We start from the raw sequence: 121,896 nt of genomic DNA on the forward strand, positions 1-121,896 counted from the left end.
ACACATACACTATCCATGTCTCAATTGTCTTAAGGCTTAAAAATCCTTCTTTAACCTATCTCCTCCCCTTCATCTACACTGATTGAGGTGGATTTAACAAGTGACATCAATAAGGGATCATAGCTTTCACCTGGATTCACCTGGTCAGTCTCATGGAAAGTGTTCCTAGTGTTTTGTACACTCAGTGTATATCCTCTATGGGCTAGGTGGGACGCCTACGTAACAGCCACTTGCAGCCTGTGGCGCGATTTTCAAAACCTTAAAAATCCTATTACTTCAATTTCTCAAACATATGACTATTTTACAGCCATTTAAAGATAAGACTCTCGTTAATCTAACCACACTGTCCGATTTCAAAAAGGCTTTACAACGAAAGCAAAACATTAGATTATGTCAGCAGAGTACCAAGCCAGAAATAATCAGACACCCATTTTTCAAGCCAGCATATAATGTCACCAAAACCCAGAAGACAGCTAAATGCAGCACTCACCTTTGATGATCTTCATCAGATGACAACCCTAGGACATTATGTTATACAATACATGCATGTTTTGTTCAATCAAGTTCATATTTATATCAAAAACCAGCTTTTTACATTAGCATGTGACGTTCAGAACTAGCATACCCCCGCAAACTTCCGGGGAATTCGCTAACATTTTACTAAATTACTCACGATAAACGTTCACAAAAAGCATAACAATTATTTTAAGAATTATAGATACAGACCTCCTCTATGCACTCGATATGTCCGATTTTAAAATAGCTTTTTGGTGAAAGCACATTTTGCAATATTCTAAGTACATAGCCCAGGCATCACGGGCTCGCTATTTAGACACCCGGCAAGTTTAGCACTCACCATAATCATATTTACTATTATAAAAGTTTGATTACCTTTTGTTGTCTTCGTCAGAATGCACTCCCAGGTCTGCTACTTCAATAACAAATGTTGGTTTGGTCCAAAATAATCCATCGTTATATCCGAATAGCGGCGTTTTGTTCGTGCGTTCCAGACACTATCCGAAATGGTAAAGAAGTGTCGCGCGCATGGCGCAATTCGTGACAATAAAATTCTAAATATTCCATTACCGTACTTCGAAGCATGTCAACCGCTGTTTAAAATCAATTTTTATGCCATTTTTCTCGTAGAAAAGCGATAATATTCCGACAGGGAATCTCCTTTTCGGCAAACAGAGGAAAAAAAACACAAAGGCGGGGGCGGTCGGTTAACGCGCATAAGCCCAGAGTCCCTTGATCGGCCACTTGAGAAAGGCGATAATGTGTTTCAGCCTGGGGCTGGAATGACGACATTCTGTTTTTTCCCGGGCTCTGAGCGCCTATGGAAGACGTGGGAAGTGTCACGTTAGAGCAGAGATCCTTAGTAAAAGATAGAGATGGAAAAGAAGTTCAAGAAATGTTCAGACAGGCCACTTCCAGTAATGGAATCTCTCAGGTTTTGACCTGCCATTTGAGTTCTGTTATACTCACAGACACCATTCAAACAGTTTTAGAAACTTTAGGGTGTTTTCTATCCATATGTAATAAGTATATGCATATTCTAGTTACTGGGTAGGAGTGGTAACCAGATTAAATCGGGTATGTTTTTTATCCAGCCGTGTCAATACTGCCCCCTAGCCCTAACAGGATATCCTGTTGCCTAATCACTTTACCCCTACCTATATGTATACTACCTCAATTACATCTTACCCCTGGTACTCCCTGTTATTTTTTACTCGTTATTGTTATTCGTTATTCACTGTCTATTTATTCCTCGTGTCACTATTTTATTTTAATATTTTATCTTTAACTCTGCATTGTTGGAAAAGGATTTCACTGCTAGTCTACACCTGTTGTTTACAAAGCATGTGGCAAATAAAATTTGATTTTAAATACCATTGTAAACTGTTAAAAAATTATAGTTTTACTAATAACAAAAGGTTGTGTTTTTTTTTACTCTATATCCCCCCAAAAATGTTTGAAGCTAAAGTGCTTCTAATGGTAAAATGTATTACAGTAACTTCATTGTTTTCTCTTAAATATCCCAGATGATACTAATAGTTGCAGAATGTTTAAACCATGGTTCTAGTCACTAGTGGCAGATAGAAGGGCTCCATGTACCATAGCACATATTGTATAAGACCACCATCCCCAGCACCCCTCACACTCATTAAGACAGGAAACATAACAAACAGGCTATTGATGATAAATGTCTACAGTGCTTCACCCTGTCCCAGTTCACCCACTATCTTTTCAAGATGCACAGATTTCATTCAGCTGTCTCTTTCAGGCTAATACACAGGTGTGACTGTGCCCTGTGGAGTCAAGGGGATTTATGGATGGAGAGACTGTAGCTGTCATGTCCCTGCAGCAGGCACATCACTGTTCTGCCTTTCTACCAAGGCGCAGTTTGTTTTCCAAGGGCTGCTCTTGCATCACAATGAACTTCATGCAGGAAATGGATAATGTTACAATCTCACCCCCAGGTAGTTTGGGACATGGGCTCCATCAACTGAACATAATCACTGTGGATGTGGATTCATGGAACCCATGAATTTGCACACTGCACTGTAAATCAAGAATTACAAAGAAAGCCATTAAGATAAGATCTATATGGTTGTATCTTTAACATATATTTAACACATCCATTTTTTTATGCTGTACTTCTGGGTCTCTTGCTTCTTTAACTGTGGCATTGGATGTGATTTCCAGAGCCGGAAATAAAAATGTGCTCAGCCAGAAAATGCCCCATCAATCTGAGCTCGCTACATTGATTTACATTTCCCTGACAGAGGGCAATTTATGACTTGCGGAAATCCAGGATTTTTTCCCTTCTTTTTTTGTGGCTCAGAATCCATCATGGGTGATCTAATCAGAGTCACAATAGAGGGAAACCACTAGAAGGATCTCCATCGATCATATTTTGCCAGCTCGCAGACATACTGTTAATCTTAATTATAGAATGGAATAGATTGCAAATGTTGGTCACAGATTATAGGCTACAACCCCTCTTCTCCTCTCTGCTAAGAGCATTGTGCAAAAGATGATATGATTAATGCCCCACTGCATGCCCACCAGGACATCTACAGCACCCGGTGTCACAGGAAGGCCAAGAAGATCATCAAGGACGTCAGCCACCCGAGCCACGGACTGTTTACCCTTTTAGAAGGCGGAGACAGTAGTACACGTGCATCAAAGCTGGGACCGAGAGACTGAAAAACAGCTATCTCCAGGCCATCAGACTGTTAAATAGTCACCACCAGCCGGCCTCCGCCCAGTACCCTGTTCTGAACTTAGTCACTGCTACTAGCCAGCTACCACCTGGTACTCTATCCTGCACCTTAGAGACTGCTACCCTGTGTGCATAGTCATCAAACACTGGTCACTTTGATAATCTTTACATACTGTTTTACCCACTTTATACTGTATGTATATACTGTGTTCTACTCAAGGATCATCCTATATATATATATATATATACACTGCTGTAAATCAATCAAATGTATTTATAAAGCCCTTTTTACATCAGCAGATGTCACAAAGCGCTAAACAGAAACCCATCTTAAAACCCTAAACAGCAAGCAATACAGATGTAGAAGCACGGTGGCTAGGAAAAACTCCCTAGAGAGGAACGAGGCTCTGAGGGGTGGCTGTGCTGGATGGAGATTATAAGAGTACATGGCCATTAAGGCCAGATTGTTCTTCAAGATGTTCAAACATTCATAGATGACCAGCAAGGTCAAATAATAATCACAGTGGTTGTTCAGGGTGCAGCTGGTCAGCACCTCAGGAGTAAATGTCAGTTTTCAGAGCTGAGCATTCAGAGGTCTAGACAGCAGGTGCGGTAGAGAGAGTCAAAAACAGCAGGTCCAGGACAATGTAGCACGTCCGGTGAACAGGTCTGAGTTCCGTACCCGTAGGCAGAACAGTTGAAACTGGAGCAGCAGCACAACCAGGTGGACTGGGGACAGCCAGGAGTCAACAGGCCAGGTAGTCCTGAGGCATGGTCCTAGTGCTCAGGTCCCCCGGGAGGGGAGGGAGAGAGAGAATTAGAGGGAGCATATTTAAATTCACACAGGACACAGATATAACAGACTGACCCTATTCCAGATACTGGAGTATTAGACAGGGGGATTAGACTGTGGGATTAGACTGTGGACCCGTCCGACGATATCCCTGGACAGGGCCAACAAGGCAGGATATAACCCCACCCACTTTGCCACTGCACAGCCTCCACATCACTAGAGGGATATCAACAGACCACCAACTTACTATCCTGAGACAAGGCTGATGTCGTGTCTTTGCTATGCCGGATTAAGTGATATGACATGCTATTCTATAAAATAATTTCTCTGTAATTAATATTACCTGATTGAACTAATCATGTAAATGTAATTCACTAGAATGTCGGGGCACCACGATAGAATGTTTATAGAGCTGTTATCTTCCGAATAAACTCTTAAAGACCTGGTCATCTTTTACATCAATAGCGGTCAATTCTTAATCGTCACCTTATTCAGTCTCATCTGAAGTCGTAGAATTATTGGTTATCTTCACGAACCCTGGCTAACAAGTTGAATCAGCAATACAAAATTTGGTTGAATTATTTATTTACTAAATACCTAAACAATCACACAGAATTACACATACAAAAGATGGGTCATACATTGATTACTCACTATGTCATAAAATAAAACTTCCCTAGCGGACGGAACAGATATGACGGCTGGTTACACAAAGAAAGGGGTTTGGGTTTTGAATGAAAGCGTGGGAAGACTGAGGAACAAAGGAATTTGGTCTCTGATCAGACCTTGTAAAGCTATGCTATCATAAATACAGAATCTTATGAATTCTAAATAACCGCCCATTTGGAAAAGGAAAATGCAAGAAATATTTACTCTGAGCTGTGCTTCAATAGGTTGGTCGTAGATGGAAGGCCGTTTTGCCCAACAGAGATCTTCCTGTCCTCTGAAGAATGTCTGGTAGAACGAATGCGTTGTAGTAGCATCGTGTGTTTGGTAGAAGAGATACTTTGTCCGTCCTTTCCTAGCCCACGTTTACAGCTGCTGTTGCTCACTCACCGGCTAGGAGGTATCCCTTCTTTAGTGAATAAGAGTTCAAAGTTCATACCAAGTTGCCATACTTTAAGCTCACGCTGAAGTTGGCTTAGTCCTGTAGTTTGATATTAGCCCTTTTAACATATGGACAGTCGTCCTCACGTCCTTGGGAACACCAATGTTAATTTCGTTAACAGGGGCTTATGTAGTGGGTAGAGATGGGCGTGTTTCATAGTTTACAACCAATGTCTGTTCACTTGGGCGGGGCCACGGAGTGACCAGAATTTACCTTATGGAAACAATTCTCTCATTTAGAAGCTAAAATTACATTTAATCTTTTCACAAATAGTTTCATATTTAAACATTTAAAATGCACAACAATTCCATGTGAATCTGATAACTAGAATGTGTAGACTTTCCAAGATACTGTTTATGTCATCCTATCATCAGTAATAATGTCTCAGATGACAACTGATCTGACATCATATTCGAAATATGGTTCTGTTCACCACCCTTTTGATGTTAACAGACTCTCTCTATGTTAACAAAGGGCTTTCCAAGAGTCACATCTGTAGAGTAGAGAGAGGAAAGGGGGAAAGGTATTTATGGGGGTCATAAATCTCACCAACAGGGCAAAGTCATGACACTGAGTATAGCCCACGAAGATCTCCTCCACTGCACAAGCCCGAGAGACCGCAAAACCAGACAGGAAGTTAATGTCAGTGACTCAACCCACTCAAGTGATGCACCCCTGGAGGAGTACTAGGACAGCATGGAAGAGCACAGGCAGAGACAGCAATGGCGGTTTGTCTCTCCAGTGACTTGCCGTTCACCTTCGCATCCCTGGGCGAAGGTGAAGATCAATCATAGGACCTACTGAATTAGATGAGTTCAGTAAAGACTTAAAGGTCGAGACAGAGTCTGCGCCTCTCACATGGATAGGCAGACCATTCCATAAAAATTGAGCTCTACAGGAGAAAGCGCTGCCTCCAGCTGTTTGCTTAGAAATTCAAACGACAATAAGGAGACCTGAGTCTTGTGACCGTAGTGTACGTGTAGGTATGTACAGGAGGACCAAATCGGAGAGATAGGTAGGTGCAAGCCCATGTAATGCTTTGTAGATCAGCAGTAAAACCTTGAAATCAGCCCTAGCCTTAACAGGAAGCCAGTGTAGAGAGGCTAGCACTGGAGTAATATGATCACATTTTGGGGTTCTAGTCAAGATTCTAAGATTATTTAGTGCTTTAACCGGATAGCAGAGCATTGCAGTAGTCTAATCTAGAAGGGACAAAAGCATGGATTTTCTTTTCTGCATCATTTTTGGACAAACAGTTTATGGTTTTTGCAATGTTACGAAGATGGAAAAAAAGCTTTCCTTGAAATATAGCTGTCCTTGAAATATAATGTTAGTCAAAGAGAGATCATGGTTCCAGAGTAACACAGACGTCCTTCACAGTTTTATTTGAGACGACTGTACTGTACAACCATCAAGATTAATTGTCAGATCCAAAAGCAGAGCTCTTTGTTTCTTGGGACCTAAAACTAGCATCTCTGTTTTATCTGAGTTCTACTTCCTTATGTCTGAAACACAGGCTACCAAGGTAGGCAATTTTGGGGCTTCACCATGTTTAATCTTACAGCTGTGTGTAATCTGCATAGCAGTGAAAGTTGACATTGTGTTTCCGAATGACATCACCAAGAAGTAGAATATATAGTGAAAACAACAGTGGTAAAATGGAACCATCAGGAACAGGGAAATATATGTAATATTTTAGATTCTTCAAAGTAGCCACCCTTTGCCTTGATGACAGCGTTGCACACTATTGGCATTCTCTCAACCAGCTTCACCTGGAATGCTTTTCAAACAGTCTCAATAGAGTTCCCACATATGCTGAGCACTTGTTAGTTGCTTTTCCTTCACTCTGCTGTCTAAATCATCCCAAACCATCTCAACTGGGTTGAGGTTGGGTAATTGTGGAAGCCAGATCATCTGATGCAGCACGCCATCACTCTCCTTCTTGGTCAAATAGCCCTTACACAGCCTGGAGGTGTGTTGGGTTATTGTCCTGTTGAAATACAAATGATAGTCACACTAAGAGCAAAACAGACAGGATGGCGTATCGCTGCAGAATACTGTGGTAGCCATGCTGGTTAAGTGTGCCTTGAATTCTAAATAAATCACAGACATTGTCACCAGCAAAGCACCCCCACACCCACACCTCCTCCTCCATGCTTCACGGTGGGAAGCGCACCTTCGGAGATCATTAATTCACCTACTCTGCGTCTCATAAAGACACGGCAGTTGGAACAAAAAATCTAATATTTGAACTCATCAGACCAAAGGACAGATTTCCACCGGTCTAATGTCAATTACTTGTGTTTCTTGGCCCAAAAAAGTCTCTTATTATTATTGGTATCCTTTAGTAGTGGTTTCTTTGCTGCAATTCTACCACGACGGCCTGATTCACGCAGTCTCCTCTGAACTGTTGATATTGAGATGTGTCTGTTACTTGAACCTTGTGAAGCATTTATTTGGGCTGCAATTTCTGATGCTGGTAACTCTAATGAACTCCTCTTCATCAGAGGTAACTGGGTCTTCCTTTCCTGTGGCGGTACTCATGAGAGCCAGTTTCATCATAGCGCTTGATGGTTTTGGAGACGACACTTGAAGAAACTTTAAAAGTTCTTGACATTTTCCACATTAACGGACCTTCACGTCTTAAAGTAATGATGGATTGTTGTTTCACTTTGCTTATTTGAGCTGTTCTTGCCATGATATGGCCTTGGTCTTTTACCAAATAGGACTCTGTATCCCACCCCTACCTTGTCACAACACAACTGATTGGCTCAAACGCATTAAGAAGGAAATACATTCCACAAATGAACTTTTGACAAGGCACACCTGTTAATTGAAATGCATTCCAGGTGACTACCTCATGAAGCTGGTTGAGAGAATGCCAAAGCGTGCAAAGCTGTCATCAAGGCAAAGGGTGGCTACTTTGAAGAATCTCATAAAATATATAAACTCAGCAAAAAAATTTACGTCCTCTCACTGTCAACTGCGTATATTTTCAGCAAACCTAACATGTGTAAATATGTGAATGAACATAACAAGATTCAACAACTAAGACAAACTGAACAAGTTCCACAGACATGTGACTAACAGAAATGGAATAATGTGTCCCTGAACAAAGGGGGGTCAAAATCAAAATTAAAAGTCAGTATCTGGTGTGGCAGCCAGCTGCATTAAGTACTGCAGTGCATCTCCTCCTCATGGACTGCAGCAGATTTGCCAGTTCTTGCTTTGAGATGTTACCCCACTCTTCCACCAAGGCACCTGCAAGTTCCCGGACATTTCTGGGGGAAATGGCCCTAGCCCTCACCCTCCGATCCAACAGGTCCCAGACGTGCTCAATGGGATTGAGATCCAGGCTCTTTGCTGGCCATGGCAGAACACTGACATTCCTGTCTTGCAGGAAATCACGCACAAATAGAGCAGTATGGCTGGTGGCATTGTCATGCTGGAGGGTCATGTCAGGATGAGCCTGCAGGAAGGCTACCACATGAGGGAGGAGGATGTCTTCCCTGTAACGCACAGCGTTGAGATTGCCTGCAATGACAACAAGCTCAGTCTGTTGATGCTGTGACACACCACCCCAGACCATGACGGACCCTCCACCTCCAAATCGATCCCACTCCAGAGTACAGGCCTCGGTGTAACGCTCATTCCTTCGACGATAAACGCGAATCTGACCATCACCCCTGGTGAGACAAAACCGCGACTCGTCAGTGCACTTTTTGCCAGTCCTGTCTGGTCCAGCGACGGTGGGGTTGTGCCCATAGGCGACGTTGTTGCCGGTTATGTCTGGTGAGGACCTACCTTTCAATAGGCCTACAAGCCCTCAGTCCAGCCTCTCTCAGCCTATTGCAGACAGTCTGAGCACTGATGGAGGGATTGTGCATTCCTGGTGAAACTCAGGCAGTTGTTGTTGCCATCCTGTACCTGTCCCGCAGGTGTGATGTTCGGATGTACCGATCCTGTGCAGGTGTTGTTACACGTGGTCTGCCACTGCGAGGATGATCAGCTGTCCGTCCTGTCTCCCTGTAGCGCTGTCTTAGGCGTCTCACAGTACGGACATTGGAATTTATTGCCCTGGCCACATCTGCAGTCCTCATGCCTCCTTGCAGCATGCCTAAGGCACGTTCACGCAGATGAGCAGGGACCCTGAGCATCTTTCTTTTGGTGTTTTTCAGAGTCAGTAGAAAGGCCTCTTTAGTGTCCTAAGTTTTCATAACTGTGACCTTAATTGCCAACCGTCTGTAAGCTTTTAGTGTCTTAACGACCGTTCCACGGGTGCATGTTCATTTATAGTTTATGGTTCATTGAACAAGTATGGGAAACAGTATTAAAACCCTTTACAATGAAGATCTGTGAAGTTATTTGGATTTTTACGAATTATCTTTGAAAAACAGGGTCCTGAAAAAGGGACGTTTCTTTTTTTGCTGAGTTTATTTCAGGGTTGCAGAAACTACTGACAAAGGGCTGACCTTTTAACAGTAGTCCTAAAATGAGTTCCTTGCAAAATAAGTATTTTTCATTGGTGGTTATTGACCTGACTTTGTTTGCTTGTCCTTGTGTTGGTTGTGGTGAACTGTGGTAGTTGATATGGCAAATATAATTAATGTTGGTGGAAAGCCTTCCACTTTTCAGCTATGGCATGCTGATATTAGACACTATTTATTGTATCTCTTGCCTCCATACAGAGGCTTTCAGAATGTGTCTAGCAAGAGGAGGATTTCTTTATTTTCTGTCTGTACAGGTCCTAGCCTGGTTGTCAGCTCTTGAGAGCACTCTGACAATCTAGATGTCTGTCAGCTCAGAGTAATAACTTGCTGGCTGAGGGTCTCTGTGGGCACCCCTACATCCCACACACACACACAAACAATCACCTCCACTGCCACCCAGGCCCACCCCACTTGCACATCCATCACAATTATGCCCTACAAGACTTTGAATAGCTCTGCGTATTTAAGAGCCAGAGAACATCTTCCCAGTTACAGTTGCTTTTTTCACATTTTATTGTGTTACAGCCTGATTTTGACCTACATACAATACCCCACAATGTCAAAGTGGAACAATGTTTTAGTCATTTTTACAAATTAATAAAAAATGAAAAGCTGAAATGTCTAGAGTCAATAAGTATTCAATCCCTTTGTCATGGCAAGCCTAAATAAATTCACAAGTATTTGCAAAACAAGTCACATAATAAGTTGCATGGACTCTTTGTGCAATAACAGTGGTTATTATGATTTTTGAATGACTACCCCAGCTCTGTACCCCACACAAACAATATTCTGTAAGGACCCTCAGTCGAGCAGCGAATTTCCAGCATAGATTCAACCAGAGACCAGGGAGGTTTTCCAATGCTTTGTAAAGAACTGCACCTATGGGTGGATGGGTAAAAAAAGCAGACATTGAATATCCCTTTGAGCATGGTGAAGTTATTAATTTCATTGTGGATGTGATCTGTTGGTGGTGAGGGAGCTGTGCTTTGGCAAAGTGGGTGGGGTTATATCCTGCCTGATTGGCCCTGTCCGGGGGTATCGTCGGACGGGGCCCTCCCTGTCTCAGTCTCCAGTATCTATGCTGCAATAATAGTCTATGCGCCAGGGAACCAGGGTCAGTCTGTCCTATCTGGTGTAAATATCCTGTCTTATCTGGTGTCCTGTGTGATGTTAAGTATGCTCCCTCTAATTCTCCCATATCTCTTGCTCTCTCTTTCCCCTCCCGGAGGACCTGAGCCCTAGGACCATGCCTCAGGACTGCCTGGCCTGACGACTCTTGGCTGTCCTCGTCCCCAGTCCACCTGATAGTGCTGCTGATCCAGTTTCTGCTGTTCTGCCTGCGGCTATGTAACCCTGAGCTGTTCACCTACTGTTTCTCTCTCTATATCTCTCTCTCTCTCTCTCTACTGAACCTGCTGTCTCGACCTCTGAATGCTCTGCTATGAAAAACCAACTGACATTTACTCCTGAGGTGCTGACCTGTTGCACCCTCTCTACAACCACTGTGATTATTAAATAGACCCTGATGGTCATCTATGAATGATTGAACATCTTGAAGAATGATCTTGCCTTAATGGCCATGTACTCTCCACCGAGGACAGCCAGAAGAGGACTGGCCACCCCTCAGAGCTTGGTTCCTCTCTAGGTTTCTTCCTAGGTTCTTGCCTTTCTAGGGAGTTTTTCCTAGCCACCATGCTTCTACATCTGCATTGCATGCTCTTTGGGATATTAGGCTGGGGTCTGTATAAGCACTTTGTGACATCTGTTGATGTAAAAAGGGCTTTACAAATAAATGTGACTTATTAATATGAATAGACCTAGTCACTACAAAGATACAGGCCTCTTTCCGAACTGAGTTTCCGGAGAGGAAGCAAACCACTCAGGCATTTCACCATGAGGCCAATGGTGATTTTAAAAAAGTTAGAGTTTAATGGCTGTGATAGGAGAAAACTGAGGATGGATCAATATCATTGTAGTTAATCCACAATACTAAATGACAGAGGCAGTCTGTACAGAATAAATCTATTCCAAACCATAGGAGCAGAGAAGTGAGGGAGAGAAAGACGGAGTGAGGTAGGATCAGCATTCTAGTGCAAGACAGGCTGCTGTGTGACTGAAACCAAGCCTTGTTTTACTTGTTCCATTAATTCATTTTTTCTCTATGGCTTTCTTAGCTTAATTTACATAATTGCAGACCTACTACATTCAGCCAAAAAGGAATAAATATTATATGGAATGGATCAGAAGCGGTGCGTGAGTAAAATCTATGGGAAACCAAGCCAGGAAAAAAGCCATTTTACAACCTGTGTTGGGATAATTCTAATCAAATCAAATTTCATTGGTCTTATGTGCCGAATACAACAGGTATAGACTTTACAGTGAAATATTTACTTACGAGCCCTTTCCCAACTATGCAGAGTTAAAAGTAAGACAAATATTTGGAAATAGCAACACAATAAAAACAATAACGAGGCTATATATTAAGGAGTGCCAGTACCGAGTCAATGTGCAGGGGAATGAGGTAGTTGAGGTAAAACAGTATGTACATGTAGGTAGGGGTAAAAGTGACTAGGTAATCAGGATATATTGTAAACAGCAGCAGCATCTGAAGAGTGTGAAAATGTGTGAATGTGTGTGTGGTGTCAATATGCATGCGTGTGTGTGTGTGTGTTTTGTGTGTGTGAGCTAGTGTAGTATGTGTGGGTAGAGTCAAGTGAGTGCATAGAGCAATTGCAAGAGAGTCAGTGAAAAAAAAATAGGATAATGAAATAAAAAATAAAGGGGGTCAATGTAAATAGTCCAGGCAGCCATTTGATTAACAGTTCAGCAGCCTTATGGCTTGGGGGTAGAAGCTGTTCAGGAGCCTTCTGGTCTGAGACTTGGCACTCCATTACCACTTGCAGTGCGGTAGCAGAGAGAACAGTCCATGACATCCGTGGCTGGAGACTGACAATTCTTTGGGCCTTCCTCTGACGCCGACTGGTATAGAGGTCCTGGATGGCAGGGTGTTCGGCCCCAGTGATCTACTGGGCTGTACGCACTACCCTATGTAGTGCCTTGTGGTCGGATGCAGAGCAGTTGCCATACCAAGCGGTGATGCAGCCAGTCAAGATGCTCTGAATGGTGCAGCTGTAGAACGTTTTGAGGATCTGAGGGCCCATGCCAAATGTTTTCAGCCTCCAGAAGGGGAAGAGGCATTGTCGTGCCCTTGTCACAATTGTGTTTGTTGATAGTTTGTTGATAGGTCCTTAGTGATGTGGGCACTGAGGAACTTGAAGATCACGACCCACTCAATTACAGCCCTGTCGGTGTTAATGGGAGCTTGTTTGGCCCTCTGTTCCCTGTAGTTCACGATAAGCTCCTATTGTCTTGCCCATGTTGAGGGAGAGGTTGTTGTCCTGGCACCACCCTACCAAGTCTCTGACCTCCTCCCTATAGGCTGTCTCATTGTTGTTGTTTATCAGGCCTACCACCACCGTGTCGTCTGTAAACTTAATGATGGTGTTGGAGTCGTGCGCGGCCACGCAATCTTGGTTGAACAGGGTGTACAGGAGGGGACTGAGCCTGCACTCCTGAGGGATCCCCGTGTTGAGGGTCAGCGTGGCGGATATATTGTTGCCTATCCACACCACCTGGGGGATGTTCAGTCCCAGGTTTCTTAGCTTGGTGGTGCACTTGAAGGGTTCTATGGTGGTGAATGCTGAGCTGTAGTCAATGAACAGCATTCTCATATTGGTGTTTCTTGTGTCCAGGTGGGATATGGCAGTGTGGAGTGCAATAGAGATTGCGTCATCTGTAGATCTGTTGGGATGGGATGCAAATTGTAGTGGGTCCAGGGTTTCTGGGTTAATGGTAATGATGTGAGCCATGAAAGCATTTCATGAGTACAGATGTGAGTGCTACGTGGCGGTAGTCATTAAGACAGGTTACCTTGGCATTCTTGGGCACAGGGACTATTGTGGTCTGCTTGAAACGTAGGTATTGCAGACTGGGTCGGTTAGAGCTTGAAAATGCCAGGGAAGACAATTACTACCTGGTCAGCACAATCTGAGTACGCGTCCTAGTAATCCATCTGACCATGCGGCCTTGTGAATGTTAACCTGTTTTAAGGGTCTTACATCAGTTACGCAGAGCGTAATCATACAGTCGCCCGGAACAGCTGGTGCTCTCATGCATGGTTCAGTGTTCCTTGCCTCGAGGCAAGCATAGAGGACATTTAGCTTGTCTGGGCAGGTTTCCCTTTGTAATCTGTGAGAGTTTGCAAGCCCTGACACATCTGATGAGCATCAGAGCCAGTGTAGTAGAATTCGATTTTAGTCCTGTATTGACACTTTGATTGTTTGATGGTTCGTCGGAAGGCGAAGCAGGATTTCTTATACATTTCCAGATTTGTGTCCCGCGCCTTGAAAGCGGCAGCTCTAGCCTTTAGCTCAGTGTGGATGTTGCCTGTAATCTATGGCTTCTGGTTGGGAGATGCACGTACAATCACTGTGGGGATGACATCGTCGATGCACTTATTAATGAAGCCTGTGACTGATGTGGTACTCCTCAATGCCATCGGATTAACCTCTTACATCTAGATGTGCCGCTAGCGGAACGCCTCGCCAACATCCAATGATAGAGCGTGGCGCGAATTACAAACACCTCAGAAATCCAAAAACTTCAATTTTTCAAACATATGACTATTTTACACCATTTTAAAGACAAGACTCTCCTTTATCTAACCACATTGTCCGATTTCAAAAAGGCTTTACAACGAAAGCAAAACATTAGATTATGTCAGGAGAGTACCCAGCCAGAAATAATCACACACCCATTTTTCAAGCTAGCATATAATGTCACAAAAACCACAACCACAGCTAAATGCAGCACTAACCTTTGATGATCTTCATCAGATGACACTCCTAGGACATTATGTTATACAATACATGCATGTTTTGTTCAATCAAGTTCATATTTATATCAAAAGCTTTTTACATTAGCATGTGACGTTCAGAACTAGCATACCCACCGAAAACTTCCGGTGAATTTACTAAATTACTCATGATAAACATTCACAAAAAACATAATTATTTTAAGAATTATAGATACAGAACTCCTTTATACAATCGCGGTGTCTGATTTTAAAATAGCTTTTTGGTGAAAGCACATTTTGCAATATTCTGAGTAGATAGCCCAGCCATCATGGCTAGCTATTTTGACACCCACCAAGTTTGGCACTCACCAAACTCAGAATTACTATAAGAAAAATTGGATTACCTTTGCTGTTCTTCGTCAGAATGCACTCCCAGGACTTCTACTTCAACACCCAATGTTGTTTTTGTTCCAAATAATCCATAGTTATATCCAAATAGCTGCGTTCTGTTCTTGCGTTCAAGACACTATCCGAAGGGTGACGCGCCGGCGCGTATCGTGACAAAAAAATTCAAAATATTCCATTACCGTACTTCGAAGCATGTCAAACGCAATATTCCGACCGGGAGACCTTGTTTTCGTTCAAACACTGAAAATAGAAAATGGAGTCTTCACATGCACGCGCGCACCCGTGTCATTGAGGAATACCTGGGATAGGATAAAGTAATCCTTCTAACCCCCCCGTAAAAGATTTAGATGCACTATTGTAAAGTGGTTGTTCCACTGGATATTATAAGGTGAATGCACCAATTTGTAAGTCGCTCTGGATAAGAGCGTCTGCTAAATGACTTAAATGTAAATGTAAATGTTCTCAGAACGACCACTTTCCAAAACCCCTACTGTTTTTCGCCCAGGGACTGCAGAGTCATCATTCCCCGTTCTGGCGCCTTCTGAGAGCCTATGGGAGCCTTAGAAAATGTCACGTTACAGCAGAGATCCTCTATTTTTGATAAAGAGGCTATAGAAGGACAAGAAATGGTCAGACAGGGCACTTCCTGTATGGAATCTTCTCAGGTTTTGGTCTGCCATATGAGTTCTGTTATACTCAGACACCATTCAAACAGTTTTATAAACTTTAGGGTGTTTTCTATCCAAATCAAATAATTATATGCATATTCTAGTTTCTGGGCAGGAGTAATAACCAGATTAAATCGGTTACGTTTTTTATCTGGCCGTGAAAATACTGCCCCCTATCCTAAACAGGTTAAGTTCTGGATAGAGTTATGGTCAGATTTGCCAAATGGAGGGTAAGGGAGAACGTTTGTATGGGTCTCTCATGTGGAGTAAAGGTGATCTAGAGTTTTTTCCCCCTCTAGTTGCTCAGGTGACATGCTGGTAGAAATTAGGTAAAATAAATTTCAGTTTTCCTGCATTAAAATCACTGGCCTCCAAGACCGCCACCTCTTGGATGAGCATTTTCTTGTTTGCGTATGGAACTATACAGCTCGTTGAGTGCTGTCTTAGTGCCAGCATCTTTTTTAAATAGACAGTTACGAAAAATACAAATGAAAACTCTTGGTAAATACTATGGTCTACAGCTTATCATGAGGTATTCTAACTCAGGCGAGCAGAACCCTGAGACTTTCTTAATATTAGAGATTGTGCACCAGCTGTTGGTACAAAAGAGAGACACACCCCTCCCACTGATCTCTGTTCTGTCCTGCCGATGAATAGCCGATGAATAGAAGAACCAGATAGTTGTATATTATCCATGTCCTTGTTCAGCCATGACTCAAAGTAGAAAAAACATGTTGACTCACCCTACTTACAGAGAAATGCCAATACCATCCTCCTCTCTTTCATGTTGCCAAAACGGTCTATGACTCTATGTCATACAGTAGCCTACAAGCTTTGTGTTTTTGTTATTGTAGACTTTCATGGGCAACTTTGAGCCAGCTAGCTAGTTAGTTATTGTTATTTTACTACATCTAGCTACATATTGAACCTCCATACTCTCAGGCCAGGGGCACAATGCATGAATTTATGGTTGGATCAAAATCGTTGTTATAATCATTGGCCGGTACACCAAGTCCAGAGGAGCAGGTTGAGAGCTTCGTTCCTTGGTGTCCACATCAACAACAAACTAACATGGTCCAAGACAGTTGTGAAGTGGGCATGACAAAACCTATTCCCCCTCAGGAGACTGAAAAGATTTGGCATGGGTCCTCAGATCCTCAAAAGGTTCTACAGCTGCACCATTGAGAGCATCCTGACTGGTTGCATCACTGCCTGGTATGGCAAATGCTTGGCCTACGACAGCAAGGAACTACAGAGGGTAGTGCGAACGGCCCAGTACATCACTGGGGCCAAGCTTCCTGCCATCCAGGACCTCTAGAGGAAGGCCCTAAAAATGGTCAAAGACTACAGCCACCCTAGTCATAGATTGTTCTCTCTGCTACCGCACGGCAAGTGGTACCGGAGTGCCAAGTCTAGGTCCAAGAGGCTTCTAAACAGCTTCTACCCCCAAGCCATAAGACTCCTGAACATCTAGTCAAATAGCTACCTTGACTATTTGCAGTGCCCCCCCCCATCCCCTCTTTACACCACTGCTACTCTCTGTTGTCATCTATGCATGGTCACTTTAATAACTCTACCTACATGTACATACTACCTCAACTAACCGGTGCCCCCGCACATTGACTCTGAATCGGTACCCCCCTGTATATAGTCTCGCTATTGTTATTTTACTGCTGCTCTTTAATTACTTGTTACTTTTATCTCTTATTCTTATCCATATTTTTTTTAAACTTCATTGTTGGTTAGGGGCTCGTAAGTATGCATTTCACTGTTCACTATTGTATTCGGCGCATGTGACTAATACCATTTGATTTGCCATCCTTATTTTATTCTGTTTGGCAAGTTACAATAAGCCATAAAAGTAGTCAATTCAAGTCTACAGTGCTCAGAAAAAGTTTGTGGGTATGACTCAGCTCTTTAAAATATATATTTTCCCGGTGAACCAGCCAAGTGACAAGAGGAGGATATCTGGCATGACAAGACAGAGGCCCACTCTTGACTAAAACAATTATTTTCAATAGTCATCCTCTCAAATAAGATTCTTTGAAATGCATGAGCTGAGATTGACATTGCACAATACCTATAAGGAAAACTGGTTGTATTCATTCTGACAGTTTTTATTTCAGTAATAGTACAAGTATCCTGCTGCAAAATGAAATACAGTGAGGGAAAAAAAGTATTTGATCCCCTGCTGATTTTGTACGTTTGCCCACTGACAAAGAAATGATCAGTCTATAATTGTAATGGTAGGTTTATTTGAACATTGAGAGACAAAATAACAACAAAACAAATCCAGAAAAACGCATGTAAAAAAATGTTATAAAATGATTTGCATTTTAATGAGGGAAATAAGTATTTGACCCCTCTGCAAAACATGACTTAGTACTTGGTGGCAAAACCCTTGTTGGCAATCACAGAGGTCAGACGTTTCTTGTAGTTGGCCACCAGGTTCGCACACATCTCAAGAGGGATTTTGTCCCACTCCTCTTTGCAGATCTTCTCCAAGTCATTAAGGTTTCGAGGCTGACGTTTGGCAACTCAAACCTTCAGCTCCCTCCACAGATTTTCTATGGGATTAAGGTCTGAAGACTGGCTAGGCCACTCCAGGACCTTAATGTGCTTCTTCTTGAGCCACTCCTTTGTTGTCTTGGCCGTGTGTTTTGGGTCATTGTCATGCTGGAATACCCATCCACGACCCATTTTCAATGCCCTGGCTGAGGGAAGGAGGTTCTCACCCAAGATTTGACGGTACATGGCCCCAGCCATCGTCCCTTTGATGCGGTGAAGTTGTCCTGTCCCCTTAGCAGAAAAACACCCCCAAAGCATAATGTTTCCACCTCCATGTTTGACGGCGGGGATGGTGTTCTTGGGGTCATAGGCAGCATTCCTCCTCCTCCAAACACGGCGAGTTGAGTTGATGCCAAAGAGCTCCATTTTGGTCTCATCTGACCACAACACTTTCACCAGTTGTCCTCAGTTGTCCTCTGAGTCATTCAGATGTTCATTGGCAAACTTCAGACGGGCATGAATATGTGCTTTCTTGAGCAGGGGGACCCTGCGGGCGCTGCAGGATTTCAGTCCTTCACGGCGTAGTGTGTTACCAATTGTTTTCTTGGTGACTATGGTCCCAGCTGCCTTGAGATCATTGACAAGATCCTCCCGTGTAGTTCTGGGCTGATTCCTCACCGTTCTCATGATCATTGCAACTCCACGAGGTGAGATCTTGCATGAAGCCCCAGGCCGAGGGAGATTGACAGTTCTTTTGTGTTTCTTCCATTTGTGAATAATCGCACCAACTGTTGTCACCTTCTCACCAAGCTGCTTGGCGATGGTCTTGTAGCCCATTCCAGTCTTGTGTAGGTCTACAATCTTGTTCCTGACATCCTTGGAGAGCTCTTTGGTCTTGGCCATGGTGGAGGATTTGGAATCTGATTGATTGATTGCTTCTGTGGACTGGTGTCTTTTATACAGGTAACAAACTGAGATTAGGAGCACTCCCTTTAAGAGTGTGCTCCTAATCTCAGTTTGTTACCTGTACAAAAGACACCTGGGAGCCAGAAATCTTTCTGATTGAGAGGGGGGTCAAATACTTATTTCCCTCATTAAAATGCAAATCAATTTATAACATTTTTGACATGCGTTTTTCTTGTTGTTATTCTGTCTCTCACTGTTCAAATAAATGTACCATTAAAATTATAGACTGATAATTTCCTTGTCAGTGGGCAAACGTACAAAATCAGCAGGGGATCAAATACTTTTTTCCCTCACTGTATGTTGTGAAATATACTGCAATGAATTGACTTGTAGGTGGCAGCTATCCCTCACACTGCTTTTATGTGCTGCAGAGGCTGCATTAATGAAGGATAGATAGGTCACTTCGTGTCACTTTAGTGAAGGAAGAAGGGGAGATAAGTATCATAAATGTGAATCACAAATGACGAAGTTTTAACTCCTGGAAAGTGGAAGGTTGGCTGAAACTCGGGGGAGATTAAGGGAGATTAAAAATGCTTAATACCTGGCAGCTCTTCATTGGGCATCTTTCCATGGAGCAGTGACATGAAAGGTGACTTTCAGGCAAAGACTAGAGCTGTATAACAGACTAACTGTCATGTTGGACCAGTTTCCTCAACAAGAGCATCAACAGTATCCGTGGTCAGTTCAGGAAGCATTTTATTAATCATGCATATTGGGATTAAATGTTTTGTTTTGAAGTGTCTGTCCTATATAGTTAACATTTATTAGTTAACATGTATTTAACAATCCCTTGAAAATTATTTTAGCTGAGCTGGTGTCTCCTTGCCCCCCAGAAGGCAAATAGACCTTATTGTGACATTTTATTGATAATGACCTATAATGCAAAACACAACATCAGGATGATGTGGCAAGTGACAATTAGATTTTTTAAATACTATAACTTGACTAATGAAACAAATACCAAAGATAATTTTGGAGTGGCATATAGCCTAGCGGTTAGAGCATTGGGCCAGTAACCAAAAGGTTGCTAGTTAAAATCGCAGAGCCGACAAGTTGAAAAATCTTTCGATGTGCCCTTGAGCAAAGCACTTAACCTTAATTGGTGGCATAGCAGTTGGACGTGTGTTTTGTCTTGTCCCGTCCTGTCCCGTGTATATATTGTTTTTTTCCCTCGTTTTTTCTCGGATATATATATTTTAATCTCACTTGCCATCTACGGACTGAATATACTCTCCTGCAACCCCCCTCATCCAATGTGGTACGGATCTGCTATTTTTTATACTTTAGAACCCGCATCAGAAGCTACCCAGCTAACTAGCTACTAGCTAGTGGTCAGTTAGCCAGTGCTAGCGGTCTTCACTGTTAACTCGGATACTAGTCAGCCTCAGCTCGGTCAATACCTGCCAGTCTGCAGAGCGCGATATCAACCCAGAGCATATCGGACTGCTTTTTCTCTAACACATCTCCGGATTCCTACCGCAAGCTCTGAACCTTTACACCAGATCATTGCAGCTTGCTAGCTGCAATCTGAGTGTCTACTCCTGGATAACGTCTCTGTCCCGAAGTAAGCACCAGATAGCCTTGAGCTAGCTCGAGCGAGCTCGAGCTAGGCCCATCTCCCGGCTAGCCAAAGAGGTCCACCAGCCAATTCCTGGGCTACAATACCACTTTTGCCAATTGGCCTGGACCCTTTACTGCCGACATGGAGCCCTGCCGATCCATCACGACTGGTCTGCCGACCTAATCGTCCGAGGTGGTTTCAACAGGCTCTTCTGTTGCGACGTCGCCGGAGGCCCATCTGCTAGCCCCGGCCCGCTAACTGTCTGAATCGTCGTGCCTCCAGCTCGCCTAGCGTAGTAGCGACAACTGAATCGGCTCCCTGACTCATCTATTGCTACTCTTTGGACCCTTGATCACTCGGCTACACATGCCTCTCCCTAATGTCAATATGCCTTGTCTATTGCTGTTTTGGTCAGTGATTGTCTTATTTCACTGTAGAGCCCCCAGCCCTGCCCAATATGCCTTAGATAGCCCTTTTGTTCCACCCCCCACACATGCGGTGACCTCACCTGGCTTAACTGGTGCCTCTAGAGATAAAACCTGTCTCATCACTCAATGCCTAGGTTTACTGCCACTGTACTCACATCCTACCATACCCTTGTCTTTACATTATGCCTTGAACCTATTCTTCCACACCCAGAAATCTGCTCCTATTACTCTCTGTTCCGAACGCAATAGACGACCAGTTCTTATAGCCTTTAGCCGTTCCCTTATCCTACTCCTCCTCTGTTCCTCTGGGGATGTGGAGGTTAACCCTGCAGCCCCCAGTACCACTCCTATTCCCCAAGCGCTCTCATTTGTTGACTTCTGTAACCATAAAAGCCTAGGTTTCATGCATGTTAACATTAGAAGCCTCCTCCCTAAGTTTGTTTCATTCACTGCTTTAGCATACTCCACCAACCTTGATGTCCTAGCCGTGTCTGAATCCTGGCTTAGGAAGGCAACCAAAAATTCTGAAATTTCCATTCCCAACTACAACATTTTCCGACAAGATAAAACTGCCAAAGGGGGCGGAGTTGCAATCTACTGCAGAGATAGCCTGCGGAGTTCTGTCATACTATCCAGGTCTGTGCCCAAACAATTCGAGCTTCTACTTTTAAAAATCCACCTTTCCAGAAACAAGTCTCTCACCATTGCCACTTGTTATAGACCCCCCCTCAGCCCCCAGCTGTGCCCTTGTAATGGAAATGATATGATTAAAGGTTTGACTAAATGATTTCACTCAGAAACCATATAACCTGTTGAAATGAATTCAAAATTATAAGGCTATAATAATGGGTTAAAAACTATATTCCAATACTGTGTGTGAGTAAGACACTGTTACTATTTCAAAATGAACAGGGCATAGTTGATAAGACGACCTTGTGAGAGGAACAGGAACAGGGCCTCCCTAAGTTAGGGAGGGGAACAACTGCCCGAAAACGGCTAGGCTGGCAAAAGATAAGGAGACAGGTAGTCTGAGTACTGTGGAAAAATACAGCCACCTAAAGCGGGGTGGAGTTCTCTACTGATGTAAGTTTATTTGTGTGTGTGTGTGTGTGGTAATATAAAAGGCTGTGTGCATTGTATGAATTTGGGAGCTCTCATAAATAAACGTTTTGACCATTGTAGGCTGGTTCTCCATCTGCTTCATTCAACCAGAATCTTACACACTCTGGGGGGACAGACTGAGTAGTTTAATTGAAGTTCGGTTTAAGAACATTGATAACTTAATTCACGTAACAGCCCTTGACACCAAAAGTGAATTGATTGCCCCCCCCATCTGTCTTCAGAGGTCGTACTGTTAGGTGACCTAAACTGGGATATGCTTAACACCCCAGCCGTCCTACAATCTAAGCTTGATGCCCTCAATCTCACACAAATGATCAAGGAAACTACCAGGTACAACCCTAAATCCATAACCATGGGCACCCTCTTAGATATCATCCTGACCAACTTGCCCTCTAAATACACCTCTGCTGTCTTCCACCAGGATCTCAGCGATCATTGACTCATTGCCTGCATCCGTAATTGGTCCGCGGTCAAACGACCACCCCTCATCACTGTCAAACGCTCCCTAAAACACTTCAGCGAGCAGGCCTTTCTAATCGACCTGGCCCGGGTATCCTGTAAGGATATTGACCTCATCCAATCAGTTGAGGATGCCTGGTTGCTCTTTAAAAGTGCATTCCTCACCATCTTAAATAAGCATGCCTGATTCAAAAAGTGTATAACTAAGAACAGATATAGCCCTTGATTCACCCCAGAATTGACTGCCCTTGACCAACACAAAAACATCCTGTGTCATTCTGCATTAGCATCGAATAGCCCCCACGATATGCAACTTTCAGGGAAGTCAGGAACCAATATATACAGTCAGTTAGGAAAGCTAAGCCTAGCTTTTTCAAACAGAAATGTACATCCTGTAATACTAATTCCAAAAAGTTTTGGGACACTAAAGTCCATGGAGAATAAGAGCACGTCCTCCCAGCTGCCCACTGCACTGAGGCTAGGAAACACTGTCACCACCGATAAATATACGATAATCGATCATTTCTATAAGCATTTTTCTACGGCTGGCCATGCTTTCCACCTGGCTACCCCTACCCCGGCCAACAGCTCAGCACCCTCTGCAGCAACTTGCCCAAGCCCCCCTCGCTTCTCCTTCACCCAAATCCAGAAAGATGATGTTCTGAAAGAGCTGCAAAATCTGGATCCCTACAAATCAGCTGGGCTAGAAAATCTGGACTCTCTTTCTAAAATTATCCGCCGAAATTGTTGCAACCCCTATTACTAGCTTGTTCAACCTCTCTTTTGTATCCCCATAGGTCCCCAAAGATTGGAAAGCTGCCGCGGTCATCCCCCTCTTCAAAGAGGGAGACACTCTAGAGCCAAACTGTTATAGACCTATATCCATCTTCGAAAGCCAAGTAAAATCTTCAAAAGCCAAGTTAACAAACAGATCACTGACCATCTCGAATCCCACCATACCTTCTCCACTTTGAAATCTGGTTTCTGAGCTGGTCATGGGTGCGCCTCAGCTTCGCTCAAGGTCCTAAATGATATCATAACCACTATCGATAAAAGACAGTACTGTGCAGCCATCTTCATCTACTTGGCCAAGGCTTTTGACTCTGTCAATCACAGCATTCTTATCGGCAGACTCAACAGCCTTGGTTTCTCAAATGACTGCTTCGCCTGGTTCACCAACTACTTCTCAGACAGAGTTCAATGTGTCAAATCGGAGAGCCTGTTGTCCGGACCTCTGGCAGTCTCTATGGGGTACCACAGGGTTCAATTCTCGGGCCGACTCTTCTCTGTATATATCAGTGATGTCGCTCTTGCTGCTGGTGATTCTCTGATCCACCTCTACGCAGATGACACCATTATGTATACATCTGGCCCTTCTTTGTGTTAACAAACCTCCAAATGAGCTTCAATGTCATACAACACTCCTTCCGTGGCCTCCAACTGCTTTTAAATGCTAGTAAAACTAAATGCATGCTCTTCAACCAATTGCTGCCCTCACCCGCCTGCCAGACTAGCATCACTACTCTGGACGGTTCTGACGTAGAATATGTGGACAATTCCAAATACCTAGGTGTCTGGTAAGACTGTAAACGATCCTTCCAGACTCACATTAAGCGTCTCCAATCCAAAATTAAATCTAGAATCGGGTTCCTACTTCACAACAAAGCATCCTTCACTCATGCTACCAAACATACCCTCGTAAAACTGACTATCCTACCGATCCTTGACTTTGGCGATGTCATTTACAAAATAGCCTCCAACACTCTACCCAGCAAACTGGATGCAGTCTATTACAGTGCCATCCGTTTTGTCACCAAAGCCCCATATACTACCCACCACTGCGACCTGTATGCTCTCGTTTGCTGGCCCTCGCTACACATTAGTCGCCAAACCCACTGGCTCCAGGTAATCTCTGCTAGGTAAAGCCCTGTCTTATCTCAGCTCACTGATCACCATAGCAACACCCACCGGTAGCACACGCTCCAGCAGGTATATTTCACTGGTCATCCCCAAAGCCAACACTTCCGTTGGCCGCCTTTCCTTCCAGTTCTCTGCCGCCAATGACTGGAACGAATTGCTAAAAATCACTGAAGCTGGAGACTTATATCTCCCCCTCTAACTTTAGGCATCAGCTGTCAGAGCAGCTTACCGATCACTGTACCTGTACACAGCCAATCTGTAAATAGCACACCCAACTACCTCATCCCCATATTGTTATTTATCTTCTTACTCTTTTGCACCCCAGTATCTCTACTTGCACATCATCATCTGCACATCTATCACTCCAGTGTTAATGCTAAATTGTAATTATTTCGCCTCCCTGGCCTATTTATTGCCTTACCTCTCTACTCTTCACATTTGCACACCCTGTACATAGATTTTTCTATTGTGTTATTGACTGTACGTTTGTTTATGTGTAACTCTATGTTGTTGTTTTTGTCGCACTGCTTTTCTTTATCTTGGCCAGGTCACAGTTATAAATGAGAACTTGTTCTCAACTAGCCTACCTGGTTAAATAAAGGTAAAATAAATAAAAAGAAAAAAAGGAAAAAAAAATGCTCCAGGATCGCTGTTGACAATGGCAGACCCTGGCCATGACCCTACTCTTTAATGGTGTCTTGGAGAGTTGGGGTATGCAACATTCACACGATTTCAATTCACACGTGTATGAATACAAAGGTACATGTGTGAAATAGGACAAATATAAGCACCCACCTAATTATTTATTATTATAACTGGTCTGCAAACAAGTGTCTATGGCTCACAGTACACTTCCTGGAACCATACAGCATATTACAAAACACAGCTACAATACAAATGGTTGGTAATAGGAATGGTTATTAAGGTTAATATTGTAGAAAATAATTTTTTTGCTTTGATAACACCAGCTATCATGTAACCATCGACTTATGTGTCTCTCTGCATGATTCATTAAAGGTAGACTCAGCGAACTGACGTTGCCACGAGCGGAGATGAGTGAGATGCAAGACTTGGCTCTCACAGAGTCACACACAGTATATGCACATATGCACAGGTTCGCCTCAAACTGTTTCAGCTTGGTAACGTCCTTATTTGTTGGGAAAATTGATCTACTATGCTGTTTACTTTCAGCATCTACGTCATATCGCTTAGTCTACCTTTAAATAGCTATCAATCAAATGTTCATCTTCTCACTAAACTCACTAAAGCTTGCACTACGCTCTTAGAAAAAAGGGTTCCAAAAGGGTTCTTCGGCTCTCCCCATAGGAGAACCCTTTTTGGTTCCAGGTAGAACCATTCTGGGTTCCGTGTAGAACCTTCTGTGGAAAGGGTTCTACATGAAACCCAAAACGTTTCTACTCTGAACCAAAATGGTTCTACCTGGAACTAACAAGGGCTCTTCAAAGGGTTCTCCTTCCGTGACAGCCAAAGAACCCCTTTTAGGTTCTAAGATTGTACACCTTAACTCTTGAACTCTATCCAAACTTTCATAGGATAGGATAAGGTGCGATCATCTTAAGTAAAATCGTTTCTGTAATGTTCCCTTGAAGTAAATGGGTTTGTGCACTGGAGAATACAGCAAACCATTCCAGATAAATTAAATCATTTTTGTACACTAACAGCAAAGCATGTATCCACTTCTAAGTGATTTCTGAGGGGAAATCAATAGGTTTCTGGGCATGTTTTTGACAACTTCATGGAAGTAGCTGAAGAACAGGTACGCAGATAGCGCAAGTTTGAAATCAAACAAATCCAAACCACTTCATCTAAGGTGTTGGAAAAGTAGAGCACAAACTGAGCAGGAAAGTTGATCTTTAGACCTGCAGGTCTACAGTAGGTTAGAAAAATAAGTATTGTCCACATTGTTTTGTGTGGAGGAGTAAACTAAAGCTTGTAGGGTAGTAGGATTTTTGTGGGGCTTGCACAGCAAAAGCCACAGCTTCAATCTTGAACATACTGTACTTTTTCTTATTATTATTCTTTAGCACGCTACTCCTCCTACACAGTTTAAGCTGTTCAAACTTTAAAATATGCAGAATGGTTTCACTCGAGTAGCTTATAATGCACATTTTTTATATCTTTTATACTTTTTACGTTATTCATTCTTTTGTCCATCTTCATTCACTTTCATGGCATTTTCTCAACATTCTAAAGCTCCCCACTGTGACATCAAAAATACTACTTTTTACACAAACCATCTACTTTGACCACAACTTAGACAAAAGGTTAGAGGGTATGACATCTTGTTCTACTTCTCTGCTATTCAAATCTGAAATAATAACACAAATATCTGGTACGGCTCTAACAAAATAGCTGTTTTAGTTACTGCATCAACAACATTTTCTGTAGCTATTTTGCAATCAACTACCGTTTTGATCACTACCCCAACAAGTTATATAAAAAGTTAGAGGATATTAAATATTCCTCTACTTCTCTGCTATTCATATCTGTTTGCAGAACAAGCATATTCACTACAGATCTTACGGTACAGCTATTTTAGTAACGGCATTACTATATTTCCCCCAAACTTTTTCCAAACAACTGCCGTTTTGACACTAACCCAACAAGTCAGACAAAAACATAGAGTGTATGAAATCTTCCCCTACTTCTCTGTTTGTCAATTCAGAAAACGGATTAAGAATATCGTCTACAAACCTGTAGATAGAGCTCTTTTAGTAACCCATCAACTGTTCTTTTTCTAGCTGCAGTAAATCATGTCATAAACTAGCAGATTAATTATTGTCCAACAACAGCTGCAAATTCCAATAAAACTACATTACTTTCCTTGCTTTGTCTAAGAACACTATTATGAGTCTAGCAAAGTATGTTTTGTGGGTCAGAATGCAGTATTTAGTTATTGTTAAAGCACAAACTTACTGTATGTTAGTATGTTTCTCACACTTGCTTTAGCCAAAAGGGGGCAGCGTTGCCAAGGCTACTGTTGCCTAGTAACACTTGACTAACGGGAATGAATGTCTTCATAGCTTTTCAAATTCCCATGATTTGTCAATCTGTTTCTGACCGAACAGCTAGCACTAAGATTAAGAATACTTTCCCGGTCTGGACGACCTGAAAAGATTTCTAATGTTTACTAGTTTCATCCTACTTTTCCAGGTTCATGCTCCGTGCTCTAAATAACTTAACTGTCTAGTTTGCCTGTCTCTAAAGAGAAGGTTGGGCTGTACCCTTCTGATTGGATAGAACGATTAAGAATAGATTCTACCAATAAAAGTTACAGCTGCTTGTCGGGGGTTTAGAGTGACAAAAAGTGGCTAGCCAGTCTACTAACAGCTCTCTGTCATCACTGAGCAGCCCAAACGGATCCGTTGCTATGGATACTCAGACACAGAGGGCAAAAATTATGATGAGGGTGAAGAGTGACCACAATTGTGACTTGTTTCAGTAAACTAGGCGTATGTCGCAAGTCACGACTTCACAAGAGAGGCATTTCAACGTTTATTTAAATTGATCAAAATGCGTTTTTTTTGGCAGATATGCCTTCTGGAACATTTTAACTTTCATGTGCCTTAATAACAAACTTGTATGCCATCTGTAAATACGAACTAAATTGTTAAATTACGAGCCTAATTGGTTTAGCCACAGAAAAAGACAGGAACCATCCCGCTAGCCATGATTGGCTGAGATAATGGATGCGCTGGACATGGAGTTTGGTCTGCCGTGTAGCATCTTCTGTCTATAAAATTTCTACTGCAGTTTTTTCTAAAGATATAACGTTAGCCATGGAGAAGTGCAAATGTGTTGCTACTGTTCTCAATAACATTGCTGCCCTTTTCAGGCGTTATTGACAAAGGTCAGTGGGAAAAAGTTGCGATGGAGGAAATCCCTGATTTAGGTAAAAACATTTTAATTGAAGAAGGCATTGTAGAGTCTTCTGATGACAGTGATGGGGAAGAAATGGCAAACAAAAGTATTGTTGTCACGGAAGAAGTTGGTGGAGTTTTGAAATCAGTGGAATGTTTGGTGGAAGCAGAGGATGATAAGGAGATGAATACAATTCTGGCGGTTGATCGCAAATGCAGAGGGAGTCGAAAAGAGAACACAGAAGGCTGTTGTATAAAACACCTGTCTCCGTATTACATCTTCAAACTAAGGACAACCATGGCATCCGTGACAAAGAGGGAGAAAGATCTGATGATTCTTATGGCATTGCACATGGTCAGTGTGAACCAGAGTGACTTGACACAATGGGCCAAGCAAGCTGTATAAACAAAACGGAAACGACACAGGACGTCTTATTTAATGAAAGGGGTTGCAGTCTGCCGTGAAGCATTCATCCATGTATACAGGTAAGAGTCTAGCTACAGTTTCAGAAATTATACATTTCTAATTTTGTCAGAAAGTTGTTTTCATTGCAGGTTAAAGCTTAATGTTAGCTAGCTAGTGTCAGGTGGCTGGCTTGCTAGCTAACATTAAATGTACGATCTGTGAAATAATATTATCTCAGAAAGCCATTTGATTTTGCTAGTTATAGTCTAATATTAGCTAGCTAACTAGCTAACATTGAACCTATTTGGTTAACTTCAACTAGCTTTGACAATCTGTTTGTATTGCTAGTATTCTATGGATTGGGATTATGGTTCATTGTTTAGCTAGCTAGCTACATATCTAAACAAAAGTCACCAAGTTAAAGCATAATGTTAGCTAATGTTAGATGGCTGGCTCGCTAACATTATGTGTATGATCTGTGTAGTAATATTATCTCAGCAAGTGTAACCGATGTGAAATGGCTAGCTAGTTAGCGGTGGTGCGCGCTAATAGCATTTCAATCAATGATGTCACTCGCTCTGAGACCTTGCAGTAGTTGTTCCCCTTGCTCTAGCAAGCCCCACAACTGTACTTGTAAAGTTAACATCTAGTTTATATTACTACCTTGTATTTTTTTGTTGTATAGTCATTTAGCAGATGCTCTTATCCAGAGCAATTTACAGGGAGAATTAAAGTGCCTTGCTCAAGGGCACATTATCTGAACTTTCACCTAATCATCTCAGGGATTTGAACCTGCGACCTTTTGGTTACTGACCAAATGCTTTTAACCACTAGGCTACCTTGCCTGCACAACATGAATTGATAGCAATGACTACAATACTTATTTAACATGTTTATATCACATGATTTCACATCTTTATACTATCTCACGTGTCCAAGCAGTTGAATAAACAAGGGCTTGGTGGTATGAACTTGACCCTTGTTGTAACCCAACAGTTAACTTTAATGTGTAGTAGTTCACGTCTGTGTCAGGGCCACTACCACCTCCCAGGTAGTCTGTGTCGGGTTACACAGATTAAGCCGACGTGTACAAGATAAGTATGAATGGCTGTTTTTGTGAGTAGGCATACTTGCATGAAAACGAGCCATTACCTGTCTGTCCCAGGTGACATTATTAACCCAATGGTGTTGAACTAATGAGAAGAAGACTGAGTAAAAGCTGCTGCTGCCGCCAAACACAATCTTAATTGCACCAAATCTATAGCACTTGAGGTAGAGGCTCTTACATTTATCAAAGTCTGTTTCACACTAGAATAATATCCAATACAGTGTCTCAAATGGACTAATCAACAAAAAAACATAGAATGGGCAAACCATGCCTTTGCAATGTGTGCTGACAGAGCTGAAGATGATCTGGTCACTTACCATGCCGATGGAGTGAAAAGTGCAGCCTTTGTGTCTGGGAAGACTTTAATAGCACCCACATCTGCTCACCACAATAAGTGCTAACCATAATCTCACACCTGCTGTTGGCTTTTCATCAAGTGGCTACAACAGGTAGATAAATCAGCAGGCCTGCCACACACACCCACCAGGTGCTGGAGCACACTTTTACTACTTCCAGCCACCTGGAGCTAATGCTCATGGGAGGAGAGTCTTTCTTCTTTATTATTTGTCTTCTCAAAACCACTCTGTTTAAAGTGGGGGGACATTAGAGAGGATAAAGTGGAATTTAGATGTAGGCTTCTTCACCCTGTGGCGGCGGTACTTGAAGTACAGTATGTCGCCGTCCCATTTTTTTTTAAGCCTAAAATTAATATAATGTTCCCCGGGCAATCCTCTTCCTAATCCGGCTCAGAGCGGTAGACTTGTATATTGGTCTCGGAGTCAGAGGCAGGACGGGATTACAGACTCATGGGAATTAATACTGCAACTATGACTTGGACACACTGCTCTACCAATAACTCTAGCCTACTCCAAGAACACTATAGAGTTTGGACATGCATGCATACAGCACACACACTCACACTCACATATCAAACTGCTCAGCAAAACCTCAAAAATATCAAGCAAGAACATTTTGCTTCATGTAAAATGTACATGTTTAAAATAAATTCCTAGAGAAGGGTATGAGGTCAATCACATAATCTTAGGTTATACACAATTACATTTTCAATCACTTTTAATTAACTGAAGAAACATTGTGCAGGCAGAGTAAGAGCAAGAGAGTAAGTCAATATAGTATAAGCATGCAAATCCAGTCTTGGGGCCTGTAGTCTTACATGGCTGCTAGAGTCTGTTCCCCTTTATTGCTTACCAGTACTGTATATTCACATGTGTTCCTCTTGTCTTGTCTGCATACATATTGGAACATTTTTGTGTTCTGGCTGCTGATCCAGTCTTCATCTGTTCTGCTTTGTTGGCAGTTCCTTATTTTATATTCCTTGGAGGCAGCAGTATCTATTCCAGACAATCCATCTTAGTGCCCATGGTTTATGTTGAAAACAACTGGAAAAGGTAAGCATTCACATGACAAATGGAAAGAGGAGGAAGACAATGATCCTGCTTACATTGCTGCTTATTGCAACTATGACAGGTTACAGCAGACCAATGCATCAGGGAAAAATAATATGTTTAACCTTCATGCACTTTCTCTGCGTTCATCAGAGAGTGGAAACCATTCAAACTAATTGAGCATATTTGGCATTTGGGCTGTATTAATTGAAAAGCTATCACTTGCAGTCATGCACTAAATGACCACATTATCTGAGTCTGTCAGCATTATGTTTGACATCGTACTACATTCAGCCATGCTTGGGGAGTTGTGCGTGGACTCTTAGCAGCACTAGAACAGAGCTAAGAGTCACAATGTGCCAGTGTGAGGTGGTCAGGCATTAAGCGATAGAACAAGCTGTCCATCTCATTAAAGCCCCCCATTTGATACTTCAGAGATAGATTTTGTAATTTTAATATAGGGAAGAATCCATCTGCCTACAGTCAAATGACAAACTTGCACTAATGATCCACACTGTAAAAGGTGAGATAACGCTGTTGTTAATTTGAAGAGATTTGACTGATTGGAATGATGCTTTGGTTCGTTCAACCTATTCAGTTATCTGAAATCAAGTAACAAAGTCAACAGATCAGTGTTTTTTAAATGTAATTTGAATCAATGTTTTGTTATTGAATGAAAGCTTATAAATTGCTTTCAACACCTCATGCACATGGAATAGCAGTGGGGGCAATGTAGCGACAGCAGTTTATCAGAAGAGTTGGAGCGGTGGCTTATTGGGGCGTGGCTTTAAGTTTGTTATTTTTGCCCACCTGTGACAGTGAATGTCATTCAAGTGAATGTGGTCTATTGTAGTTGTTATTCAAACTTAAACTTGTACACTGACAGCATCTGTAATGATACTTGCATAAATGCATGTGATACTAAATAGCCTGATAAGGTTTCTATGTTTCTATGTTAAGGTAGCCAATGTTTGGTTATTATATTGTGGCTACTAAATGTGAAAGTCTTGTGTAAAGATTATGTTTGGGAGAACATTATTTGAAGTTATTTAACTAACTAAATGTTTTAATTCATAGGGAATTTATTGAATCGCATTTAACCCAGTTGAAGACATTTGGAAAGGTAATTCCAAATTAAAAAGTGAACTTGGAACAAGATTCTTAAACGGATTTACATTAAATATTTGTTTGTATTTATGTCACGCCCTGATCTGTTTCACCTGTCCTTGTGCTTGTCTCCACCCCCTCCAGGTATCGCCCATCTTCTCCACTTATCCTCTGGGTATTTACACCTGTGTTTTCTGTCTCTGTTGCCAGTTCGTCTTGTTTGTTCAAGCCTACCAGAGTTTTGTGTCTCAGCTGCTTTTTCCAGTTTCTCTTTTCTTGTTCTCCTGGTTTTTGACCCTTGCCTGTCCTGACCCTGTACTCACCCACCTGACCACTCTGCCTGTCCCTGAGCCTGCCTGCCGTCCTGTACCTTTGCTCCACCTCTGGATTGCCGACTTCTGCCTGACCCTGAACCTGCCTGCCGTCCTGTACCTTGGCCTCTCCTCTGGATTATCAACCCCTGCCTGCCTTGACCTGTCGTTTTCCTGCCCCTGTTGTTACAATAAACATTGTTACTTCACACAGCCTGCATTTGGGTCTTACTTTGATTCCTGATAATTTATTATTTATTAGGTTTAACAAACGGGGAAAAGTAAGTTCAGTGTTAAAATAAATAGGTTGCAACTTTAAATATAGGTTTGGTAATAATCAAATAAAACAGTAGGCACTGAGTCATATATTTGGTTTCAATAAATGTGGTATTTTTCACATTTACTTGTTATTTTTTTGGCTTCATCCAAATAGTTTCTTTTAATACAGCGAATGTAATACAGCGAATGTGGTAAGCGTAAATATGTAGGAATAATTGAGTGGTGACAGGAAAGTAAATCTGATTATATCTGTGAGTCTATTTGCTCCTAATTTCTGTTCTTGGGCTCTCTCTATCATATCACCCTGTTTGATAATTTCACCCTCTTTGCTTCTTCAGTCTCGCCATGCTCCAGTCTCACATTTTGTGCTTTTCAACTGAGGTAATTTAGGAAATAAAATGCAGATTACTGTCTCCTTCGGTCTGTCCTACACTCCCTCATGTCCTGGTCTGTGCAGTGTGGTGCTTGTAAGATGACAGCAGTGCTTATTTCTAACATAAAGGTATTTGCTAGATCCTTCTTGATACACTTAAGTCATATATTTGTTCAGGCATGAAGTAGAAATGTGCTTATGAGGCTATACTGGTCTCATAGTTTACTAAAGGGGATTGCTAAACGTCTGGACTGAAGCATGAGAGCCATTTCCTCTTACTGGTGTTTAGTTTTGGACAAAATACCTGGCTGTTTAAGTCCAGTCTAAACCAGCAAATGTCACATAATTAAGATGGATTTACCTGACGTATTCAGGCTGAGTTCTGATTTGTTATATCCATAGCTGTAATTTTGCATACTTCCACTGAAGTCAAAAGTGATGGAAAAAATTGAAAACAGAGAAAAGAATATTGCAAGGAAAAGGTGGTGTTCACAAACCAAACATTTCAACCAATTTCACTAGCTTGGTGTGTTGGAAGTCAATTTATTTCCACCTTGACATTAGCATATGGATGTGTGTCAAATGTAATTAATTACATCGGTAATGGTACTTGTTTGACTGGATAATAGGACTTCTTTTCAAATAGAGTTTGAGTGTGTGGAGTGCATCCCAGTGCACTATCTGTCTCAGCATGTGAACATTCCTGAAGCTGCCTTCCTCCCAGGTGATCTACTGCAGTATACCTCAGGGAACCGGGGAGCGAGTCTGAAAGCAGATTCCTTGCAGAGACTCTTTCAGTGTGGCTTTGTTGCTAAGAACGGCTATACAGCACAACATGCTGCATATCTTCCTTGCCTGCTCGAGCTATGGTTACTCTCATGCCTTTTGATTATCATATGAGATCTGGTTCAGAGGATTAAACTACGTTTTCAGTTTCGATTTTATGCTATACTCTTCAGGTTATATCAGGTTATGGTCTACATAGGTCAGTTACTCATTTTAACTGGTGCCTATCCCCAGCTTCTTTTCCCAGGGAACATTAAAACATCATATGGTTTTGTTTTTCTAACTGATGATGATGAAAATCCTCTAGCTTTTTTCAACCTGATAGAAAAGGAACATGAACATGCTTTCATGGGTTAACAAATGTGCTAAAACATTCAGAGGCAGATACACAGACAATGCTTATTTCCCAGCCAGGTTGTAATCCTATTAAATCAGCCACTCTGCTCAGACAAATGAAATCATCTGCTCCAACTGGAGGAAGGCCAAGTTTACATAAATAAATTAAGAAACAGATTCACTTCCAACCCCGCTGTGATTGTGACTGGATTCAAACAAACAGGAAAATAACATAAACACAATAACTGACTCATAGATTCCTCTCATGTGGAGTTAGTTCCCGCTGGGTCTTTAAGTTTTAAGTTTTGACCTTTTGTAACGTCACCTTTTTCAGTGATTTGTTTATAAGAAAATTGATCTTTGAGGCAAACAAGTAATTTGTGGTTTATATCAGATAACATGGCCAGAAGCTTATTTGCCATCTCATGTCAAACATAATCTTACATTTAATGTCAATCCTCTCCCTTAGTCTCTCATTGAGACTTTATTAGTAACAGTTTGCCTTTCCAAATGTTTACCACTCTCACTACAGTTTTATTTGAACACACTCAAAAGGATTAAGTAGGTATTGGATATGGAGTTAATGTCCTTCAATGTGCATTGCATAGAGGCATCTATTTTTAGGTCCAGTACTTATGCATGTTTGTATTATGCACACAAGATACATTGAGGGACTCCACATATATGTCTCAAAGTGCTATTAAGCCTCTATTACCTTCAATGGATTTGAATCAGGCACTTTGATCCTGTGTTAGTCAGATGTGCTATTTGAAGAAGTGTGGTCCAAGGACATGGCTCCGGTCATGCCTCTTACTGCTTGCCTAATTGTGAACAGTCACAAACATAGCCACTATCAAAGGCTTGGCAAGGATTGTACCTCCCATCTGCCAACTAACCCTTCATCTTGAAAATACTTGGATCTTCTCACTCTCTGTGCTCTGGCAAAGTTCCGCTTCAAAAGACTCAGAAGTCAATGTCTCGCCAAGTAGAGATCTTGCCTGAGAAGAGAACCGCCTGTTGACTGGAGAAGCTGTTGAGTTTTGGGACCCAATATTAATGCTTTCTTCTGAAATATTATTACCTGATGAAGACTGATGAGCGTGATCAATACCCACTAGCTTGGAAATATTGAATCACTTAGAAATGATTTAATCAAATTCAAAATCCCCTTCTTGAACATTCTTCCAGTGAGCTAGGAGGGCATATAAACTGTCAATAAAGAGTATGGAGATTGCTACAGAGATTTCCTCTGACATACAGTATAACACTTGCAGAGCAAAGTGGTCATTCACAATGGTAATTCCATCATAGAGATATGTAGATAACTATTGTGGTTCATTCCCTGTATTGTGTAGATACATCTGCCTTTTACACCCTACTTTTGCTCTATGAATAAACATCAGCATGTGCATAAAATACATAATTTGCATCTGTGTTTAAAGGAATTGTAGTTATATATTTTTCAAAGGGCTTGGTATTGTGCCTGTGAAATTGCACCTATCCTCTTGAAGTTAGTCTACAGTGCATTCAGAAAGTATTCAGACCCCTTGACTTTTTCCACATTTTGTTACGTTACAACCTTATTCTAAAATGTATTAAATCTACACACAATACCCCATAATGACAAAGCAAAATCTTTCAATCTTGGTTTCATCAGACCAGAGAATCTTGTTTGTCATGGTCTAAGTCCTTTAGGTGCCTTTTGGAAAACTCCAAGCGGGCCATCATGTGCCTTTTACTGAGGACTGGTGTCCGTCTGGCCACTCTACCATAAAGGCCTGATTGGTGGAATGATGCAGAGATGGTTGTCCTTCTGGAAGGTTCTCCCATCTCCACAGAGGAACTCTGGAGCTCTGTCAGAGTGACCTCTGTGACCAAGGCCCTCCTCCCCCGATTGCTCAATTTTACCGGGCGGCCAGCTCTAGGAAGAGTCTTGGTGGTTCCAAACTTCTTCAATTTAAGAATGATGGAGTCCACCGTGTTCTTGGGGACCTTTAATGCTGCAGAAATGTTTTGGTACCATACCCCAGATCTGTGCCTCGACACAATCTGTCTTCGAGCTCTAAAGACAATTCCTTCGACCACATATCTTGGTTTTTGCTCTGACATGTGCTGTCAATTGTGGGGCCGTATATAGAGAAATGTGTGCCTTTCCACAGGTGGACTCCAATCAAGTTGTAGAAACATCTCAAGGATGATCACTGGAAACAGGATGGACCTGAGCTCAATTTCGAGTCTCATAGCAAAGGGTCTGAATACTTATGTAAATAAGATACTTCTGTTTTTTTGCAAATTTGCAAAAATGTTTTAAAAAACCTGTCTTCGCTTTGTCATTATGGGGTATTGACTGATGAGGGAAAAAAATATTTAATACATTTTAAAATACGACTGTAATGTAACAAAATCGGGGTCTGAATACTTTCTGCACTGTGTACCCGTGTGTGATTACCACCAATGATTCTGTGTGGACTGTGGAGTGTGGAGCCTGAAATGAAAGCCCTCTCTCTTTTTCTCTGTTAAACACACCTTAATTTCCTGAAAAAGCTATGATGAGTGAATAAAATGTTTAGTTGAAAGCCCTGCAAATGGAGGAATATATTGGCAAACATTTGATTATCCTGGCCCTGAAGAAATGATCAGATCAATTCAAACGTGGGATTGAAATGAAGGCTTGGCTGACACATTGACAATTTCTATTAGTGGGCAGGGGAATGAAAGACATACTCAAATCCCAGGATGATGACGCTATGTCTTTCACCTCTGGTACTACAATGTCTTCTTATGCATGAATTAGTACTTTTCTTTTGTTTTTCCAACAGAATATGCCCACTAAGATGTGTGTTTCACACCTGCACTGTACTGTATTTGAGTCCTGCTTTGGGATGCTGTTTCTGTTGTCATGACTGGCTTGCTCGGGTCAGGTTACCGTGGACCACAATCCTACAGAGAGATATCTCACACCCACCAGAGGGGAAGAGATCGAGAGGTATGGAGATGGGGGGTTTATGACACCTCACACCCATTGTAAATCTTAAAGCAGCAGACAAAATTCCTTTGTCCTCTCACTATGGAGAACCGGCCTCAGAACATTAACATGCAATAAATGGACTTTGGGACAATAGGTTTTGTCAGCCACAATGGTGGTAATGACAATAGATGAAATATGAAAATGAATGCAGTTTTTGTTATGTTATTAAAGGTTAAAGGATGACATTATAACAAAACCAACTTTAAGAGTTTTCCTAATATGTACCTACTGTTTGCATATTGTACGTTGTGTGGAAAATGTCCAGATCAAAGAGAATGTTTTTGTAAAGATGAAATGTGAAGTTAGTTGTCTAAGTTGGATCTGAGTAAAATCCAGACCTTGCCTCGTAACTTGGTATGCCCAGAGAATTGCCCTAAAGGCGGAAACGCCCATTTCTGGCCCGTGGGTATAAAACATGTGAGTTAAGAATTAACATATTAGACTAAGGGACCCTGAGCTGCAGCCAAGGTCTGAGTGGTCAGAAAACACAACACGAGGTTGAAGAAGACAAAGGAACCTTTTAGCAACCTATGCTACGGACGAGTAGCTGTATCTAAAGGGGTTGAATTCAAGCAGGACCACCCAGTCACCACTCTCCAAGGAATCGTGTGTCCACACTGTTTTCCTTCCCACGCTGTAACCATCCACACGGCTGATTAACACTCCTCCGAAAACCCCTTTTCAGAGCAAGGGCAAGGAACCAGACCACTTAGAGAAAGGACACTGACATTGTGAGGAGAAACAAAGAGTTACACCCGGTAACCGAAGACGGACCATCATCAGAGAAGTCTGTTACATCATTATATTCTGACTCATAAGAGTGGCAGTTCGGGGCAAGGTTAGGGTTAAAATAAGCACAGTTGACAAATGTACCCATGTGTGTTTTCTCTCGTGCACTCTCACTCACTCTCGCTCTCTTTTTAAATCCCCATTTTGTGTATACGTGTCATATTGTGTTGGCCCTCTAGGGACCTGTTTTATCGTACTAAGTCCTAAGCAATAGCCTAGACTGTGTTTTTGTGTATCTTATATTATCATTTTAGCTTGTTAGCAAATAAATAATCAACTCAATTGGTGTGGTACGGACTTATTTGGTGAGACTCGGGATTGTGCAGATTCACGGATTATGCGACGTTCAGAATGAGACTGTAGAGGAAATTGATTAATTAGCGACTGTTGTAAAATCGATATTATGATATTCTTTGAGTTAATTTGGGAAATAGAAACTCAATAAAGCTAAAACGTTCCCATGGTGCCCCAGGTTAATGAGTTAATAATTGCCTGATTAATTTAATCACATAATTATAAACCGTTAATCATTTGACGAGCAGCAGTCGTCACATTAATCAATACAATGTCACGACACTGTGGTGAGAAGAATCACATTTTATATTTGGTCGTGTATTGTATCTTTATGTGTGGTGTGGTATTTGATAAAGCACTGTTTTGATGGTTTAGCCAGTACAGAAAACTATTCAAAAGCCCAGTAATGTTCCCCTGGGAATTACATTTTAATGGAGTTATAATAGAAAGCAACAACAAATAGTTAATCAGCAGAAAGGAGAGATAATTCCAAATGGCTTTGCTCCATGATATCATGACAGTAAGGGAAGCTGGCGCAGCAGGGTAACACTGTGCACTGGAAAATTTTACTCACATAGTGTCTGCTTCCATAAATGATTGCATACCAGTACCGAAGGTAAAAAAGTAGGGATAATTTTTAAAAGGAACATTAATAGGCTGTTGATGTGACTCCCCTCTCCATGGGTCTGCCTGTAAGTCTATTGATAAGGACATTTGTGTTGCCCTTTTTGCGCTATAATTCATGGGGGGTATCTATACTGTCACAAAGACCTGTGGCCTGTGATGGGACTAGGTGGGGTGGTTGTGATGGGATGATGTACAGCCACTGCTAATCACCCATTCACTGACATCAATTACATTCACATGTGACAGGTAATCCTCCAGTGTCTCCTAATGGTTTTATGAATTAGTCAAATTGAGATACATTTCACCATAACAAAAAGGCAGTAAGAAAGGGCACGGGGTGGTGGGTGTGGGTGGGTGTGTTGGGAGGGTTTGGGAGCTGGGGATTGACTTCTACCTACTGAATTCCACCTGCCCTGTTTGGTGACCGTTTCATCAATCTTTCCATTTTACAGTTAAAATGACTTCAATGGTTGGAGTCCTTGGTGTTTTATTTTATCCCCATACCATGCGTTCGGCTTTAAAGCACTAGGCAGGAGATGCACTAATCAGTCCCTGGCCAGTTTCATCACCATAAAGAATTGTGCAGCCTTTGTTGCTGCTTTGTTCTTGTCACTCCTTTAAAATGATACATGGCTGGCAATATGTTAAATAAATGATTCTGAATACGGCGAGACAAAGAGAGAACGACAGAGAGAAACTGTGGGTGGTTTGAGAAAGGTGTCCTTCAGTCTTTTCATGTAAGAAAAAAAATTGCACAAAGGTAGCAATTCCGCACAACAGACCACAAGTTCCCTCTTTAAGGGTTGTTCATATTACTTAACTCCCTTTGAGTTTGAAAATCTGTCCATGTAGTTCCATTTATATACTTGTCAATTTCTCATTATCTAACTGACTAACCTGTGTCCTCACCAAACGTCCATCTAATGAGTCTCAGTCATATGCCAAACTGACTCAGAAACTGAAGTAATTTACAGATTGAGAAATTACATTTTTCTATGCATATATCTATACAGCAGACAAGTGAAACTATCATACAATCACACACAATCTGTCAATCACACAAATGTTTATTTTGTTTTGTTCACCTTCAGTTTTTGCCACTCTCATCATACAAGGCCATCTCTGTTCAGTAAACAATCCAAAAAGACAATTATGGCAAAGGGAATAAGCAGTTGCCAGCTAAAACACAATTTCTCCAGGTAAATAACCCTAGCCAGCTCGCTCAAAACATTTCTAACCTCAATGCACTGAATCTAGCTTCCTTTTTTGCAGTACAAACTCCGAAGCCTTCAGCACCATGGACAAGGCCTCCTCCACCAGTCTGTGCAGTGCCACGGACAGAGCAGGTCAATGCCACAGGCAAGTTGATATGGTAATTTTAGGTATTAACAGTAAAAAAATTAAATAACTCTGAAACGATTTACTGCGGCATACTGTAAATTATGGTGCATAGTGGGAAAATTGCTGTATTTCGAATGGTACTGTAATTTCACCCCTCAAAATACAGTACCTTGCAGTGCCATTTGAGCGCCCAAAAACGTTTAACCACTATTGGATGCATGGTATGGTTGTTTCTGAGCATTAACATATTTTGAGGCGTGTCAGGTAAGAGGCTATATTTGTTACTCCGGTGAGTGAGAATGCTGTATCAAATTAACTCCTATGTGGTTATAGTGTCCCATCCATTTAAAATGTATAGAGGACAGATTGAAGTGTCAGCAAGTCATTAAATGGTTGAGCATTTTGCCATGTCATTTTCATCTGTTTTGCCCTGTAGTCGCTGCCAGTTTGAATGCCTTTGTTGAGGCCTCTAGAAGTGCAAGTAATATAAAACACCAATTATTCATTAATATGGTGTAACGTGTAAACACTTTACCTAGCAGCCAACATGCTTGCACCAATCCCTTGTAATTACAGAAAAACACTAAAATCTCCTAAAGAGCTACATTTTTTTGGAATGGTCTGCTGATCCATGTGAGAGACGCGGATTCGATCTCAAGCTATAAGTCTTTACTGAAGACTCATCTCTTCAGTAGGGCCTATGATTGATTGTAGTCTGGCCCAGGGGTGCGAAGGCGAACGGCAAGGCACTGGAGTGACGACCCACCCTCCTGTCTCTGCCTGACCGGCTCCCCTATCTCCATTGGGATTCTCTGCACATTACGGGGGCTGAGTCACTGGCTTGCTTGCGCTCTTCTGTCCTTCCTGTCCTCAGGCTCATATGGTGGTGAGATTTTTGTGGGCTATACTCAGCCTTGTCTCAGGGTAGTAAGTTAGTGGCCTGTTGATATCCCTTTAGTGTTGTGGGGGCTGTGCTTTGCCAAAGTGGGTGGGGTTATATCCTACCTGATTGTCCCTGTCCAGGGGTAACTTTGGATGGGGCATCAATGTAGCCGACCCCCCCCGTCTCAGTCTACTGTATCTATGCAGCAATAGTCTATGTGCCAGGGGGCTAGGGTCAGTCTGTTATATATGGTGTAATTCTCCTGTCTTATCTGATGTCCTGTGTGATCTTAGATATGCTCCCTCTAATTCTCCCATATCTCTCTCTACATCCCCTCCCAGAGGACCTGAGCCCTAGGACCATGCCTCAGGAATACCTGGCCTGATGACTCCTGGCTGTCCCCGTCCCTAGTCCACCTGGTCGTGCTGCTGACCCAGTTTCTGCTGTTCTGCCGGCAGCCATGGAACCCTGAGCTGTTCACCCTCAACACCCCACACATGCTGTCACACAACTGACATTAACTCCCAAGGTGCTGACCTCTTGCACCCTCTACAACCACTATGATTATTATTTGACTTTGTGGTCTTCTATGAACATTTGAACAGCTTGAAGAACGATCTAGCCTTAATGACCAAATACTCTTATAATCTCCACATGGCACATCCAGAAGCGTACTGGCCACCCCTCGGAGTCTGGTTACTCTGTCTCTTCCTAGGTTCCTGCCTAGAAACAGAAGACAAGGGCAGTCAGACATGGTTTTGACTCTAGACACAGAAAAGGTAGGAAAAATACGGAGGGTACAGGGCAGCAGAGGACGAACAGCAGAGGGGCTAATGATCTTGGAGCGGGGGGTAAAGGTCTCGGCTTCCGGGGGTGTAGCCGCGGCACTATAGCAGCATGCCAGCGCCTTTATTTATTTTTTTATTTTACCGTTATTTTACCAGGTACGTTGACTGAGAACACATTCTCATTTACAGCAATGACCTGGGGAATAGTTTCAGGGGATAGGAGGGGGATGAAAGAGCCAATTGTAAGCTGGGGATGATTAGGTGGCCTCAGGCTTGACCTTCTTGGATACCGGTCGGTGCTGCGGAAGCAAAGTGGCCCGGGCCTTACTGAATCCCTCCCGGAGGTCCTGGTAGTTTGCGGAGCTGGCGGAGAGGTCCGGGGCAATTTCCAAGCCCCCAGGAAGATGTCCCGGGGCAGGCAGAGCTGACTTCAGGCAATGAGTGTGGCAGGATGGGCTCCAGCCCACGATGGCACCAGTAGCCCAGTCAATGGAGGGATTGTGTTGCTGGAGCCAAGAGAATCCCAATACCACGGGAACCTGCAGAGACTCAACCAGCAGGAATTGGATCGTCTCGCTGTGGTTCCCCGACACTCGTAGGTTGATGGGGTGGTGTGGTGGGTGACCCAGCCTATAGAGCGCCTGTCCAGCGCTCTAACACCCATGGGAATGGAGAGGGGTTGAGTGGGGATGCCCAGCTCGGACGCCAGGGTAATGTCCATGAGACTCACATCGGCCCCTGAGTCGATGAGTACCTGGAGAGACTTGGACTGTTCGCCCAACAGCAGGGTGGCATGGAGAGGGGGCGAGTAAGAGTAGAAGAACAATTATCTTTAAGACCCACCAGTGTACTCACTCCAACGAATGAGTTAGGTCTCTTGAAGGGACAGGTAGACACATAATGACCGGCAGTACCGCAATACAGACAACTCTGGGTCTCAAGTCTGCGTACGTGTTTGGCTGGAGACAGCCTAGCCCTGCCGAGCTGCAATGGCTCGGGAAGAGGTGAATCGGCAGTCTCCGGAGGCTCTTGGAGGGACTCGGGTAAGCACGGGCCCCTCTCGGGGATGTAGACGCCGGGGACTTCCGGAGTTCATCAGCTGCAAGGTGGAATCCTTGAGTGAGAGATTGGGACCGCAATCAGACCTCTTCTCCCTCCTACATTCCCATAGCCGATCATCGATCCGGATGGTTAAAGCGATGAGTGAGTTGAGATCTGTCGGTAGTTCTCGGGCTGCCAGCTCATCCTTTACCTCCCCAGATAATCCGTGCAGGAACGTGTCGAACAGCGCTTCCGGGTTCCAGGTACCCTCTGCTGCTAGCGTGCGGAACTCCACCGCATAGTCTGCCACACTGAGGGTGTCCTGCCGAAGCTTTTGTCACCTCTGCCACGAATACCTCCAGACTGAGGCAGGCAGCGGATTGTTGCTCCCACACCTCCGTGGGGAACGAAGAAGGCTGCAGCTCAAAAATGAGGGAGCACTGGAAGAGAAAGTTGGGGTTCCCGGGAAACTGGGGTGACGGTGCTGCTACCAGCCGGTTTACAGAGGAGCTGGGAGGTTATCGTCAACCCTAAATCCGTAAACATGGGCACCCTCATAGATATTATCCTGACCAACCTGCCCTCCAAATACACTTCTGCTGTTTTCAATCAGGATTTCAGTGATCACTGCCTCATTGCCTGCATCCGCGGTCAAACGACAACCCCTCATCACTGTCAAACGCTCCCTAAACACTTCTGCGAGCAGGCCTTTCTAATCAACCTGGTCCGGGTATCCTAGAAGGATATTGACCTCATCTCGTCAGTCGAGGATGCCTGGTCGTTCTTTAAAAGTAATTTCCTCACCAATTTCCTAAACAAGCATGCCCCTTTCAAAAAATGTAGAACTAAGAACAGACACAGCCCTTGGTTCACTCCAGACCTGACTGCCCTCGACCAACACAAAAACATCCTGCACTAGCATCGAATAGTCCCCGTGATATGCACCTTTTCAGGGAAGTCAGGAATCAATACACACAGTCAGTCAGGAAAGCAAAGACTAGCTTTTTCAAACAGAAATTTGCACCCTGTAGCTCTAACTCCAAAAAGTTTTGGGACACTGTAAAGTCCATGGAGAATAAGAGGACCTCCTCCCAGCTGCTCACTGCACTGAGGCTAGGTAACACTGTCACCACCGATAAATCCACGATAACCGAGAATTTCAATAAGCATTTCTCTACGGCTGGCCATGCTTTCCTCCTGGCTACCCCAACCCCAGCCAACAGCTCCGCACCCCCCGCAGCTACTTGCCCAAGCCTCCCCAGCTTCTCCTTCACCCAAATCTAGATAGCAGATGTTCTGGAAGAGCTGCAAAACCTGGACCCGTACAAATCAGCTGGCTAGATAATCTGGACCCTCTCGTTCTAAAATTATCCGCTGCCATTGTTGCAACCCCTATTGCCAGTCTGTTCAACCTCTCTTTCGTATCGTCTGAGATCCCTAAAGATTGGAAAGCTGCCTCGGTCATCCCCCTCTTCAAAGGGGGAGACACTCTAGACCCAGACCTATATCCATCCTGCCCTGCCTTTCTGAAGTCTTCAAAAGCCAAGTTAATAAACAGATCACTGACCATGTCAAATCCCACCGTACCTTCTCCGCTGTGCAATCCGGTTTCCGAGCTGGTCAAGGGTGCACTACAGCCATGCTCAAGGTGCTAAACGATATCATAACCGCTATCGATAAAAGACAGTACTGTGCAGCCGTCTTCATCGACCTGGCCAAGGCTTTCGACTCTGTCAATCACCGTATTCTTATCGGCAGCCTCAACAGCCTTGGTTTCTCAAATGACTGCCTCGCCTGGTTCACCAACTACTTCTCAGACAGAGATCAGTGTGTCGAATCGGAGGGCCTGTTGTCCGGACCTCTGGCAGTCTCTATGGGGGTACCACAGGGTTCAATTCTTGGGCCGACTCTTTTCTCTGTATATATCAATGATGTCGCTCTTGCTCCTGGTGATTCTCTGATCCACCTCTACGCAGACGACACCATTTGGTATACATCTGGCCCTTTGGACACTGTGTTAACAAACCTCCAAACGAGCTTCAATGCCATACAACTCTCCTTCCGTGGCATCCAAATGCTTTTAAATGCTAGTAAAACCAAATGCATGCTTTTCAACCGTTCGCTGCCCGCACCCGCCCACCTGACTAGCGCCACTACTCTGGACGGTTCTGACTTCGAATATGTGGACAACTACAAATACCTAGGTGTCTGGCTAGACTGTAAACTCTCCTTCCAGACTCATATTAAACATCTCCAATCCAAAATTAAATCTAGAATCGGCTTCCTATTTCGCAACAAAGCCTCCTTCACTCACGCCGCCAAACATATCCTCGTAAAACTGACTATCCTACTGATCCTCGACTTCGGCGATGTCATTTACAAAATAGCTTCCAACACTCTACTCAGCAAACTGGATGCAGTCTATCACAGTGCCATCCGTTTTGTCACCAAAGCCCCTAATACCACCCACCACTGCGACCGGTATGCTCTAGTCGGCTGGCCCTCACTACATATTCGTCACCAGACCCACTGGCTCCAGGTCATCTATAAGTCTATGCTAGGTAAAGCTCCGCCTTATCTCAGCTCACTGGTCACGATAACAACACTCACCCGTAGCACACACTCCAGCAGGTATATTTCACTGGTCATCCCCAAAGCCAACACCTCCTTTGGCCGCCTTTCCTTCCAGTTCTCTGCTGCCAATGACTGGAACGATTTGTAAAAATCGCTGAAGCTGGAGACTTATATTTCCCTCACTAACTTTAAACATCAGCTATCTGAGCAGCTAACCGATCGCTGCAGCTGTACATAGCCCATCTGTAAATAGCCCACCCAGTCTACCTACCTCATCCCCATATTGTTTTTATTTACTTTTCTGCTCTTTTGCACACCAGTATTTCTACTTGCACATCATCATCTGCTCATCTATCACTCCAGTATTTATTTGCTAAATTGTAATTACTCCTCTACTATGGCCTATTTATTGCCTTACCTCCTCACGCCATTTGCACACACTGTATATAGACTTTTTTTCTATGGTGTTATTGACTGTACGCTTGTTTATTCCATGTGTATCTCTGTGTTGTTGTTTGTGTCGCACTGCTTTGCTTTATCTTGGCCAGGTCGCAGTTGTAAATGAGAACTTGTTCTCAACTTGCCTACCTGGTTAAATAAAGGTGAAATAAAATAAAAATGGTAGGCAACCCAAGGAATTACTCCCTCAATGCGTCCAAGGCTAGGTCGAGACGTTCGGCCTCTGCCTGGAACCCTTCCATCAGACCGCGAAGCAACTCCTCGTGCCTACCAATGGTGGATCCTTGGGAGGAGATGGCATTGCGGAGCTGGTCCAAGTCTGCTGGGTCAGTCATGGCCAGTTCATACTATCAGGTATCAAGGTAAGACCCAAGTGCAGACTGTGTGAAGTAACAATGTCTATTGTAACAGGGGCAGGCAAATGACAGGTAAAGGCAGGCAGGCGTCGATAATCCAGACAAGGAGCAAAGGTACAGGGTGGCAGGCAGGCTCAGGGACAGGAAGAGCTCAGTAATCCAGAGGGGGAGCAAATGTACAGGATGGATGGCAGGCAGGCTCAGGGTCAGGCAGAGTGGTCAGGCGGGTGTGTGCAGGGTCAGGACAGGCAAGGGTCAAAAACCAGGAGGACAAGAAAAGAGAGGCTGGGAAAAGACAGGCGCTGACAGGACAAACACTGGTAAGCTTGACAAACAAGACGAACTGGCACAGACAAACAGAAAACACAGGTATAAATACCCAGAGGATAAATGGGGAAGATGGGTGACACCTGGAGGGGGTGGAGACAAGCACAAGGACAGGTGAAACAGATCAGGGCGTGACAGATATAACCATTTCATTTTCCTTTTTACTCTGTAATATAAGACATAGTGTATTTAAAGAAGCCAAAACAGGAGTAGGACTATAGAGAATTGTTTTGGGGCATATGTCAAGGGTGTTGTGTTGCTAAAATGAACCCTCATACTGTACATGGCTGATAACTATGGCATCTAGACGAAATGTAAAAGGGAAATAGTCTTTGAAAAAGAGAGCATTTGTCTTTTTAGAGAAGAGGGAGGCAGAAAAGTTGTATTGTAAATCCCACTTCTACCTGTGGCAGGCAGGCGGTGGAAATTAAAAAACTCAGATGTTCTGCTGTCCAGCTGACATTTTAATCCGTTTAGAGCCACCATGCAGGTAGTCATATAGTAAGCTGACTCAGGGTCAGTGTACACTGTAAAACACTATTGAAGGATGAACTTCACAGAACTTCACAGATCACTAATCCATTCTTGGTCCACATGGACAGTGCACCAGTCTTGCATCTTGGTCATATTTTGCTTGTCTCGCCCTCAGGACAGCCTCCTTTGCTGTTTTTCTGTAGCTGCCATAGGACATTGGGGAGCGCATGGACAGTGAGAGGAATGCAAAGAGAAAAATGAAAGTTCCTTCTCTCTTATGTATATCATACAGGCTGTGTACAGGAAGATAACTAAAAGTATAAGAGCTGGAGAGCATTCAGTAGTTTAAACAAAGATAATTCCAATAGATACATCTCACCTTATTCACATAGCATTTTGCAGCATTTTGAAACTTCAGATGACTCCAAATAAACCCTCCCTTTAAGTAACTGTTGGATAAATGGCTGTGGGAATAGACTTATTTTTCAAGTGTCAATCTCAGCCGAGTCTGCTATTTCAGGCAGTGAATGCGCCTTTAAATTGAGCCAGTTTGGCAGAATAGCAATTCCTTGGAGAGTAATATCCCACTGATCTGGATATACTTTGCAATAAGATCCCAATAAGCCATGCATCTTCAAAAGAAATGCATACTCCTCACCCAAACAAATAATATTGAATAAGCAATATTCCAACACTCTCAACCGCTCCTCTTGTGCCATCATGCTATTAAGGATTTATGACATATGGACATACAAGATATGCCTCTTTTGTTTGAGAATATTATCTTTAAACAGTTTATTGCTATGTCATCCCTGTTTATGAACTGGGTTGTGGTGTGGCCCACTTGTAAACAAGATCCAAGTATACAGGGAGAATAGATTAGAAAATTATAGGATGAGGTTAAGTACATGTCAAGTAAGTTTTGCAACTACAGGAAGTGATTGGATGTTTTAGCATTTCATTTCCATAGAGAGTGGCAAGCACTTCTGATGAATAGGTAATGACATCCCTGCCAGGGAGCACTGCACCGGCTGAATTGTGGGAGGATTCCTGCAAGGTCTGTTTTTTAGAAACTACGTAGACTATACTTGCTTGCTTGATTCTGCTATTTCAAATTACCACTTTTTCTTCAGGCAATTTTACCATGTGATGTTAAGTGGCTGTTTTTTTCTCCAGCAGTTACATAAAACATCGATGGATGTGAAAATAAGACCTCCTACATGCATTTTTGAGTACTTACAAAATGACTCTAGTAGGACATTAACTATACATCACATCGACTGCAAAATTCTACACAGGAAAGGCTCTCAAGGCCAATGGCAGAGAAAATCACTTTTTATAAATGGAGTGACTCAATTGGGTAATTAATAAGGACATGTTCTAATATCATACAGTGCAGTAAGATTGGCTGGGGCAAAGGAGTCTTGGGTGACCTTGATGTTGCCTCACATTCCGTATTAGCAAAGACGGCAAAACAAATAAACACATGGAAGAAGCAATAGATTTGTCTTTTAAATATGACCCAACAGATTTTAAAGGTACCTTTTATAAAGGATCCAGAGTCAAACAGAAGAAAAAAACATTACCACAGGGTCATCTGGTAAACAGATACCAGAAGAGTAATTCATTTTCCTCTCCTTTCATAATGACACAAAGACATCTTGTATAACCATGAGTAGTTGCAGGGCTCACTGTTTAGAATCCTTTGAGTTTGAGTCTAACTATGTTAAAAAAAACACAGGACAGGCTTAAGGAATATCCAGAGGAAAATGCATCTAAAAAATGTTATAAAACATAACATTTTTCCAAAACCTTTGGCCTTTGGCAGCTTTTGCAATAAATGTTGTGAATATTTCACAAAAGTAACATACATTGACACAAAGCTTTTGTATATTACGTAATTGTTGCTTACGGGTTGCATGTTACTTGCATGTTACTACTGCTGCTGTTGTTGTTGTTGTTGTTGTTGTTGTTGTTGTTGTTGTTGTTGTTGTTGACAATCTTTGGAAACCAAGAGAACACATCCTTTTCCTCAGCAGATAAAAATTGACAGTTTATGAGCTGCATCTTCTGATGAGAAGTCTCTGTGTTTTCTTGGGTTTGGCCTGTGAAATCTTCCCGAGGTCTACAGAGAAAAAGGCATGGAAGACAACAGCTTATCAGTGCACTTGTGACTGCCTGAAATGTCAGACTTAATTCCCTTTGATTATCAAAACCTACGGCCTCCTCATCTAATCTATTTTAATTATAGAGGGGATAAGTCTTCATTGTGATGATGAAGGTGGCTGTGTCTTTGAAATTAATATTTAAGAGAAGAAAGCATACTGTAGGGACGTTGGGTCAGTAACCGAAAAGTTGCTGGTTTGAATCCCCGAGCTGACAATGTGAAAAATCTGTATATGTGCCCTTGTGCAAGGCACTTAACCCCAATTGCTCCTGTAAGTCACTCTGGATAAGAGTGTCTGCTAAATTACTAAAATGTAAATGTAACTTATTTCAGAACGTCAATAACTTGGCCAATTAAGCATTCATACTCATAAACAGTATACATTTTAGTTACAGAAAAGGAAATTCTCTTTAAAAGTTTTTCTGTAGGAGAACCAAACCAGTGCTGTGAATGATCTAATTCATTAATCAAGTTACCATAAACTCTGGGAAATCAAGGCTGGTTTGGGTGCACATCAGGTAGGCCTGGATGTTATGTTGGTTACAAAGATTCTGCAAAAAACACTCACTTAAAGAGTCCTCTATCAAAGTTATCAAATTATCAAAAATACAATAAATGTGATTGGGCATTCATATTTCATTTCATTCCCAACCTGCAGGTCTATCTTCACTTTCATTTGCGATATTTAAATTCTTGCATAGATGGGGTGATCAGGATAATGAATACCCTTGGCAACATGAGGTTGAGGTATTGCAGATTACAACCAATCAGGGGTATTGTCCAGAAGAAACGTTATGCAGCCATTATAATGTACAAGTGAGTAAGTTACTGGCTACAGGAAACAAACTCAGTCATGTTATCCATCAGATTTTACCACAAGCTAAACATACAATACCACACGTTGAAGCATACAAATAATAAAATGCATTTGATGTATTGAAACCCATGAATGTGATATATTATACATATGTTTAATCATTGTGAGGAACAGTAATATGCAAGGAACAATTGTCCTGGCAGCAAATAACTTTAACAAAGATAGATTACACATACGTAGAATTATTTATTTGTTAACCTTGGTGAAATGGCATTCTTCAGCAGTGTAAAAAATTATTTACATTTTGATCAAGGAAAGCCTCCTTGATTGAAAAAGCATATGCCATAAAGATACTGGATGGCTTCCATGTTACTATGGTGAGCACAGCTTTAATATTCTAGGGGAAGCTAGAGCTATGTAGAAGTGTTTTTTCCCCTCTTCTGTCAAATCTGCAGGCCGTTGTCTGCAAGTAACACAAGAACCAGTTTGGGGACATAGATTACATGTTACATTATTGCCATCTAGTGTTTGAAATTGTTCCGTTTTCTCAGAGATACTGGGGAATTATGGTTACAGCAGTTCATCCCATGTGATATACAGTGCATCGAAAATATTCAGACCCCTTGACTTTTTCCACATTTTGTTACGTTACAGCCTTATTCTAAAATGTTTTTTTTTTTAAATCCCTCATCATTGTACACACAATACCCCATAATGACAATGCAAAATCAGGTTTTTAGAAATGTTTGCAACTGTATTGAAAATAAAAAACTGAAATATCACATTTACGTATGTATTCAGACCCATTACTAAGTCCTTTGTTGAAGCAACTTTGGCAGCGATTACAGCCTCGAGTCATATTGGCTATGACGCTACAAGCTTGGCACACCTGTATTAGGGGAGTTTCTCCCATTCTTCTCTGCAGATCCTCTCAATCTATGTCAGGTTGGATGGGGAGCTTCGCTGCACAGCTATTATCAGGTCTTTCCAGAGATGTTTGATCAGGCTCAAGTCCGGGCTCTGGTTGGGCAACTCAAGGACATTCAGAGACTTGTCCCAAAGCCACTCCTGCGTTGTCTTACCTGTGTGCTTAGGGTCGTTGTCCTGTTGGAAAGTGAACCTTCGCCCCAGTCTGAGGTCCTGAGCGCTCTGGAGCAGGTTTTCATCAAGGATCTCTCTGTACTTTGCTCCGTTCATCTTTCCCTCAATCCTGACTATTCTCCCAGTCCCTGCCACTGAAAAACATCCCCACAGCATGATGCTGCCACCACCATGCCTCACCGTAGGGATGGTGCCAGGTTTCCTCCAGACGTGACGCTTGGCATTCAGGCTAAAGAGTTCAATCTTGGATTCATCGGACCAGAGAATCTTGTTTCCCATGGTCTGAGAGTCCTTTAGGTGCCTTTTGGCAAACTCCAAGTGGGCTGTCATGTGGCTTTTACTGAGGAGTGGCTTCTGTGTGGCCACTACCATAAAGGCCTGACCGTTGGAGTGCTACAGAGATGGTTATCCTTCTACAAGGTTCTCCCATCTTACATTGGGCCTCTGTCAGAGTGACCATCGGGTTCTTGGTCACCTGGCCATTCTCCCCCGATTGCTCAGTTTGGCTGGGCTGGGCCAGCTCTAGGAAGAGTCTTGGTGGTTTCAAACTTCTCCATTTAAGAATGATGGAGGCCAGTGTGTTCTTGAGGACCTTCAATGCTGGAGACATTTTTTGGTACCCTTCCCCAGATCTGTGCCTTGACACAATCCTGTCTCGGAGCTCTAAGAATATTTTCTTCGACCTCATGGCTTGTTTTTTGCTCTGACATGCGCTGTCAACTGTGGAACCTGTGTGAACCTATAGTCAGGTGTGTGCCTTTCCAAATCATGAATTTACCACATCTGGACTCCAATCATGTTGTAGAAACATCTCAAGGATCATCAATGGAAACAGGATGCATAGCAAGGGTCTGAAAACTTATGTAAATAAAAACCTATTTTCGCTTTGTCATTGTGGGGTATTATGTGTAGATTGATGAGGATTTTTTTTTTATTTAATCCATTTTAGAATAAGGCTGTAACGTAACAAAATGTGGAAAAAGTCAAGGGGTCTGAATACTTTCCCGAATGCACTGTTATATACACTACCATTCAAAGGTTTGGGGTCACTTAGAAATGTCCTTGTTTTTGAAAGAAAAGCTTTTTTTTCCATTAAAATAACATCAAATTGATCAGAAATACAGTGTAGACATTGTTAATGTTGTAAATTACTATTGTAGCTGGAAATGGCTGATATTTAAGGAAATATCTACATAGGCTTACAGAGGCCCATTATCAGCAACTGATTTTGGATCAGTAGGAGTGAGATTTTTGGAAAGAGTGGATTCCTGCTTTTCGGCCGACCCATACATTGTTTCAAGCTGGGTAAAACCAACTTGGAATGGTTACATCTTTGATAGTTTTGAGAAGTGGAATTGTTTCGATTTTTTTGTGGAACAGCCTCCCAGAGAAAGTGGGTGCTTCGAGTCACGTGGCTAGGGGCTCAACCTGTAGTGTGCATTGCTATTCTGTGAGGGCTTATGTTCTGAACCTGCTTCACTGCTTTAGGTGCTAAGGATTCGGACATGAGAAACGTGAGAAATTGGACGTGAGAAATTGCAGGAGGGCACAGTCAGAGGGAGTTTGCAGTTGGGATAGAGAATGAACTGTGTCAACTGTGGGGGTGCCCATGCAGCTGTGGATCAGAAGAGCCCTGTGAGAGAGAGACAGGTTGAGATTGCCAGAGTTCGAGTGGGGCAGAACGTTTCCCATGCTGAGGCAGTGAAGAGAGTAGAGGATAGCCCAAGGGTGAGTGAGTCGACTGGGAGCCCCCACAGTGAATAGGACTGTAGAGAGTTTTAGTATGGTTGGATTTCTTGCGTTTATAGCATTGGTGATCAACTGCATTGCACTGATGGAGCGGAAATCATCAAGATAGATGTGGTAGTTGCAGCAGCAGATAAATATTTCGGTGTAAGAGATTTTAGTGCAGAAGACCTACAGAAAGTTTTGAGAGAAGGGGTTCCATCCTCCCAGGCAGACGGTCTGGTGTAGGATCGTTTAGTAGTGGGATGGGGTGGTGGGTTTGGGGGCTAGTGTATAGGATGGCAGGTAGGTGAAAAATCTGTTGATGTTTCCTTGGGCAAGGCACTTAACCCTGTTTGCTCTGGATAAGTGTGTCTGCTAAATGGCTGAAATGTAAATGTATATTAGTTGCAGGGTGAGATGGTGGTGCAATTTAAGGTTTTCCCTTTATTTTTTATTTTGTCACAATGTGGAATGCACATTCCGAACTGAGAAAGGAAGCAATACGCCAAAAAACGTCTGGTCGACCGGAAATTCACAAGAAGAAGAAGAAGTCTGTCTCTCACTGACGTCAATGCAGGACTAGGTTGCGCCATTTTGAAAGTAGAAGCAGGGAGAGAGAAATTTTGCAAGCAAGCAGCCAGCTAAACAAGAAGCTTTGCAAGGTGTTCCACGGGAGCGTTGCTGATTGTCAAAGCACTGCTAAGCAAGATAAGTGACATGAGAAGTTGAAGAATAGTAGGGGGGGGGGAAGCAACACACTCTATAGCTTTACGAATCACCTGCACTCATCGTGAATCTGCTTGTACACACCCTAGCACGGTAAACTGGAAAGATAAGCAAGGGCCCCAACCAAGGCAAGCCCTCCTCGACAGAGATTCCCTCTCCACCATGGCAGGTAAAGTTAACTAGCAGGCTACTGTCGTTAGCTAACTATGACGCGTAAATACAATGGTCAAGTTAATCGCCCATAAATTCTACAAATTGTTTTGATGTAACGTTAGATTGCCCGCTTTCTTGCCATTTAGAGAGAAGCTAACTAGCTAAGGTTAGCGTACTACGTCTACGAGTTGGGAGTGTAAACGTTACTCTGTATGTGTTGTCCAGCGTTAGTGGAGGCTTCGGCTAGGTAAGTTAGCTAGCTAACTCTACCATCAACATTTAGATGGATATAAAGTTAGGTAACATTAGCTGTGTTATCACTTCCACTCTGTATTGAAGCTAACGTTACCAAGCAATGATGTCTATAAGTTGCTCAATAGTTATCTTGATGATGTTTTATGGAAAGTAGCTACAGTAGTCAGGGTATAATTTGTGGAACGTTCCAACAGGAATCTGTTCCAAAAAAACGTAAAGTAAAAGGTCGCCAACCAGCAACGCATACAAACCTAGCTAACTAGCTGCCGAATAGGCATCAACTCACCACGTAGCTTATTCTTAATGTTTGTCCATAGGCAACCAGAGTGAGGACAGACATCTTTCGGAAAAAACGTGATGAGTGAAAAACGCAATGAAATAGACCACTCCCTACCCGGTATCTTATTATGCCGCTATACAACTTTGTATGCGTTGTTTTTTTGCAACCTTGTTATTTACGAAGTTTTTGGAATAGATTCCTGTTGGAACGTTCCACAAATGATACCCACCCGTAGTCAGGAGATTATAAACAAAGCATGCTGATCAAGAAGCTTCATATTCGACATCAGAGCTATGATGATGCAGCTTTGGATTTTCAAAGCATTGCTCTGTTTGTGCGGTTCTAGGAGCTGGCGGAGGCAATGATGTGCAGTGGTGTTTTTCTCAAGTCAAAGGAGCGATTGATGACGATGTGGCTGAAGGTATGACTGATGATTCAGACTCTAGACTGCTAACTAGCTAGTTGATGTAGTGTGCTGTTAGTAACGACAGCCACCGACTCACTTTCACCTCTCTGCTCAAAACATCATACCATAACTTCAATTAAAATCACGGAACACAACAAGCGCGTATTAGAGACGGGCTTCTATATGAGCCAGCCATCTATTAATGCATACAGACGTTTGCTCATTTGCATAGCTATTTGATTTTGTTAAATTCCTGCTTTCACTTCAAGCATTTTAATCAATGTATTAATTGCCTGCACTAATGTGTTTTCATGTACACACAGTGTCACAATCATTTTGTCTTAGTATGCCTATTTTGAAGTTGTTGACTGTTTTTGTGCTTGCCAGTTATCAGCCAATGGCTAGCAGTTTCTTACTCATGATAAAAAAACGGATGATTTCCATAATTTTTTAAAAGTCATTATTGAATTATTTAATGTAACACATCAAACTTTAAACCTGGTAATCTATTCATGGTAACCTCGTAAACAATTCATTTAGACACAAGGTTTATTTACTGAAATGTGTGCCTCTGCCCGACAGGCGGCTTTTTGAGACTAAGTGTAATTGAAGTTTTAAGGTACCCACCAAACATGTCAAATAATAAAGGGACATGGCAATTTTGCGATCAGATGTGATGGTGCGTAATTGATTGTCTGGAAATGGTCAGTGACCCAAAACGAAAGGTGTTGGGAGATTCTCATGACGGAGCTATAGTCTGTCATGCCATGCAGTTTTGGTCTGCAGACTTCATCTCATGATGCAGGTTAGTAAAGCATTGGTAAAGAGCCAATGTTAACTGTTGTACTTTTCCACTTAAACTCATTAAGATGCTGGGAACACTATGGCACTTTTGCTTTTTAATTTGAGAGCTAGTAGCGTAATTGGGTTTAGGCTGCATAGATGGTGTGCTTAGTTGCACATAAGATATAGGGAAAGGTATAGTGACTCTTGGGTGCCTTTGGCTCACCTCCTCTGTTGAAGTGTGTGAATGGCTTGGAGCCGAATATGATTGATCACGTGTCCACATTACAAGGTTCTGTTTACAGTACAAGCATAACAAAGCAGAGTAGGTCAGGATCTGTGTATGTCTGTAGCTAGGTTTCCATCCAATTGGCAACAGATTTTCATGTGAATATTCAGAAATCTGCATAAAAACAATATGAGCATTTTCCAGAGATGTTTCCATCAAATGTACTTGTTGTGGATAAAGGCTGTGCGTGATGATATAGTGCAACTAAATACAGTTGAAGTCAGAAGTTTACATACACCTTAGCCAAATACATTTAAACTCACTTCCTGACATTTAAATCTAGTAAAAATTCCCTGTCTTAGGTCAGTTAGGATCACCACTTTTATTTTAAGAATGTGAAATGTCAGAGTAATAGTAGAGAGAATCTTTTATTTCTTCACATTCCCAGTGGGTCAGAAGTTTACATGCTACCAAATACTAATTGAGTGTATTTCCTTTAAATTGTTTAACGTGGGTGAAACGTTTTGAGTAGCCTTCCACAAGCTTCCCACAATAAGTTGGGTGAATTTTGGCCCATTCCTCCTGACAGAGCTGGTGTAACTGAGTCAGGTTTGTAGGCCTTCTTTCTTTTCAGTTCTGCCCACAAATTTTCTATAGGATTGAGGTCAGGGCTTTGTGATGGCCACTCCAATACCTTGACTTTGTTGTCCTTAAGTCTTTTTGCCACAACTTTGGAAGTATACTTGGGGTCATTGTCCATTTGGAAGACCCATTTGTGATCAAGCTTTAACTTGCTGACTGATGTCTTGAGATGTTGCTTCAATATATCCACATCATTTCCCTTCCTCATGATGCCATCTGTTTTGTGAAGTGCACCAGTCCCTCCTGCAGCAAAGCACCCCCACAACATTTTATTTATTTATTTATTTATTTCACCTTTATTTAACCAGGTAGGCAAGTTGAGAACATGTTCTCATTTACAATTGCGACCTGGCCGAGATAAAGCAAAGCAGTTGGACACATACAACAACACAGAGTTACACATGTAGTAAAACAAACATACAGTCAATAATACAGTAGAAAAATAAATCTATATACAATGTGAGCAAATGAGGTGAGATAAGGGAGGTAAAGGCAAAAAAGGCCATGGTGGCAAAGTAAATACAATATAGCAAGTAAAACACTGGAATGGTAGATTTGTAGTGGAAGAAAGTGCAAAGTAGAAATAGAAAATGGGGTGCAAAGGAGCAAAATAAATAAATACAGTAGGGGAAGAGGTGGTAGTTTGGGCTAAATTATAGATGGGCTATGTACAGGTGTAGTGATCTGTGAGCTGCTCTGACAGTTGGTGCTTAACCTCTATGGGCTAGGTGGGACTGATTGAGGTGGATTTAACAAGTGACATCAATAAGGGATCATAGCTTTCACCTGGATTCACCTGGTCAGTCTCATGGAAAGTGTTCCTAGTGTTTTGTACACTCAGTGTATATCCTCTATGGGCTAGGTGGGACGCTTGCGTCCCACCTACGTAACAGCCACTTGCAGCCTGTGGCGCGATTTTCAAAACCTTAGAAATGCTATTACTTCAATTTCTCAAACATATGACTATTTTACACCATTTTAAAGGCAAGACTCTCGTTAATCTAACCACACTGTCCGATTTCAAAAAGGCTTTACAACGAAAGCAAAACATTAGATTGTGTCAGCAGAGTACCAAGCCAGAAATAATCAGACACCCATTTTTCAAGCCAGCATATAATGTCACCAAAACCCAGAAGACAGCTAAATGCAGCACTCACCTTTGATGATCTTCATCAGATGACAACCCTAGGACATTATGTTATACAATACATGCATGTTTTGTTCAATCAAGTTCATATTTATATCAAAAACCAGCTTTTTACATTAGCATGTGACGTTCAGAACTAGCATACCCCCCGCAAACTTCCGTGGAATTCGCTAACATTTTACTAAATTACTCACGATAAACGTTCACAAAAAGCATAACAATTATTTTAAGAATTATAGATACAGACCTCCTCTATGCACTCGATATGTCCGATTTTAAAATAGCTTTTGGTGAAAGCACATTTTGCAATATTCTAAGTACATAGCCCAGGCATCACGGGCTCGCTATTTAGACACCCGGCAAGTTTAGCACTCACCATAATCATATTTACTATTATAAAAGTTTGATTACCTTTTGTTGTCTTCGTCAGAATGCACACCCAGGACTGCTACTTCAATATCAAATGTTGGTTTGGTCCAAAATAATCCATCGTTATATCCGAATAGCGGCGTTTTGTTCGTATGCGTTCCAGACACTATCCGAAATGGTAAAGAAGTGTCGCGCGCATGGCGCAATTCGTGACAATAAAATTCTAAATATTCCATTACCGTACTTCGAAGCATGTCAACCGCTGTTTAAAATCAATTTTTACGCCATTTTTCTCGTAGAAAAGCGATAATATTCCGACAGGGAATCTCCTTTTCGGCAAACAGAGGAAAAAAATCACAAAGGCGGGGGCGGTCGGGTCACGCGCATAAGCCCAGAGTCCCTTGATCGGCCACTTGAGAAAGGCGATAATGTGTTTCAGCCTGGGGCTGGAATGACGACATTCTGTTTTTTCCCGGGCTCTGAGCGCCTATGGACGACGTGGGAAGTGTCACGTTAGAGCAGAGATCCTTAGTAAAAGATAGAGATGGAAAAGAAGTTCAAGAAATGGTCAGACAGGCCACTTCCTGTAAAGGAATCTCTCAGGTTTTGACCTGCCATTTGAGTTCTGTTATACTCACAGACACCATTCAAACAGTTTTAGAAACTTTAGGGTGTTTTCTATCCATATGTAATAAGTATATGCATATTCTAGTTACTGGGTAGGAGTGGTAACCAGATTAAATCGGGTATGTTTTTTTATCCAGCCGTGTCAATACTGCCCCCTAGCCCTAACAGGTTAAAGCTAGTGAGGGAGATAAGTGTTTCCAGTTTGAGATTTTTGTAGTTCGTTCCAGTCATTGGCAGCAGAGAACTGGAAGGAGAGATGGCCAAAGGATGAATTGGCTTTGGGGGTGACGAGAGATATTCCTGCTGGAGCGCGTGCTACAGGTGGGTGCTGCTATGGTGACCAGTGAGCTGAGATAAGGGGGGACTTTACCTAGCAGGGTCTTGTAGATGACCTGGAGCCAGTGGGTTTGGCGACGAGTATGAAGCGAGGGCCAGCCAACGAGAGTGTACAGATCGCAGTGGTGGGTAGTATATGGGGCTTTGGTGACAAAACGGATGGCACTCTGATAGACTGCATCCAGTTTATTGAGTAGGGTATTGATGCTGCCACCCCCGTGCTTCACGGTTGAGATGGTGTTCTTCGGCTTGCAAGCCTCCCCCTTTTTCTTCCAAACATAACGATGGTCATTATGGCCAAACAGTTCTATTTTTGTTTCATCAGACCAGAGGACATTTCAGTCTGGCTTTTTTATGGCAGTTTTGGAGCAGTTGCTTCTTCCTTGCTGAGCAGCCTTTCAGGTTATGTCGATATAGGACTTGTTTTACTGTGGATATAGATACTTTTGTACCGGTTTCTTCCAGCACCTTCACAAGGTCCTTTGCTGCTGTTCTGGGATTGATTTGCACTTTTCGCACCAAAATGCGTTCTGTCTCCTAGAGATGAATGTATCTCCTTCCTGAGTGGTATGACAGCTGCGTGGTCCCATGGTGTTTATACTTGCGTACTATTGTTTGTACAGATGAACGTGGTACCTTCAGGCGTTTTGGAAATTGCTCCCAAGGATCCACCAGACTTGTGGAGGTCTACATTTTTTTTTTTCTGATGTCTTGGCAGGTTTCTTTTGATTTTCCCATGATGTCAAGCAAAGAGGCACTGAGTTTGAAGGTAGGCCTTGAAATACATCCACAGGTACACCGCCAATTGACTCAAATGATGTCAATTAGCCTATCAGAAGCTTCTAAAGCCATGACATTTCTTATTAATTTTTTCCAGACTGTTTAAAGGGACAGTGAACTAAATGTATGTAAACTTCTGACCCACTGGAATTGTGATACAGTGAATTATAAGTGAAATTTTCTGTCTGTGAACAAGTGTAGGAAAAATTACTTGTCATGCACAAAGTAGATGTCCTAACCGACTTGCCAAAACTATAGTTTGTTAACAAGAAATTTGTGGAGTGGTTGAAAAATGAGTTTTAATGACTCCAACCTAAGTGTATGTAAACTTCTGACTTCAACTGTATAACATTTACGGTTAAATTACCATGTACCTATTTAAAAAAATACAAGTTCAATTGGTTTCCATCGCATTTTCAACTCTACTGATGGTTTTGTCACACAAAAAGCGCATTGTATAGCAAATGTGGCCTTGGCACATGCGCTCTAGCCAGCAGCTCACAGACACAGTTTGGGTTTAACCTATGTGATGAGATTATTATGGACAAAAGAGAAAGATTGGCTGCTGTTTGACAAATAAAAACAATCATCGATCCTCATGTCACCAGAATAAGACCCTCAATATTTATTGGAAAGGTGCATCAAGCTGATCTGTGTACTTTCACCACCCTGTGAAGTTCGTTGTTTATTTAATCTGTAGCCTAGTAAACTGCATGCTTTCCCAAGTCGTAGTGGGAGGACCACACAATATATCATCACGTGACTCAGTTTGCTTCGATATGTTAGTCATGTCAACATTTGCGCATAAGTGTTTCCACTGCCATTTCTCTCATAATTACATTTACAGACACACAAAAATCCTATCTTGTCTAGCGTGTTTTGTCGACATTTGGAACATTTGCCAACAAATTTGCAGTTTCCATCAGGCCTGTCACTTTTTCCTGACATGTACTTTACTCGCATAAAAAGGTTGGATGGAAACCTGGTTGCTGTGTGACTGTCCCTTTTTAAGTTAATCTAAACAGACTTTCAGACATGCAAAAGGCTGCAAGACTCAGACAGTGGCAATGTGGGACATGTAACAGTTTTCATGCTGCTGCAAAATATAGTTTATTTCTGCTTGTTTCCTTTCCCCTTTGTCTGTTCCTATTGGAACTGTGGGGAGGCGGTGTGTGGCTGTGGCAGGAGCTGAGTCAAGCACTTCTCCATAGAACTCCTGTTATGTTGGGGATAGCACTACCCTACACTCAGGCTTGTGCCAACCTCAGTCATAAGGGAGAGATTGTTGAGCTAAAGGCAGCGGGTTGAGAATTCTATGGAAGTGGTTAGCTGCAGATGCTGTTTGTTTTACATTTTCCCTCTGGGGTGGTTAAGTAGGCCTATACCTTGCTTTCCACAGCTTCTCAAAATCAGATTTAGGCTAGTAGTATTATGCTCAGTAGTGAAATCAGTGCACCACTGTTGGGCACTAGATGCATTGCTAAATGGAGAGTCCCCCCCAAAAAAAAAAACCATGACAAATGTTGATGCATATATTATTTTGCAATAAGCAATTTAACCTACTACTTGTCATGTTATTTGTAACAGCTGACATCATATCCACTGTGGAATTCAATCACTCTGGGGAGCTACTAGCCACTGGGGACAAGGGGGGCCGAGTTGTGATCTTCCAGCAGGAGCTAGAGGTAAGTAAAGGTTCCTGCTCAACATAGTCCTCTAAAATCAATTACTTGACTGAGTCTTGTCTCAGTAGTATATTTATTTTTTTACATGATTGGACCCAGAATCTGTTATGCATGTTGTAATTGAGCAGAGCAAGAACCAGCCACAGTGCCGTGGGGAGTACAATGTTTACAGCACCTTCCAGAGCCACGAGCCTGAGTTTGACTACCTGAAGAGCCTTGAGATCGAGGAGAAGATCAACAAGATCCGGTGGCTGCCTCAGAAGAACGCTGCACAGTTCCTCTTGTCCACAAATGGTCAGCAGAGCAGTGTGTGCATGTAGCCTTATCATCCCCAGCCCTTCCTCTGGTGAAGATGGGGAAACTCTACATAAGCTGTTTTATTAAATTGACTCATTTGAATAGGAGAGGGATCAACAGAAATATTTAGCTTGTGCAGAAGCAGTGTGACATACATGTGTGTTGTCTTGCAGATAAAACTATAAAGCTGTGGAAAATCAGTGAACGGGACAAGCGACCAGAGGGGTACAACCTCAAGGAAGAGGATGGGCGCTACAGAGACCCCACTACTGTCACAACACTACGGGTGTGTAGACCTTCACGTACCCACTACCTATACCCTGCACACTCAGAGACCCCAACACTGACACAACTAAGAGTGTGTGGACTCATCCTATACACACACAACTCATACTACAGAACCTGCTAAATCTCTTCACCATAGGTCCCAGTGTTTCAGCCGATGGACCTGATGGTTGAGGCCAGCCCCAGGCGAGTGTTTGCTAATGCACACACCTATCACATCAACTCCATCTCAGTCAACAGTGACTGTGAGACCTACTTGTCTGCCGATGACCTTCGCATCAACCTCTGGAACCTAGAGATCACTGACCGCAGCTTTAGTATCCTCTGTTTGGTCCCCATCACTTTTCCTTTCAGTCTGTATGATCAACACATTGTCTGATGAAGGTGATCTTGATCCGTCTCAATTTCATGCTGTCTGATTAATAAAATAAATATTACATTTAAAAAAAGCATATATATATATATATATATATATATATATATATATATATATATATATATATATATATATATATATATATATATATATACACACACACACACACGTAGACTTTGTCTTGGATAGTACTGTAATCAATTTGACTGAGACAGTTCAATAAAGCACAATTGAAGTAATTTGTGGGTCAGGGTAGTTCAGGAGCCCCCTTATCTGTGGTGGTGTCAGAGCTGTTATGTTTGCCCTTGACCTCACTGACCCCAGACATTGTGGACATCAAGCCAGCCAACATGGAGGAGCTGACAGAGGTGATTACAGCAGCAGAGTTCCATCCAAACCAGTGCAACACATTTGTCTACAGTAGCAGCAAGGGCACCATCCGCCTCTGTGACATGAGAGCATCAGCTCTCTGTGACCAGCACTCCAAACGTAAGTGACATCTGACAGTGGAGTCAAAGATTTTAGTTTCAGACAGAAGAATGCTGTGCCCTGTGGAGACGACTAGGTAAAGTGACTAAAATGGCATATTGATTGAAATGACTACTACATGTACCCAGTTTTTCGGAGAAAGATTAAAAGTACTGAGAAGCCCAGAAATTTCATAGACCTTCGAAGCAGATGTTTCAAGAGTCCATTCCTGTCATTGACTACTCAATCAATCAAATGTATTTATAAAGCCCTTACATCAGCTGATGTCACAAAGTGCTGAACAGAAACCCAGCCAATGAACTGACTAAGCGAGCACACTTCTTGTCTCATTCAGTGTTTGAAGAGCCTGAAGATCCAAGCAATCGTTCATTCTTCTCTGAGATTATCTCCTCCATCTCTGATGTCAAGTTCAGCCACAGTGGGCGCTACATGATGACCCGGGACTACCTGTCCGTCAAAATCTGGGACCTCAACATGGAGTCCCGTCCAGTAGAGACTTATCAGGTCAGCTGGTGTCTGTGTGGTGGGAGATGGTGACATCATGGATGTTGTGTTCAAAATTCTATTTGCTTGTCAAATCTCTAAACTTTAGTTTGAGATATATCTATCAAAGTCTTCCACTGGGGGGAGATATAGTGTATAAATGTGTCCTTCACGTGTCCATTTTGGCTCTTGTTGTATTTGATGGTTTTCAAGCAAGGATACATTCAGTTGATTATTGTATCATTTGATCGTATGCTTATATTAGACTGAACCAATGTATTTTTTTGTGCAAATATAATGTACTGTTTTCAGTGTCTTGATAAACTATAATTTTCCTCCCAACAGGTTCATGAATACCTCAGGAGTAAACTGTGCTCACTCTATGAGAACGACTGCATCTTTGATAAGTTTGAGTGCTGCTGGAATGGAAACGACAGGTGAGAGTCAAGTTTAGCATTAGGTTTAGAATTATGAATAGCTGTCTGACATTGATCATGAAGTTGATTCTGTATGATACATTAGATCAGGGATGGGCAACTCTAGTCCTCTGGGGCTGGCGTGGTGTCACACTCCCCCCCCCCCTCCCTAACAAATACAGCTGATTAAAGAAATTGCATTCTAAACTGAAGATCATGATTAGTTGTTTATAGGAGTCCGGTGTGTTAGCTAGGGCAATCAATCAGGCCCCCGAGGACTGAAGTTGCCAATCCCTGCATTAGATCAATGTTAGACATTGAGGACACATTAAAGAGTAATAGTTGTATTTAATTCTAAGTTGTACATAGTAATGTTATGTTCCATTTGGCCTACAGAAGAAAGGCTGTAGCTACTGTAAGATACAGTACATGGGGATATCCCCTCATCTGAACTGAGCGGCACAGGCCTTACCAAAGGCTGCCTTTATCGCTGTCAAACAACTCAAGGCTCAACCTTGCATTTTCATGTGACTCCGCCTACAGTTTGATAAACGGCATTGGCACTTGGATTGGAACCGGTTGCTGTGGTCAGATTACATGAAAATAGAGATATTTGGCGACACACCAATGGCCGGTTTGACGTTGAAAAACAGAAGCATATGCAGAAAAGTACCTCATACCTACAGTAAAATATGGTGGTGGAAATGGTTAATTGACCACAAAATCAACATATTTGCAATGGCCATCTGTCTCCGGACTTGAACCCCTTTGAAAATCTGTACTTTGAATTGAAGAGGGCAGTCCATAGCAGCAGACAAAGTATATCAATGATCTGAAAAGATTTTGTATGGAATAATGATTTACGATCCCTCCCGACATGTTCTCCAATCTCTGCATTTTAGAAAATGGCTGTGCCATTATCCTCGCACGGGGAGGGTTTTAGACTATTGAAAACAGGGGTGCCAATAATTTTGACCCCTATCTTTTTTACTTTTTATTATTTTTATTACTTGTTAAACAAAATCTCTTTCTCTGAGCTATTGTATTAGTATAAAAAAATTGAATTTCCCCCTTTTTGCATACCATATAGCTCAGTGTTTATTTTATAAAGTATTTCTGCTTATCTTTATCAAGGGTGCCAATAATTATGGACCTGACTGTAAATGTATTCTTATTTTATCTTTATTTATCTAGGCAAGTCAGTTAAGAACAAATTCTTATTTACAATGACGGCCTAGGAACAGTGGGTTAACTGCCTTGTTCAGGGGCAGAACAACAGATTTTTACCTTGTCAGCTCGGGGATTCGAACTAGAAACCTTTCGGTTACTGGCCGAACGCTCTAACCACTAGGCTAGCTGCCGCCCCAAATGCCACAATACAGTTGAATTTTGTAAGGTCTTAATATGCCTGAGATAAATAAATGTTTTGGTTCGATTCTGTGGTTGAAAGACTTGGATGTGAAACCACTGTCAGTCTGCCACTACCGCATTTTCATTCCCCACCCTTGTCCTCCTCAGTGTTGTGATGACGGGCTCATACAACAACTTCTTCAGGATGTTTGACCGAGGCTACCGGCAGGATGTGACCCTGGAGGCGTCTCGGGAGAGCAGTAAGCCTCGTTCTGTGCTCAAGCCCCGCAAGGTGTGCACAGGTGGGAAGCGCAAGAAGGACGAGATCAGTGTAGACAGCCTGGACTTTAACAAGAAGATCCTCCACACGGCCTGGCACCCTCAGGACAACATCATCGCAGTGGCCACCACTAACAACCTCTATATATTTCAGGACAAACTGTAACAAATATTCAATGAACCCTTCATATCCCAGATCCCACTTTAGCCTCACTACTCTGGTCCTCAACATCTCGACTGGAGAAGTGCAGCAAAAAACCTCTGTTTTGATGGCTTTCTTAGTCTTATTTCCTGTTCAGGGGGCTCCAACAGTACCACACTTCTTCTGCCACATTGCAACTGTTGTCCACTACATCCCAAAGGGAACACTTTTATAACACTAGTCTTTGAGATATTGTTTATTTTGTTAATTTACTATGTTGCTCATTTAACGGTTTTGGTGCCACAAGCATTTTTTTTTATATATACAAGCATTTTTTTCTTTTGATTGGAAGTTGTTCTCTCCCACCCCTCCATCGTTGACACAGATCACAACATTGCTATTCTTCACTGACCAAATTGGCAAGCTGACAGCTCTCAATTTTTGTCCCAGGCCATTTGTCAAATTTCCAAGTTTGCTCACCCTCCTCTTTCACATACAGTACACACTTATTCTACAAATGGATGTAGACACGCATACACACACAATAGCTCAACTCAGTTGGTGGGCTGGGTTGGGGTCTGGGGGTAATTTCGAGACGACTATGTAAAATATACAGTTAGCCAGTCTGAGACTACAGACAAGGGTTAACCGTCTGGTAAGCACAGTGCCCTTCTCCAGAGGTAGCCTACAGTATGAAGCCATTGCTTTTCCAAGTAAACGGTAGTGGGCAGAGGCATTGCAGCCTAATCTCCTTCTTGCACTTAGAGTGCCACCATGTACAGCTCAGCACAGAGGCTCTAGTGCAGTAATTGCAGGAGAAAGACAGGCCTGCCTTGGCTGACCTGCATGACTTGTCCGTTTTTAAATGTGAGCGGCATCCATTTATACCTCTGCTGCTCAGTTCCATGCATGCGTCTTGACTTATGCTTATGTTTCTTGTGAATTTTTAAGTTTTCCCTCTGGATCAAGTTTTTTGTTTGTTTTTTAATGATGTTTTGTACTTCAGATAAAGAATAATCACTATAATTAGTTTATTTTTGTATGAATTAAGAAGACAGAAATATTGATTGATATCCTTTAATCCCCTCGCACTACTTGGTTTAGTCTGATCACTGTTGTCTATTAAGCTGTAGGTTTTGGACTGATCTATGGACTGAAGGATTACTTGGGCTGGTGATAGTTAATGTGACTTATTATATGAGCATTGTGTTAAATTCACGTGGGCTGCGGGTTTAAAGATGGAGTGCATATTAATGTGCCATTAAGAAAGGCTTTATGCATGTTGGATGTCCAAATAAGTATTTTCAGGTATGTGTCACTGGAATCATAATGGTCATTCGTTTTTTTGTTTTTGGGTTACTGTAACTGATATTGACTGGAATGGATTCGGGTGCTTCTGAGTTTATTAAGCTAGTTCATTTGCGCTAATTGTTTTAACTCCGGTGTAGATCTGTGTGCATCCGTTTTTTTGCCATGGCTGTTTTTTCAAAAAAATTGCAATGAGTAAAAGATAATTTTATTATTAATAGCCCATTGTACGTTGAGAATGGGAAAGGCATTATCTGTTTGCTTCAGTTTGACTGAAGAAATGCTCTTAACCGTGAGTTCACTGAGTATCAGGTTTATTGACTAGACAGGGTTACTGACTTGAAATATTTTATGAAACAATATTTTCTCTCTTCGATTGCGTAAGTTCTTTATGCAGGAAACAAACTAAACTGTTTAGTGAGTCGTGTTAGTGGGTATCATTGGATGGAATTACTGGGTAATGTCAGCTCAGGGCATTGGAGACAGTATTTCAAATAAACGGCATTTCCAGCATTTGTACTGTATTTAGTCAACGTGGCATTCTTTGTTGATGATATTTTGGGAGGCCAATTATTTTTTGTTATGTCTGTAGCACATGGATACGCGAATACTTGATTGACAAGATACCAATTGTGAGCCATTTGATCGTAGGAAGTTAGCATTAAGCGTATGAATTGAGTCATTTACTAGTAAGGCTACCAATAAGCACTATTGCAGACTGTGCAATAAAGGTCATTAGCTCTACTAGTGTTGTGAGGTTCACTTCCTCATGTCTTTGTTGAATACTTAGATTTTCTTATGTTTGTTTTGTGGACAGTTTATAATGGCTGTCACTTATAATAGCTGTTGTGAAAATGTGTCATGACATGAGGAACAAGAGTAGCTTACTACTAGCCTAATGTTTAGTTATGGTTAAGATGTAAAATGCTCAATAGGAGAAGCAACACGTGATACCCCTAACCCCATACCGCCATCACACTCTTGGCATCAGAACATCACGGCTCAGTTATGGTACAAATGTAATTGTTGCCACAGATTGGCTCTTATTTTATATATATATACACATACATGCAGTTGAAGTTGGAAGTTTACATACACCTTAGCCAAATACATTTAAACTCAGTTTTTCACAATTCCTGACATTTAATCCTAGTAAAACATCCCTGTCTTAGGTCAGTTAGGAACACCACTTTATTTTAAGAATGTGAAATGTCAGAATAATAGTATAGAGAATGATTTATTTCTGTCTTCCATCACATTCCCAGTGGGTCAGAAGTTTACATACACTCAATTAGTATTTGGTAGCATTGCCTTTAAATTGTTTAACTTGGGTCAAGTGTTTTGGGTAGCCTTCCACAAGCTCCCCACAATAAATTGGGTGAATTTTGGCCCATTCCTCCTGACAGAGCTGGTGTAACTGAGTCAGGTTTGTTGTAGGCCTCCTTGCTCGCGCACACTTTTTCAGTTCTGCCCACAAATTTTCTATAGGATTGAAGTCAGGGCTTTGTGATGGCAACTCCAATACCTTGACTTTGTTGTCCTTAAGCCATTTTGCCACAACTTTGGAAGTATGCTTGGGGTCATTGTCCATTTGGAAGACCCATTTGTGATCAAGCTTTAACTTCCTGACTGATATCTTGAGATGTTGCTTCAATATATCCCCATAATTTCCCCTCATGATGCCATCTATTTTGTGAAGTGCACCAGTCCCTGCTGCAGCAAAGCACCCCCACAACATGATGCTGCCACCCCTGTGCTTCACGGTTGGGATGGTGTTCTTCAGCTTGCAAGCCTCTCCCTTTTTCCTCCAAACATAACGATGGTCATTATGGCCAAGTAGTTCTATTTTTGTTTCATCAGACCAGAGGACATTTCTCCAAAAAGTACGATCTTTGTCCCCATGTGCAGTTGCAAACCCTAGTCTGTCTTTTTTTGATTTTCCCATGATGTCAAGCAAATAAGCACTGAGTTTGAAGGTAGGCCTAGAAATACATCCACAGGTACACCTCCAATTGACATAATTTATCTGAAGCTTCTAAAGCCATGACAACATTTTCTGGAATTTTCCAAGCTGTTTAAAGGCACAGTCAACTTAGTGTATAAACCTCTGACCCACTGGAATTGTGATACAGTGAAATAATCTGTAAACAATTGTTGGAAAATGTACTTGTCATGCACAAAGTAGATGTCCTAACCGACTTGCCAAAACTATAGTTTGTTAACAAGACATTTGTGGAGTGGTTGAAAAACAAGTTTTAATGACACCAACCTAAGTGTATGTAAACTTCTGACTTAACAACTGTATATCTCTGCTGTCAGTTTAGACTAAAACAATACTTGGAGACACCAGAACAAAATGAATTAATACTTTTCCCCACACACTCCTGTCTTCACAGCTCTTGTGCAAAGCCACCAAATGTCATTCAGAAGGACCTAATTGCCTTTTTCATAGCAGAGGAAATGAGATAAAGTATGTTTCCTGAAGTGACTGGCGGCTTGTCAGGCAGGAGAATGCTCAGGGGATCTTAAATATAATGTATTCACAGGACTCACAACAGAATGCACTTTTTATTTTTGTGAATTTCTTTTATTTGTATGTTTTATTTTGAGGGACTCTTGATAAAGATTGGGAAATTCTGGGTGATTTTAAAAGAAAAAGGAATACAGCAGTTTTAAAGGTTCACAGTATAGGTCTGTTTGCATTTGTCAAACAGAATAAAATACAGTTTAGGTTAATGAGTAATAAAGAATGAATAAAATAATTGTAATACGTTTCTGACTTCTTTCACAGTGAGATGCCTTGTATTTTTATGTCCTCATAATGTATAATGTTCTCATATAAGAAAGTGTCTTGTCATTACATACACAAGCAACATTTTGAAAATTGAGAAAAGAAAGCAAGAGATCAGAAAATTGAAATGCGAAATACAAGGAATACACATCACAAACAAATGTTTATTTGCGTTGCATATTTTGCACAACAAATTTAAAGTTAGTGAATTAATTTGGTGACGTCTCTTCTCAGGTGAGCCAATCATATGTGATACGCCTGCGCGCGCGGTCGCTTGCGTGTCATGTTGACAAACGCTAAAAACGGAGCTGGCAACATGTCCGCCACTGCTGCTGCTCAGCAAAACAATAACGAGGAGCCTAGCCTCAACGGTAAGTATCACCGACAACCTTTTCGAACAATCAAGAGTTTTGAATACATGTCCAACAAATGTGCTTGCTTTTCATGGTAAATGTTTATAACAAAATATCGCAAAAGTTGCCTCTAGGTTGGAATTTCTTCTGCTTCCACAGGGCGGGAGGAGCCCTTAATATTGTTAAAACGTCACCCTTATTGCTCCAATTGATTTACTTTTAATGTTTGAGTGACAGGATTTCAACCAACCATGGAAGGATACCACTAAACTAGTTTGTCTTGGTGCGGGCTTAATCCATATCAAAACATGTCTGAAAAGAAAATTATAAATGAAATGTGTCGAATCCGAACAAATTCCCTATTTTAAGTAATGTAATATGTTTACATAATTCTAGCTATTCATAAGCTTTTATGGTTTGAGTTGCACTTTGCATACATTCAGTGCATTGTCGATTTTCTGAATCCACACAAGGGTGAATGGAATGCTATAGAAATAGACTAGACAACGTTTTTGCAATATGAAACACACGTTTCTAGACGTTTGCATACTGCATGTCTACATATGTGCGTTTCATGCAGAGAACATTTGCATATATAATTATTTTTAAAAATCCCAGAGGTGGGACCAAGTCGCTATTATTCGAGTCACAAGCAAGTCACACATCGAGTTCCAATTAGAACGGGTCAAATACAAGTCGTGCATTCTAAGGGCAAGTCCAGTTGTCACAATTTTTATTTATTTATTCTCAAGTCAATAAAAAATGTGCTATACAGGCAATGAATTGTTCAACTACAAATGAAATAGGATTGTATTTGTCACATGTGCCGAATACAACCTTACAGTGAAATGCCTACTTACAAGCCCTTAACCAACAATGCAGTTTAAGAAAATATATATTTTTTAATGAAACTATTAAGGAGCAACAATACAATAACAGTAGCGAGGCTATATACAGGGGGTTCCAGGACAGAGTCAATGTGCTGGGGCACCGGTTAGTTGAGGTAATATGTACATGTAGGTAGAGGTAAAGTGACTGCATCGATAATAAACAGAGAGTAGCAGCAGCGTAAAAATGTGGGGTGGGGACAATGCAAATAGTCCGGGTAGCCATTTGATTAACTGTTCAAGAGTCTTATGGCTTGGGGGTAGAAGCCTTTTTGACCTAGGGTGGCTGGAGTCCTTGGCAATTTTTGGGGGCCTTCCTCTGACCGCCTGGTATAGAGGTCCTGGGTGGCAGGAAGCTTGGCCCCAGTGATGTACTGGGCCGTTCACACTACCCTCTGTAGTGCCTTGCGGTTGGAGGCTGAGCAGTTGCCATACCAGGCGGTGATGCAACCAGTCAGGATGCTCTCGATGGTGCAGCTGTTTAACTTTTTGGAGGATCTGAGGAACCATGCCAAATCTTTTCAGTCTCCTGAGGGGGAATAGGCGTTGTCGTGCCCTTTTCACGACTGTCCTTGTCTATTTGAGACTACCATACAGCCATTTTCATTATTCTATCCTCAACACATTTTTGATTGTTGTTCATTTTTACAACAAATTCAAACGTGAGCTTCATAAGTAAATGCTCAATTTCAAGCAATTTTGACATAACAAAATACCAGTAGGCCTATGCTAGTACTTGTTGCTTGATGCCCCATTGCTGGTGAGTTTGCAAGGTAAACAGTTCATATTCTTGATCACCAAACAATTTTTGGATCTGCATATTCATTTATGGCAATCCTCTCTCCTTACAATTTGACGTTTACGCTGCACCCGGTCCTATTGCTGTAAAGTAAATCAGCAATCTGTTTGCTAGCGCAAGGATTTTCAAACTTTTTGAACTGCGACCCCCCCCCCCCACACACAAAGGCGTGGTTCAAAGCTTGCGCACAGGGTGAACACGCACGCACAATCACTGCACAAATGTAGCCTGTCATTACAGCCATAAATAGTGATGCATTTTCAAATCACAAGATTCAGAAATTAACAGCGTTTTACACCAGCATTTTGAGACAAGTCATTCAAGTAAGCAGTCAATATCAACTAGGGATATCATGTCACGTTGACCACGTTTAAATGCACACGTTATTCCAGATAGTAGCTCATATCCCGCTTAAGGTCTAATACTGGATAAGCTGTTTACATGCACCTTTTGATATCCCGCTCAAAGAGTATTCCCTCTAACCACAAATAAACAGAATATTCTTCATTTAAGTTCATATGGGTTAAATGGAATAATAACTGATATATGGACACTGACTGTCGGCCTATAACTTCTCACATGTAGTCTAATATTTTTTCTTGCAGTAAAATGATAAAATAAATGTTAATTTTGTCTCAGGAACAGGAGTGGAGAAATTTGATTTCTTTCAGCATCTCTTGAGAAAATGTGAATGTGTGTGTAATGTTATCTTTGACACTGTTCTGCAAGCAGACAATTTCAACCTTAAAATATGCACCCAGTACGAAACAGAAGTTTTATCAAATGTTTTTCTCAGCTTTTCATTTCCTTAAAACTGGTCAAACTGATGACATTTTGCACAAGACCAATCGTTCCACTGTTTTTTAAATGTTTTATTTAATTTAACCTTTATTTAGCAAGTCAATTACGAACAAATTGTTATTTACAATGATGGCCTAACCCGGCCAAACCCTCCCCTAACCCGTACGATGCTGGGCCAATTGTGCGCCGCTCTATGGGACTCCTGATCACGGCCGGTTGTGATATAGTCCGGTATCGAACCAGGGTCTGTAGTGATGCCTCTAGCACTGTGATGCAGTGCCTTAGACCGCTGCGCCACTCGGGAGCTCAAAAGTTATTGTTTTGGAGTTATTGCTTTTTCTCCCCGGTCCCGAAACGAAACAGACAACTTAACTGGTGTTAACTAGATTACTAATGCATTTATTCTATCGTTGTAAGACATTATTCTGGTAAGCACTACTTTATTTAGTCTTCTGGGGCAACAAGTTATGACAGAAGAGAAGCTGCATGTATCGAACTATAGTTGATAAACGTAAGTTCTTATAGCCTTTAGCCTTATCCTACTCCTCCTCTGGTGATGTAGTGGTTAACCCAGGCCCTGCAGCCCCCAGCACCACTCCCATTCCCCAGGCGCTCTCATTTGTTGACTTCTGTAACCGTAAAAGCCTTGGTTTCATGCATGTTAACATTAGAAGCCTCCTCCGTAAGTTTGTTTTATTCAATGCTTTAGCACACTCCACCAACCCTGATGTCCTAGCCTTGTCTGAATCCTGGCTTATGAAGGCCACCAAATATCCTGAAATTTCCATCCCCAACTACAACATTTTCCAACAAGATAGAACTGCCAAAGGGGGCGGAGTTGCAATCTACTGCAGAGAGAGCCTGCAGAGTTCAGTCATACTATCCAGGTCTGTGCCCAAACAATTCGAGCTTCTACTTTTAAAAATCCTCATTTCCAGAAAGAGGTCTCTCACCATTGCCGCTTGTTATAGACCCCCTTCAGCACCCAGCTGTGCCCTGGAAACCATATGTGAATTGATTTCCCCCCATCCATCTTCAGAGTTCGTACTGTTAGGTGACCTAAACTGGGATATGCTTAACACCCCGGCCGTCCTACAATCTAAGCTAGATGCCCTCAATCTCACAAATTGTTAAGGATCCTACCAGGTACAACCCTAAATCCGTAACCATGGGGACCTTCTTAGACATCATCCTGACCAACTTGCCCTCTAAATACACCTCTGCTATCTTCAACCAGGATCTCAGCGATCACTGCCTCATTGCCTGTATGCGTGATGGGTCCGCGGTCAAATGACCACACCTCATCACTGTCAAACGCTCCCTAAAACACTTCAGCGAGCAGGTTTTTCTAATCGACCTGGCCGGGGTATCCTGGAAGGATATTGACCTCATCCCGTCAGTAGAGGATGCCTAGTTTCTCTTTAAAAGTGCTTTCCTCGCCATCTTAAATAAGCATGCCCCATTCAAAAAAATGTAGACCTAAGAACAGATATAGCCCTTGGTTCACCCCAGACTTGACTGCCCTTGACCAGCAGAAAAACATCCTGTGGCGTTCTACATGAGCGTCGAATAGCTCCCGCGATATGCAACTTTTCAGGGAAGTCAGGAATCAATATATTCAGTCAGTTAGGAAAGCTAAGGCTGGCTTTTTCAAACAGAAATTTGAATCCTGTAGCTCTAATTCCAAAAAGTTTTGGTTCACTGTAAAGTCCATGGAGAATAAGAGCACCTCCTCCCAGCTGCCCACTGCACTGAGGCTAGGAAACACTGTCACCACCGATAAATCTACGATAATTGATAATTTCAATAAGCATTTTTCTATGGTTGGCCATGCTTTCCACCTGGCTACCCCTACTCCGGCCAACAGCTCAGCACCCTCTGCAGCAACTTGCCCAAGCCCCCCTTGCTTCTCCTTCACCCAAATCCAGAAAGATGATGTTCTGAAAGAGCTGCAAAATCTGGATCCCTACAAATCAGCTGGGCTAGATGATCTGGACCCTCTCTTTCTAAAATTATCCACCGAAATTGTTGCAACCCCTATTACTAGCCTGTTCAACCTCTCTTTCGTATCGTCTGAGATCCCCAAAGATTGGAAAGATGCCGCTGTCAAAGGGGGAGACACTAGACCCAAACTGTTATAGACCTATATCCATCCTGCCCTGCCTTTCTAAAATCTTCGAAAGCCAAGTTAACAATCAAATCAATGACCATTTCGAATCCCACCGTACCTTCTCCACTATGCAATCTGGTTTCCGAGCTGGTCATGGGTGCACCTCAGCCACGCTTAAGGTCCTAAACGATATCATAACCACCATCGATAAAAGACAGTACTGTGCAGCCGTCTTCATTGACCTGGCCAAGGCTTTCGATTGTGTTATTCACCGCATTCTTATCGGCAGACTCAATGGGCTTGATTTCTCAAATGACTGCCTCGCCTGGTTCACCAACTACTTTTCAGATAGAGTTCAGTGTGTCAAATCGGAGGGCCTGTTTTCCGGACCTCTGGCAGTCTCTATGGGGGTACCACAGGGTTCAATTCTCGGGCCGACTCTTTTCTCTGTATATATCAATGATGTTGCTCTTGCTGCTGGTGATTCTCTGATCCACCTCTATGCAGACGACACCATTCTGTATACTTCGGGCCCTTCTTTGGACACTGTGTTAACAAACCTCCAAACGAGCTTCAATGACATACAACATTCCTTCCGTGGCCTCCAACTGCTTTTAAATGCTAGTAAAACTAAATGCATGCTCTTCAACCGATTTCTGCCCGCACCCGCCTGCCCGACTAGCGTCACACCTCTGGATGGTTCTGACTTCGAATATGTGGATAACTACAAATACCTAGGTGTCTGGTTAGACTGTAAACTCTCCTTCCAGCCTCACATTAAGCATCTCCAATCCAAAATTAAATCTATAATTGGCTTCCTATTTCGCAACAAAGCCTCCTTCACTCATGCTGCCAAACACACCCTCGTAAAACGGACTATCCTACCGATCCTTTAATTCGGCGACATAATTTACAAAATAGCCTCCAACACTCCACTCAGCAAACTGGATGTAGGCTATCACATTGCCATCTGTTTTGTCACTAAAGCCCCATATACTACCTACCACTGCGACCTGTATGCTCTCGTTGGCTGGCCCTCGCTACATATTCTTCGCCAAACCCACTGGCTCCAGGTCATCTATAGGTCTTTGCTAGGTAAAGCCCCGCCTTATCTCAGCTCACTGGTCACCATAGCAATACCCACCCGTAGCACGCGCTCCAGCAGGTATATTTCACTGGTCATCCCCAAAGCCAACACTTCCTTTGGCCGCCTTTCTTTCCAGGTCTCTGCTGCCAATGACTGGAACGTATTGCAAAAGTCTCTGAAGCTGGAGTCTTATATCCCCCTCTCTAACTTTAAGCATCAGCTCTCAGAGCAGCTTACCGATCACTGTACCTGTAGACAGCCGATCTGTAAATAGCAGACCCACCTACCTCATCCCCATATTGTTATTTATACTCATGCTCTTTTGCACCCAAGTATCTCTACTTGCACATCACCATCTGCACATCTATCACTCCAGTGTTAATGCTAAATTGTAATTATTTTGCCTCTATGGCCTATTTATTGCCTTTCCTCCCTACTCTTCTACATTTGCACACACTGTGCATAGAGTTTTCTATTGTGTTATTGACTGTACGTTTTATATATTTGTATCTCTGTTGTTTATGTTGCACTGCTTTGCTTTATCTTGGCATGGTCGCAGTTGTAAATGAAAACTTGTTCTCAACTGGCCTACCTGGTTGAATAAAGGTGAAATAAAATGTAAAAAACTATCAGAAACTTGTCTAAATTAGGGGTGAATGTAGCAATTATGCTATGCAGTCCAGTACGGAGTTTCAGCAAAGTGAATTATGGTGGATTGAACTGCACAGGTAGGTAGACCACTTCAAAAAGTAATTTGTTTGACAGTCAGATGAAAACATCACACAACACCCATAATATGCAAAACTCAGCCTGCGCAGACCGTGTAAAGCAACAGTAAACATGTTAAAATGTTCACATGCCACAGTATCCCATCTAAGATCAACATATCCCAGGCATCTTATCCGGGTTTCTCATAACCGGGGTACAAGCTTTTCGATTTATTTTAACAGTGATATGATGTTTACATGTGTCAACTCAGAAGCAGAATACTTGAGATCCCGAGTAATAACGGGATATTGGTTTGCATGTAAACATGGTCATTGTCACTTCTCTGGAGTCCAGAGCAAGCTGGATCATACCTGTATGAAGCGGATGTTGCAGGATTGAATGGAATGCATGATCTGTCTTTAGCCTTTTTTCTTCCTCACAAGTATCTTAATTAGTTTGCCAGAATTATACATCTTCATCTCATAAGAATTTGAAGGGTGTGTGATGTTACAGCTATCTTTAGAAAATATAACCAGTACTACCACTGAGGTATATAATTAACCCACCCAAACTAGGCCTATCTGAAATATGAACATGATCAATGAAATCACCAACATATTGTTGTGACAAAGATGATGTGTCTGTAGGAGATTGCTAAATGGTACTTAATATGGATTAATGTAGGGAGGCTACATTAATGGCAGGCAAAACCGGAGAAAATTAAACAAGTGCTTTCTGGTCACTAATCTGAATATGTGTGCGCGCCAATGCTGATATTTGGTCAACAGTCAAGATGTGCAACTTTTTGGTTCTGAAGCACAGATTAGATGATTTTGAAACAAGAATTTGGTGCATTTCCGTAGACCTATGTTAGTGACCAGGTTGAATAAGCGAAGGTATAAATATAAAATACAAATGGTAGGCTACACTCGCAACCCATCCAAAACCTTTTCACTGAGCTAGCTCACCCGATCTGTGTTGACAGATAGTTTGCTGGTACAATTAGAGGGCCAAGTGTGCGTTTCACAATTTTTTTTCGCAAGTGCGATATTGTCTCTGGCTGTGTGGAGAGTAATTCACAGAGAGTCTGTGCCACAAAGTAAGTGACAAAACATTATAAAAACCTGGCCAGATAAGTCTCCAGTCAAATAAGAGTCCCGAGCGTTAAGGCTCCAAGTCATTTTATTTTTTATCATGTTGAGTCTCAAGTCATCAAATTTGTGACTCAAGTCCAAGTCATGCGACTCGAGTCCACACCTCTGTCTAAGCCAATCAATTGCCCATAATACTCAGTGATAGGCTACTGAGTGTCATCATACCATATCCTTACAAGGCTTTCTCATAATAAGATTGAGACATTGAGCAGCCTACCTAGTATCAATCTAATCAGTAATAAAAATAATGTTTTTTTTCTTTTTCAGTAGGGGTGGTAAATCTGTTTGGGTAGGAACTGTCAAAAGTAAACCTTGCAGATAACGCAATAGGTATATTGCCTACTTCCACCCCCAATGACCGCTACTGTATGCTGAACAGTCTCAATATTCACATGACCATCAGAGGCAGTTTCTAAACTGCCCACACAGTCCACGTTGGAGGAAAAAGCACAAGATTAAGATGGTATAGGTTTGTATTATCTGTGTCCTTGTATAGTACTTTCTGTTCCTTTTTGTCCTTTTTATACAGTATGGAGATGCAGAGTGAGTTTCTGGTAGAATGCACAGGGAAAGTCCTAGAAGAGGTTTAGTTAGTTGAATGTTGCACAGGCGTAACTGGCTAAATATTCAGGCCCTGGATTTGATGGCCCTGGATTCGATGCTTAGCTTGATTGCAGAGATTGCATAACTCCCCTCCATCCCTCCTACCCGTGCATGGGAGCAGTTTGGATTCCATTCAGGCAGCCTGCTGTTAGAGGCAGTAGCACTATCATTATGAAATGTAGGCTATCATCTGGATAGTGTGTTTATTTATAGAGAAGCAATCAAATGAAGCAAAATGATGAATAAGAGGCATACTATTTCAGATAATGATGCATAGACATAACATCTCTATGCTATGTCTATGTTTTATAGAATATGCACATTATGTAAGGACCTAGATTGGAAATGGAACCACATAACCTCACTGACACAGTGGCATTCAGGCCACCCCTACTAACCTTGTCCCCAGGCTCAAATTAGAGAGTGAGCTGGCTGGTGGATGAGATTACCCCATTACAAGTCCAATTGATGTCCCCAAGAGAGGAAGTCAGGAATGTTTTGCTTAATAGGCGTGGGTGCTTGTTATGACTGTGAGCAAAGACTGAGAGCATGCTTTGTTCAAGTTGCGGCTTAAAGCAGGCTAGACTTTGAGTCCAGGGCCTTTTTCTAAACTGAACTCTGCTGAAGTCTGCTATACTATATATACAAAAGTATGTGGTCACCCTTTCAAATAAGTGGATTTGGCTCTTTCAGCCACAGCTGTTGCATGGCATACAGCCATGCAATCTCCATAGACAAACATTGGCAGTACAATGGCTTTACTGAAGAGCTCAGTCAACGTGGCACATCTGCCACCTTTCCAACAAGTCAGTTCGTCAGATTTCTGCCCTGCTAGAGCTTCCCCCGGTCAACTGTGAGTGCCGTTATTGTGAAGTTGAATTATCTAGGAGCAACAACGGCTTACTCGCGAAGTGGTAGCCCACACAAGCTCACAGCTGGACCACTGAGTGCTGAAGCGCATAAAAATCGCCTGTCCTTGGTTGCAACACTCACTACCGAGTTCCAAACTGCCTCTGGAAGCAACGTCAGCACAATAACTGTTCGTCGGGAGCTTCATGAAATGGGTTTCCGTGGCCAGGCAGCCGCAAACAAGCCTAAGATCACCATGTGCAATGCCAAGCGTCGGCTGGAGTGGTGTAAAGCTTGCCGCCATTGGACTCTGGAGCAGTGGAAACACGTTCTCTGGAATGATGAATCACGCTTCACCATCTGGTAGTCCAAAAGGATGAATCTGGGTTTGGCGGATGACAGGAGAACGCTACCTGTCCGAATGCATAGTGCCAACTGTAAAGTTTGGCGAATGCCCTTTCCTGTTTCAGCATGACAATGCCCCTGTGCACAAAGTGAGGTCCATACAGAAATGGTTTGTCGAGATCGGTGTGGAAGAACTTGACTGGCCTGCCCAGAGCCCTGACCTCAATCCCATCAAACACCTTTGGGAGGAATTGGAATGCTGACTATGAGCCAGGCCTAATCGCCCAACATCAGTGCCCGACTTTACTAATGCTCTTGTGGCTGAATGGAAGCAAGTCCGTGCAGCAATGTTCCAACATCTAGTGGAAAGCTTTCCCAGAATAGCGGAGGCTGTTATAGCAGCAACGGGGGGACCAACTCCATATTAATGCCCATGATTTTGGAATGAGATGTTTGAGCAGGTGTCCACATACTTTTGGTCATGTAATGTATGTTTGTTTTTGTTAATGAAGGCAATCATTTCAGTAACATGCACATGCAACCTTAGGTGTACAAAGATCCTCTACTGGTGTCCTTGACATCTAAAACCCATGCATGCATGTCTATTTTTTGTTTTACAAAATGATTCTGCTTTCATGCATATGGAGTTAGGCCTAATCCTAGGCAGCATAGGGTGGCATCCACTGACTCTCCTGTTAGCATGCACTGCTGTATGTTCCATACAGTGACTTCATTACACATACTGTGAGTGGCTGAGACCAACAAGGCCAGACAAAGCACAGACGTGTCTCATGCATCTGAGATAAAAGGTCCTAAATGGTAGAAGAGATGCATTCCTCTGCCAGGTCTCTCTGCTGTAGACCAAGATGAAATGTAAATGTCTGGATCTCTCTTCGGGCTCAGTGAGTCGTTTTGTGTCATGAGGATTTCTCTCTTTGTTGAATTTGTAGCTAATTGCAAGCACTTACAGCAGCTATTTTGTATTTTCCCAAGTACCACTGCCTTCATTCTCCAGCTTGCTCATTTGAATTACAATAGTAGCTGCAAGTTCTCTTCTCAAAATGCAATGTTTTTTTGGTGACAGTGCAGTAAGCCATGCATCGAATTTGAGAACTTGTCACTGCATCTTTACCATTAGACTTATGTCACTAACATTTTTACTAATACACATACTTCCTCTAAACCCCACTGCCATCTTTATGTTTTCAGGGTCATGGGTGGAGCTGGAGATGAATGGAAACAACAGGAACCAGGCCCTGCTGCCAAACTCCACCACACCCTCTCCTGCCCCGGGGAACGGGAATGAGGGGGAGAGTCAGACCCCTCAGGCCCTGGAGGTGGGGCCAGAGGAGGTGGAGGAGAGTCTGACAGTGGCGTTGGAGCATGTGCCCTCATCCTCCTCTATCCACAATGGAGACATGGAGAAGATCCTGCTGGATGCCCAGCACGAGTCCAGCCAGAGCAGCTCCTCCTGCGACAGGTAAGGGAGTGTCATGTTTTTAGTGTACTCCCTAAACTCTGTCCTCCATGTTGGGGTGTTTGTATAATTTGTGTATTTATTTCCTCCTGTGTTGCACCTCAGTCCTCACAGACCTCCCAGTCCATATCAGGATGACGGCCAAATCACCTTTGATGTGGAGATGTCCAGTCGGAGAGGGAGCCAGGTACAACAACCCGGCCTGCCCTCATGTCTCTCTTCCTCCATCCATGCCCCTGTCTACACTGTTACACTATAGGCCTACAGTACCTCTCTGTTCACATGTGCTCTCTCTCTCCCCCCCATCTGCAGTTAGAGGAGGAAGGTCCAGAGAAAAACAGAGAAGAGGATATCCTGATGAACAAGGTTGCAGATTGGTCCAGTCGGCCTGAAAACGTTCCACCCAAGTAAGGAGACACACTGCACACTCTAACACAGGGTTGGGAAAACTATGATCCGGCTCGCGAGCCCATTCAATCCAGCCGGAGGGAGATTTAAGTATAAAGATAGAAAATGTTGAAATTATAATGGCCCTATATATATTTTTTTTTAGATATCTGCTGTTTTTCTTCCCCAGCAAAAAACTGCGGCCCTTTCAAAATCCCTATGTGGCATTCGAGCCTTTAAAGTTTTCCCACCCGTGCTCTAACACAAAACTGCTAGCCTAAATCATAGCAAAAATAGACAACTTAGTAAATTCCATATCTGCCCAGGCAGACCATGAAGGTGTATAATGCAAATGGCAATTTTCTGTGGGATAACAATGCAATTTGATTCAAAATGGTGAACATGTTCAGTGATTTATATATTATTTTTTTTTGTAGGGAGTTCCACTTCCGTCACCCCAGACGCTCAGTATCCCTAAGCATGAGAAATAGTGGAGCCATGAAGAAAGGGGGAATCTTCTCTGCTGACTTCCTCAAAGTCTTCATCCCTTCCTTACTCCTATCTCACATTCTTGCCCTCGGCATTGGGTGAGTGACTGTTCCATCTTACACAACTAGCAAATCAAATGGATATATGTGAGTATTTGTAGATTGTCTGCTGTTGAATCATTGTCATTAGTGCTGAGCGATTAGTGCTTTTTTGTGATCTGTTCGATTTATACGTTTTTTGATTTTGCTCTAACACAATAAAACAATTAAGTCTCATGATGGTAGTGACTGCCCATTATTACTTATTAACCATAATTTTTCACATTACTTTAGTTGTGTATTACATTAGTTTTATTTGATTACTTTATTCTATAATTTCAAGTTCTCATTTCTCTAGAGCTGCTGCATATGCTGTCTGACAAAATCACTATTTTGTATTTCTTAAATAAGGCGTACTTTTATGACTGCTGAATACCAAACTATCAATCACTTAGATCATATCTTTTCAGGTAGACATACCTTTGCAAAGCAACAGCTGCTCTCTGTATCCCCTCACGATCGCGCATTCTTCTGCCTCTTCCGTCTCTTCCGTAGCAGGCATAAGAGACTGGACAAGGTAGATAGATTCGCAATGGATTATGGTCATTGTAGTTGACTACCATATTTTTGCACTAAACTATGTAGAATATTGGCCTGTTGGAAACTACAACTCCCTACTACATCACACAGTTCAGGCTGGGTCTGATTTATCTTTAGAGAAAATGTTCAATGTGCGCATTGAGCTCACAGAAGGAAAAACTGAATGAAATGAACCATTGTCGCTTAATTAGCTGTTTTAAAAACAACAAAAAAACAACAATGTCAGTTAAGCGCTCAGCATTGTCATGCTGTACTTATTGTCTCTTTAGGGTCTACATTGGGAAGAGACTCCCCACGCCTTCCACCAGCTCTTTCTAAACCCAAAGTGAAGCAGAGCCTGGAAGTCACATCAAAATTATCCTGTTGACTAGTTGTTACAATGTCTTCATGTGCTTAAATGCCCTCTTTTCCTCTGCATCCATTGTATGCCTAGCTATCTCCTTTCAACCGTTTTCCCCCCCCCTTTAGTTATTTGTACCACTTTATCTGACAATGACTTACCCAAGTTTTTGATGTAGCGTGCTTTTGGAGTGTTCATAATTCATAAATGACTGGGAACCTTTTACTTTTTGACACAGATTGGCTTTGAACAGTAATGACCACTAGCAGCACATAATAGTTAACAGCACCTGCCTGAATCTGAGTGTTGTACTTCTGGACAAAATTATTCTTCAAAAGCTGTTGATACTGTACTGCACAAACACTGTGACTGGTATTGGATGGCACAGGGTTTGGGAATCTCTCATAGATTTCTATACAGATTCCTTGGCTTAGATCGAGAGAGAGTGCTTTGAGAAATCAAGAATTCCTCTACTGCTCCTACTACTCCAAGTCAGTTAATTTCATGGTGACTTTTACCTGAACCAAAATAAGCTACATATCTACAGTACGTCTTTCAATTGGCATTGAGCATTGCAGTGACTGTGAATCAAGTGGTTTGTTGTTCAGATTTGTTATTTTATTACATGTTTTGGAATAATATTCAGCCCAGACTTATCAATTCAGGAGAAGTTTGCTTGTATTCCAGCCTACTCTAGTTATACCTTATTTTTGTCATTTAGTAGCCCCAAATAATTGAAGGTGGTCTCTTGGTGAAAGGGTGTGAATAGTGATGCTAGTAGCTACTGCAGGTTTCCATTGATTAACAGGAAAACATCCCAGTAGATAGATGCAGAAAGAATAGTACATCTAAATGCTCTGCAGTACAGGGTAAAGGAAAGTTTGAATGAAGACTTTTTATGTACAATAGTTGATACAAATATACACAACCTGCCTGCTGTTCAACAACTCAAATGTGTCAATGCCACACATTCTTCCTTTCGTTTGTCATATCTTATTTATTTTCTCCAAGCTGATTCTATAAACCTTTTGAATGTAAGTTTTCCTGTCTGGTAACACGCCCTCAGTGTATAGGTCCAGCCACCATACAGAGTAGGATGTATTGGTGGAATGATGTTATAACTGTCCACGAATAATTCTGTTTTGTTGCTTTTGGTACACAAAATGACTACTGCATAGTGCCAAATATAGATTTATTTTAATCTCAGCGCTTTCATTACAAAGGTAACACGCACAGTGATTTCTCAACTATTGGACAAGTTTAACTAGAAGGTTAGACTAACACAAACAGTGACATGCACTCATATCTCCAGTCCTGATAAGTCACCTACCTGGTTTTGACATGTCCTCTAGTGATCCATTTTGAGATTTTTCATGATTCTTATTGTGAACATTTTGTGTATGCATGAAATATGTTTCCATTCCCCATAGGCATACATTTCCATAAAGCAGACCATATGTAAGTAATGATTTTTGGATAAATGTTTAACAATGACCTATTTAGTACTGAAATAATTTTATGAAATCTGATAAAGGACCCTTTTTCTCTTTTTTGCAATAATAAAAAGCATGTTTTTTTCATACACTAAGTAATTATTCTCACATAGTGTGCGATAGAATCTCCTGGGAAAGTAACTATACAGAACCAGCACTCCACCACTGCTTGGTTATTTCGTTTTTTTTTTTTTTTTTACTTTGGGGGGAAGGGTGAGTGGACAATGGGGATAAATGTGATGACAGTAGTAGGGTTCTTTTTTTTGAGTGGGATTGTTTTTTTGTGCCTCTGTTCTTGGTTTGTGCCAACTCAAAGTAACTCCCATTGCATGCATGCCTTTAGCTTGTAATTGGCATTGATTAACTTATCATTCATGAGATGCCAAAGGCTGTCATAGCTTTCATTTAATATTGTCAAGTCCATCCTGTATCTAACGCAGAAGAAGTATGTGCATTATCATTGGTTGAATTTTTTTTTCCTTTGATAATACAAACTGAAAGATGCTTTTCCTTGGAACATGTTTTGTTTGTGATATTGATTCTAGAAGCAAGAACTTTCAGCCTTGTTTGATAGTTTTTCCAATTTGATGAAAATCTGACATTAAAATGAGAATTAACCGCAATACACTCCAATGTGGTTTTTGAATGGTGAAAACGGATATAACAGAAATGCATTGTAAAACAAAGAACATTGTCAACAGGAGGAAGGTGGGTGATGGATTAGTGTCAAGTACTCTTGATGCATGAAAAGTAGAAAGAATAGGCAGTGGGAGAGGTGTTTCACATTAATTGGCAGATGTTTATTGAACCTAGACAGCGACTGGGTAGATGTAACAGTACCTTCTCTCCATATTTTCAAACAGTGACGCACTAAATCAATAATAAGGTCAAATGAACCACTTTGCATTGATCTGAATATCGGTGAAAGGTTGTAGATTATTGTTGCAAGCAAGGTTTATTGCTGTTATCTATGACTTGAATAATTTAAACAATGTCAAGTCACCCCTTTTACCAAGTTAAGGAGCAGTTAATGTTGAGGTTTAGAGGAAATATTGTGTAAATAGAAAAGTACTGTATTAAGATGTCTGTCTTAGCCTCAGCATGCTGTCTCTAAATGAATGCTTACGTTTCTGTCTGTGTATGCCGAAACACTGTTTGAGGACCAGATCCCTTTTGGTTCATCCCATTAATTCATGTTTCTATTATACTCTGAGGGATAAATAGCTCTTTTAACCCATGGCAAAAGAGGAGAGGTTTGGGGATTTCAGACATCTCGATTGGCTTACAGCAGATGTTCTGATGTTGAAAGAAGTGGTACAGTGCATTTGGAAAATATTCAGACCCCTTGACTTTTTACGTTACAGCCTTATTCTAAAATTGATTAAATAGTTTCCCCCTCATAAATCTACACACAATACCCCCATAATGACAAGGAAAAACTGGTTTTTAGATGATTTTTTTGTTGTTCCACATTTTATTAAAAATAAACTGAAATTACATTTACATAAGTATTCAGACCCTTTACTCAGTACTTTGAAGCACCTTTGGCAGCAATTACAGCCTTAAACCTTGGGTATGATGCTACAAGCTTGGCACACCTGTATTTGGGGAGTTTCTCCCATTCTTCTCTGCAGATCCTTTCCAGCTCTGTCAGGTTGGATGGGGAGAGTCGCTGCACAGTCTGAGGTCCTGAGCGCTCTGGAGCAGGCTTTCATCAAGGATCTCTGTATTTTACTCCATTCATCTTTCCCTTGATCCTGACTAGTCTCCCAGTCCCTGCCACTGAAAAACATCCCCACAGCATGATGCTGCCGCCATACTTCACTGTAGGGATGGTGCCAGGTTTCCTCCAGATGCTTGGCATTCAGGCCAAGGATTTTAATCTTGGTTTCATCAGACCAGAGAATCTTGTTTCTCATGGTCGGAGTCCTTTGGGTGTCTTTTGGCAAACTCCAAGCAGGCTATCATGCCTTTTACTGAGGAGTGGCTTCTATCTGGCCACTAGCATAAAGGCCATTGGTGGAGTGCTGTAGTGATTGTTGTCCTTCTGGAAGGTTCTCCACATAGGAGCTCTGTCAGAATGACCATCGAGTTTTTGGTCACCTCCCAAACCAAGGCCCATCTCCCCTGATTGCTCAGTTTGTCCGGGCGGCCAGCTCTATGAACTGTCTTGGTGGTTCCAAACTTCTTCCATTTAAGAATGATGGAGGTCAGTGTTCTTGAGGACCTTCAATGCTGCAGAATTATTTTTGGTACACTTCCACAGATCTGTGCCTTGTCACAATCCCCTCTCGGAGCTCTATGGACAATTCCTTCGATCTGATGGCTTGGTTTTTGCTCTGACATGCACTGTCAACTGTGGGACCTCCATATAGACAGGTGTGTGTGTGTGCCTTTCCAAATCATGTACAATCAATTGGACAGGTGGACTCCCAAGTTGTAGAAACATCTCATGGATGATCAATGGAAACATGATGCACTTGAGCTAAAATTGAGTCTCATAGAAAAGGGTCTGAATACTTATGTAAAGGTATTTCAGATTTATTTATTTTTTTAAATAAATTTGCAAACATTTCTAAAAACTGTTTTGGCTTTCATGGGGCATTGTGTGTAGATTGAGGGGAAAAATTATTGAATCTATTTTAGAATAAGGCTGTAACATAAATGTGAAAAAGGGAAGGGGTCTGAATATTTTCTGAATGCACTGTATGTGTTGAAATTTCTACCTACATGGACAAACTGTTACTTGGCCACATGGCTATGCGTATATGAGTGAATGGCTTCCTTCCTCATTTTAAAAGCAATCTAATTGCATTTATATTACATTAAACAGAATATGCACAATACATCCCTGAATGAATTAAATAATTGAATCAACATGCACACTTGACTGTCATATTGTTTGATGAAACATAACAGCATTTAATCCATAAGGATAATACATACACACTAAGTATATTACTAAATACACATAATTGGTTTCAATCATCAAAGGTGTAAGAAATTTAAACCTGACAGTAGATTGTTCCTATACCATCAATAGGTGGTACAGGGATATTAGTGTGTGGGCCTTTTCCTCATTACTCTCATTAGTCACCACTCAGATGAAAGGATAATTTCCACACCTACTCAGTCTAGACTGGGATACATGGGTTGTATCTGTAAGAATGAATTGTTCAAAAGATAATTATAATGCAGTGTGTGTTTTCAGAAAAATATTTTATATCTGAGAAAACATCTTGCTTACTTCAGGTTTATTACCAGTTCATTCCATTCATACCAATGTAATGTCACCACTTGCACTGCTATAATAAACAAATGCAGGGTAATTGGTCAAACATGGAACGCCAGTTCATGCGCTCATGTCATTGGACTTTGCTTGTCCTTTCTAATGAAAGGAAGTTGCATTGTTTCAGACAAGTCAAATAAGCATCAGTGTCACTCCTAGTCTCCCATCCATCCTCCAGACTTGGCCTGCAGCAGGTGAGTGGAGAGGCAGGGTGGGGCATTGCGCATGCACAGTGGCCGTGGCCCTCATCGCCGTTTATCTTATCGCTTGGTGACAGCTGGACAGGCTTGGCGCAGCATTGGAACGTGAGGAAAGGCTGTCAGAACTTTTTAAGTTCATTCAGCAAACCTAGTTGGAACGGATTGAGCTATTTCACGAATTTAGTCAGGCGATAGCCGGAGACACAATTTTGTCTGGGCGTCGACTGGTCTCAACGCATCCGAGCATCCATCCCTTTCATTGCTAGCGGTCTAGCTAACATCAGTGAGGCGACAGCCATAATCGAGAACGCTGACAACGCGCCGCTAAGATGTCTGGATACCAGGGAAAGAAAAATATACCACGCATTACAGTGAGTAGTGTTTTAAATGCTCATAATTTAACAATTGTGTGTAAAATCTATACCTATGAATAAACTAGCAGTAGGGATTAGACAGCTAGACGGTGCTAGCTGTAGTATCACGCTATCTGAGGAGGAGAGGGTGGGGGGGGGCATTCATACCAATGCAATGTCACCACTTGCTTTGCAATAATTAACAAAGGCAGGGTAATTGGTCATAATTGGAACTTCAGTTCATGCGCCCATGTCATTGGAATAATCGTCAAGACGCTCATTTTATTGTGTGCATGCTATTTTTTAGCCATTCCATATCCTACCATGTTAGACGATTTAGCCTAGCCGACAGGATCAGGAACAAGAATGGATGATTGGGACAAATCTTTTATATTGTCCATCCTTATATTCAGATTGATTCTAATATACTTGTAATGCCTTATTGGTAATACTGTAGCTATAGACTATGGGGATACCACAATATGTGGTAAAATGTGGGGGAAATCCCAGCAACAATAATACAATGTTTTTTTTGGAAAATGTATTCATTTATTGAATACATATGTATTTGTCACAACAATTCGTCTTATCAACCCAAAACAGCAAAGGGTTGATTTGCCATGATGACGTTTAGGGAGGGGGTCATAACCTTAGTAGTTAAAAGGGCAAACACCTTTAATGAAAAGTAGTTCATTGGATTAAATCCATCCTTGCTGTAAACTGTTTTTTTAATTTTTTTTTTTAACTAGGCAAGTCAGTTAAGAACAAATTCTTATTTACAATTACAGCCTAGGAACAGTGGGTTAACTGCCTCGTTCGGGGCAGAATTACAGATTATTACCTTGTCAGCTCGGGGATTCGATCTGGCAACCTTCCGGTTACTGGCCCAATGCTCTATCCACTAGGCTACCTGCCGTGAAGGCCTAACTTTTGTCTGTATGCTGCCATACTCTACATGCAGTAATGACATTTAGGCATAAAAATAACCACACATTTGCGTGCGTTCCTGTCAAAAATATATGAATTATTGAAATAAAATGGTTCTAGAGATCTGTTCCTTTTGTTTCTGCAAGGGCAACATGGAAGGGAGCTGGGATTGGGGGAGGTATTTTCGGGCAGCTGTCGGCTCTCCCTCACAACTGGAGCAGACTTATCTAAGCACCTGACATCTCAGGCATTGCATACAGACGGCTCAATCCCAGAAGGCCCCTGGGCTCTAAAATGACAGCGTGTTGTGGCTTTAAAATGGGGGCAGAGCAATGTGCTGTTTTCCCATCAACTGTACCAGTGGCACCACCTCATTGCGGTGTGGCTGACTCAGATCTTCCATGTGAAACACTTTTACTGAAGCATCCTAGGCCTTGGCCCTGTTACTTGCACACCCCTCTCTCAGCCCACCAAATGCAAAGAGAGAAGCTATGGGATGCTGCTAATGTACATGGCATTGACAGAGTGAGCTGTTGTTCTACTTTTCTATTCCAGTAGTTCCCTTTTGGATGCACCACCTCATCTACTAACAGTGCTATAAAATATAATGGAGATCTTGTCTACAGACTGCATAGCAGTGATTGATATGCAACCCCATGGAAAATAGTAATATACCTGCTATTATAATGACCTAGACCAGGGATGGGCAACTTGCCAGTTAATTAACTCTAAAACATCTTACAAAATTTCACGTATGGCCCCCAAAAGGTTAGGGCTGGCTCTAACTGCATGTGCGGGTATGGATGTGGGTATGCAGACCCGCGAGCCACTGCGGCCCCTGAGTTTAGATTGTTTTGTGGCCCCCACCCCCATCAAAGTTGCCCATCCCTGACCTAGACCTATTGACCAATGTTTGTGGTGTAGCCTAAATATTTCTAGCATTAAACTTTTCTTATAAAAAACAATCAATCTTAACATAATCACTAGTTAACTGCACATGGTTGATGATATTACTAGTTTATCTAGCTTGTCCTGCATTGCATATAATCGATGCGGTGCCTGTTAACCTGTTGAGGACAGACGTTCCGCTAGCGGAACCCCAAGCCAACAGCCAATGGCATCGCACGGCGCGAAATACAAAACCAACTAAAATACCACAATTCAATTTTCTCAAACAATCAACTATTTTACACCATTTTAAAGATAAGACTCTCGTTAATCTAACCACATTGTCCGATTTCAAAAAGGCTTTACAGCGAAAGCAAAACATTAGATTATGTTAGGAGAGTACATAGACACAAATAATCACACACCCATTTTCCAAGCAAGCATATATGTCACATAAACCCAAACCACAGCTAAATGCAGCACTAACATTTGATGATCTTCATCAGATGACACTCCTAGGACATTATGTTATACAATGCATGCATGTTTTGTTCAATCAAGTTCATATTTATATCAAAAACCAGCTTTTTACATTAGCATGTGATGTTCAGAACTAGCATACCCACTGAAAACTTCTGGTGAATTTACTAAATTACTCATGATAAACGTTGACAAAATACATAACAATTTTTTAAAGAATTATAGATACAGAACTTCTTAATGCAATCGCTATGTCCGATTTTAAAATAGCTTTTCGGCGAAAGCACATTTTGCAATATTCTGAGTACATAGCTCGGCCATCACAGGCTAACTAATTTGACACCCACCAAGTTTGGGGCTCACTAAACTCAGAATTACTATTAGAAAAATTGGATTACCTTTGCTGTTCTTCGTCAGAATGCACTCCCAGGACTTCTACTTCAACAACAAATGTTGTTTTGGTTCCAAATAATCCATAGTTATATCCAAATACCTCCGTTTTGTTTGTGCGTTCAGGTCACTATCCAAAGGGTAATGCGCGAGTGCATTTCGTGACAAAAAAAATCGAAATATTCCATTACTGTACTTAGAAGCATGTCAAACGCTGTTTAAAATCAATTTTTATGCTATTTTTCTCGTAAAATAGCGATAATATTCCAACCGGGCAACGTTGTATTCATTCAAAGGCTGAAAGGAAAAAAATGGAGAAGTCTCGTGAACGCGCATCTCAGTCTCACTGTCCCCAGGCTGACCACTTACAAACTCTGCTGTTGTACTTTGCCCAGAGACAGCAGACACCCCATTCCACTTTCTGGTGGCTTTAGAGAGCCAATGGAAGCCTTAGAAAGTGTCACGTTACAGCACAGATGCTGTAATGTCGATAGAGATGCAACAGAAGGACAACAAATTGTCAGACAGTGCACTTCCTGTATGGAATCTTCTCAGGTTTTGGCCTGCCATATGAGTTCTGTTATACTCCCAGACACCATTCAAACAGTTTTAGAAACGTTAGAGTGTTTTCTATCCAAATCTACTAATTACATGCATACTCTAGTTTCTGGGCAGGAGTACTAACCAGATTAAATCGGGTACGTTTTTTTATCCGGCCGTGAAAATACTGCCCCCTATCCCAAAGAAGTTAATTTCTCAGCGAATCACAGCCTATTTTGCAATCGGGTGTTGATTTAACAAGCGCATTCGCGAAACAAGCACTGTCGTTGCACCAATGTGTACCTAACCATAAACATCAATGCCATTCTTTAAAATCAATACACAAGTATATATTTTTAAACCTGCATATTTAGTCAATATTACCTGCTAACATGAATTTCTTTTAACTAGGGAAATTGTGTCACTTCTCTTGCGTTCCGTGCAAGCAGTCAGGGTATATGCAGCAGTTTGGGCTGCCTGGCTCGTTGCGAACTGTGTGAAGACCATTTATTCCTAACAAAGACCATAATTAATTTACCAGAATTGTACATAATTATGACATTACATTGAAGGTTGTGCAATGTAACAACAATATTTAGACTTAGGGATGCCACCCGTTAGATAAAATACGGAACGGTTTCCGTATTTCACTGAAAGAATAAATGTTTTGTTTTCGAAATGATAGTTTCCGGATTTTACCATATTAATCACCTAAGACTTGTATTTCTGTGTGTTATTATGTTATAATTAAGTCTATGACTTGATATTTGATAGAGCAGTCTGACTGAGCGTTGGTAGGCAGCAGCAGGCTCGTAAGCATTCATTCAAACAGCACTTTCATGCGTTTGCCAGCAGCTCTTCGCTGAGCTTCAAGCATTGAGCTATTTATGACTTCAAGCCTATCAACTCTCGAGATTAGGCTGGTGTAACCGATGTGAAATGGCTAGCTAGTTAGCGGGGTGCGCGCTAATAACGTTTCAATCGGTGACGTCACTCGCTCTGAGACCTTGAAGTAGTTGTTCCCCTTGCTCTGCAAGGGCCGCGGCTTTTGTGGAGCGATGGGTAACGATGTTTCGAGGGTGGCTGTTGTCGATGTGTTTCTGGTTCGAGCCCAGGTAGGGGCGAGGAGAGGGACGGAAGCTATACTGTTACACTGGCAATACTATAGTGCCTATAAGAACATCCAATAGTCAAAGGTATATGAAATACAAATGGTATAGAGAGAAATAGTCCTATAATTCCTATAATAACTACAACCTAAAACTTCTTACAAGGGAATATTGAAGACTCATGTTAAAAGGAACCACCAGCTTTCATATGTTCTCATGTTCTGAGCAAGGAACTTAAACATGAGCTTTTTTACATGGCACATATTGCACTTTTACTTTCTTCTCCAACACTTTGTTTTTGCATTATTTAAACCAAATTGAACATGTTTCATTATTTATTTTATTTTATTTTTGTATTATATTAAGTTAAAATAAAAGTGTTCATTAAGTATTGTTGTAATTGTCATTATTACAAAGGGGGGGGGGAAATCGTCCGATGTAATCGGTATCGGGGTTTTTGGGCCACCAATAATCAGTATCGGTATTTGCGTTGAAAAATCATAATCGGTCGACCTCTACTATGCATGTTGAACAGATGAAGATAAGTAAGACAAGATCACTCATGATTTATCAAAGACATATGAAAGAGGATATTGGAACCAATTTGCCTTATTCCCTGCACTCAGGCCTGTTATTTTCCTTTATCTGGTTGAGTGCAAAAATGTGGTCTAATCTGAAGTCAACTGACCCATTTGAAGATAATAGACTGTTAGATCATGCTGGAAGAATTAAGTTTTGTGAGGCCTGTTCAAATCAAAATTTCAAATTTATTTTTATATAGCCCTTCGTACATCAGCTGATATTCTCAAAGTGCTGTACAGAAACCCAGCCTAAAACCCCAAACAGCAAGCAAAGCATGTGAAAGAAGCACGGTGGCTAGGAAAAACTCCCTAGGAAAAACTCCCTAGAAAGGCCAAAAACCTAGGAAGAAACCTAGAGAGGAACCAGGCTATGAGGGGTGGCCAGTCCTCTTCTGGCTGTGCAGGGTGGATATTATAACAGAACATGGTCAAAATGTTAAAATGTTAAAATGTTCATAAATGACCAGCATGGTCAAATAATAATAATCATAGTAGTTGTCGAGGGTGCAACAAGCACGTCCGGTGAACAGTCTTCTGTGCGACCACCACAACTATTAGTGGTAGGCTATAGGTCACTGTCTGAATGTGAAAGTACTCAGGGCAGTGTGCTAGCTAGGGGATACTAACACTCTACATCTTGTGACTGCTGTATGGTCTGGAGAGAGGATGAGCCTCTATCGGCCTCATTAAGGTAGCAACTCAGCCCACGCTCCCTGAGGAAGGCCAGGTGAGAAGAAGGCCTGATGAGAAGTAGGCCAGCCCGAGCCTACAGTAGAATGCTCTCCTCAGATGGAAATGGGATTATTTGTCCTACTCTTAAGTGGATGCTCCTGGTCTTCCATTAACCCATGCTCTACTCTACACAGCCCTGCATCTCAGACTGATCTCAAGATCTGAGCTGTTTGTGATCAGGGTGGAATATGTCATGACTTAACACATAAAGCCTTATTCTATATGAAATATATGACCAATAGCCTAGTAAAAATGGAGAAGCCAAGTGTTATCTGAGTAGTGGTTGCTTTAATAAGGCATTTCTGTTGGGCATTAGCCTAATCTTTGCACTCATTTTTACATTTCAGTCATTTAGCGAGCGCTCTTATCCAGCGCGACTTACAGTATTGAGTGCATACTTTTTTTGTACATTTTCTGTACTCGCATGATATCCACTGAGTATACCAAACATTAGGAACACCTTCCTAAAATTGAGTTGCACCCCATTTGCCCTCAGAACAGCCTCAATTCGTCGGGGCATGGACTCTGCAATTTGTCGAAAGCGTTCCATAGGGATGCTTGCCCATGTTGTCTCTAATGCTTCCCACAGTTGTGTCAAGTTGGCTGGATGTCCTTTTGGTGGTGGACCATTCTTGATACACACAGGAAACTGTTGAGTGTGAAAACCCAGCAGTGTTGCAGTTCTTGACACAAACCGGTGGCACTTACTACCATACCCTGTTCAAAAGGTACTTAAATCTGTCTTGCCCACTCACCCTATTAACAGCACACATACACAATCCATGTCTCAATTGTCTCAAGGCTTAAAAATCCTTCTTTAACCTGTCTCCTCCCCTTCATCTACACTGATTGAAGTGGATTTAACAAGTGACATCAATAAGGGATCATAGCTTTCACCTGGATTCACCTTGTCAGTCTATGTCATGGAAAGAGCAGGTGTTCTTAATGTTTTGTATACTCAGTGTAGAGACATTCTGAGTAGGTGTCGGAATTCCCCTTAACTGTATCACTGGTTTGACAGAGAAAGAAACAGCTCTTGTTGGTTAAGATGATAACTTTGCAGAAAGATCACAAAAATAAAGAAAATTGTGGCCATAAGCCTGTGTCCTTTTGTTTGAATTTTTCCATTTAGATAAAACACTTAAACATATATTGTTGAATACAATTGGGTGTTACTTTGTTTCTGATTTAGCTCTGCTTATGCATTGTTGTTTGGGGTTTCTTGGCAGACAAGACAATGGCCATGTCTTGGCCAAGCCCTAGTGCTCTTTTATATAGGAACGCATACTAAGGACTCTATCCTTGTGTGGAGCTTTTTAGTCCCTTATGGTATGCCTCTGATGTGCTGCTATTCAGTTAGGTTCTGTTGAAGCTCTCCTGGATGGATGGATGTGCTGGGGTTGAGTATTGGCTAGCTTACCTTTCATGCCAAATTTGTCCAATATAAAGTATGCTTTTTAAATCTATCATCAATGGGTTGTGGTGCTCACTGCTATTAAAACAATTAAGTCACAAATTAAATTCTGTCTCTTCTCACAGAGTGATCGTCTTCTTATCAAATGTGGAAAGATTGTAAATGATGACCAGTCTTTCCTTGCTGACATCTATATCGAGGATGGAGTCATCAAGTAAGTCTTATTAGTTCGAGCGCCATTGTTGGCACTTTTGTTGGCTATATATATGAAAAAAAACAGAGTATCTTATTTTGTAATGCCTTTGATCATTTCTGGTCTCTCCCTCTCTTAATACATTTCTTCTCCTCAGGCAAATTGGAGAGAACCTAATAGTTCCTGGTGGGGTGAAGATCATTGATGCCCATGGACGCATGGTGATGCCCGGGGGCATAGATGTGCACACACGCTTCCAGATGCCAGACAGGGGCATGGTGTCAGCAGATGACTTCTACCAGGGCACCCGTGCTGCTTTGGCTGGGGGAACCACTATGATAGGTATGTACTAATGAAATGTTTCATCCCCAATGACACACTTTACAGAAACCCCTAGATTCTGAAATACCGATATCAACCAGCCAAAACATTTGTTACTAATTTACCCTTTGCAGATATTCATGTTGCTTCATAGTTTTGAATATTATGTCTGGCTTCTGTAAAACGCGATAATGTTACTGCTAAGGTGGTTTCGATGACAGTGGTCTGTCTGTCTGTCTGTCTGTCTGTCTGTCTGTCTGTCTGTCTGTCTGTCTGTCTGTCTGTCTGTCTGTCTGTCTGTCTGTCTGTCTGTCTGTCTGTCTGTCTGTCTGTCTGTCTGTCTGTATGTATGTATGTAGTTGATCATGTGGTTCCAGAACCTGGTGTGAGCCTGGTGGCAGCGTTCAACCAGTGGAGGGAATGGGCCGACACCAAGTCCTGCTGTGACTACTCCCTGCATGTGGACATCACTAACTGGCACAAGGGCATGCAGGAGGAGATGGAGAGCCTGGTGAAGGACCACGGTACGCAACTAACACAATTACACAAACCATTGTCACCCATTCACTCATGTCAGTTGGGGTGGGGGAGCTATGATTTCTACTAAGACTCTCCTTGTGGTTTATTTCCTTCCTGTGACTGTCCTTTCCTCTCCCTTTGCTAACCCTTTGTCTATTGCTACTATTGCTCATAAGTTTTCTATCTTTAGGTGTCAACTCTTTCCTGGTCTATTTGGCTTATAAGGATGTTTTCCAACTTTCCGACTCACAGGTACGATTTGAAGCATTTCAGATTGGTATGATTTACTGCCGACGGATGGAGGAGTCAACATTTGTGGAGGCTTGTGCATGCATTTAAAGTTGTGATTGCACTTTGCGAAAATGCATTGCATGAAATTATATTCTGTATGATCTTGCTTGGTAACACTTTACTTGATACCCAGCGTCATAACCATGTCATAATATGTCATAACCTGTTATAATATGGTTAGAAACACTGTCATGACACATATATTTAGATCTGTCATGACATATATTGTGTTATTTTATGGCTGGTTATGACACCTACATAAGAATGTAAAAACCCACAAAACCTACCACACAAAGCAAAAACATTTCATTACACCATAGTCTGTGTCAACAGTATGTTTATGTTATATCTATTTTTTTGTTGTTGACCATATTAAATGATCATTGTAATTGTGCACACATTGATGTCAGACATGCAGCTTACCCCAATGCTCTGTTGCTGATGACTGGGATGAATGCAGGAACAGATTTCAGGAGCAGGACAAGACCCCCTCTTTTTGACTGATGACTGATATAAGGGCATGCACGTGATAGGCCTATCTGGCTTGTATGAGTATTAAGGTCATAATGCTTTTTGACAGTGTAATAAAGTGTATTTCCTTAGTCCAAGTAAAGTGACACAGTGTGGTCATAATTCTTCATGAGTGTCATAAAGTTATTTAAAATATGATGAATAAAACATGACTATAAATAATTTATTACAACAACAACAAAGGATTTTAGAAACAAACTTTCAAACGAAAGGAAACTTCTTGGCAGGGAAAAAACTAGTTTGAATAAATGTGGGTTTTGACACTTATGTAAGTGTCATAACCAGCCATAAAATAATGCAATATATGTCATAACAGGTGTAAATATGGGTTATGACAATGTTATGACCATATTATGACAAGTTATGACAACTTATGTCAGCTGTTATGACATTAGTTAATGGTTATGACCATGTTATGGCACTGCGTGTCAAGTAAAGTGTTACCCATTGCTTATAAACTCTTTGAAGGCTGAAACCTAATTTGAGATTAGTACGTGTAAAAAGTAGTTGATGTCAATGGGAGATTTGCATGGATTTGTGCGTGCATATCTCAAATTTGGTGACAACAGCACATCACTGCTCCAACAATTATGAGATTATCGAAGCCTTCTTCACCTCTTCTGGAATATCTACTGCTTTCCGACTGCTAGATAAAGGATTGTCTTTCTGTGGGGTGATTGATCTCTCTCACGTGGCACATGTATTTCTGGGAAAGCTTTGTTAATGGCACTGTATTGAGTTTTCCCACTCAGCACAGGCTGGTTAGTGGTTAGGACTGCCACTGGGGATGACTCTTGTAACACGTGCTGAAAGATCGCCTGACAGTTTCCTGTGGCCTATTGCAACGTCAATTCCTAGTTGATTGCCATGTGAATTCTGAGTTGAACCATGTGGTCAACCTAAAGAAGTAGAGTAAATTAATTAATCTATGCATTTAACATTCTCATCCAACATGTCTTGCTCTGACAAAGATCTCCACTAAATGCTTGGACCACCAAAAAAACACATTGTAAATGTCCTCATTGCTAAAGCCCCTTGTTCCCTGGCCTGTGTGTTGAAAGGATGCTTTCCTCTTCCTGTAGATGTACGAGGTGTTCAATGTCATCAGAAACTTGGGAGCCATCGCTCAGGTGCACGCAGAGAACGGGGACATCATTGCCGAGGTAACAGAACTTGTAATAAATCCTATCACCATGTCCCAGTTTGCTGTCTCCACAGGCCAAGCCACTAAAGCTGTTGTCTGATGTGTTTGCAGGAGCAGCGTAAGATCCTGGAGCTGGGCATCACTGGCCCTGAGGGTCACGTGCTGAGCCGTCCGGAGGAGGTAACTACGACCTCTGGCCAAGTGCTGTGCTTCTATTAGTCTTCTACTTGAACTTGAAGTGTGCCTTTGGTTGTTTTACATGGAAAGCAAGAAAGAGGCTATATGATATTAAAGGAGAATGTTGCTTTTTTACAACCAAATCTAAATTTTATATGTAAATCTCATGTTATAGATGGGTCCAAATGGAAGCCCTGAAGCCCTTGGCAAAATAAAATAAGAACTTAGACTCTATTAATTATCTTGTTTGAACAAGTTAGTAAAAAAATATATATGAATGTTGTTTTGTCTAATTAGACCTAATTTGTTATGCAGCTTGTCAGACCGTGTAATGGTTGCTGCAGCCATTCATTCACTAATTCCATCCACTGATATGATTATTAATTGACAGTTTTTTGATTGGCATTCAACAGCAGCCCTGCTTTAGCCTGAGCATGTAAGTGGGCGAGTGTTGAGCGAGGAGCAGAGCGTAATTTGAGCTGATTTAAAAAATGGTGTGCACCTTCTCCCGCTTCAATTTCGCTCTGCTCTGCCTAGCATTTTTTGTTTCCTTTATCACTGTTCTTTTAATTAGGTCTATTTGGTTGTAATTATTTAGCCTACCCCACCCAGAGTAGCATATATCTAGTTTATATTCTACTTTCTAACATTAGGATATGTAGTTTCTATTTTAAATGACAAAATCTATTCAGGGATGTTTTAGGTAGGCAATCCATAGGCTACTGTAAAATGTATTTTTGTTTTTCTTGGAATAGGAACACCATAATATAAATAAATCATTTGAATTATTCTAAAATATCAGAAATTAACCGTAAATAATAAAGGCCAGTATCAGCTTCTTTTCATAAATAAAAGGGAATAAATAATCTGAAACTGCAGCAGTCAAAAGATTTGCGCACAGAAGCAAACGCCAATAAGCTTCACATGCGCATTAAGCATGGGAAATGCGCTTTACAAATTAAATATTATTATTATAATAAAGACAGGTGAGAGAAAGAAAACAAGTAGGCCCTCAGGTCATGACACAATACTGTCATCTGCAGGAGATAATGAGATTTCAATATACAATAGGGACCGGCACAGAGTCCAGTAGGACAGTGCCACAAGGCTACATAGTCATAGGCCTACACTTCACCACTGCTGGAGAGAATACACTAGAGAACGAGTGATGTGGATTTTTTTTAGGGCTGATTCCTGTACCAATTTTTGGCAGTAAAGGAGGCCGATATTTGATATCATTAAATTTGAAAATGTTGATGACAAAATAATTGTATTTGGAAGGTAAATCTCTTGATTAACTAGGTAAATCAAGATGCCATACAATAGGCTTATTCACAGTGCAGGTGAATGCATATTCAATAGAAGTGTGTGCATGCATTGAGTTATTGAGCTTGTTTTGACTGATTGGTGGAGTCTGATGCTTCAGATGACAAATACATCTGTTTGCCTTCCATTTGGGACTGATATTATCCTACTGATCAACAACATTCTCATAGAAGCATCACTACAGCATGTCAAGCCTGTATGGAAGGACATCATAATGGCACTGCTGTTAGTTTGAGAATATAAAATAACATATTCAATGCAAATGGATCCAATGTAACGTCATGATTTGTGATCACAGATGTTTATGAAACTACAATTTGGCATTTTCAGTGATCAGGATTATTGTTTTTTTTAGCTGTCAGGCCTCATCTCGAAACAACTCAGCTGCCAGGATGAAACTCGAAACAACTCAATTGGCTAGTTCAGCTCTCTATCAAGAAATAGACGGGTTATAACTTGATCCTACTGCTACTATTGTATGAGCGACTGTAACTCAGTTCCCATTCACATCTCCTCATCCAGTGTTACCAACTTTGCAGCTAGATTTAGCAAGTTTTCAGACCCCTCCAGCAACTTTTATTGGCAAAAGATTATAGCGAAAAATGTAGCTACTTATTAAGGCTGCCTCAGCGACTTTTGGTTGATTTAGCAACTTCCCTGTTTGTGCACCCATCACTTGCGTCCGATCCCCGCCCTCTTCGCTCCGCCCCTCCCCCACCTCTCAGTCCTCTCCCCGCTGCAGCAGCGAGTCAGGTAATTAAAAAAAATATATTTATTTCACCTTTATTTAACCAGGTAGGCCAGTTGAGAACAAGTTCGCATTTAAAACTGCGACCTGGCCAAGATAAAGCAAAGCAGTGCAACACAAACAACAATACAGAGTTACACATGGAGTAAACAAACGTACAGTCAATAACACAATAGAAAAGTCTATATACAGTGTGTGCAAATGAGGTAAGATTATGGAGGTTAGGCAATAAATAGGCCATAGTGGCGAAATAATAAAAATGTAGTAATTAAACACAGGATAGATGTGCAGAAGATGAATGTGCAAGAAGAGATACTGGGGTGCAAAGGAGCAACAACAAAAAATATGGGGATGAGGTAGTTGGGTGGGCTATTTACAGATGGGCTATGTACAGGTGCAATGATCTGTAAGCTGCTCTGACAGCTGATGCTTAAAGTTAGTGAGGGAGATGTGAGTCTCCATCTTCAGTGACTTTTGCAATTCGTTCCAGTCATTGACAGCAGAGAACTGGAAGGAAACAGATGGCACTGTGATAGACTACATCCAATTTGCTGAGTAGAGTGTTGGAGGCTATTTTGTAATGACATCGCCAAAGTCAAGGATCGGTAGGATGATCAGTTTTACGAGAATATATTTGGCAGCATGAGTGAAGGATGCTTTGTTGTGAATTAGGAAGCCGATTCTAGATTTAATTTTGGATTGGAGATGCTTAATGTGAGTCTGGAAGGAGAGTTTACAGTCTAACCAGACACCTAGGTATTTGTAGTTGTCCACATATTCTAAGTCAGAACCGTCCAGAGTAGTGATGCTAGATGGGCGGGCAGGTGCGGGCAGTGATCGGTTGAAGAACATGCATTTAGTTTTACATGCATTTAAGAGCAGTTGTAGGCCACGGAAGGAGTGTTGTATGGCATTGAAGCTCATCTGGAGTTCAGTTTGGACACCCAAAGAAGGGCCAGAAGTATACAAAATGGTGTCGTCTGCATAGAGGTGGATCAGAGAATCACCAGCAACAAGAGCGACATCATTGATGTATACAGAGAAAAGAGTCGGCCCGAGAATTGAACCCTGTGGCACCCCCATAGACTGCCAGAGGTCCGTACAGCAGGCCTCCGATTTGACACACTGAACTCTGTCTGAGAAGTAGTTGGTGAACCAGGCGAGGCAGTGATTTGAGAAACCAAGGCTGTTAAGTCTGCCGATAAGAATGCGGTGATTGACAGAGTCGAAAGCCTTGGCCGGGTCGATGAATACGGCTGCACAGTATTGTCTTTTATCGATGGCAGTTATGATGTCATTTAGGACCTTGAGCGTGGCTGAGATGCACCCATGACCAGCTCGGAAACCAGATTGCATAGCGGAGAAGGTATGGTGGGATTCGAAATGGTCGGTGATCAGTTTGTTATCTCTGCTTTCGAAGACCTTAGAAAGGCAGGGTAGGATAGATATAGGTCTGTAACAGTTTGGGTCTAGAGTGTCTCCCCCTTTGAAGAGGGTGATGATCGCGGCAGCTTTCCAATCTTTGGGGATCTTAGACGATACAAAAGAGAGGTTGAACAGGCTAGTAATAGGGGTTGCAACAATTGCGGCGGATAATTTTAGAAAGAGGGTCCAGATTGTCTAGCCCAGCTGATTTGTAGGGATCCAGATTTTGCAGCTCTTTCAGAACATCAGCTATCTGGATTTGGGTGAAGGAGAAATGTGGAAGGCTTGGGCAAGTTGCTATGGGGGGTGCAGAGCTGTTGAAAAATGCTTATTGAAATTCTCAATTATCGTGGATTTATCGATGGTGACAGTGTTTCCTAGCCTCAGTGCAGTGGGCAGCTGGGAGGAGGTGCTCTTATTCTCCATGGACTTTACAGTGTCCCAGAACTTTTAGGAGTTTGTGCTACAGGATGCAAATTTCTGTTTGAAAAAGCTGGCCTTTGCTTTCTTAACTGCCTGTGTATATTAGTACCTAACTTCCCTGAAAAATTGCATATTGCGGGAGCTATTCGATGCTAATGCAGAACGCCACAGGATCAAGTGAACCAAGGGCTATATCTGTTCCTGGTTCTACATTTTTTGAATGGGGCATGTTTATTTAAGATGGTGAGGAAAGCACTTTTAAAGAAGAACCAGGTGTCCTCTACTGACGGAATGAGGTCAATATCCTTCCAGGATACCTGGGCCAGGTCAATTTGAAAGACCTGCTTGCTGAAGTGTTTTAGGGAGCGTTTGACAGTGTTGAGGGGTGGTTGTTTGACCGCAGACCCATTACGGATGCAGGCAATGAGGCGGTAATTACTGAGATCCTGGTTGAAGACAGCAGAGGTGTATTTAGAGGGCAGGTTCCTGAGCGGTGTGATGGCTGCGTGGTCCCATGGTGTTTATACCTGCGTACTATTGTTTGTAGATGTGAACGTGGTACCTTCAGGTGTTTGGAAATTGCTCCCAAGGATGAACCAGACTTGTGGAGGTCTCCAATTTTTTTTCTGAGGTCTTGGCAGATTTCTTTTGATTTTCCCATGATGTCAAGCAAAGAGGCACTGAGTTTGAAGGTAGGCCTTGAAATACATCCACAGGTATACCTCCAATTGACTCAAATTATGTCAATTAGCCTATCAGAAGCTTCTAAATTCATGACATCATTTTATGGAATTTTCCAAGCTATTAAAAGGCAAAGTCAACTTAGTGTCAACTGTAAGTATTCAGTCCCTTTTCTATGAGACTCGAAATTGAGCTCTGGTGCATCCTGTTTCCATTGATAATCCTTGAGATGTTTCTACAACTTGATTGGAGCCTACCTGTGGTAAATTCAATTGATTGGATGTTTTGGAAAGGCACACACCTGTCTACATAAGGTCCCACAGTTGACAGTGCATGTCAGAGCAAAAGCCAAGCCATGAGGTTGAAGGAATTGTCCATAGAGCTCCAAGAAAGGATTGTGTCGAGCCACAGATATGGGGAAGGGTACTAAAAAATGTATGCAGCATCGATGGTCCCCAAGAACACAGTGGCCTCCATCATTCTTAAATGGAAGAAGTTTGGAACCACTAAGACTCTTCCTAGAGCTGGCCGCTCAGCCAAACTGAGCGATCGGGGGAGAAGGGCCTTGGTCAGGGAGGTGACCAAGAAACCGATAAACACTGACAGAGAGATGGGAGAACCTTCCAGAAGGACAACCATCGCTGTAGCACTCCACCAAGCAGGCCTTTATGGTAGAGTGGTCAGATGGAAGCCACTCCTCAATAAAAGGCACATGACAGCCCACTTGGAGTTTGCCAAAAGGCACCTAAAGGACTCTCAGACCATGAGAAACAAGATTCTCTGGTCTGATGAAACAAAGACTGAACTCTTTGGCCTGAATTCCAAGCATCACGTCTGGAGGAAACCTGGCACCATCCCTACGGTGAAGCATGGTGGTGGCAGCATCATGCAGTGTGGATGTTTTTCAGTGGCAGGGACTGGGAGACTAGTCAGGATCGATGGAAAGATTAACGGAGTACTATCCCTATGATGAAGCATGGTGGTGGCAGCATCATGCTGTGGGGATGTTTTTCAGTGGAGGCGACTGGGAGACTTGCCAGGATCGAGGGAAAGATTACCGGAGCAGTCCCTGCCACTGAAAGTACAGAGAGATCCTTGATGAAAACCTGCTCCAGAGCGCTCAGGACGTCAGACTGGGCCGAAAGTTCACCTTCCAACAGGACAATGACCCTAAGCACACAGCACACAGGGCCGCCATGCTTCCAGCCCCTAGGCAACTTTTTAGTATTTCGTTTTTTTATGTGTTGTTTCTTACATTATTAGCCCAGATTTTTTTTTGTGTGATTACAGACAGCCGGGAAAAGCTTTTGCCTATCAGAGCGGCGGTAACTCACCAGCATTACCAGCATTACGACCAGGAATATGACTTTACCGAATCAGATCCTTTGTTCTTACCCCCCAGGGCAATTAAACTGATTCCATAGGCTGATCCAAAACACCGCCGGCGGAGAAGAGGTATTCGGAGTGGACTTCTAGGCGCGCACACCACCCGCATCCGAGTATATTGCTCGCTAATGTTCAGTCTTTGGATATTGAAGTTGACGAGCTCAGGGCGAAGATTTCCTTCCAGAGAGACATCAAGGATTGTAACATACTCTGTTTCACAGAAACATGGCTCTCTCTGGATATACTGTCTGATGGGTTCTCAGTTCATCGTGCAGACAGCAATAAATATCTCCGCGAAGAAGAAGGGCGGTGGTATATGTTTCATGATTAACTACTCATGGTGTGTTTGTGATAGCATACAGAAACTCAAGTCCTTTTGTTCACTCAACCTAGAATACCTCACAATCAAATGACGGCCGTATTACCTCCCAAGAGAATTATCTTCGGTTATAGTCACAGCCATGTATATTCCCCCTCAAGCCGATATCACGACAGCCCATAAAAGAACTTCACTGGACTTTATGCAAACTGGAAACCACATATACTGAGGCCGCATTTATTAAAGCTGGGGATTTTAACAAAGCACATTTGAGGAAAATGCTACCGAAGTTCTGTCAACACTTTGACTGCAGTACTTGCGCTGCTAAAACACTTGACCATTGCTACTTCAACTTCCGGGATGCTTACAAGGCTCTCCCCCGCCCTCCCTTCAGCAAATCTGATCATGAATCTGTTTTGCTCCTCCCTTCCTATAGGCAGAAACTCAAACAGGATGTACTTGTGCTAAGGACTATTCAATGCTGGTCTGACCATTCGGAATCCACGCTTCAAGATTATTTTGATCACTGGGACTAGGATATGTTCCGGGTAGCATCTGAGAATAACATTGATAATTACATTGATACGGTAACTGAGTTTATCAGGAAGTGTATAGGAGATGTTGTACCCACTGTGACTATTAAAACCTACCCTAACTAGAAGCCGTGGATAGATGGCAGCATTCGCGCAAAACTGAATGCGCGAACCACCGCATTTAACCATGGCAAGGTGACTAGGAATATGGCAGAATACAAACAGTGTAGTTATTCCCTCCATAAGGCAATCAAACTGGCAAAACGTCAGTATAGAGACAAAGTGGAGTCGCAATTCAATGGCTCAGACACGAGACGTATGTGGCAGGGTCTACAGACAATCATGGACTACAAAGGGAAAACCAGCCACGTCGTGGACACCGGCGTCTTGCTTCTGGACAAGCGAAACACCTTTTTTGCCCACTTTGAGGATAACACAGTGCCATCGACGCGTGCTGCTACCAAGGACTGTGGGCTCTCCTCGACATGAGTAAGACATTTAAGCGTATTAACCCTCGCAAGGCTGCCGGCCCAGATGGCGTCCCTAGCCGCGTCCTCAGAGCATGCGCAGACCAGCTGGCTGGAGTGTTTACGGACATATTCAATCTTTCCCTATCCCAGTCTGCTAACCCCACATGTTTCAAGATGGCCACCATTGTTCCTGTACCCAAGAAAGCAAAGGTAACTGAACTAAATAACTATCACCCCGTAGCACTCACCTCTGTCATCATGAAGTGCTTTGAGAAACTAGTTAAGGATCATATCACCTTTACCTTACCTGGCACATTAGACCCACTTCAATTTGCTTACTGCCCCAATAGATCCACAGACGATGCAATCGCCATCGCACTGTACACTGCCCTGTCCCATCTGGACAAGAGGAATACCTATGTAAGAATGCTGTTCATTGACTATAGCTCAGCATTCAACGCCATAGTACCCTCCAAGCTCATCATTAAGCTTGGGGCCCTGGGTCTGAACCTCACCCTGTGCAACTGGGTCCTGGACTTCCTGACGGGCCGCCACTAGGTGGTGAAGGTAGGAAACAACACCTCCACTTCGCTGATCTTCAACACTGGGGCCCCACAAGGGTACGTGCTCAGCCCCCTCCTGTACTCCCTGTTCACCCATGACTGCGTGGCCACGCACACCTCCAACTCAATCATCAAGTTTTCAGACGACACAACAGTAGTAGGCCTGATTACCAACAATGGCGAGACAGCCTACAGGGAGGTGAGGGCCAAGCATGTAGCGTCATACCCAAGAAGACTTGAGGCTGTAATCAACCAAGTACTGTGTAAAGGGTCTGAATACTTATGTAAATGCAATATTTCAGTTCATTCAATTTAATTAATTTTAGAATAAGGCTGTAACGTAACAAAATGTGGAAAAATTCGAGGGGTCTGAATACCTTCCCAATGCACAGTATTTTGTAAATATTTTCTCTAAATAGTTCACTAAAGTTTATTGCACCATACTGGCCGCTTACTTGTTTTCTTTCTCCCAATCAAAATAATAATAATGCATAATACACACTGTAAGAAATGCAAAAACATGTTTTGAAATAGTATCTGTGTATTTTTTAATTGGAGGCTTTTCATATATATTCCATTCTCCTTTTTCTTCTTTATATTATGTATATATTCCCAGTAATATTCCTTTATGTAATTAAGCTTTTACATGTGTATTTTTCTTTCTTTCTTTATAATAATAATAGTCATAATAATTATATTTAATTCGTAGAGTGCATATCCAATGCTCATATGAAGCTTATTGGTGCTTGCTTCTGTGCACAAATCATTTGACCGCTGCGGTTTTCTATTATTTATTCTCATTTTAAAAAGAAGCTGATACTGGCCTTTAGTTATTTTTTTTCTTCTGATATTTTTGCTTTATTAAATTGATTTATATTATGGGGTTTCTATTCCAAGAAAAACTGAAATACATTTTACAGTAGCTAAAACACCACCTAAAACAGCCTTTAATATATTTGAAGTCCTTCAAAATAGAAACTACAGAAAGTAGAAAATGAACTAGATCTACTGTGGGTGGGGTAGACTAAATAATTACAACCGAGTAGCCCTAATTAAAGAATAGTGATAAAGAAACAATAAAATGCTAGGCAGAGCAGGCCCAGAGCTTGTGGCTAAGCAGTACCAGAGCGAAATTGCAGCGTGAGAGAAGGCTACAGCGACATTGGAGCAGGAGAGAAGGCCAACGCCATTTTTTTAAATCTGTTCGAATTACGCTCTGCTCCTTGCTCCACATTTGTCCACTTACATGCTCTGGCATTCAAAAGCAGCCCTGCTTTAGGCTATCAAAGAACTGTCAATTAATAATCATATCAATCGATCAAATCAGTGAATGAATGGCTGCAGCAACCATTACAGTCTGACAAGCTGCATAACAAATGAGGCCTAATTAGACAAGATAACAATTAAGTCGTTCAAACAAGATAAAATAGGTCATTAAAACAACTTAGTACCTCTTTTGAACGACTTAGTATCTCTTAGTATCTTGTTCAAACAACTTGTTTTTACTAAGTCGTTCAGACGAGACACTAAGTCGTTCAAACTAGATAATTCCTCTTCCAAGAGTTTTCTTGGAAGTTTTCTTTTTTTGCCTTGGGCTTCCGGAGGTCCAGACACTTTCTTTTGCGATTTAACAGTTGTTTTTCTTTTAAATGTACCACAACCAGCGATTCACTTTCTATTCCTCGTTGCGCAGTACAGGGGCTCTGAATAAACATGAACAAAGGCTCCAAAAACATAAAAATATGTCATTTTAGAAACGCAAACGCTCTCAGTATAGTGATGCAGGTCTTTAGATGTTGTACACATGAAATTGTGTCATTCCGAACTTTATCCGCAACATTATATTCCATTTTATTGCGACTCGAGCTATACCTCTCCATCCATTCTAGCAGCAGGTTACACAGTGAATGGAAATGCTGGATGGGGGGAAAGCTTGAGTCACAACGAAATGGAATATACCATTGCGGATAAAGTTCAGAATGACACGATTTAATGTGTACAACTTCTAAAGACCTGCATGACTATACTGGGAGCGTTTGCGTTTTGTAAAATGACTTATTTTAGTGTTTTTGGAGCCTTTGTTCATACTTTTTCGGAGCCCCTGTACTCCACAACGAGGAAGAGAAAGTGAATCACTGGTTGCAGTAAATAAAAAATATAAAAAGTTAAATTGCAAAAATAAGTGTCTGGATTTTTCTATGACATGCTATTTAGAGATTTGGTTGTTAAAAAGCAAACTTCTCCTTTAACAGAACTCACTACAGAAGTAACTGAACAGCGAATGTGTGAGTCAAGTCTCTTGAGTATTCTTTTCCTATGCTTGCTTCTTCCAGAATGCCTAGTCAGCATTTTGGTAAATGCTGCAGCAGTGAAGTAGTCTGTAACTCAACATGAAGGTCACTGAGTCTGGTCTGAACTCCCTTTCTCTGTGTCTGTCTCTGTTGTGTAGGTGGAGGCAGAAGCAGTCAACCGGTCAGTCACTGTGGCCAATCAGACCAACTGCCCCCTCTACATCACCAAGGTGATGAGCAAGAGTGCTGCTGATGTCATCGCCCTGGCCAGGAAAAAGGGTAATAGTAAAGAGAAAGAAGTGTGGTGATGGACTACTGTAACATGTTTTCTTTTGATTGCACTCTGTGGTTTGTGTATAGTAACTACTGTTTAATAATAGTAATGTGTGTGCTTACATTTGTCCTATTTCACCCGTGCGAATTGGAAATTCTTTTTTTGCATACCCCATTGCCCCTGAGAAACCCCCGGAGAGTGTGGTCAGAGCCAAGGATCAGCCATTATTGACGGCGATCCTGAAGCAATAAGGGTTAAGAGGGAACATTGACAGATTTTTCACCTAATCGGCTCAGGGATTTAAACCAGCAACCTTTCGGTTACTGGCTCAGCAGTCCTAACTGCTAGGCTACCCGTCCGTTTTAAGGTACACTAAATGTCAAATCGCACATAAATCATTCCCCTTGTAAATCAGTCCTGCTTTGGAGACAGGGCACAAGCCCTCTGACCTGGTTTTTTGCTGTGTTCTGTGGTACTCTAGGTGCTGTGGTGTATGGAGAGCCTATCTCTGCCAGCCTGGGCACGGACGGAACCCACTACTGGAGTAAGAACTGGGCCAAGGCAGCTGCCTTCGTCACCTCCCCACCCCTCAGCCCTGACCCCACCACCCCTGACTATCTCAACTCACTGCTCTCCTGGTAGGTGCTCCATTTATACTATGTACCTCTACTCAACACAGAAATATGCAGTAATCATGTGTTACTTACACACATCCTCCACCAGAAGGTGATACCGTAAATTCCGGACTATAAGCCGCAACTTTTTTCCCACGCTTTGAACCTCGCGGCTTAAACAATGACGCGGCTAATATATGGATTTTTCCCGCTTTCAATTTTTTTTTCTCAAAAAAAACACATTCTGCGACGTGCTCAGTTTTTGGGCGGCATGAAGCTTTCATTAGACCAATGAAATTGCCGAACAGGTTAAGGTCAAACAGTGACGAGAGCGACAATGAAAACGATCCAATATCGGATGAAGCAATTCTGAGGCTATTCAACTCCGACACCGAAGGAGATGACTTCAGTGGTTTCAGTGCACAGGAGGAGGAAGATAGTGACCAATGACTTTCTTGGTAGGCTACTGTTTACTGCTAATTTTTTATTTTTTGTTACAAGCCGTGTTTCGTTAAAGCCTATTTATTTTTGTTACAAGCCGTGTTTCGTTAAAGCCTGTGTAAAGTTAATTTGTTTCAATGTACCGGTAGGCACCTGCGGCTTATAGACATGTGCGGCTTATTTATGTTCAAAATCATATTTTCTTTAAATTCAGTGGGTGCGGCTTATATTCAGGTGCGCTCAATAGTCTGGAAATTACGGTATGTCATCCTAGCCTCCTGGGACTTCATTTATCAAAAGTAAAACAAAACGTCCAGTTTTCCCGCAAAGGTTGGTATTTATCGATTTTGAACTTGACGGGAAAGTGTGTGTATCTCCACGCAAATACCTTGAGATGTTTCTACTTTTTAAGACTTGAACATGAATTCCCCCCGTGCACATTCTCTCGGGCAGTCTTTGCCACTCTTCACACTTTACTATTCAGTTGATTTAAATAGTAAAGAAAAACAATCCAAATTACTATGCTAAAGTCCCTAAGAGGAGATCGCATAGCAACCAGCATGTCATCTAATATGTTTGTTTAAATTTTATTATATAGGCCTAAATCATAATCAAATTGCAGGACATGTCTCTCCTTTTCTGACATAACTGGTTTGAATTATTCCCGTTACACAACAAATAGTAGGCTACCATTTATCAATCGCTCATTCAATAGCCAAGCTTGCTCAAAAGTAAATAGGCCGTTAACCTCGACAGTATGTGACAGTACGGGTAGGCTACAGTATTGCTGTGCGATAGGATGAGGAGCGCGACATCGTAGCCTAGCCTATTTAATTTCAGATGCTATACCAGGGGTGTCAAACATAAGGCCCGCGGGGGGGTCCAATCCGGCCCGCCGGTGGTTTGAGTAAAAACAATAACAATAACGTTTTATACATTTTTGGGATGGGGAACAAACTCAGTATACTTTAAGATGACTATAATCCAATCAAAACTGTGTAGAAAATGATAATGGACCTACATTCATACAGTTTTTTGACTGTTTCCAGCTCACTAATAATCACAGAAATGAAAGCTAGACAGTCAGGGAGAATTTTTTTAAAGAAATGTACTCACGGGTGATAAATGAGGCCCATGGAAAGTCATATCACTCAAGACAAAACATGCAAACATAAGACCTATGAGTGGAGTGTCTCAGTCTCTCTCTCCCTCCATCCTTTGTTCCTTTCCAGTGGTGACCTGCAGGTGACTGGTAGTGCTCATTGCACGTTCCACACCTCCCAGCGTGCTGTGGGCAAAGACAACTTCACCCTCATCCCAGAAGGCACCAACGGCACTGAGGAGAGACTCTCCCTCATCTGGGACAAGTGTGTGGTGAGGCACACTCTACTGACCTTTTTCTTCTGGTTTTTCTACAATCAAACATACCACAATCAAACATGCTTCTTTCAAATTGATCCTGTCTTTGTAAATAGATATAGATTTTGTAGAATTAACAATCAATTTACTTTCCCCGTTTGTGCCACAGTCATTCATGTCATCAAGGGGTTCTCAGTTGTTCAAGTGAACGTTTGCAGCTGTCTTGTAAGTCAGGAAGTGACAATGCCTTGTCTTCTGATTCCCTTAGGTGACTGGAAAAATGGACGAGAACCAGTTTGTGGCTGTGACCAGCACCAACGCAGCTAAGATCTTCAACCTGTACCCCCGTAAGGGCCGCATTGCAGTGGGCTCTGACGCCGACCTGGTCTTGTGGGACCCAGACGTCACCAAGATAATCTCTGCCAAGAGTCACAACCTGGTGAGAGCCTGGCCAACCCACACTGTACTAACCATATCATAATTGTGGTGTTTATACATGGTTTTAGTCCCACCTACTGTATGTAGGACTCAGTTTGGATCAAACAATTCTAAAACATTTTCATATGAAACATTGAAGCCTTTTTCCTACGAAGCGTTGAGACAAACCATTAAGTAAAATCTACTGACCTGAAATGACTTGTTAGAGAACAGCTCATGCAGACAGGGCCTGAGTTATCCCTCGATGAGTCACCACTTTCTTTCATTTAGAGGAGCTAGCTGGCCACATCAGCACTAGTTTCTCCTGATGATGTCAGCTGAATGCCACAGTTACCATGCTGGCACAATTCATTGAATATATAAGGACCTAGACTAAAGTTCATATGGAAAAGCCTCAAATCTTTGAAATGTTTTTTGGGGTTTGCAATGTGCATGTGAAAGTAGAGTAAATGCTGTCTTTCTCTGTGATTTGCCCTCTTGTACTTTGTCAGTCTATTTGAAACTCTTCTCATCAGACCTCTTCTTTTGCAGGCTGTGGAGTATAATATCTTCGAAGGCACCGAGGTGCGTGGAGCTCCCCTAGTGGTGGTCAGCCAGGGCAAAATAGTGTTGGAAGAGGGCAACCTCCATACCACTGAGGGCTGTGGGCGCTATGTGAGCCGCAAGCCCTTCCCTGACCATGTCTACAGGAGGATAAAGGCTCGCAGCAGGGTGAGTCTGTAGTGCAGTGAAACTGACATTGAATAGAATATAGATTGTTGATTGTTAATTACCATTCTCACTGACAGTGATGAACTTGAACAGCCGAACTGATGCGGTTATCTCATCTGTCTTTCTGTCCTCCCAGCTGACGGAGCTGAGTGGGGTCCCCAGGGGTCTCTATGACGGGCCGGTGTGTGAGAATGTGACACCTAAGGTCATGACCCCGGTCACCTCGGTGAAGACCTCTCCAGCCAAGCTGCAGCAGCAGCAGCAACAGCAGCAGCAGCAGGCTCCCCAGCCCGTCCGTAACCTGCACCAGTCTGGCTTCAGCTTATCTGGTCAGTACAGCTCAACGTTTCTCTCACAGCTCCACATGGAATATCAGTAGGAATAGCATAATACTAAGATGTGTTAAGCACACAAGTATTATCATTTGGCCTGAAATTGTACCATATTGGGTTTGGCAGATGCCAGGAGAACACTATCTGCCCCAATGCATATTGCCAACTGCAAAGTTTGGTGGAGGAGGAATAATGGTCTGGGTCTGTTTTTCATGGTTTGGTCTAGGCCCCTTACTTCCAGTGAAGGGAAATCTTAATGCTACAGCATGCAATGACATTCTAGACTATTCTGTGCTTCAAATTTGTGGCAGCATGACAATGCCCCCATGCACAAAGCAAGGTCCATATAGAAATGGTTTGTCGAGATCAGTGTGGAAGAACTTGACTTGCCTGCACAGAGCCCTGACTTCAAACCCATTTGGGATGAATTGGAACGCAGAGTGCGAGGTAGGCCTAATCACCCAACATCAGTGCCCGACCTCACTAATGCTCATGTGGCTGAATGGAAGGAAGTCCCTGCAACAATGTTCCAACTTCTAGTGGAAAGCCTCCCATAAGAGTGGAGGCTGTTACAGCAGCAAAGGGGGGACCAACTCCATATTAATGTCCATGATTTTGGAATGAGATGTTCGACGAGCAGGTGTCCACATACTTTTGGTCATGTAGTGTAACTGACTTCCTCTTCTCTATCTCTCATGCCCAGGTGCACAAGTTGATGATAACATTCCCCGCCGCAACACCCAGCGCATTGCGGCGCCCCCTGGTGGTAGGTCCAACATCACCAGCCTGGGTTAAGCTCTACTGTCAGCTGAACTGGAGAGGAGTGGAGCAGGAGGATCCACCTCAGCTCCCAGACCAACCATCACAACCAACAAAGCTTAATCTGTTGTGGTCCCGTCTCCCTGACTTAACTGCAAGCTGGTGGTCAAAAACACTTCATCCATCTTCATCCATACTTAACTTCTCTGTCACCTCATTCAAAGAAAAAAAAAGAAATAGCACTCAATGTATTGTTTTGTATTACCTACATGCCATATGCAATCTTTTCATTTTTTTTAAGGAAGAGTCAAGTGAATTTAGAGAGTTCTTGATGTTTTTCTGTATATACACTGAACACCTTCCTAATATTGAGTTGCACCCCCTTTTGCCCTCAGAACAGCCTCAATTCATTGGTACATGGACTCTACAAGGTGTCAAAAGCGTTCCACAGGGATGCTGGCCCATGTTGACTCCAATGCTTCCCACAGTTGTGTCAAGTTGGATTGATGTCCATTGCACTAGCGGTTCTGGGTGGGGCCAGGGGGGGCCAGTGCCCCTGTGACAACAATTTTGGACCCCCTTGTGGCCCCCCTAAATGTGGAGTATGACATTTTTACATAACACATTTTTGCTATCGTTCTTTTGTTACATCCGTTATTAGACAGTGGCAACGCGAAACATGGTATTTTGCCTGCTAATGCCTGCAATGCAGTGAAGAAAATGATATGACAACAATAACGTCTAATGTAACTGGCCCCTCTAACAGTACAACTGGCCCCAGCTTGGCCCCCCCAGTTGAAATGGTCTACAACCGCCACTGGACCATTGGGTGGTGGACCTTTCTTAATACACACAGGAAACTGTTGAGCGTGAAAAAGTACACCTGGCACTTACTACCATACCCAGTTCAAAGGCACCTTTGTCTTGCCCATTCATCCTATGAATGGCACACATACACAATCCATGTCTCAATTGTCTCAAGGCTTAGAAATCCTTCTTTAACCTGTCTCCTCACCTTCATCTACACTAATTGAAGTGGATTTAACAAGTGACATCAATAAGGGATCATAGCTTTCACCTGGATTCACCTTGTCAGTCTATGTCATGGAAAGAGCAGGTGTTCCTAATGTATTGTAAACTCAGTGTGTATGTATATATATATACACACACAATTTAAGTTTAGTCTTTGATTACATTTTGGCTTTTAATTGTACAAGAGGAGCTGTGGATTGTGGTCTTGTGGCATTTGATGTATCTACACTCTTAGATAAAGGGTTCTGTGGTTGTCCTCATAGGAGAACCCTTTTTGGTTCCATTTAGAATCATTGTTCTAGAACCGAAAGGGTTCTACTTGGAGCAAAAAAGAGTTCTCCTATGAGAACAGCCAAATAACACTTTTAGGTTCTAGATAGCACCTTTTTTTTTAAACATTCTACTATTTAAGGGCATTCTTGGTTTGCCACCAAACAAGAAGAATCACTTCTGATTCCAAGAAGTGAGCCATTGCATTAGATCACTGTCAAAGACACATGGCATTTTTAACTATAGTACGTTGGTTATTGTTTTTATTCCATCCTATAAGTAAATGGAAGGCTTCACAAATGTTTTTATATTTTCGAGGCTGTAAAATAGTGTTGTTGAAGGAACTCGGATGACGTTTGTACCTCACTAAGTCAGTTTGCAGTATTTGTATGATTTTAAACAGCTGTGAGTTCTAGTTATTGTCCTTCCATAGCCTGTCTTTCTGGTCAGTATTACAACAGAACTTTCAGCTGAACAAATTCACTTTTATCTTCCTTTGTCTCATTGCTGCACTTTTTGTATTGTTGTAATGTTTTTGTTGTTAATATTATCCATTTTTGATCGTGTCTAGAGCTAAAACACTACTGTAATCTCTGAAATATTGACTCTTAGATCTTAGCTTGTCTGCTGATGGAATGCGCAGAAGTCAAGGGAGATGGTTAAACCATTCATCTCCTCACTCCCCTCAGTCGGAACACCTTTGACACAAAGCATGCACAATACATGGCAGCAGGGAGAACCTTCACCCCCCCCAAAAAAAACTGACGAGACATTTTGCATCTTTTTCCTCCTTTTTCTTCTCTCTTTTCACGAGCTGTCTGAAGTTAAAGGTCGCCGAGACACCAGGCTTCCTATAATCACACTGTTTATTTTCTTATGACACTGACAGCCATGCTCGATAGAAGGTTTCCCCTAACAACCTCTCTGCACCAGGTGCTATTTGATCAATGCTGTGTATGTGCAGATGGTGGTGCCTACTTTTTCCACTCAACCACAGTAATTCAAGCTTTGTGAAACCTCTTTACGGGGGAGCGGAGTCAGCTATTACATGACACAGGTCTTTGTTTTTTATCTGCTGAAGTGCAAAAGGTGAATCTGTGGAAATGCAACGTTGATTTGTATTTGATATGTTTGTTTTTGTTGTTTTTTCAGAATGTTTGTTCAGTATCACTTGCCTGCCTATTCTATAAAGTATTGATTGATAGTATGCTTTAAGAACCATGTATTTATGAAAAATACCTGTTAAGCACTGTCAGTGACCAAGCTAGTACAAATACCTGTTAACCTCTGTCAGTGACCAAGCTAGTACATGTAGTGCTTTGAGATCCAGTGAAAAAAGCTATGATAATGAAATCCATTATTTACACTAATGATGTGGTTTGACTCCTGTCCTTATTGTTGGAGTCACTAGAATAGCACCTCCTCTCAGCCCTGTGAGTGTTGACGATGGGAGCCACTTTTAACAGGTGCTCGCTCCATCACTCGCTTTACCCTCTTACCTATTCACATTAGACCTTACTGTTAGTGCCACGCATCAGAGTATGAACAATGTTACACCAGACCACAAGCCAATGATTATTAACCACTCACTCGACACTGTGAACGGTACAGTAGGGACATTTACAGTAGGCTCCTCATTTCTCTGACCAGTTCTCTGTATACTGTACAAGCATTGTATTCTTTCCTCCTCCTTGCCTTGTCAGGTATAGGTTGTTTGCCAAGCCTACGTGTTGTAAGTAAGTTGCCGGTGGGGAGGTTTCCTATAGTGTTTGTTTTTTATTTCTGATTTTTAGCACTGTCGTTGCCCTCCCTCCCATCTTGTGATAAACTGTTGACCATGTATGTTTTGGGATTTTGGAATACTTATTCCTGACGGCGTTGAATACTATCAGTGTTGACTTAAATGGTTTTAAACATAAAAATAAAAAATAAAACAATTGATGTGTCTCTCTAATAACAATTATTGTGCTAGCAGATACTGTTTTAGTTTTGGTAGTCATAAAATACTGTACATACATACCGGTAAATAAACACAATAAATATGTAGAAATTAAAATAATGTCAGGAATCTCATGTTCCCATTGTAATAACTACTATTTCAGTTCAATGTTACATTTAATCCAGTAAGTATAAATCACTGTTTTAAATCTTAAGGTGAATAGTCAATGTTGTTCACTGTAGTAGTTTGCTGTTCATTAGATTTGTCTTGAATGGCGAAGATGCTTGAAGATGACGACCCCCATGTACTTTACCACAAACAACTCATTTGCTAAGTCCGCCGTATTTTACAGTGCTCTCCATTACTCATTTTTTGTTTGGCATTAGCACAGTATACATGATCCCAATTTTAGCTCCAAGACGGCGGCAATAAAAAAAATAAGAAAAAGTAAATTGTGCTGATTTATATGGACATTGAACCATGTCGTGCTCCGTAGTTTGAAAAGTCTATGGATAGTGTTAAAAAATATCTGATTTCCTCCGTCTTTATGCGCCATCTTCATTCTTTTGATAATTCATGTACTTGAATTATACAATGAGTGTATAAAACATTAGGAACACCTGCTCTTTCCATGACAGACTGAACAGGTGAATCCAGGAAAAAGCTCCCTCATTGATGTCAGTTGTTAAATCTACTTCAATCAGTGTAGATGAAGGGGAAGAGGCAGGTTAAATTGGGATTTTTAAGCCTTGAGACAATTGAGATATGGATTGTGTACGTCTGCCATTCAGAGGGTGAATGGCCAAGACAAAAGATTTAAGTGCCTTTGAACATGGTATGGTAGTACGTGCCAGGTGCACCGTTTTGAGTATGTCAAGAACTGCAACACTGCTGGGTTTCCGATGTGTATCAAGAATGGTCCACCACCCAAAGGACATCCAGCCAACTTGACACAACTGTTGGAAGCATTGGAGTCAACATGGGCAGCATCCCTGTGGAACACTTTCGACAAGGGGGTGCAACTCAATATTAGGAAGGTGTTCCTAATGTTTTGTACACTCAGTCTATGTATTTGCTAATAACCTCTGAGATCTTGGAGTTGCCGAAATTACCGTAATTTCCGGACTATTAAGCGCACCTGAATATAAGCCGCACCCACTGAATTAAAAAATATATATTATTTTGAACATAAATAAGCCGCACATGTCTATAAGCCGCAGGTGCCTACCGGTACATTGAAACAAATTAACTTTACACAGGCTTTAACGAAACACGGCTTGTAACAAAAATAAATAGGCTTTACTGAAACACGGCTTGTAACAAAAATAAATAGGCTTTAACGAAACACGGCTTGTAACAAAAATAAATAGGCTTTAACGAAACACGGCTTGTAACAAAAAATAAAAAATTAGCAGTACGCTTTAGTTGTCTTTTTGCAATGAGTCAATTCCTCACGCTGCTGTTTCCAACGTCTTATCATTGACTCATTAAGACCAAGCTCCCGTGCAGCAGCTCTATTTCATTTTCCAACAGCCAGATCAATCGCCTTCAATTTGAAAGCTGCATCATATGCATTTCTCCGTGTCTTTGCCATGATGAGGGTGACAAAATGACTACCGTAATCAGAATGATGGGAAGTTTGAGAGCGCTCGATTTAATCTAAGCTGTAAACCAAAAAGTTGTTTGACCTTAACCCGTTCGGCAATTTCATTGGTCTAATGAAAGCTTCATGCCGCCAAAAAACTGAGCACGTCACAGAATGTGTTTTTTGGAGAATTTTTTTTTTAAAGTGGGAAAAATCCATATATTAGCCGCGTCATTGTTTAATCCGCAAGGTTCAAAGCCTGGGAAAAAAGTTGCGGCTTATAGTCCGGAATTTACGCTATGTAGATTTTTTTATTGTAGGCTACAGGCAAGCACACTAGGTGGAGACAGTCTGCTTTGTATGGTCAGGAGTTGGCTCTTTCTCCCTTTCTCCAGGCTCCTTTCCAATGAGAGACAGTGGTGAGAAAGATGGGGGTAATGAATCCTGGCAACAACATGGGGAATTAGTCTACCAGAAGCATCATGATTTTTCTGGACCATGCCCCATGGCAGCAGTGGTATCTAAGCAGTTGTCCAATTATGACTGAATCTAGTTATGACTTGCCTAGTTAAATTAAGGTTAAATAAAATAAATATGAGGGCACACTAATTGATAGTGGAGTGGAGAAGGGAGAGCATTGGGTCGATCAATACACCCCTTTCATGAGAGCTTCTGAAAACAAACAGTGTAGAAGAACTCTAGAAGAAGCTCCAGGGGAATCCTTTACAGGAGCATGTTGAGTCATCATCAGTGTCTTCACTCTTAGGAAAAAAATGTGCTATCTAGAACCAGTAAGGTTTGTTCAGCTGTCTCCATAGGAGAACCCTTTGAAGACCCCTTTTGGTTCCAGTTAGAACCCTTTTGGTTCCAGGTAGAACTCTTTCCTCTGTGGAAAGTGTTCTACAAGGAACCCAGAAGAGTTTTACCTGGAACCCAAAAGGGTTGTCCTATGGGGACACCCTTTTTTCTAGAAGTGTTCCTAGAAAACAGTGAGAATATGACAGTCACTATTAGGGAGCTATTATTATGATTATGTTCTCTGAGTCTCTCTCTGAGAGAAAATGAATGAGCAGCATCTTTGCCCTTGTGGGAACTTTGTATCAACGTATTTCTATGGAAGTCTAGCCTTCATATGTCACCAGCACGCCACATTGGGCTGAGTCAAGAACAAAGTCAGTCATTGCAACAGAAGAGTTTTGTATTTTTCCAATCTGGTCCCTTTTCAGCCAAAGCTCTATTGCATTTCAAAGACTGTAGATTAGAACATTAAAATAGAGTAGCAGGGGGGTGTAGCATAGAGAGACGCAGTATCTTTCTCAGTTGTTCTTTTAAAAAATCAATTTGACTGACGATACTGGTGGGTTGTTACCTCCATGACTAATTTATCTTTCTTTAGAAACTACAGCCCGAGCATCTACCTGGGAACGGTGTCTACTCGCTACTGATAGTAATCCCACAATCTCCACCCGGCACAGCCAGAAGAAGACTGGCCACCCCTCATAGCCTGGTTCCTCTCTAGGTTTCTTCCTAGGTTCTGGCCTTTCTAGGGAGTTTTTCCTAGCCACCGTGCTTCTACACCTGCATTGCTTGCTGTTTGGGGTTTTAGGCTGGGATTCTATATAGCACTTTGAGATATCAGCTGACGTAAGAAGGGCTTTATAAAGAAATTTGATTTGATAGTACGTTTTTACAGTACCCACAACTTTTCTATGATATTATTACATGATCTGAAAAAAGCTACTGTGTGCTTTTAATAATACTAATGCAGGTTTAATTGAATTGGACTTCCCTTTGTATCTCTTGTATCTCTGTCTCTCTGTCTCTCTCTCTCCCTCATTCACCCCCCCACCATACTTCCGATCACTCATCAATACTATCTGTGGTTTGATAACCAGAGCCAATAGCCTCTCGATGATGTCAGTATGTCACGACTTTTTGCTCTCCTTCGTCTGACTTCTCTGCCGCCAGTACGCACCCCTTACAGAATACCGGACAAAATGTATGGAGTCAGCAGGAGCAGGTACCCCGGTGGAGGAGCGCGTCCGGGAGCACGCAGCAATGCTCCACCATCTTGGCACCTCCATGGACCGCATTGTCCAGACAATGGACCGCTGGGAGAGACAGGGAGTTCTCCCAGCGCCTCCACCAGCACAACCGGGGTCTCCACTACGCGCCCCAACTTCTCCTGTTCCCAGTGGGATTCGACTCTCCCTTCTCCAGGAATATGATGGGACGGCTGCGAACTGCCAGGGGTTCCTATTACAACTGGACCTATAACTGACAACCGTCCACCCGGCTCCTTCGGGCCGTGAGAGGGTGTCCGCCCTCGTCTCATGCCTCACCGGGAAAGCCCTGGAATGGGCCAATGCCGTGTGGAGAGAGGGAGATGCGGCGTTGGACCAGTTTGAGGAGTTCTTTGACCACCCGCCCGAGGGTAGAGCTGCGGGTGAGCGCCTCTTCCATCTGAGGCAGGGGACGAGGAGCGCCCAGGAGTTCGCCCTGGAGTTTCGGACCCTGGCTGCCGGCGCGGGATGGAGCGACAGGGCCCTGATCAACCATTATCGTTGCAGTCTGCACGAGGACGTCCGTCGGGAGTTAGCCTGCAGAGACACCACCCTCACGTTCGACCAGCTGGTGGACCTGTCCATCCGTCTGGACAACCTGCTGGCTACCCGCGGACGTTCAGATCGGGGTCTGTTAGTTCCATCCCCACGCACCCCCTCTCCGATACCTATGGAGCTGGGAGGGGCGGTGCGCAGGGAGACCGGAGGGGGTTCCAACTTGTGCACCTTCTGTGGCCGCAGAGGTCACACTGCCGGTCGGTGCCGGGTTGGTTCCTCTAGGTATCGAGGCAGCAGGCAGGGCGCTCTGGCGTCACTGGAGGTGAGCCGGTACCATTCTCACCCAGAGCCCTGTGTTGCACATATGTTTGTGTATGTCACTTTCCCTGAGTTTTCCCCGCATTCCCAGCATAAGGCACTCGTCGATTCAGGCGCAGCTGGGAATTTTATTGATAGAGTGTTCGCCTATAGTTTAGGGATCCCCATTGTTCCTGTGGCTGTGCCCTTCCCCGTTCACACATTAGATAGTCGACCATTAGAGTCAGGGTTGATTAGGGAGGTCATCGCTACTCTGGGCATGGTGACGCAGGGGGTCACAAGGAGAGAATTAGTCTCTTCCTTATTGACTCTCCTGCATTTCCAATGGTGCTAGGCCTACCCTGGTTAGCTTGTCATAACCCCACTGTTTCTTGGCCACAGAGGGCTATCACGGGGTGGTCGCGAGAGTGCTCGGGGAGGTATTTAGGGGTTTCCGTTGATGCTACTACGGTGGAGAGTCCAGACCAGGTCTCCACCGTGCACATTCCCCCTGAATATGCCGATTTGGCTCTCGCCTTCTCTAAAAGGAAGGCAACTCAATTACCACCCCATAGACGGGGCGATTG

At 42.2% G+C, this 121,896-nt stretch overlaps 3 protein-coding genes and 2 long non-coding RNA genes across 7 annotated transcripts; 4 read left to right on the top strand and 1 right to left on the bottom strand.

Annotated features, from left to right (window-relative positions):
* Nucleotides 1–28,409: 28,409 nt before the first annotated feature.
* LOC106585582 (uncharacterized) lies at nucleotides 28,410–32,786 on the top strand. The gene is made up of 4 exons (XR_001323981.2): nucleotides 28,410–28,879; nucleotides 31,226–31,316; nucleotides 32,391–32,436; nucleotides 32,565–32,786. It is a non-coding gene; the product is annotated as an uncharacterized lncRNA (long non-coding RNA).
* A 14,308-nt stretch (nucleotides 32,787–47,094) lies between these two features.
* LOC106585559 (uncharacterized) lies at nucleotides 47,095–54,795 on the bottom strand. Of its 2 annotated transcripts, XR_001323975.2 has the most exons (3): nucleotides 54,720–54,795; nucleotides 49,399–49,611; nucleotides 47,095–47,689 (listed from the first exon to the last, which is right to left on the bottom strand). It is a non-coding gene; the product is annotated as an uncharacterized lncRNA (long non-coding RNA). The 2 variants fall into 2 exon arrangements; XR_001323974.2 differs by lacking the exon at nucleotides 47,095–47,689 and having other exon boundaries at nucleotides 48,248–49,611.
* LOC106585558 (serine/threonine-protein phosphatase 2A 55 kDa regulatory subunit B alpha isoform) lies at nucleotides 53,860–67,666 on the top strand. The gene is made up of 10 exons (XM_014171908.2): nucleotides 53,860–54,194; nucleotides 55,060–55,134; nucleotides 61,620–61,717; nucleotides 61,846–62,011; nucleotides 62,188–62,300; nucleotides 62,439–62,616; nucleotides 63,000–63,164; nucleotides 63,499–63,668; nucleotides 63,993–64,084; nucleotides 65,582–67,666. Exons 1-10 carry the CDS (start codon nucleotides 54,188–54,190, stop codon nucleotides 65,856–65,858), a joined length of 1,341 nt encoding a protein of 446 aa, XP_014027383.1. The 5' UTR covers nucleotides 53,860–54,187; the 3' UTR covers nucleotides 65,859–67,666.
* Nucleotides 67,667–70,189: 2,523 nt separating this feature from the next.
* LOC106585557 (BCL2/adenovirus E1B 19 kDa protein-interacting protein 3-like) lies at nucleotides 70,190–85,076 on the top strand. Of its 2 annotated transcripts, none has more exons than XM_014171907.2 (6): nucleotides 70,190–70,304; nucleotides 80,839–81,109; nucleotides 81,212–81,293; nucleotides 81,419–81,513; nucleotides 81,931–82,080; nucleotides 82,890–85,076. In XM_014171907.2, the coding sequence occupies exons 1-6, from the start codon at nucleotides 70,217–70,219 to the stop codon at nucleotides 82,936–82,938; spliced, it is 735 nt and encodes a 244-aa protein (XP_014027382.1). In that variant the 5' UTR covers nucleotides 70,190–70,216; the 3' UTR covers nucleotides 82,939–85,076. The 2 variants fall into 2 exon arrangements, with proteins under 2 accessions (XP_014027382.1, XP_045562770.1); XM_045706814.1 differs by lacking the exon at nucleotides 70,190–70,304 and adding an exon at nucleotides 78,103–78,301.
* Nucleotides 85,077–87,961: 2,885 nt separating this feature from the next.
* dpysl2a (dihydropyrimidinase like 2a) lies at nucleotides 87,962–114,161 on the top strand. Its single transcript, XM_045707007.1, has 14 exons — nucleotides 87,962–88,313; nucleotides 95,482–95,570; nucleotides 95,707–95,891; nucleotides 96,230–96,394; nucleotides 96,580–96,641; nucleotides 98,294–98,374; nucleotides 98,467–98,535; nucleotides 108,856–108,976; nucleotides 109,453–109,609; nucleotides 111,259–111,400; nucleotides 111,654–111,824; nucleotides 112,355–112,534; nucleotides 112,671–112,863; nucleotides 113,570–114,161. The coding sequence occupies exons 1-14, from the start codon at nucleotides 88,272–88,274 to the stop codon at nucleotides 113,659–113,661; spliced, it is 1,749 nt and encodes a 582-aa protein (XP_045562963.1). The 5' UTR covers nucleotides 87,962–88,271; the 3' UTR covers nucleotides 113,662–114,161.
* The last annotated feature ends 7,735 nt before the right edge of the window (nucleotides 114,162–121,896 follow it).

The sequence above is a fragment of the Salmo salar genome, chromosome ssa24, assembly GCF_905237065.1.
Source record: "Salmo salar chromosome ssa24, Ssal_v3.1, whole genome shotgun sequence".
NCBI lineage: Eukaryota > Metazoa > Chordata > Actinopteri > Salmoniformes > Salmonidae > Salmo > Salmo salar.

Coding starts and splice junctions, on each gene's coding strand:
- LOC106585558 (XM_014171908.2), top strand. Junction 62,617..62,999: donor GATCACTGACCGCAGCTTTA/GTATCCTCTGTT, acceptor CACTGACCCCAG/ACATTGTGGACATCAAGCCA. Junction 63,669..63,992: donor GTCCAGTAGAGACTTATCAG/GTCAGCTGGTGT, acceptor TCCTCCCAACAG/GTTCATGAATACCTCAGGAG.
- LOC106585557 (XM_014171907.2), top strand. CDS start 70,217: ATGTTGACAAACGCTAAAAACGGAGCTGGCAACATGTCCGCCACTGCT. Junction 81,110..81,211: donor AGCAGCTCCTCCTGCGACAG/GTAAGGGAGTGT, acceptor GTTGCACCTCAG/TCCTCACAGACCTCCCAGTC. Junction 81,294..81,418: donor CCAGTCGGAGAGGGAGCCAG/GTACAACAACCC, acceptor CCCCATCTGCAG/TTAGAGGAGGAAGGTCCAGA.
- dpysl2a (XM_045707007.1), top strand. CDS start 88,272: ATGTCTGGATACCAGGGAAAGAAAAATATACCACGCATTACA. Junction 96,642..98,293: donor TCCAACTTTCCGACTCACAG/GTACGATTTGAA, acceptor CTCTTCCTGTAG/ATGTACGAGGTGTTCAATGT. Junction 98,375..98,466: donor ACGGGGACATCATTGCCGAG/GTAACAGAACTT, acceptor ATGTGTTTGCAG/GAGCAGCGTAAGATCCTGGA.